Below are 141,845 nucleotides of genomic sequence, written 5' to 3' on the forward strand. Positions count from 1 at the left end.
AGATTTTATCGATCAACAAATCATTCAAGATAAAATGGATGAAAGAAAATTTAAAAATATATCATCTAAATATATACCTACTATAAATCGTCACAAGGATGAAGATATTCTAAATCTCGATTGTAGTGATGATGCTAAAAAAGAACTAAGAAGTTGGTATCATAATCACATGGTAACAATCCAACTAGATCCCACACTAGGGAAACTAAGTCCAAAAAGCATTTTTAACTATTTAAAAACAAAAACTATAGGAAATGCTTGGAGCTTTATATCTGAAAAATCAGACTCGGAACTTCCATCAACAACTGAGGAAGTAATAAATTATGTTTATTCAATTCTAAAAAAAGAATTTGTAGGTTTTGATGCGCCAGAAGCAGAATCAGACCTAGAAAGCACAAACATTCATAGAATCTTTAATCTAAGAATCTGTGATATGTGTTATGTTGAACCATTTATATGTGAGTTTAGCAAATATTATTATGCAATATCTCCACAAAAGAGAATACAGTATAATCTTTTAGGTTTGTTTTATAATAAACTTCCATCATCTGTTGGAACAATAATGGAAAAAGTAATCCAAGAACATTTAGAAGTAGTCGTAGGATTAGACGATACTCTAGGAACAAGGATAACTGCATTAAGAAAATGGGTATCCGAAAAATGCATGGAAAAAACTGCTAAAAGAGAAGCAAAAATAAACGTTTGTTGTGATAAAATTCGAGACAAAGTAGGAAGCTACGGATGTAATAAACCTAGAAGAAAGAAAAAGAAAAAAGTTTTTAGGAAAATAGATCGTTCTGAATATAAAAGAAAAAAGAAATTTCCTAAAAAATTTAATAAACAAAAATACTTTAGGAGAAATAAAAAATATCCTAAAAAGAATTCATGTCCTAGAGGAAAGAAAACATGCACATGTTGGTTGTGTAATGAAGAAGGACATTATGCAAATGAATGTCCTAAAAAGAAAGATTCTAAAAAAGAAACCTTGAAATTAATTTGGGAAGTAGGTTTCGAACCAATAGAATCAGATATAGATTCTGATGAGAGTAGTATTTTTGAATATACTACTGAAGAAGAAATTGAAGAATGAGTAGAAAAATTTTAAAAAATGGAAACCCTAATGCAACATTTATCCAGGTAACACTAAACAAAAAGAAAATCATGGGTTATATTGATACCGGTGCCACTTTATGTTTTGGTAGGAGATCCATAATTAAGGAAGGATGGATTAGACTACAAAAACCAAAAGAAATTATCTTTGCTGATAAGAAAAAACACCAAATCTGGTTTGTTCTAAAACATGTTTTTATAAAAATTGAACATAGATACTTCTATGTAAAATCAATCTATGAACATGATTCTGGAATAGATCTGATAATAGGAAATAACTTTTTAAAGTTATATAATCCTTTTATTCAAAAAACTGATACCATAACATTAAATTGGTTTGATATCAATAATCCAAAAGAAAGTGAATTTGTTACAACGAACATTATAACAAAAAATGAAATTTTAAAGGCAATTTCAGAAAATCTTAACATACTTAGATGTATGTGGGATAAAAGAAAGTTTTACTTAACAACTGAACAAAATCTAGAACATCATCTAGATCAAGTTTGTTCTGAAAATCCATTGGATACTATAGTAAACAAAATACAAGACTTAATTGTTGTAAAACTTAAAGATCCTAAAAAGGAAGTCAAAGCCTTATACAAGATCCCTTACTCAGGAGAAGATAAGGAAGAATTTAAAAAAGAAATAGCAGAACTATTAGAGAAAGGATTAATAAGTCCTTCTATTAGTCCACACTCAGCACCAGCTTTTTATGTCAGAAAACACAATGAGATAAAAAGAGGAAAAGCTCGAATGGTGATTAATTATAAAAAACTTAATGAGGCAACTGTAAGTGACTCATATAAGTTACCAAGAAAAGATTACATTTTTGAAAAAAATAAGAGGATGTAATTGGTTTTCATCTTTAGATGCAAAATCTGGATACTGGCAGTTAAGGTTATCAGAAGAAACAAAACCTTTAACAGCTTTCAGTTGTCCAGAAGGACATTTTGAATGGAATGTTTTACCATTTGGTTTAAAACAAGCACCATCAATATATCAAAGATTTATGGACAATACTCTTAAGGGTCTTGATCATATTTGTTTTGTATATATCGATGACATATTAATTTTTACTAAAGGAAGTAAAGAACAACATGTTAAAGATGTTATGACTGTTTTAAACAGAATAAAAGATAGAGGAATTGTTCTATCCAGAAAAAAGTCAATACTTTTGAAACAAGAAATCGAATTTCTTGGTCTTATCATAAGAGAAGGAGGAAAACTCGATTTATCACCACATGTTCAAGAAAAGATTTTACTTTTTCCTTACCAATTAGTGGATAGAAAACAAATCCAAAGATTTTTGGGATGTTTAAATTATATTGCTAATGAAGGATTTCTTCAAGACTTAGCAAATGATAGAAAAGTTTTACAGAAGAAGATATCTGAAAAAGTGCCATGGTCATGGACACAAAAAGATACTGAGGCTGTAAAATCTTTAAAAGAAAAATTAAAAGTTTTACCGCAACTATACAACCCAACAGAAAATGATTTTTTGGTTGTAAATGTTGATGCAAATCAGTTTACATGTGCTGGAGTTATGAGAGCTCTACCTAATGGTAAACAAAGATTGGGATTAAATCTCAATGGATATGTTGAGGATGAAACCCCACAACAATCCTATACCACTGTGGACGCAACCCCACAGTTAAAATCAGATATCCCTAATGGGCGATCAGATAAAACATCAGTTTCAACTGATTCAAAACTTGATTATTCAAGTAATAACATCCGAATTAAGGATAAAGATCTTGTTTTATGCAAGTATGTTTCAGGCTCTTTTAAAGATGCTGAAACAAGATATCATATCAATGAGAAAGAAACTCTTTCTTGTTTAAATGTTTTAGAAAAATGGAGAATGGATTTAATTCCATCAAGATTTTTATTACGAACTGATTCAACTTATGCTAGCGGATTTTGGCGCTACAATTTAAAAGTTGATCATAAACAAGGAAGACTTGTTAGATGGCAAATGCGCATCCAACAATTCTATCCTTATATTCAACTAATAAAATCAGAAAACAATTGTTTTGCAGATACTCTGACAAGAGAATGGAGCAAGCTCTAAAAGTTCTCTACAATAGCTTGAAGCAAAAAGATGAACAAATTGAAATTCATAGCCAAAAGCTAAAACAACTCTCTTCAGAGAGGAGGGAGATGATTAAAATGATCGAAAGCCTAACCAAGATCATAAATGTTGAAATTTCAACAACAACAGAAGAACCAACAAAAAAGACTTGGAATGAACAACAAAGTTTTTCATCAACATCTTCAGCAGGCTCTATGCCAGAAGAAGATACAAAAAAGTCATGGGCTGACAAAGTCGAACAAGAAGATGAAGAGTCAAAAAATGGTTCAGACCAACCAAGCGATGTTGTCGATCCACAACCAGCAAAGAAGGTGTATGTCATCTTTGATGGTCCAATGAAAGGCATCTACAACAACTGGGCAATTGCAAGCCTCCACATTAATGGCAAAAATGTCAGACACAAAGCTTATCCAACAATGGAAGAAGCAAAAGAAGCTTACAAGGCCTCCTACAAGGAAATGGCCATAGCAAAAGATATTGGCCAACCATCAAAAATGGAATCTAAAAAGAAGGTTTCAGTAGGATCAATTATAAACCTCTAAAAAGAAAAAAAACAAGATAAAAACCATTGATGATTTCATGGGAAAGTGGAGATGGCTAGCCAACTTCAAGGAAGAACTAGCAATTGAATGTTTTTATCCAGTTAATATCAAACATGGGGTAAAAGCTAATACAGTTCCAGGAATATCCAAGGAATTACTTAAAGAATTCTATGACTATGGAATGCTCAAGACCGTATATCTTGAGGAAAAAGAAGGATATAGATTTCAAGAATTGGCTGATCTTCCAAAAGAGATCGGTGATACAGCAAAAAGATTTAATGACTTCCTTGCCAAAGGAAGAGAAATATTTCTCCAATTCGAACAAACATATCCATGGTTCGAAGAAGAAAATAATCAGATGGCTGTAAGACCAAGAACAGCTATAAAGATAGGTATCTCAAATAAAACCTATCTAGAACCAAATGCAACAAGTGTTGGATGGACATTAATCTCATTTGTTCAACAAATGAAGCGTTTTTATGACTATCTAATCAAATATGGGTCATCCATTACCAATTATAAAGTCTTATATGTCTCAGATTATTGTTTCATGGTCTGTGACTCAAAGAAAAAGGTCTCTACAGAGCACCTCAAACAAACACTTCAATTCGAAGAATTATTCTCAGGATTCGAAAATGGTCTCCATAGAATTCCAGATGAAGTACAACAGGAGTGTTGCCAATACTTCTCAACCTACAAAGGGCATATCTGTAAATGGTGTGCAAAAGACAAAGTGTCGGCAGAAGAAAACAAAATACCGACAATTCCAACAATTGGAGATAAGGCAAAAGAAAAAGCCTAGACACGCGTCATGTAGATATCATGATGTAATAGTAAAAACTTATCATCTGAGTCAGACGGGGTCCACTTAGAGATAAGAATCTTATCACTTTAAGTGATAATGCGTTTTCTTTTTCTTTGCGTGTTTTAATTGTCTTTCTTTTTTGCTGTCATGGATAATGACATGTGAACTACTTGTAAGTCCTATCCTCCTATAAATAAGAGCCTCGATGCTCACTTGTAAATTACAACTTAAATCAATGAAGTAAGTACCTTAGTTTATGAGAAACATTGTGGGAAAGGGCTTCGCAGGATTTGAGATTGTCATAACCAAATCAAAAGATTTTAATTCTCAATATCAATAATCGAAAGATTATTTCAAATCCAAAGGATCGAAAGATCAGAATTATCAAAAATCCAAGACAAAGTCAGGTATGATTTTAAATATTTTAAATGCTTTATAATTTTTACATTTCATAATGGAATATAGTATGATAAAAGAAAATTCATCTGGTTTTATGGCAGATGTATTGATAGATCATATAGAAAAGGTAGATTTTACCTTAAAACCAGAAGAAAACTTCAAACAAAAAAGTATTTTTTCTTTAATAAAAGAAAAACTATCTAGAGAAAATATTCTAAAATATGGAATGATGATAGGAGAAGTTCTTATACCAATGGAATCAACAGATGGATCTGTTGTAATATCTATGATTGATGAAGAACAAATAAACGAAAGGTTAAAACACTTATCGTTAGAAAAAAGACAGAAGATAGGATATATTCATATATCGACTATCCAAATAATCATAAAAAGTACTTTTATGAAAGGAATAAATTCAGAACTAGAACTTCTTATAGAAGATGCTAGATTGAACAAAAAACATTCACTAATAACTAAAGGTGAAGGAAATCTAAAAGGTGGAAAAATAAAATTCGATATAAATTTACAAATAGGCTTAAGTCTAAATGATATAGATCTAAATAGATCTTTAGTAATACATTATAAACTCAAAGACCAAAAACTTATGAGACCAGGAAATCATCCTTTTAGTATAAGTTATAAGATGAATTATGCACTAAGTAACTCTCATTATAGTGTAGAGTTTAGTTGAAGAGAAAAAATACAAATAGATGAACTATTTGCACCATTAGTAAAACTAGAATCACCAATTCTAAAACCACTAAAAAGATCAAAGTCTATTATGACAATAGAAAGAACACCTCTCTTAGAGCAAGAGGAAAATACTAGTGAACCAAGGTTCCTACCACCAAGAACTTCATTAGACAGTATAAAGTTTGATAAAAATTTATCAGAAATAAAAACTGAACTTTTAAAAATTAATAAAAAATTATAATGCCAGGAATAACAATAAAAAATGAACTAAAATTATTTAGAAAAAAACTAGATGCCCTAGTTAACAAAATATAAGAAAATTTCTTTAGAATAGAAATGAAGAACACAATTTGGGGAATCCACGATTTAATGATTCTACAAATTTCATATGTAGATGAAGTAATAGAAGAATTAAAAGAAACAGAAAATGTTTCTATTATGCAAAAAGAAAGAGCCACAACTCTGTTATGGCCATCCCAAAAACTAGCTGAATTTGAACAATCTTTAGAAAAAATTCTAGAAAGTTCAAACATATAATGCATGGGTTAACAATTAAAACAGAATTAGAAATTTTAAAAGAGAGACTAAAAACCATAGTCAGTGATATTGAATGGTATTATGAGTTAATAGTATTCAAACAAATTTGTTATAAGGCTCAAACTATAACAATGGTTCACATAGATTTAATTGAAAATCTATTAGAAGAAATTCAAGAAAATAATCTCACCGAGATTCAAAAAACAAGAGCGAAAATTCTTTTAGAACCTTTTCAAGCTCTAACACAAATCGAATCACTTTTAAAAGAGGCCAAAAATTTGGAAAACTCCACGACTAATCAATAATGCCCGGATTAGATCTTAAGACAGAAGTAGAACTCTTTAAAAAGAGATTAGAAAAGATAATTTTTGATATAAACTTTTATAATGAAAGAATTGTGTTAAAACAAATTCTTTTTTGTGCTCAAGATTTAGTAAAATATCATATAGAGTATATTGACGATTTCTTAAAAGAAACAGAAGATTTAGAAAATCTTACAATTATACAAAGAGAAAGAGCTAAAACACTCTTAAAACCATTTCAAGGTTTGAATAAAATCGAACAAATGTTAAACCAAGTTCGAGAAAATTCCGCTGGCGACCCTGCCTCAACCTGGTATCAGAGCCAGTAATACAATCCTAGGGGGTAAAAATGAAACTAAAAATAAAAATAAAAATTTTATTTTTTTTCAGAAAAGACAAAAGTCTTTTAAAAACGCTTTTCTATTTAGCCGATTTAAAAGGTTAAGAGGACAAAATCCACGTGTCACACACTGATTGGATAATGTTATATAACATAGAAATCCACTATGTTACACAAGTGGAGTCCCTCTAAAGTCTAAAACTATGACTTCAAGAGATCTGCAACACGTAAGAAATAACCCTAAGCTTAGTATAACCACAACTCCTTGCAAACTCAATAATCTAGCGACGTCCCAAAGAATTTCATATAAGACACCCAATTCTTGATATACTAGTTTTACCAATCAAACTACCATCAACATTGAATTTAAACACATTATTTGGATGAGGGTGCCAAAAAACCAACCTAAGAGTAGGGATAGGAGAAGGACCATAAAAAATCTTGGTGGAATTAAAAATATAGAATATTTGGCTGAGAATAAACCAGAGAGGGTGACTAATGTCAGAAACGCTTCATCATTTTTAAAATTCCAAATAAACTAACATCCAATGATAAAAAGAGTACTATGTTGGTTGGTTGCATGCATCATGAACTATAAATGAAGATCACCTTCATTAGAAACATTCTAAAAAACAACCTGAGTTTATAAAATAGTTTCGACGAAGCACCACATCAATAACAATAACCATACAAATAAATACGACGAGTACACTGAAACCTGGTTGGTAGGCAACTCCCCATGCATAACAATCCACGTAAAATGACGAACATATTTCGGATCAAGTCTTGGGTACAATGTTTAACCAATAATAAACCGATTTAGTGGTATAAGTATATGGAATGATTCCCACACAATGATGTCATTAGCGTCATCATTGAGAAAAATACTCTCCATATCCAACAACTTATCATCTTAAAGAAGTGACATTGCTATGATACCAAAATCCCACACCGTGTTGTAACAAATGATATTGATACAAAATTAGTGTCATTTTGTTACACATGAAGAATTTGCTCAAAAATTGGTCATGAGGAAGTATTTTACTTTGATTTAGAGTGATTTAACTGTTAGAAATTTTAATGATAAATCACAATTCGTATATCAAAAGTTATTCATATAAAATAAAAAGTTATTCAATAGAATCATTATATTAATGTTTATATTTTGACAATATCAATGAGTTTTCACATATTTTATCATATCAACTTTCTCATATATTTACGTAAATATTTGTTTCTGCAGAAAAAACTCGGATAAAATCTGCAACGGGTGCTATGCAAGTATTGAAAGGTATTTTGCATATAAAATAAAAATTTATTTAAATGAAAAAAATACATTAATTTTGATATTTTAAAAATAATCATGAGTTTTAGAAAAATTATTTTATTAACTTTCTTATATATATATATATATATATATATATATATATATATATATATATATATATATAATATATAAATTGTTTTCGCATACATAAGAAAATAAAATCCACAACAATGTGATTTAAATATTTGACATATTTTATATATAAGAAAAAAATATTCGATAGAAAATTATATTAATGTTGATAATTTTCATTTAATATCTTTAAACATTTGACAATGTTAACAATGTAATTATTTTTTATATGATTACCGCAATGTTATGCTACCCGTGCGGAAGCACGGGTCTATTACTATTTTTACTTTAATTTAGAGTGATTTAACCGTTAGAAATTTTAATGATAAATCACAATTAGTATATCAATAAATTTTATTTTATTTTGAATATTCAATAAATCATACATAGTTGATTTTTTTTCTTCTAATTTTCATGTATTAAATATGACCATGTAGTCATGAATGTCAATTACCAAAAACACAACCAACTACTACATGCATGACACCGCTAATTTATCATGTAAAATAATTAATTTTGCTTCATCCGTCATGTATTAAATATGACTCATGAAGTCATCTATGTCATATGAGAATGAATATTATATATGTTAGAAACACAAAATGATTTAAAATGTTAACCATTGTATATTACATTGATGTATTATGAATGTATTGTTTATCAGATAACTATATTTTTTTTTTACACAATCACATGAAATTTTGTAAACTGAAAAAATCCAATAATTTTAAGTAGTGTGGGGAAAAATACATGTGCTGTGTATATATATAGATTTATTTTTAAATGTACAAATATATTTTTGTAAGTATGATTTGTCCAAGAAGTATTAACTCGATGGTAAAAGTTTAATTTTGTAACCTCAAAACACATGGTTCTTTTTTGGTTACATTTTTTTTTGTTACACTCAAAACACATGGTTTAAGTTTAATCTAAGACACTTTTTTTTTTGACAAGTTAATCTAAAACACTTGTAAAGTAGTTATTAGTGTCAGCGTTAATTTTTTTTTAGGGACCGTTAATTATTTTTTTAAAACAAGTGTCACTGTTAATGTTAATGTTGATTTCTCCTTTTCTATTTTTTTTCAAAAAAAAATATTTTATCATTTTCACTATAAAAAAAAAAGGTTAATTACCATCACACAGATGCCGAACAATATTATATAAATTGATTTTTAGGGAAATATTATGTAAATAGTTGTTCTATATAAAATAATTACGGTAGTTTAATAAAAAATAATATAATTAAAAATTTGAAGAGAATCCAAAAAAAGATACATTTACCCTTAAAAAAAGATACATGTAAATTTCATACTGCAGGATTGGGAATTAAAGAATATTACGTATTTCTGCAAAAAAAAATATTGTGTATTTTTTCTTTTCACAAAGAAAATATTATGTATTTATACAAAAATATATATGTTATGCATGTCTATATATATATCAAAAAAAATGAAAATTGTAAATATAGTCGGCCATGCTCCCCATATTACGACCGTCCCTCCTTTCAATAACATCTCAAAATTAAGGACTAAATTTGACTCAAAATAATAATAATTTTAAAACTTATGTTGATTAGATTTTTTATTTTCTTTTTAAAAAGTTGTTTAGATTAATGATCCTGGTAAGACAATTTACATATACAATGTCCTTAAAAAAGTTAAATATATAATGCATGACAATTTTAATTACCTTTTTTTATTATTAATATTTAATTCTATTAATTTATCGATAAAAAAACTACTTCTATTAGTTAATTATTGAGAATAGATTCTAACAATTTTTCTATTGAAAGTAGAAAAAGGTGGCAGCTATATAATCTATTAATTACTATATAAACAGAAATACACACAATTTTTGCATGGCTGTTTTTTTTTTCTTTCAATTTTGGTGTTCTTGACACCGAAGTTGACAAGATAAGACAAGAGGATGTTTCAAAGGAAAAGATAGTATAGGAAACAATGAATACAAAGACATGGAGATGGATGATTGACTCTTTGAATTTTCTCCGCTTTTTCGCTCACATGTTGTATTAACGCCATATGCGTTTCACATTCCTGTACATAGCATAGCATAGTTATAGTTGTAAATTTATCCAATTAATTATATGAAATATGGGATCTTGTTTTACGTATGACCTAATGGTAATTGTAACTTTATCCAATTCATTATATACGATAGATGTTGTTGTTGTTTTAAAGTATTTTTTTGAAGTATTATTAATACAGAAAGTTAATCATAAAAAGTGAGTTGCATGCAATAAAACCTGAACCATATGGGTGAAACGCACATGCCTAAGCCACTTTATTAATAACATACAATTAAAAGATAATATTGGAACTTCAATCACATTTTCTTAGAAATTTTAGCTACACCAATATCGAAAGTCTGAGTCCGCTCCTGGGACAGAGCAATGTTCAGAGGCACTTGAAGAAACAGCGTCAAGTGTGGAGGCTCTAGATCCATGCGATAAGGCTGCTTCAAAGTTCTATGAGGTGGCAGCATTGACATTCTTCAATTGGGGTGATGTTCACATGTGTGCCGCTAGGGAGCGGATTCCCCTAGACGAGTTTGCTGGTAAAGATTTAGTGGCAGAACAGCTTCAAGTGGCTTATGACTGGGTCAAGGAGAAGTATTCATTGGCAAGAGAGAAGTATGAGGAAGCACTCTTGATCAAACTGGATTTCTACGAGGGATTGTTTGCTCTCGGCCAGCAACAATTTGAAATGGTCAAGTTCCATTGTTTTTTAGCAATTGCTAAGAAGATAAACCTATCAACTTAGGATTCCAATATAACTCTTCAATTGTTTAACAATACAGAGGAGAAGATGAAATATGTGATTGATATATGGGAGAAGTTGGAGGAACAGAGGGCAAAGGAGACATAAGACCCAACTGCAACCAAGAAAGAAGAATTGTTCATAAGAAGAAAGAAAGAGGGAAGTGCTACTGAAGACGAGTCTTATGATGTTGACGGTTTGAGTGAGATATCTGCTGAAGAAGCTGCTGAGCAAGCAGTGGTTATGAGATCAAAGATTCATCTCTTACGGGGCAATATGCTTTTTGAAAAATCCCAAATTGAATACAAATTAGGAATGGATAGTTGGAAGAAAAACCTCAATGTTGCACCATAACGATTTAACCTTGCATGAACTTCCGACGCAAATATTTTGATGGTTCTAAAAAATCAATGCTCAAATGGAGATAAAAAAACGCGACGATAAAAAGGTCCAAAGTTCACTTCCTTACAAGACTAGTGAACTAGAAATTAATAGAGATCAATAAGGAGGCCAGTCAAGTATGAAATAAATGATGTGTGGCTATTGATCAAAGATGACGGCGACGAAATTTGTTCCGACGACAACTTCACCATCATAGACTATCCTTCCACACCCACACCACAAACAGCGATTCCTCTTCTTTTGTTGATTCCGATAACCCTTCAACTGTTGTATATTTTAAATAGGCTTAATAGCACTTTTGGCCCCCTATGTTTGCAAAAATTACGATTAAGGCCCCCTATCTTTGAAAACTACAAAACCGCCCCTTATGTTTTGTTTTCGTTGCAGTTTTGGCCCCCATGGTCATTTTTGACCTGGTCCACGCTGACATGGCACCCACATCACTTATGTGAGGGGCCAAAATCGCAACTTTTGCAAACATAGGGGGCCAAAAGTAATATTAAGCCTATTTTTTATTTTTTAATTCATTTTCTTTTTTTTTTCCATTTTTTGTGTTTTGAAAAAATTAAAAAAAGAGAGAAAATTAATAAAAATTGAAAATAATGCAAAAAATACTGAAAAATTTAAAAAAATTGGAAAAATTAATTAGAATGAAAACAAAAATCTGAAGAAAAAAAATTTCGAATGACATGTGTGTATATACATACCACATCATTAAATCATTTTAATAACAAAAAAAACATTAAACACTGAAAATCTTTTAAAAATAACAAAAAATCAGATTATTTTTTTCAAAAAATAAAAGATTGATTTTTTTAAAATTTTAAAAATAACAAAATATCAGATTATTTTTTTCGAAATTTAAAAAATTAGAAAAAGTTCGGATTTTTTTTCGAAATTTAGAAGATATTTAAAAATAATGGAATTTATTTATCAAAATAAAAAATTTAGATTTTCTTGCGAAATAAAAAACTGGAAAATATTTAAAATTTTAAAAATCTGGATATATATTTTTTAAAATCCAATTACAGTATGAAAATTAAATTTTGAAAATCATATAATCTGAAGAAAAAAAAATAATTTTAGTTCAAAAGAGATTGGAAGAGCAACTTGAGGTACTTACTTTTTAAATTTTAATGTCTCTTAAATAAGACACTTTTTAAAATTTTACACGCATTAGTAATTGTTTTTACAAAAATATTCCTATGTAATTCAAGCTTCTCAGATTTTTTCCTAAATTTTTAATTAAACTAAAATCAATTTTTTTCTTCAGGTTATATGATTTTTAAAATTTAATTTTTCGATTGTAATTGGATTTTAAAAAAATATATATCCAAAATTTTAAAATTTTAAATATTTTCCAGTTTTTTTATTTCGCAAAAAAATCTACACATTTTATTTATTTTGAAAATTAAATTCCAGTATTTTTAAATATCTTCTAAATTTCGAAAAAAATCCGAACTTTTTTCTAATTTTTTAAATTTCGAAAAAAATCTAAATGTCTTTTTTGCTTTTTTCTTTTATTTTTTAAAAAAAATAATCTGATTTTTTGTTATTTTTAAAATTTAAAAAAATCAATCTTTTATTTTTTTAAAAAAATAATCTGATTTTTTGTTATTTTTAAAAGATTTTCAGTTTTTAATGTTTTTTAATTATTAAAATAATTTAATGATGTGGTATGTATATACGCACATATTATGCGAAATTTTTTTTTCCAGATTTTTGTTTTCGTTCTTATTAATTTTTCAAATTTTTTTAGTTTTTTTTTCATTATTTTCAATTTTTATTAATTTTCCCTCGTTTTTAAAATTTTTTCAAAACAAAAAAAATGAAAATGAATTAAAAAAATAAAAAATAGGCTTAATATTACTTTTGGCCCCTATGTTTGCAAAAGTTGCGATTTTGGCCCCTCACATAAGTGATGTGGGTGCCATGTCAGCGTGGACCAGGTCAAAAATGACCATGAGGGCCAAAACTGCAACGAAAACGAAACATAAGGGGCGGTTTTGTAGTTTTCAAAGATAGGGGGCCTTAATCGCAATTTTTGCAAACATAGGGGGCCAAAAGTGCTATTAAGCCTTTTAAATATTTCAAAAGTTATTTATTTTATTCTGATTGATTTAATTAATATTATTTGAAAATTAATTTGTTGACTTATGCATGATATACATTAAAAGCTCAATTTGTTCTGTGTTGTATATCATCACGTTTTGGTTTTGCTGTACCTCGTTTTGAATTACTTTTTTTTTTTTTTTTGTAGATAGACGAGATGACAAAGTCACCATAAACTCACACACATAGTGGATGTACCGGGGTTTGAACCTGGGTCATGACATTCAGCCTAACAATTTCGGCATTTTGCAAGTTGAGCTAGAACTTATGGAACTCCTTTTGAATTACTTTACCAATTTACTATACTTAATTATTTTCGATGTGCTTTAAATGTGGTAACTGAAATTGACTGAGTATACTCATATGTATAATTCAGTTGTCCTCAGAAGTAGCTGAACGTGCGCATATCATTAAAAAAACTTTTTCTCATATTGCCTTTTAAGTAGGATATGTGGTTATCCAACGTGCAAACATATTCTGTCTGTATAAACTAGAAGCTTGCTTTTACGTATATACAGAGATGCTTTTTGTTCCTCCTTCCTTCAATTTTCTATTAAAAACATTAAGTACGCGAGTCATTTGAGTGTGTATTTCTCGTGTCTTGATAACCTCGGTAAGATTAACGCTGAGAGGAACTTATTGTATTCTGGCGGATATTGCGCAATTCTGCAGATAATTCCTTAGTCCAGTAGTGAAGTAGTCACACCTCAGTTTTTACGTTTCATTTTATTGTTTTGCAGGTTGTGATCTAGTCATCTGCTTACAACAATCTAAGGAATTAGGGCTGGAGACTAGTTTGAAAATGACAACATGGTTGATGCCGTAGTTACCGGCTCTCCGACATGGTCACCTACGACGAGCAGTTTGATGATGTTACCGGTACTCTATTTATGATTTCTCTATTTTTTTTTTTTTTTTCTTTTCACAATGCAAAATGTGGGGTAAGCTGTTTGTTTGCCTACCAAAGTAACCATATATTTGTACCTTCTTTCCTTTCTCTATATAGCATAACATCCCATTGAGGACTTCTTTAGCTTGTAATTATCTTTTCCATTTGTAAATATGGATCAAGAAAAAAAGCAAGGTACAAGAGAAGAAAATGAAAAAGAGAAATGGGTTTATGATGGTTCTGTGGATTGTAAAGGCAAAGTTCCTCTTCGTGCTAAAACTGGTGTATGGATAGCTTCTCTCTGTCCTTAGTAAGATATTTACTTGTGTTCATCATTTAGGTAAGTATTCTTAACTAATTTTGATGTAATTACATTTTATATGTAATAACTTTAATCTATTTGAGCAAAACAAATTAAAATTAATTGCTAAGGGTAGTTTGCTTGAAAATGATTTGCTCCATTGCATGTTCCATTTTGAAGTATGTCTCACGTGCTTTTTTTTGTTGAGATGAGGATAATAACTAATAAGTTGCTATTCCACAATCAAATATGGTTTGTGTTGTACATCCTTATATACTTGTTAAACACTAATTGAAGCACGCATTATGTTTTCAATTCCTTTGTCACGGTTTTTGGTGTTGTGACCATGTTTGTTTGAATAATGCTTGTAGTTTTTTCTAATTTAGATACACAATTTTGCCTTAGAGAATATTTCTTTTCACGATGAAGAACTGATAATGTTTTCTTAAAAGGATTTAAGACACTTGAGAAAATTGTTGTTTTGATTAAATATGGTTCTCATGCATGGAAACTTTTACTTCAAAAAGAAAATATAGTATTTGAATGAAGTACCTGCTGTTTTTATCATCATCTAGGGGATTAATTTTTCATTGTTTACATGAATGAAGTGTATTGGCAGTGCTTGCATAGGTGTAGACATTCAGTGATTGAATACTATGATTGAATTTGAGTTATATGCACAATGAATTTTTCAACTTAAGCTCTTAGCACATTCTGTTATGAATATTATTTTTCTATCCCTGTGAATTAGATGTGAGCAAAATTGTGATAAGTCTTCAATGTTTATGCATAGATGAGACGAAGTGTAATTTTGAGTGTTAAGTTATGAAACTCTGCTAGTTATTATGGGCTTGTGTGTTTTTGTTTTTTAGCATGGTAGAGAACAGATGATCTAATTGCTTCTGTGAAAGATTTTATTTGTGTATGGTATCTGTTATGAAATTTAACAAATGAAAAGTGGTTCATTCTCATTATTGTGAAATGTGATTACATCAAGTATTTATATGCAAAAGTGTTATGAACAATGAGAAATCAAAACAAACTAGAAAAGAAACTTGCAGTTCAAGTAACTGCACTAAGCTTTTGTTTCTTGTAGTTCAAGTAACTGCACTCTCCTTTGTAGCTTTCCCTTCATTCTCTAAGATCCCCCCACAAGCTGGAGAATGGTAAATATTGAGCATTCCCAGCTTGGATAATAGAATGTTGAATGGTTGAGGAAGCAAGGGCTTTGTGAAAAAATCTGCCAATTGGTCTTTGGATGAAACAGGAAGAAGTTTCATGATGCCAGCTTGAACTTTGTCTCTGACCAAATGACAATCAATCTCAAGATGTTTGGTTCTCTCATGAAACACAGGATTGACAGCAATGTGCAAAGCACTCTGGTTGTCACAATAAAGAACTGGGAGCTTGACTGTTGAAACATGAAGATCATTAAGCAAGTAAAGTAACCACTGAAGCTCACAAGTTGCAGCACCAAGTGCTCTATACTCAGCTTCTGAAGAAGATCTTGAGACAGTTAACTGTTTCTTGGTTCTCCAGGAGATGAGAGAACTTCCAAGAAAGAAACATTGACCAGAAACTGATCTTCTAGAGTCCAAGCAACCAGCCCAATCTGCATCTGAGAAGCCAGATAAAAACAGAGATGATTGTCTGGGGAAAAACAACCCTTGACCAGGACTTTTCTTCAAGTACCTCAAAATCCTGGTGGCAGCCAGAAAGTGTTTCTCAGTAGGAGAAGTGAGAAATTGACTAAGTTGCTGAGTAGCCTGCCTACCTACCTACCAATCTTCTGTAGGAAGGCACATCAGAATAAGGTGCACTATCCTGGTGTTTGTTAAGTAGATCAGCCTACCTACCAATCTTCTGTAGGAAGGCACATCAGAATAAGGTGCACTATCATCAGTGTGAAGCTTGCATGATGGATCAGATGGTGTAGAGACAGGTTTGGATGCAAGGTAACCTGTATCAGTGAGAAGGTCAAGGCAGTATTTCCTTTGACATAAAAATATGCCTTGAGAAGAATGGGCAACTTCTAAGCCAAGGAAGTATTTGAGTTGGCCAAGGTCTTTAATTTTGAATGAAGAATTCAAAATATCTTTGATGAACATGAATTCATCAAGAGAGTCACCAGTTATAATAACATCATCAACATAAACCAGTAAAACTGTGAATGAAGTGGCAGTTTTCTTAATGAACAGGGAGTGATCAGCATTAGACTGAGTATAATGATGCTGAACCAAAAGTGATGTGAGTTTTTCATACCACTTTCTACTTGCTTGTTTGAGACCATAGAGTGATTTGAGGAGTTTGCATACCTGATTAGGTTTATCAGGAGTGATACCTTGAGGAACAAGCATGTAAACATCTTCCTGTATGTCTCCATGTAGAAAGGCATTGTTGACATCTAACTGGTGAATGTGCCAATTATTGATAGATGCCAAAGCAAGTACAGTTCTCACAGTGGTGAGTTTAGCAACTGGTGAATAGGTGTCAAAATAGTCAAGGCCTTCAACTTGATTGTATCCCTTTGCTACAAGTCTGGCCTTATACCTCTCAATGGATCCATCAGCATGATGCTTGATTTTGTAAACCCATTTGCATCCTATTGGCTTCACATTTGGTGGTAAATCAACCAGTTTTCAGGTGCCAGTATTTTCAAGAGCAGAAATCTCAGCTTGCATAGCTTGCTTCTAACAAGTGAATTTACTAGCTTCAGCATATGTGGTAGGCTCAGTGTGGGAGGCAATGGACAAAGCAAAAGCACAATGAGAAGGAGAAAGATTAGTATAAGAAATGTAATCAGAAATAGGATAAGAAACTGTGGAAGAGACATGTGAATGATTGCAAACATAGTCTTGCAAATGTATAGGTGGATTGGCATGTCTGGTTGATTTTCTGATGACAGGTGGTGGGGAAGGAGAAGCAGGTGGGGTAAGGTCATGAAATGAAGGCTCAGGATCTAGAAATGGAGGTGGTGGAGTGGGAGAGACTGTAGGTGGTGTTTGACTTATGGGACAAGTAACAGAAGGAAAATAGTCCCAATTGGTGGTTATGGATGAAGAATTGGGAGGATAGGGCAATATATGTTCATGAAAACTGACATTTCTAGATATGTGGATGTCTCTGGTGTGAATGTCTAGGAGTACATAGCCTTTAAAACCAATGGTGTACCCCAAAAAGATAGATTTTCTTGCTCTAGCAGACAATTTGGTTATGTTTGCCTGAAGAGAAGTGGAATAACATAGACAATCAAAGACTTTGAAGCTATGAATGTCAGGAACTTTGGTATGAAGCAAATAATATGGAGATTTGTTGTGAAGGTGAGGTGAAGTGACTCTATTGATAATAAAAGTGCAATGTAAAAGAGCATAAGACCAGTAAGATGCAGGCAGTTTGGATTGAAATAGAAGGGCTCTGCCTACATTCAAAAGGTGTTGGTGTTTTCTTTCAACCCTCCCATTTTGTTGGGGAGTCTCAACACAAGATCTATGATGGGTTATGCCCTTGGAGGCATAAAAGGAAGATAGGAGAAATTCAGGGCCATTATCAGTTCTAATGGTTTTGGGAGTAATATGAAACTGATTCTCAATGAGAGTAATGAAATTTTTAACATGTTGTGATACTTCAGCTTTGGATTTAAGAAGGACAATCCATACAAACCTACTGTAATCATCAAGTATAGTAAGAAAATACTTATGATTGTGAATAGAGGGTACATCAAGAGGACCCCAAATGTCAAAATGCAACAATTCAAACTTATTGGAAGCAACAGATGAACTAAGGGAAAAGGGAATTTTCTTTTGTCTAGCAAAATGACATATATCACAGGTTGCTTGAGAATCAAAAGATAAAGAAGGATACAAATGAGACATGTGAGCTAATCTTTTGTAAGATACATGTCCCAATCTAAAATGCCAAAGAGCAGAAGAAGGAATGGTAAGAAGTTTATTAACAAAAACATTGTTAACAGACAAAGATTTATTCAAAGAGGAAGCAAAAAAATCTAAGTTCAATCTATAGAGACCCTCAAATGGTTCACCCAAACCAATCATCTTTTGGGATTGAATATCCTGTAAGAAACATTTATGGTTATGAAATGTGATATAACACTTCAATGAATCACAAAGCTTGAATATGGAAATCAAATTAAGAGTTAAAAGAGAGGAAAATAAGACATCCTCAAGGTAAAACTCAGGAGTAAAATGAATTGTGCCAGCAATATCAACAGTTACAGAAGATCCATTGGGCAAATTGACAAGTTTAGGAGTGATTTTGTGATAAGATGTGAACCAATGAAGGGAACTAACAACATGCTCATTAGCACTAGAATCTAATAACCATAAATCAGATTTAGATTACAAAGAACAAGAGAAAATGGATGATATACTTGAGGGATTGATAGAAGTGGAACTAGAAGGAGCATGAATTTGATTGGCACTAGTAGATGAGGCAGCTGCAGGAAGTAAATTCACTTATTGTAACAAACTGACAAGTTGATCATACTTCTCCTGAGAAATAGTGGAACCTGAACTTGAAGAAGCTTCATTGCTACTTCCTGGTTGTGCCTCAACTTCATCAACACTTCTTGAGGCATTTGCAGAAGCACCTTGCTTCTGAAAATTGGGGTGCCCATGCTTTTGATAGCAGAAATCAACTGTGTGGTTACTCTTCCCACAAAAGGTACAATGTCTAGGTGGCTTGAAGCTATTAGAGTATCCCCTACCTCTGCCTCTACCATAGCCTCTACCTTGTGATTCAGCAGCATTAATAACAGAGAGTTGTTCATCAATGGGAGAAGGAAGAGAATGATTATTGCTTTCTTCCTGAACAACTAGTGAATAAACCTTGTTGATAGAAGGAAGGGGATCAAGCATGAGCACTTGAGTTTTCACAACATTGAATTGATCATTTAAACCAGTAAGAAATTGAATAACCTGATCTTCAAGCCTATAGTTTCGAGCTTCTCTCATTGCAGCACAACGACATGGATGTGGACAAGTGCAATAAGGCATAGGCCTGTGTGAATTCAACTCTTCCCATAGAGTTTTCATTTCAGTGAAATACTCCAGAACAATCTTAGAACCTTGTTTCAAATTGTTAATCTTGGAACGTAAAGAAGCAATGCGAATACGATCAGCTTTAGCGAAGCGTTCTTTGAGCTCAGACCAAGCATCAATGGCGTTTTCATGGAAAACTAGGGTTTGAGCAATTTGTGGTGAAACCGAATTGATGATCCAAGATTGAACTAGATGATTGCAGCGCTCCCACGCACTACGATTCAAGTCATCTTCATCTGGAATCGCCATAGATCCATCAATGAATTTCAATTTGTTTTTCGCGCCAAAAGCTCGAATCATGGAACGACTCCATGCGAGGTAATTTAAACCATCCAGAGGAGGAGAAATGACAACAGAGTTTCGCTCGGATGAACGTAGAAAACCGATTCAGTATCTGGTTGATTTTGGCGAGGCATGGTGAAAAACGAAGAAGATGAAGAAAAAATACAGAGAAAAATGAAGAAGATGAAGATGAATCAACAAGAATCAGCAAGAAAATCTGCGAAGAATTGAAGGACAACGCAGAAATCTTCAACAAAAATCAATGAAGATGATGAGAAATGGAACCGTAACAAACTTGTAACTAACTTTCTCCATGGAAATGGGAGAAAAGGCTCTAGATACCATGTTATGAAATTTAACAAATGAAAAGTGGTTCATTCTCATTATTGTGAAATGTGATTACATCAAATATTTATATGCAAAAGTGTTATACACAATGAGAAATCAAAACAAACTAGAAAAGAAACTTGCAGTTCAAGTAACTGCACTAAGCTTTTGTTTCTTGTAGTTCAAGTAACTGCACTCTCCTTTGTAGCTTTCCCTTCATTCTCTAAGAATATATGTGGGAAAGAAGATTCAAATAATTGTATATTTTGTGTAATAAGATTTTGTAGTGTTAATTGAGTTGTGCAGTGAAGTCATGATCTATTGGCAATAAGAGCACCATTGAAAATGCTCTTATGTGAGAATGATAGAACAAGGGTGAGAATCGGGTGCACGTGAGTTTTAATGTGATGTTTTTTAATCTCAACCGTGCATTTTTTTATTTAATGATTGAGATTATTCCTGTCATTATCACATAACATATTCATTCTCATGTGATGCATCATATATATGTATTAGAAATCAAACTACATCTAATTGAAATTGTATATTAGATATTAGTTAAAAAATTCAAGAATTAATCTAAACAAGTTTGAATACAGAGTGATAATATGTTTGTTAGTATGCTAAACACTTGATATATAAATGAGGAGACTTAATATTCTGAGTTTACAAAATTAACTCTGTACAAAGATTAAGGGCCTATTTGTTTTGGATTTTTTTTGAAAAAAATCTATTTTTTTGAGTAAAAAATCACTTTTTTAGTTTTTGTTGTGTTTGTTTGAGATTTTTAAAAAATCTATTTTGCTAAAAAAATCATTTTTAGCCTCAAAATGAAAATCTATTTCAAGTAGCTTTTCCAAGATCTATTTTTTTCTTAATGCAAGGAACTCAAGTGTAAGTGTTTCAAATCTCAAAAAAATGATTTTTATGATAGTAGACAAACAGAAATAGCTTTAGATTTTTTTAAAAATCTTTAAAAAAAAAATCTCTAGATTCTTTTAACTCAAAATCTATTTTTTTTAAAGCTGAAACAAACGCACCCTAAATTTCTTGTTACTAAGTGACAACAAGAAACATTAACTCTTTCAATATCAACACTTCGGCCAGAAACTTGCAGCAGCTGAAAATTGGCCTCAAATGTGATCTGCGTGTCTGCAATTGATGGCGCGATGCATACGCTGAGACATAAAAATTGCGGCCACAATTGCAGTTGCAATTCATTAAACTTTGATTATACAATTGATCTAATCTAATTCATTTAAGATTAGAGAAGAAGCACTGAGAAACAGAAATTAAAATAGCTTGCAAGAGTTGCATCATTTACAATTATCCAATAGGAGAATGAACAAATGTATATTTTGCTTGATCAATCATATAGACCCTCTTGCTCCCAAATATCAACAAGAAAGTATACCATTTCCTGTATCAAAAATATTATAATCAATCAGTGATATGTTGCCATATTTTATTTTAATTGAAGAATAAAGTTCAGAAAATCATACTCTTAGAGGGATAGGTTGGGGAAAAGGCTTGTTATTCCCAAGTATATCTTCATAGGTAGCATTTGAACTGTGTGGAACATGAACTCAGTAAGAAATTAACAAACACGTCGCAAATTACTTGATGTAAAAATAAGATACAAAACATACTCAAAACAATGCAATGGTATTATCGACATGTTTACAAATAGCAGTTGCGATAACAGTTGTGTTTGCATTGTAATTATTAACATTGCGAAGAATTGCAGTCAAATGCGACTGATGCAGTCTCAATCGCACTGGCGTCACTGTTTCAGCAACATAAAAAACCTTTATCTAATACTAAATTTACCTTATTCTTGGTTCTCTTACCACCGTCTGACTCTCAGACCTTTTATTTCCAGCCCATTGTTGCCTTATCTGGTTCCATAGAACAAGCCCTGCATACACCAAACTTCTTTCCTCACTATGCGAAATCAAATGAAAATCATTAAATCCCTGTTTGCATAAACGACTTAAATAAATGTTTACCATGTAAGTGGTTATGTCTAAGCTATTTCTATAATAACACATAAAATAAAGTCAAATTATTTGCATATAAGTTATAAGTTGTTTTCATAAATTATCCTGTAGAATTTTGAAAATAGGAAACAATGGAAATAACATAAACATGCCTTTGTTGACAGATTCAGGAGGACTAATTTGACTGCTTGAACTGCTTTGAAGATCAGAAGAAATACTCATTGTTATTCCACTCGAAGAAACACTTCTCCGCGACCGAGCTTCACTATGATCCTTTTCAAAAGTGCTGCTGCTCCAGAAACCTGATGATCCATCATCTTTAGTCACGGTTTGGCCTTGAATTATTTCTCCTTTACATCCCTCATCCATTGAAACAGTAGCTCGAGGTTTTTCGCGGCTTCTAAGACAACCTATGCTCTATCAAAAAACATGTTCAACAACAAAGAATCATGCAATCATGTAACAATAAATTCAATGCAAATAGAATTGGCTTAAAACAAATTTCACTCTTACAGAGAAAATTTCTTTGCATTTATGCTTGAATTTTTCCATAGAGATAACGACAAGAATGCGAAAGCAAGAACAAGAAAACAGAAAAATTGAACAGCAAAGTTTCTTTATAGAGAATCTATCAAAAAGTGCTAACAAGAAACACCTAGAATACATATATCTCATATGAAATTGAAAATCCTATAACCAAAGCAAATTCCATGTGTTGTGTCATATTATACCAATTTCAAAAGAATCCAATTATAGAATGACAAAACAATTATGCTTGCTTAATAACAAAGCAAGTACAAGCAAAGATTCCTAAACATGATTTAAAAAAAACAGTGCAAAGTACATAGAAATAACCTTAACATACACAGAAAAGTTAAAAGAGTTGCAGCTACATAACAATCAACTATTGCAAAATTTGATTGGATGTTTTATATTTTACTTGGTAAGCAAGTTAATTAAGAGAATAAAATTGTAGAATCCTAAGTATAAAAGTTAATTACTTTGAGATTAGGTAATTAGTGGAACAGTTGAAAGTAGTTGAATTGAATTGGTTAATTAGTCAATGTTCTTTTCAACTACCAAAAGAAGACAAACAAAATAGAAAGCAAAAGAACTCACCCTATGCACTTAAGGTTGTATAGTATTCACACAAAGTCAATGATGAGATTTTTCACCAATAATTATGAATCCTTGAACTCTAAGGAGAGGATTTATATATAGTCCTTCATGCACAATAATGATAAGAATAATAATATTAGCAGAAAATTGAGTACAAAATGCTTTAATGATAATGATAATAAAATCAAAAGCTAAAGAACTTCCAACTTTAATAAAGAATAAATATGGGGAGCAAATATTCGAGTTGTTTGGTTCTCTTGAAAATTAATAAAGAAAAGGATTATATAAAAAGACCTGTTTGGTGGTTTGGAAAATTATATGGAAAACTGTTTTATTTAGAAAGTTGTATTGAAAACGTGAAAGATGAGGAGATCTTGACTTCTTATGGGCTGTTTAATTTGGATTATTCAGAACTTAATGGATTAGTGCGTTTAGTTTTTTTTTTTTTTTTTTTACAAAAATAAACGGTATTCATTCATTTAAATTGATAAAGTACTTCGATATAATACAAATTTAAGGTCGCTAAAAATAAGAAGGATGTCTACCAATATGACCATATTCAAGTCTCTCAAAACTCATGTTTTCGAATCTGCAACGTTGACGAAGTCAAAGTTATTAATTAAATCTGCATTTGTTCAAAGTTAATCTTTTCAACCTGAATCAAATAATATCGTACTAAGATGGAATATCAAAGGTATCGTATAAAGACAGAAAATCAAAGCAAACAAAGTCGAATAAACACGACGAAATCACAAAAATAAACGAAAAAGTGTGTTTGGATGTTAGTGATGATATATATTATGATATGATATTATGTTTAGAATGTAAAAATTTAAAATTGAAAAAATGTCATTATGAAATAATGAATAAAATAGGATAAGATGTGAAATTATTAAGATAAACCATGTTATTCTTTTGCATGACGGTTTGGAAGATAGGTGGAAATGACAACTAACATATGATAAAGGTTATACTATTAGTGAGGCTCATCGTTTATTTACGGCGGTGAAACCGATGCAACATAATGAATTTCAAAATTTAATTTGGAACACATTTGTTCGGTTAAAAATCTCGTTTTTTGATTGACGCTTGTTACAAAATCGGTCATCAATTCAAGATAATCTTGTAAAGTAAGGGATTCTTCAACAAAATGTAAGTGTTTACGTATGTTTCTGTAAGCATCGACCATTTACTTTCGGGATGCACGATTTTTAGAAGCATTTGATTATTAGTTAGATAGTGGTTGGGTATTCATACAATTAGCCCTTTAAAGCAGTCTGACCACAGGGGTTATTTTTTGGCACACTCGGTGGTTTCTCTAATAAAATTAGGAAAATGTTAACCAGTGCCCCCGGGGCACTGGTTAAGGGAGCAAATATAGTAGCTTTTGCATTGGAAGTTGTGTAATCAATTTCTCAAAAGTAAAAAAAGTGTTACTTTTAATTCAAATTTTCCTTTTTTGGATTCCTTAACCAGTGCCCCAGGGGCACCGGTTAACAGGACCCATAAAATTATAATTTGGTTAGCCTATGTATGGGTCATCCGGAAGAAAATGAACTATCGTTGTATTAGGCAACAAGTGGATTCAATTGATCATTTGTTTAAAAAAGTAAAAATTTTATCTTTTAGGTAGTTGAAAGCAAAAAAACTCAACTTTAACTTTTGATCTTAATCATTGATCCTTTGATATATTTGAGGTTATCCCCTTAGCAGAGTTTATTTGTTGTATTCGATTGTTTGATTGTACCTTGTAAGTAATTTTTGTTCTTGCTGTTCTCTATGTGCACATCTTGTGCCGGAAAGAACCTTGGTATGATCGATATATGTTTCATTTTAGGTTGTATGAAAAAATGACAAACAATGTCTTCTAACTTATAAAATAAGAGGTCTTACTAACGAGTGCTCTCAGAACACTCTTTAAGAATCTTACATTTAAAAATTATTTTTAAAAAGTTAATTAAATATTACAAATTTCAATGCATTGAATACATAAATTTTCATAAAAGTTTACTATCAAAAGTCCTTAAAGACGGCCTTGGATGTACCTGTTATAAGTAGGAAAAAATACATCCTTCTTGATTCTAAATTTTAATAATCTATTTTCGTCGTTCTTTCAGAAAAAAATAAAAATAATCTATTTTCTTCATGTGTCTTCATACTTAGTGTACGGTATGTTGCCTTTGACCAGTAGAATAGTGTTGGTTACGTCGAATAATTTTTTTTATTTTTTATTTCTTTCTATAATTTATGTTACCAGTAGAATAGTGTTGGTTACGTCGAATAATTTTTTTTATTTTTTATTTCTTTCTATAATTTATGTTTTATTAGTAGATTTATTTTTGAAAGAATGTTTTATTAGTAGATGTATCGTGGACTACTTGAGATCTCAAAAATATGTGTAGATCTTTTTTAAATAGAGTTTAATCAAAATGCAGTGAACTTAAATAAGATAGTGGCTTGGATGTGGTTCTATAATTAGCTTGTTGCACTACCTACACGATGTCTATGAATGATGTGTTGGCTCTTTAGAATTTAGATTGTATCTCTCGGCTATATAAATTGTTATGGTGAGAGTTCTCTTGTATTTTCCATGTTTTTAATTTGCTTCCTCTCTGCTCTTGATAATAAAAAAAAAATAGTTTCCCCTATTGTATCTTGTTGATCAACTAATAGAGATCAATTATGATTCTCTTTTTGATTCAAATGAATACGTCAAGGAGGGATGTGAGTTTCTTAACTTCTCCAAAAAGTGTTAAGTGCGGAGTTGAGTTTTTTGTGATCTATTAAAATATGGATAAATTGCCAAAACAAATACTGGTTTGATTGGTTGTGTGTTCTGAAAATAATGTACAATGAAAATTTATAGAAAAAGGTGGAATAATTTGATTAATATTAAAAATGGGGTTGGTGTAGGAGGTGGTCGGTGGTTTGATACTAATGTTGGGCGGGAGGTAGGAGATGGTACACAAACTTTATTTTGGTGGGATCCTTGGATTGATGGTATGATTTTGAAAAATAGTTTTAGCCGCCTTTTTGATCTTGCTACTAATAAAATGGCTACGGTGGCTGAAATGTATTCGCTTGGGTGGGGGGAGGAGGGTGAAGCTTGGAAGTGGCGGCGTCGCTTGTTAGCTTGGGAGGAGGAGAAAGTGCGGGAGTGTAGTTATTTTTTAACTAATATTATTTTGCAGCCTACTCATTCTGACAGGTGGATTTGGCATTTACATGCATCCAACAAATATAATGTTACAAGTGCTTATAACCACTTGTTGTCATCAACAAATAACAACTTGATAGCTGATCACATAACTGAAATTTGGAATAAGGAAGTGCCTTTAAAAGTCAGTCTTTTTGCTTGGCGTCTGATGCGTAATAGGTTACCAACAACAGACAATTTAGTTAAAAGACAAATTTTACAACCAAATGCTCAACTTTGTGTGGGTGGATGTGGCATGATGGAAGACGCAAAACACTTGTTCTTCTCTTGTGATTTTTTTGGTAAATTGTGGTATGGTATTTCTCACTGGCTCAAGTACCACATAGTGTTTCCTGAACATGTGTCAGATCATTTGTATCAATTTGGCACCTTAGGCGGGTTTTCCAAAAGCAACCGCTCAGCTTTTAATCTCATATGGCTTTCTTGTGTGTGGGTAATTTGGATAGAAAGAAACGCTCGGGTCTTTCATCAAAAAGAGGTCCCGTTACATCAATTACTAGATAAAATTAAACTTCAATCATACTGGTGGCTGAAAGCGAACCGTCCTAGCTTTGCTTTTTCCTATCATTTGTGGTAGTTGAACCATTTACCTTGTCTGGGTATTTATCTGTAATGGGGGGTTTTTTTTCATTTGATCTTGTTTTTTTGTTACCCTTTGTTATGTGGTTGTAATTTGATACTCTTTCAGCTGGGGTTTTTGCACTATTTGTGCTGAAATTTCCAGTCTACAGTAATATATTTCATTTTAGCTTCTTCAAAAAAAAACATCTTGGCCTACAAGATCTAACCCTAACTCGTCTCAATCTACCATTCTCGCAGGTAGTGCATGTGTATGTGGAACCCCACGTTTTTTTAACATTATGTTGGTCTAATGTTGGTCTAATAGGCAAAATAATATATACTACCTCCCTCTCTAAATATTTTAAGTCAATTTTGAAATAGTTTATTGATTACTTTTTATAAAATCATCTTCAAATGTTTAACTAATTGTAAAAAAATCTTCAAGTGTTTAACTTTTTTGTATAATTATGTTTTTATCGAATATTCTTCAATCAATATACATTTTTCTAACCAATAAGCAAATAGATAAACCCAATATATATATATATATATATATATATATATATATATATATATATATTAATTTTTAATAAATTTAATAGTAGTATTATAAATATAAAATTAGTTTTATGATTAGCAGGGGCGACAGCACCCCCCAGCTAGCCTGGGCTAGTGCCCAGGCTCTGCTTCTACCTTGTTTGCAGTTTCATAGTTATGGTACAAGGTTATGGTTTAACTGCTGGCTATAGAAAGGGCAAAGTGTAAGTATCTTTCAAGGTTATGGTTTAACTGAATCCTCTGGAATTGGAGCTTCTACTGAGTATTTGGAAGAGAGTCGTAAGTATGGTACGGCGGGGTTAGTGTCTGCTTCCACGGAGGCTATGATTGTTTACATCGTGTATGTTTCTTTAAACTCTCTTTTTACTCATATTAATTATTTATTTAATTTTTAAACTTTTTTTATCTTTCTTAATCTCTAATCTGTGCTGTTCTTGTTGTTATTGCTGATTTTTTGTACTGTGATTTTTTATTCATGCTGATCAAGATTGGATTCTGTTTGCTGGGTTTTGTTTAATTCTCAAATGGGTTATTAAATTTCAAACCTTTTTGGATTTTTCTTTGATCTAATGTATTTTTGTTTTAGACTGTGATTTTTTTCTATAGGAAGAGTATTGGTTTTCTTTGATCTTTTGGTAGAAAATGTTTCTGTTTTTTCAAGAATGGTTCTGAATTGTTGATGAGTGATGGCATAGAATCCCTTTTGGTGTGTTTGGCTTGTTTTGCATTTTGTTTGGTTCTAATTGGAACCATCCTCTGCCACAAAAAACACACTTCCAAATTTGTTTCCCTTTATTTGATTTTTATATTTGATTTGGATTAATATTGGTGAGAAAAATAAGTCAATTGAAATTATGCCATTTAAGGACTCTTTGTGTACTTCCTGTGTTTACATTTAGATTTCTCACAAAGATCACATATTTGGGAATGTGCTGATTTTTAATTGTTAAAGTATTGATGATTCGCAATTTTACACTAAATCATCAAGAAAGTGTGAATATTGGTTGCTATAGTTATCATTGTACACTCGATGAAGAATAGCAATGAGCTGGGGAACCGATTTAGAGAAGATCAATCCAATCTAACTGTGTTAGCTTTTGGACCTTCTTACCAGGTATTATTTAGTTTTGTTTTGTCTTAAATGAAATAATTAGAGAGGAAGTTGAAAACTAACTGGTTTAGAAAAGATAATAGAGTCTCGTCGTAGATGAATATGATTTGTGTGGACTGTGGAGAACATGTATAGAAGTAGCATAAGGTGGTTAGACCGAATGGAAGATAGTCCAATAATCCGAGGTAAAATTTGTGATAAAATTTTCGCCCAGGCTCTATATAAATCCTGGCTTGGCCACTGATGATTAGTGAGTTAGTTACAACTCTGTTAGAAGTAAGTTACATAGTATGTCCCTGCAAACTTAACTCAGTTGGTAAAAACAATGCATAATATAGGTAAGATTTGGGGTTCAAACTTAAGCCACCACAAAAAGAAAGAAGTAAGTTACATCTTCTTTAAGAGATAGTTACGTCAACTAGTTAATCGTTCATAAGCTCTATATAAATAGAGCTTAATATGTGTATTCAATATGTTTTTCAATATGCAATTTCATGAATATCTTTTTTTTTTTTTTAAGATTCATGAATATCATTATATTCTCTATCTTTCTTATTTTTATTATTTTTCTTTTAGGAGATCCATCTCATTTATATGATCTTATTCACCCCTCTTGATACATTGATTACTAACAACTAATGATTCTCCCAATTCGGTCAACAATATTTTATTTTTACATGATGATAGTGCAACGATTCTAATACAAACACTATTATAAGGACGACTTGTTTTAAGTTGTTTCCCTATTTATTATACTATTTAAAGAGAGGATGAAAACATGGAAACGTGACACAATAATTTTTTATTGTTGGATACACATTCCTAAGAAAATCTTGTTTTTCTTTTATAGTACAGCAAGCCTGTGCTGTTACTGGTGGCATTTAACATGCACAAGTGTAAAACTTGTGCACCATGCACAAGTTTATTTCAACCACTAGATTAAAAAAGTGCACTGATTTTATCATGGTCTAGTTGTACTACATATTTTTCATTCTTTATCACGTTGTCTTCAACCTCAGTACAATAGATTTTTCCTTCCCTTTCTTCATCTTCTTCATTCTATTTATTCTTCATCTTCATCCATCTTCATACACACTCAAATCCAGAAAAATAAAATTAAAATTAAAAACTCAAATTCTTTTTTTAATCTTCATCTTTTCTTCTTCCAAAACTTATAAATTCTTAGATTACTTGATTTTAACTTACAAATTCATAAATTCATCAACTCAAAAACTACAACAACATATAATCTCATCACTACACAACCATCATAACCAACAACAACTCTAATTCTTCAACTCTAACTCTTCAACCCATAAATCTCCGTAAAAGGATCCAATTCTCTAATCATCCTCCAACTCTTACCTCTTCATCGTCTTTGATTCCATTAAATTTCCACTACTTAACAGTTCGATACACAATTTGCAGTAAGAGGATTCCACAGACAACAACTCAAAATAACACAATTAGGTCAAAATTGAATTTTGGGGGAAAAAAATTTGGGTTCGGTGAGGAGGGAAAGTAGGAAAGAGGACATAATTGAGTTCCTTGTCTTATCTATTAATCCAATTAAAGAAGCTTGATGAAAATCACCACATATGCAAGGCATTGTTTGTGATGGAATTGAAATGCAGTGTTCTGGTGAGAGTGAGTCTTCGGTCATACATGAGAAGAGGGGAAGAAGATGACTTTGAGTTTCCTCTTTTTAGCACTAAAATAAAAATAAGTGTGGACAGCCTTTTCTTAGTTTAAGGATTTTTTTTCTGGATTTAAGAATAAGTGCGTATTGTTATCGTTGGTTATGATAGTGGTGTAGTGATGAGATTATGTGTTGTTCTTGTTTTCTAGTTGATGAGTTTATGAATTCATAAATTAATGATTAAGTAATTTTGAGGATTCATTGATTTTGGGAGAAGAAAAATAAAAAATGAAGATTGAAAAATGAATTCTCATGGATTGAAGGAAGATTAAAGTGATTGGTGTTGATGGTGGTGGATCTCTCATGGAGGTTGATGATGAAGATAAAGTGAAAAAAGATATGATGCAGATAACCCACAATAAAATCAGTGCACTTTTTTAATCTAGTGGTTGGAATAAACTTGTGCATGGTGCACAAGGTTTACACTTGTGCATGTTAAATGCCACCGCTGTTACTTTTGTGGTTAGAAAAAAAGACAACTATAGTTTCTCATTTATTGAAGTTGCCTTTGGAAGCTAGTGACATGTCAAACTTGTGCAGCTGAAACTTTTAATGCACCCGTATGTTCAAATACTATTTCAAAAGAAATACTCAAGTATATACATATACATAAGTTGTGAACAAAAACATCGAATTAAGAAAATGGACTAGTTATTCCACTGAATAACATTCCATTGGTTCATAAATTTTCTTAATACTACATATTATGAAATACGTAATGCTTATTAACCGGCCTCATAATTACATAATATTATTTACATGATTCACGCAAAGACTTTATACAAATGTTTAACCTATGATTGGACTAGTTCAAACAAATTTCCATCTTCAATTCTACTTCCAACCACTATTCCACCGACAATCTATATAAGTCTCGCAAGGTGTATCGCAAACTTAGTATATGTTCCACATTTGGCATTGTACTATATATTTCCCCTCAACCTCAACCCATATTAATTTCATACACATTCATTATTCGTACCAAGTTCTTTGTAACTACTCTTTCTTTCTGCAGATACAAAGGGATTAGGCACCATGGTACAACGTAACAAGTTCAGGGGAGTTAGACAACGACAGTGGGGCTCGTGGGTCTCAGAAATTCGTCACCCTATACTGTAATATGCTTCTCAAACACTATAGTTTCATTATACTAATGCAATGCATTATAATGTTGTTATTTTCATAATTCTCACACCACATGCATATATGAACTATCATAATTTCCTCCCCCACTCCTTCTCACTAGTGTTCCAATGTAAATAATTTAAAAGTTTTTGTTACAAGTTTAATACTACCTACATCTTAAATACTATATGATTTTGTTGACTAAATCACGAGAATTAAGAAAATGTTTCGTAATGTTAATTCTATAAAAATTGATATAATTGAAGAGACTAGAGAGGAAAGTAGTTTATGTTCTCATCATATATTGTATTTATTGTTGGTCGTAGAAAAAAATACAAAATAATGTAATTGAAAGTTTAAAGAGGATCATATAAAAAATGGCAAGTAAATTTTTAAAAATATCTTATATTTAGGGACGAAGATACTACTATTATATGATAATATGATTTGAATAGTGAATATGAGTGGTGTACATATTTCTCACTTTACAAATCATTTTTGTGGAGTTGAGATAGACTCAAGTCAAGTTTCAGAAATAATATTGTGACTATGATTGATTTTAAATTAAAAAAAAATTGTCTTAGACTACAAGTTGACATGCGACATTAAAGTTTTTGGTGATTGTGGTTGAGACCAAATATTATGCATTACACAATATTAAAGATTGCAATTGTTCTTGCCAAAATTTGAACTCATTCTCCCAAATAATTTGTCTGTAACCAAAGCTCATCAAACACTTGAATTCGATCACTTGGTTTCGTCACCGTGATTTAAAGCCTTGATTGTGGTTTAAAGATTTTAGTGTAGTGTAACTTAAATGCATTGGTTTATTGTTAAACTTACATATATTATGGTAGCAAGACTCTAGAAATTTTGGTAAGAAATAAAACTAATTGCTTATGATGGATTATCTATGAATTCTGATTACATCTATCTTTTACACAGGAAGAGAAGGGTATGGCTAGGTACATTTGAGACAGCAGAGGCTGCAGCCAGAGCATATGATCAAGCAGCCATTTTGATGAATGGAAAAAATGCCAAAACCAATTTCCCTATACCAAAGGATCAAACAGAAGATGCCAATTCCATAACTTCAAATTGTGATGATAATAATAACTCTTCCCTCTCTTCAAATGCTCTTTCTGATCTCCTTAAACAAAAGCTTACAAAATGTTGTCAAAAACAATCTCAATCACTCACTTGTTTGAAGCTTGATGCTGATAATTCTCACATAGGAGTGTGGCAAAAAGGAGCAGGATCACATTCTGACTCTAATTGGATCTTAAGGGTGGAGCTTGGAAAGAAACATGAAGATGGTCATGAATCAAATTATGTGTCATCATCAGAAAAATCAGCACCTTATAGTACAATTGTTGGTGATTGTGCAGAGAAAAATGGGATAGAACATGAAGAGGATATTGTTACCATGCAGATGATTGAAGAGCTACTTAATTGAAACTATTTATGTGATACTTCAAGTAACCTTTAGGAGTCTCATGTTACTACTATAATATATATTAATAACATACTACTGTACTACATATGCATCACTGTGAATAAAAAATCGGGTTGACTAAAGATTACAAACTTTGTGTGGATTCTGGTTTTTCAAGAAGATTAATGAAATTTAAGTGAGGGGCTAATCTAAGGATGTAGGAAATCCAGCCTTATTCGCCAGGTGAATTTTTAACCAACCAGTATTTTCGTCCCACTCTTATACCATAACGAATTATAGCAACAATATTCATACCGGTACCACATGGTTGTGGTACCAATATGTATTTTGTTACAATAATCGGTTATGGCATTGAAGTTGGAAAAAAAAATACTGGATGATCAAAAAGATTCAGGGTGAAAATAGAGTGAATTAGGCTACGAGATATTTATAAGGAGAAAATGGTGAGTATCAAGGTCATTGTGGCATTACTTTTGAGTTTTTCTTTTTTTTGGGATTAACCGGATAATAGTTAATGTAGTGAGATTTCCTACATCCCACTATCTAGTATTACTATTAGTAAATAAAAGTTTTTCTGAAACTTAACTTCTTTTTTTTAAAAGGAAACTTGACTTCTTTATTGTATAGAAAATTAAGGATTATTATGTTTTTTTTTTGGTAGATAGAAGAGATGACAAAGTCATCATAAACTCGCATCCACAAAGTGGAGGTATTGGGGTTTGAACCCCGATCATGACGTCCGGCCTAACAATTTCGACATTTTTACCAGTTGAGTTAGGACTTATGAGACATGTATTAATTTTCTATTGCACACGATCGGTGATCCACCGCAATTTTTCTCTCTCCAGATTTTAACACAAGGAGAGCATATTTTCATATTTTGAATGAAGTCGATAATAAGATTCCAATAAAAAATAAAGTGTTTTAATTTTGGGATTGAGCCTTCTTTTTGTTATAAGAAAAATAAATTTAAAAAAAAAAAGTTTTTTAATTTTGAAGCATGAGCAAAAAAAAATTAAAGAATTAAGAGACTCACCTTCTTATCAAGAAGAAGAACACTATACAAATTTGATAGAAGAGTAGTGCTATTTATTGCGAGAAGGGGAGAAACGAAATTCGACGAAGCATAAGCTTTGTATTGGAAAAGTTAGGGAAAAGTCCGCATTTAGTGGCATTAATGGGGGTGGGTGACATCATCATATGATATTGAAATTGTGGTTTGTAAATAAGATGAAAATTTAAACTTGTGTGTGATGCATTTATAAGCTGATTTACAAACTTTGGGAGGTTGCAAATTTGGTGAAGGTGGGTAACTGTGATGTTTGAGTTTTAGTTGGAGAAGATAAATTGTGTGAGTGAGTAAGGATTGTGTGTGATTGAAAAAATTAAAGTAATCAAAACCACATTGGACATGAACCAGACTACTTAAAAAAATGCTTAATATCTCAAAGAAGACTTACTAGTCGTGTATAAACCTCTTGATTTTAAGTAGACAATACAAATACCATTAAGATGAAAAACGACATGAAATATAAGCACTTGGTAATCAATAAATGCCCCGAGATGAAAAAGATCAAATCAATATTCTTAACAAAATTAAAATCTAAGTGTTTTTTTCTAAGAAGAAGACAAAATTGAATATATTAAACACATGAGCTCCACACCCTCACAAAAAGTGTTAAGGTTACGACTTAATATAAGTTATAGCCAGCAAACAAAGAATAAAAGCCATAGCGAGTTATAGTGGATGCTTCAGGTGGGTTGTTTCAAGGTTATTTACTAAGGTTGTGGTGTTACGTCGTTGGGTCCATTTAATTTGGACCACTTGAACTTTAGGTCCAACTTGAACCATTGAAATGACTTACTATTGCAGGTTTGGATAAGTAGAAAAAATTCTCACCTCACCATAACAAGAAACAGTGTATCAATCCCTGTGCAATTTTGTACCGTTGGATTCATCTTAATCGTTGAGTGGCAAAAATGAGATAAGGAAAATTAAGAGAGAGAAAGTTCATCTTCTTTAATTTTCCTGTAATTTCTTCACCCACAGCCCATTGTCATCAATTGTTTTTTTTGTCCCCCAGCCTAAAATATAATATTCCCTCCGGTCACATTTATAACCAAAAAAACAACTTTTTAGGTTCATTGAATGATTAACGTATCTAGTCTATATAAAGACCAAACACATTAAATATTCAATGAATCTAAAAAAGTGATTTTTGCTTATAAATATGACCAGAGGGAGTATCTAGCTATGTTGTGAATGGCTTTTAAGTATTTAACCATTGAAGAATTTTAGTTACATAGATTTAGTGAACAAATGGAGATATTTAATATAACATAAAATTTGGTATTATTGAATTCGATAAATGTAAAGTTATCAAAATATCATGGATGTATTTGAGATTTTGGTTTATCTTCAAAACACAAACAAATAATATTCATCTTAAGCGCCGTTAAGAAGAACAAATCTGCACAATTTTTCATTATCAGCATAAAGAGATATGTAAAAGAAGATGGGAGAGACAAAGTGCGGAGCCTCCGGTCCGTCGCCGCCGGCAAACATGATTACCCGTTCTAAGGCGGTAAGGCCACACCGTCAAGGTGGTTCTTTCACGTTTTAGAAGATCCAGAATACCCAACTTTGTAAAATATGCTAAAAAATAATTATTCAATACACTCAAGTCCATGTAAGCATGGATTGCTATTTTACTTGTTGATGGGCCTGTTTGGTTCAGCTTCTGCCCAGCCAAAAGCAATTCTCTACAGTGCCAAAAGCAATTCTAGCCAAAAACAACGTGTTTGGTTTGGCTTTTCAGAATTGCTTTTATCCTCCAAAAGCAATTCTCCATGAAGCTACAAATCCTAGCTTCTAGCTTTTCTAGAATCAATTATAAACAGTAAATATTATATTTTATTATTACAACCTATTATTTTCCTTTATTGCCCTTTATCAATTCTCCTTCTTTATCAATTCTCCTTTAGCTATGTCTATTTTAGTAATTGTACATTCAAAAGCAATTCTACATAATTGTATCCAAACATAAATCAATTCTCTCAGAATCAATTCTGTCAGAATCAATTCTATCAGAATCAATTCTGTCAGAATCAATTATATTCAAAGCTGAACCAAACACACACGGTTGTCAATACTCAATCTGGTGTGTTGCAATATTTTATTAATAAATCAATGGCCAAAGTTAAATTGGTCCAAGTTGGACCCAAAGTTTAGGTGGTGCAAGTTAAAAGAAACCTACGTTGTTGGCACCACTGCGACAGGTTTGTCGAGTTCAATGTGATGTCGCTCTTGCTTCAAGATCGTAATTACATTATGAGTCTTTTACCTTATTGATTCCATGGTAACATTCTCTCCTCTATCATCGAGGTGAAACTCATTTGAGGTCAAACAAATACCCAGGTTACATTGTTTTCATCAAATAATTACCAATAAGTGATGAATCAATAAGGTAACAATGAATGCGTGCCCCTAGGTCCTAACTCGATCCTAAACCTATGGCTGGTGTTTTTTAGTGAGGCTTGTTTTGTTCTGAATTTAATGAATGTACTTGCCCTTGGTCAACATCTAGAATGAGCAATGGTACATGAAGCCGAGGACGTAATACTTGAAGATATGTGAAATTTGAAATTCAAGATTCTGTACGGAAAGATACATGTAAAATACTTGTATCTAATGGGTAACGAGTATGTACTACAGTAACAAAATTTTAAATGAGTCTTTTTTTTTTTTTTAAGGAAAATGAGTCTTTAATTATCCACCTTGTTAGTCGAAATAGTCTTTATAATACCATATCAATCCTTACGGCCATATCAACATTTATAAGTATTTATTTATTGTCATATAAATTCATATTAAAAAGAGCTATTTTTTTTGAGAGAATATTAAAAAGAGCTATTGTCAACATTAAAAATTATTTTAACGTCAAAGACTATTTTATCTAAGGGTTAAATAAGTAAATGATCCCCCAAAATATACCAACATTTGATTTTAGTCCCTCTAAAATATTCATCAAGCCTTTGGTTCCTCTAAAACTTTCTATCTATGAAATTAATCCCTACTTTTATTCAACTCATGTCCAACCTTCATATTTTTCAATAAAATTTTTCAGAAAATAGTAAAATATTATAACAATCTCTCCAAAAAAAAATTAGAATTGTTTAACAAAACATGAATTAAATATGAATTTTTATGTTTTTGGTGCTAAAAAATTCATAATAAATTCATGTTATGTTAAAAAATTCTAATTTTTTTTAGAAAATATTGTCGTAATTTTCTACCCATTTTAGCAAAATTTTATTAAAAATATGAAGGTTAGACACGAGTTGACTAAAAAATAGTGAGTAATTTCATAAATGGAAAATTTTGGGGGGACCAAAAACCTAAGAAATTTTTTAGAGAGACTAAAATCAAATGTTTGTATACTTAGAGGGACTATTTACTTATTTAACCCTTTATCTAACCAAAATTGAGTGAATCGTCAACATCGTCCCTGAATTTTCACAGGTCGGCCAAATTCGTCCCTCAATTATGCGAAATATCAATTTAATCTCTGAATTTGGTAAATGTCAATCAAGTTAGCCCTTCTGTTCAAACGGAGCATTAACGGGGCTGACGTGACTGTTAACCTCTCACATGTCAGAAGCCACGTAGGCAGGGACTAATTTGGCCGATAATAAAACATTTCAAAGGACTAAATTGATTGATTTGCAGAAAACGTTTTGGCTTTCTTCCCAAACGGCTCTTTTCTTTCCCAACGGCTCTTTCTTCCCCAATTGTGTAAAATTGGAACCCTAATTACACAATCTGCAATCTACACTCCAAAATCACCAAAATTTCCTATAATAATAAGTGGTCGTTCTTCCCCAATTCAAAAAACTTGAAACCCTAATTTTTTTCGTATTGAATCTGAAAGCCAAAATCCTCAAAATTTCTTGAAGCAAAACTATTGAAATTGAATCTGAAATGATGGGGTGGGAATATGGGAAAAAACAGTTATGAAAGTCGGGCTTCATCTTCAATCTCCAAGTTTAATGGTGATGCGAGAGTGTTTGAATGTTGGTGTCCTAGAATTTGTGTTAATAGAAAATCTAATACTTCAAAAAACGCAGGAAGGCCATCAAATTTGCTTGTTTGAGGTTTTTAACATGGTATTGTATTGTTCTAGGCGTGTGTAAAGTTCTAATGAAAAGAGGTTGAAGATGATTCAGAAATGTAACATTTCTGTAATAATATTTCCATCAAATTGGTCCTTGAATTATTTCTCTATCTATCAAATAGATATATACGTTATATTAAAAACCCATCAAATAAGTCCCTGAATTGTTTAATCAGATATCAAATTGATCCTTGAAGCATATATGTACAAAATGATAACAAAATAAACAAAATGATAAAAACTTAAAACAAAAAACAAAAAAACGGACAAAAAAGGGTGAATACGAACACAGAAACTTGATATACTAGAGGAAAAATGTTACCTTTAACCACAGCCGAACACAGAAACTTCAAAAACGTGAGAATCACCGAAGATGATGATGATTTTGCAGAGGTGAGAATGGAGAAAGTATTAGCAGGAAGGAGAAGGGTCAAGGGTTTTTGATATTTCTGAGTGAAATGTGAGGAAGGAGGTATGGGTAATACAGGGGCAAAATTGAAATAACAAAAAAAATAAAACTGAAAAGTGAAAATTGGAATTTTTCCACTATCCATCAAATTAGTCCTTGAACACGTGGCTTCCTTTTGCCACGTGTACAAGACAACACAGGGCAACATATCAACATGGCTAATGAAGTACTTGACGGAGGGACCTTTTTGATAGACGTCTAACAAATTCAGAGACTAAGTTGATATTTGACATAATTAAGGGACAAATATGGCCGATCCGTGAAAATTTAAGACGAATTTGATGGTTCACTCAACAAAAATTGCGGTTAATTCGTTACACATAGAGTCAACCTAACTATTACCTGAATATATTTCGAACACAAAAATAGGCAAACGCAGTGACGCACGCAGATAAGAAAGAGCAGCACAAGATAGTAACTAGTAACAAACAAACAACTGTAACAAGTAGTACAGCTAAAAGAAGAAAGACAAAAACCACCGATAAAAAAGATTAGAAGAAGAAGAAGAAGAAGAATACGAGCAAGAATATTCCATTATTCTTCTCCATATAGAATATTCTATATCCGGAACCATTTTTTTATTTACTTTTTTAAATCCCCACTTCCATATATATAATTTTCACACTTTTTCTAATCCAAATTACTCATTATCATTATTCTTATTCTTTTCCTTAACCATTCAAAACACCGTTGCGTTTCGTAAACGCGATTTTGAGAATAATCGATTCTTTCTTCTTCTTCTTCTTATTCTTCTTCTTCTTCTTCAGAAGCAACGATGAAGTTCTGGAAGATTCTCAACAACCAGATCGAACAAACGTTACCGGATTGGCGTGATAAGTTTCTTTCTTACAAGGATCTTAAGAAACAGTTAAAACTCATTGTTCCTAAAGAGATTGATTCTTCTTCTTCTTCTTCTTCTTCGAAACGGCGTCGTTTGGATGAGGATGGTGGTGCTGAAGGAGAGGTTACGAAAGAGGTTAATGATTTTCTTAGGTTGTTGGAGGTTGAAATTGAGAAATTTAATGGTTTTTTTGTTGAGAAAGAAGAAGAATATGTTATCAAATGGAAGGTATATTTTTAACTTTAATCCATTATGGTTTATGATTATTTAATTTTTTTTGTTGTAATATGGTGTATTGAGAATTAAATTTAAGATTTTTATTTGTGCTATGAGAGAATATCAGAGACCAAGATTATAGTTTTGTCAAATTCATGTTTTTTTGAAGTATTAATATGAATGTTTACATGTGAAACACTGATACAGACACAAGTGATACCGACACATGTTAATAATTTGAGAAGATGACATAATTCAATGTAGTCTGACACGTGTCAGAATTCAGACACAATTTAGATCAGAATTGTCGGTGCTAGAAAGATTTGTACAACTCCATTTCATAATCTATGATGCTTGTGAAATCCAATGTATGATTATTTTTGGAGTAAAGTTGAGTTTGAAGAAATCAAGCGGTACCGTGATTTTGTTGAAGTTTTTGCTACAATCATGGCGACACATTGTGATTGTAGCAAACTCACTCCAAATCCAATCATGCAGTTAGTGGATTAAATAGGGGTGTAATAACCTTAAATATCAATGAATGTGGAACAGAGGGGGTAACATGTTAGAATGTATGAATTTTAACATGGGTAGTTGTTTGCTCTTGATGGTTTAGAAGTCCTTTCCTTTTCAATTGTCAGCATATATTGTAATTCTGGAAAGGCATGCATGACTCATACTTTTGATTTTAGCAATCTTTTCTGTTCTTGGACTGTTGGTGGAAGGAGAAAAATGTTCTAGAAACTTATCCTCAAAGTAAAATGGACTATTAAAATAATCTTATAATAATTATGAGTATTTTGAACAATAATATTCTGTTTTTCCATCTCAATACGAATAATTTTACCACCGGGGTCTAGCCAAGGGCCTGATGCGCCTTGTCTGTGTTGTAAAAAAAAAAGTATAATCTTAGTGAAGAACCGTACATGTATTTTAGCCGAGTGATTTTATGACTAGAAGCTAATGTAAACTGTGTTTAATCTTTAGCTGACATATATTATTATAAAAGTAGTGCTAGTGATAAACAATTACACATATATATTGCCATATGTCTGCAATTTTCACCTTGTTCTGCATAGTTACACCAACTTTTATATCGCCATATGTCTGCAATTTTCACCTTGTTCTGCATAGTTACACCAACTTTTCAATGTCACAGAGACGTGACTCCTTGAGATGTGGACCTAGCGTATTCCATTTCTAAGAACGACTTCTTATGTTTGCTATGCAGGAATTGCAAGACAAAGTTGCCTGGGCCAAGAGTTCTGATATCGAGTTGATGACAGTAGGGAGGGAAATAGTGGATTTTCATGGAGAGATGGTTTTGTTAGAGAACTATAGTGCACTTAACTACACAGGTAATTTTTGTCAGACCCTGTGCATGAATTTTAAGTGACAGATTTCTTTTGCCTCATGGGATAGTAACATATGGTATTTTGCTTTTTTGAAGTACACCTCATTTGCAAAGTATTATTGTTCCGCGTTTAAGTTGAGCATATGATTTAGTTCTTGAATTATTCAAATTTGTTGTGTCAATCCCTATCATTTATAATATGAGAACCAATGAGAAATGAGTTTGGACCTCTAAGAACTGAATTATCATACAATTACATTGAAGACTAAATTGCAAAGTCAATTAAGATGTTTAGTCAGATGAAGTTATAAGAAAATCATGGATTTTACAGTTTTAATTCTATTGACTATCGTTTGCAACCATATTTTGCAAATAAGATGGCTATGAACATTTTGTTTAAAAAATGAGTTTGCATTTCTAAACTGAGTCAGGGTTTTACTGATACTCTTCTCATTAAATACATCAGAGTTATTCTTGTTTGGCAGTAGATGGGTGCATAAAATCAAGTGAGTGGTTAAACACAATATAATCAGATAGGAAAACTAGGGTGTGTAATAGTCACATAATTCGCGGTTCGTTCCGGTACGCGGTACGGGTACGGGTTCGCGGTACGCGACAGGAGAAGAATTCGGTACGTATAGGGGTATACAGCTTCGGTACACTCCGGTTCGTAGTACTAATAATACCTAAATAAATATAGTGAGCTATAAAAAAAAGTATTTTTTTTTACAAAAACTTTTAATTACAAAAAATATATTTATAGATTTTCTAAAAAAAAGTAGTTTAGTTAAAAAAGAAAAGAGTTTACTTCTTAAAGAAATCACTAGGTCATACACTTATATTATTATTTTCTGCAGAGTTAGCAATTCAAAATTCTTTGGGCCAAATGCAGCAAAGTCCAATATAAAAAAATGGTCCAACAAGAGAAAAGCCCAATTTCCACAATAACCCAAATTTTATCATCTTCCTCATCTGCTCAAACAACAGCCGCCACCACTGTTCCAAACCTAATTTCTTCTACCAAGTTTCTCACTCTCCACTCTTTGTTCCTGTTCTTCTCACTCAGTCCTCAACTCATGGTGATTCATTTTATAGTTATTTTGTAGTCTAAACCTTTTTTTCAACCAATCAGCGATAACCATGCTTTGGTACTCTTGGTTCGCTGGTTTGTGCGTACCAATACGCCGAAGTACCCGAATTCGGTACTCACGTACCAATTCGCAATTCTCCCTTGATTACACGAATTATGTGACTATGACAGTAGGTGAAAGATGATTTCTTTGACTAGGTTGGGTTTTTGTGATAATGAATGCTAAGAATGATTGTGTTTTCTTCTCTCATTCTTTGTGCAGGTTTGGTTAAGATAATAAAGAAATATGATAAGCGAACTGGTGCACTACTTCGGTTACCTTTTATCCAAGATGTCTTGAACCAGCCATTCTTCAAAATCGATGTGCTTAACAAGCTTGTGAAGGAGTGTGAGGTGATGCTAAGCATTATTTTCCCCAAAAGTGGGCCTCTAGGGCAATCCTTATCAACTAGTGAGGTTTTTGAGGAAGTTGCACGTGAGACCACGACTGCAAATGAAACTAAGGAGACACTAGACCATGTCCCAAAAGAACTTTCCGAGATCCAAAATATGGAGAACATTTTCATCAAACTAACTACATCAGCACTGGATACTCTGAAAGAGATTAGGGGTGGAAGCTCAACTGTAAGCATATACTCATTGCCTCCTCTGCATAGCGAGACTTTGGTAGAGGATTGAAAGAAAATAACAGGATAGGTGCTGAGTTTAGCTCTTCGTCTTCGCTTGTTTCCTGTTTGTCTTCTGTGGAGAGATAGTAGCCAATAGATCATGGCAATAACTTGTGATAGGTCCTGTCCAACATTGTCTTTTCTATGTTGAGAACACACACTGAATGAATTCGGATGGAAATTTGGCCTCCATTTTGGAACAGTGTCTGATGGTAGATGGATGCAGCATGATTATTATTCTCTTTTTCCGTAATAATGTAAAATTTTCCCCAGGGTTATAGGTGTCATGCACTATCTTAAATTGGCATCTAGCTCGTATCAGTATGCTAACAATGTGTGGGTTTTATGTAGATAATAACTAGATTATCAAACATTTGGTTAGAAAGAGGGTGATTGGAATTTTGTAATGCATATGCTAATTTTGTAACTTCGATATTATATTGTTTGGAGAAATATTTCCTATGCATGGATAGCCACCTTGTCACTGTACAGGCAAGGTCTTGGCTCTTGGGCAAACCGAAATTTAAATTATTTGGTTGCAATGAAAAGGTGAAATTCCGATGCACCACATGATAAAATGTAGCAGTAAAATTTAAGTCTAGCTTCAGAGACAATCAGTTCTTTGAAAACCATTTTAAGACAGTAGTTTTTGTTTATTGAAAAGAATTAAATAAAATTTAGGACTAGTAGTAGTGACATGGGGCAAAAAAACAATGGAAATCGTGTATAGCCGGAGATGTTAGACTTTTATAATACGGTGAATTAAAGTTTGAATTTCGGTGCACAATGCATACGATTTTCTTTAACCTTTAGTGGAGAGGGAAACCAAAAAGTATCATTGTTCAAAGAATAACCCAAGAAATATTATTTTTTTACTAATTTTTTGCTCTCTGTGACAAACATTTATGAGACATAAACAAAATATACAATTTTTTTTTAACATTCAGATTCGCAGGGAAAAACCACTTGAAATTGTATATTGTATATTTTTTTTTTGTGGAGCTTGTCAACCACTTGAACCCAATTATTTGAATAAAATATACAATATACACAACTTTTTTGCAAAAACAACAGTCATAAAAGTAAACATAATGTAAGTTACGGTAAAGACAAACAACAAGCGCCTGTAGCTCAGTGGATAGAGCGTCTGTTTCCTAAGCAGAAAGTCGTAGGTTCGACCCCTACCTGGCGCGCATCATGATTTTCCTCAAACTTTTTTAGCTCTGTTCTTTTGTTTCATGAAAAAAAAAAACACCACAACATTTTAACTTCAAGTATAAGGCACGATTTGCATGACCAACCTAACAAGACCTACACACACATTGCAACCACCAAGAGTGTAATCAACATTATGGTAAAAAAAAAAACACAAACAATATTTTCAGCTTATGTATAAAATAGCCTAGAACCACTTCAGTTTTGTGCAAGTAACACAAAACAAAATGTCCTTAATAGCAGAAGCACCAGAATTTCTTCAAGTGTTCTCTGATGGAACAGTGAAACGTTTCAACCCAGAGATAGCACCACCATCATTAGATTCATCCAACAAATACAAATCAAAAGACATAATCATTGACCCTTCAAAACCCATCACAGGAAGAATCTTCATTCCAAATAATCCAACCAAAAAACTCCTCCCCCTCTTAGTTTATTTCCATGGTGGTGGCTTTTGCATTGGTTCCACAACATGGCTAGGTTACAACAACTTCCTCGGAGATTTCTCCGTCGCATCACAATCCATTATTCTCTCTGTTGATTACCGGTTAGCACCGGAGCATCGTCTTCCAATAGCTTATGAAGATTGTTACTCATCACTTGAATGGCTTGGTGAAAATGTTAAAACCGAACATTTTCTACGACATGCTGATTTATCAAATGTTTTTCTCTCTGGTGATAGTGCTGGTGGTAACATTTCTCATTATGTTGCTGTTAAAGCTATTCAAAATGATGGGTTTTGTCCTGTGAAGATTAAAGGGGTTATGCTTATTCATCCTTATTTTGGGAGTGAGAAAAGGACTGAGAAAGAGATGGAGGAAGAAGGTGTTGAGGATGTGAGAATGAATGATATGTTTTGGAGATTGAGTTTGCCTGAAGATTCGAACCGCGATTTTTTTGGTTGTAATTTTGAGAAAGATGAGGTGAGTGAGAGTGTTTGGTTGAAGTTTCCTGCTGTTGAGGTTTATGTTGCTGGAAAGGATTTTTTGAAGGAAAGAGGTGTTATGTATGCTGAGTTTGTGAAGAAGAAAGGGGTGAAAGAGGTGAACGTTGTTGAGGCTGAAGAAGAGAAACATGTGTTTCATGTTTTTTATCCTGAATCTGATGCAACTAGGTTGCTTCAAAACCAGATGAGTCAGTTCATGAAGAAATGTTGTTTGCATTAGTGTGTTTGCTTGTGACAATAAGAAATTTATTTCAAAATAAAAAAAGGATTGTGATGTTTGTATTGGCGTAATTGATACATGAAACGAGGCTTTAATTTTTTGGTGCTACTACCTAAAATAAAAATATTGCCTCATTAGTAGAATGATGGTTCCATGTAGAATCTCTAAAGTCTTAATAACCCTCGGTCTTTACATTTCATGTTGCTAGTTAAATTCGGATATGAATTATGTGCACCATGTAGATTTGAATTTTATATGCAAAATGGATATTTTAAATCTAGGTTAAGAGTAGCGTCAAGATTGACACTAATGTGTTCATCTTTCTATTTTTTTATTGTGTTTAATTGTATGTTTATTTTATCATATTTGATTATAATTTCTTTTGGAATAATCACAATCAAATAAAGATTTAAATTATTTAAACTTGATGTAGGCTATGAGATAGATACTTCATTGCATATCTAATTAATGGCTAAAGAGACTCATCTGCAGAGAGTTCATTCTAAAACAGTAGTTACGATAACTTTTTGTTAAAAATGGGGGTATGATCGTTAAACACTCAACTCTTAAAAGGACTCAGTTGAGTCATAATATTTGAGGAGATAGTGTAGATTCATACTAAGTTAGCAACTTTACAGTAAAATCAACGAGCTTGTTGAAACCAGGATATTTGAGTACAAATGACGTACCAATCAAATACCTTATGGGAAATCTAGTCAGTGAGGCATAACATATATCGTTGGTTGTAATCAGTTGATTATAATGGATTAAGTCCTCAATTGTCTTTAGGTGAAATCTTTCTTCCGCGGGGATTAAAGATAACAATCAGTTTTTTTTTATTATAAGATAACAATCAGTTTAATTGTGAACTAGTATAAACATAGTGTGTCTTTCCATTTCCTCTTCTCTATTTAGATGCACAAAATTCTTTGTATTTTAGCTCTAACTTTACATTATCTTTTAATACGAGTTAGGTGATTTGGTAAAGAAATATATGTGTTGGGAAAACTTGTTAAGAAAGATTCAAAGTAAACATCTTACATTAGGCTCTGTTTGGTAAAAATAGCGGATAGCTGATAAGCTAACTGATAGCTTTTAGCTGATAAGCTAGCTGATAGCTTATAACTGATGACTGATAGCTGATAAGCTAATTAAAGTGTTTGGTAAAATTAGCGGTTCAACTAGCTGATAAATGTAAAATGACATAAAAGGACATTTTTAATTCATAAAATTATTAAATTATGTTCTTAATATATATTTTATATATTATTATTTTTTTTCTTTCAAAAAAATATTATTTTTTTTGTTGAAGTTTTATTTTAAATATATTCCATTTCCATTTTTATACTTTAAAAAAAATTCAAGTATAAAATAGAGGCAGAAGATTGAAAACGTAGGAAATTTGAAAAGTAGGAACAAAAAAAACAGAGGAACTGGAACGTAGGAACAAAAAAAAATAGAAGCAGAAGATTGAAAACGTAGGAAACTGGAAAAGTAGGAACAAAAAAAAATAGAGGAACTGGAACGTAGGAACAAAAAAAAAATAGAGGCAGAACATCGAAAACGTAATAAACGTGTTTTAATATATAAAGGGTAAAAGTGGGTTTTAATTAAAATTATAAGGGTAAAAATGGAAGAAAATATGAGAAGTTAAAAGCTATAAGCTCAAACGCTACTTGAAGTAGCTTTTGAAAAATAGCTTATAAGCTCCTGAAATAAGCTATAAGTTCGTTGTAAAAAGCGTTACCAAACAGAGCTATTTTTTGTCAGACGAGCTTATAAGCTATGAGCTAAAAGCTAAAAGCTCTTTTTTGGTGTTACCAAATTTAAGCAAAAGTTTTTGCATGGTCAACGCAATTCAAACCATCTATTTCTTGTGTTTTGCCTCCTCCATCACCATTTTCGAGATATAAAAAATGTTTGGTGCAATAAACGATAATACCATTATCGTAACTAGTTAAAGATTTTCATTTCAAGGGGTCCAAGTGATTGGAGTTGAAGTGTTTTGATTAATATGAGGTAGCTATCATATTAACCAGAAGAAGAATCACATTTTTTACCACTTGATATGTAATGTAATTAATCAAATTAAACAAAATTTCTTAATTACGGCTAAATAACAAAAATAAATTGATATTTGATATTGGATTCAAGAATAAAGAGGAAAAGGACACGCTCTTTTTTATCATAGAGATAAGATCATAATTGATGGTGAAATAGAAAGAGGTGGGAGGGGGAATGAAGAATGAGCTTAAAGAGGTCAAAATCCCTCTCATCGTTATAATTTAAGCTTTGATCATTTCCATCGACATACTATTTGTGACATTAAAATGATCTCGAAGATGAGGAATGTTATGAAAGAGAAAAAAGAAGATGAAAATGATGAATACAAAGGAGGAGAAGCAAGGCAAACTTTAATTTACGTCATAATTTGAAATATGAGGAATGTTAACAACATTCACTTTTCAACACTCTCTCTGGAATTCACTGTTTTATTGGATGAAATCAATGCATGTCCCACCATTTTGTGTGAGTTCAATTTTCAAAGTGTAGACCCACAATGATTTAAACCAATAAGAGAGTGAAAGTGTAGACCCACAATGATTTAAACCAATAAAAGAGTGAGTATTGGAGAGAGTGTTCAAAAGAGAGTGTTGCTAGCATTACTCTCTGAGATATTAATGTCGAGCCACAAATGCCACACCACAAGCTCTTATTGTCACATGTATAAAACTTAACATAGTGAGTGTGGTGCAAATACATGTACTAGGAATTCAACAAATGCATACAAAACTAGTATGGACACCCGTGCCAAGCACGGGCTAGAATTTCGTCGTAATTAAAACATTGGATGAAGATGTATTATTCTCATTTATGTGGTTGCTCTATGTCTAATGAGTAGATTAACACAAGTGTTGGCTCTTTCCATAAGGTCCAATGATGATATTATAACTCGGTTCGACTTTGCGAATGAAGCATGGGTGAATCCCAGTGACAAATGTCGGCTGCGGAGAGTCTTATACTTAAGTGAGATATGTTGATGTGTTGACTGTGAGCTAAAGTTTCACATTGGATGTGAGAGTAGATGTTGAGCAACATATAAGTGATATGATCCATATACATAATTTCTTAAGGTTTAGGTTAAGATGTGGTGTCAAACTCACGTGTGTGAATTATCTTTGTATGTTGAGATGATCATACTCAATGTAGGATTATGCGGAAATCACAATATTGTTATCAACCGGTTTTTTAGTTTTTGGATGTCATTTGTTTATTTTCATATTAAAGTTTAGTTTTTATATGGCATTCTCTTCCATATGTTTTTTTTTTCATTCAATGTCTATTATTTCAATTTATTCACTTTTCGACTTTTGTGGCAGGTGAAAATGGCAAATTGTCGATGTGTTATGTTGAGTTGACAAAAATATATATTTATTAGACAATTTAAAATCATGTAACGTTTTCCTTAAAAAAAATCATGTGACGTTTGTTTAATTGAATCTATTTTTTTGGTAAAATAATTACCCAAAAATCTCGGACTCCTTCGACCAACCCATAAAATAACCAGCAACTCACACTATTCTCTATACTCTCAAAAAAAATGCACAATACTTATTTTCTTTCGCCTATCTTCCCTTGTGTTTTAATTCCTTTTTTGATTTTTTTTTTGCTTTTAATTTTCTTTATTTCTTCTCATGGAAGAAAGAAACATAAACCCCTCTCCATTAACATCTCTCTTAAATGTGAGACATTATGTGCATAAGTTATCTCACTTATACATAAAGTTTCACATTGAATTCAATGGTAGATGGCGAGGAAAATATAAGTGAGATAACTTATGTACATAATGTCTTAAGATTTTAGATGAAGATGTGGTGTGAATCTTACTTTTGTGGTTGATCTTAGCCTAAACTGATTATATAAAAAAAAAAAAATAGGCTCCCTCAGAAGACACAATATTATGATGAACTATTTAGTTAGTTTTGGATATCATTTATTAAATTTTTTCATCTTAAAATTTATAGTTTAGGGATGTCATTTGCTTTGATGCTGTTTTTTTATTCAATATCTATTATTTCAAACCATTTTACTTTTAGTCTTTGGTGGGATCTAAGAATTGAAAAATGTAGAAGTGTTATGCTGAGTTGAAAAAAATACATGCTCATAAGCTCATTAGATATTTTAAGTCGATATGTGGTGTCAATCTCCATTGTGTGATTGTTCTTTGCATAATATGAAGATCAAACACAATACAGGCTCCCTGTGTCGTCCCAACATTAAGATAAACTATTTTGCTGGTGTTTAGATGTCATTTGTTATTTATTTTTTAACTTAAATATAGGTTTTGGATGTCATTCGCTCTCATGCCATTTTTTATTCAACCTTTATCATTTAAAATTACTTTACATTTGGTCTTTAGTGGGATGTTACAATAGAAAAATGCAGATGTGTTATGTTAGTTGACAATGCACATGCTTATTAGACATTTGAAAATGACGTGACGCTTTGTAAATTAAGTCTAATTTTTTGGTAAAATAATTACCCAAAAATCTTCAACCCCTTCAACAAACCCATATAATTACCGGCAACTCAGTTTATTCCCAATAATTTTTCGGATAAAGCATGCTACATATATTTTTTTCTCTAATCATTTTTATCATGTTCAAATTATTTTTTTGTATTCTATTTTTTCTTTTTAATTTCCTTTCTCTATTATCATGAAATAAATAAACATAAATTTGCCTCCATGAAATCACTATCAAACTACCTTTTTGAACATGATGTGCCTACGATTGACCTTATTTGACTATATCACATATTTACGGATGTGGATAGTCACACACTTGATTAACATATGTTAATGTATCAAGTGTGAGTTGACGTTCTACATTGGATAAAATAGTAGATTTTGAACAACATATAAGTGAGATAACACATATACTTAATGACTTAAGATTTTTTGTGAAGATGTGGTGAGGCAATCTCACTTATATGGTTGCTTTTGACCTAATATGGTGATCTAACTCAATGTAGGCTCATCTGAAAGTCTGAACATTATTCCAAAATTATGATAAACTACTTTGTTAGGTATTGGATGACATTTGTTAATTTTTTATCTTAAATTTTAGTTATTGGTTGTTATTCACTTTCATGCTATATCTTTTATTTAACCTCTATTATTTCAAATTCATTCACTTTTGATCTTTGGTTGGATTTGACAATGAAAAATTGCATGTGTTTTGCTAATTTGACAAAATAAAGGGTTGTTGTATTTATTATTAAAACAACGTGACATTTTTTATTTAGTTTAATTTTTTTGGTAAAATATATACTAAAAAATTTCGAACTCCTTCAACAAACTCGTAAATCACCAGGAATTCACTCTATTCTATATACTCTTGTAGACAAAGCACAAACATTTCTTTTTTTCTTATCATCTGTCTCATGTTTGAATTGTTTTTTTGTCTTCTATCTTTTTCTGATTTACTTTCTCTCTTCTCATGAATGAAAAGAATAAAAACATTCATCCATTAAATCACCACCAACCCACTTTTATAGCATGTTATGTTTTCTCTAATCTTATTTGGTTATGTTACCAGATTACAAATGTAAAAAGTTTCACACGTAAATGAGATATGTTAATATGTCATATATGAGTTAAAACTTCATATTGGATGCAAGAGTATGTGGTGAGAAACATATAAATGAGATGACTTATATACCTTAGTGCGTTAAATATTAGGACGGAGATGTGGTGTCAATTTCATCTTTGTGGTTACTCTTAGCCTAATGTGATTATCCATGAGAAGACTTTTGGTATTTGCTGGAAAGTAACCATGGAAAAATATTGATGTGTTACTTGAGCTGATAAATTACATATTTATTTAACATTTTAAACGATGTGATACTTTTTTAATTAAGTAAAAAAGAAATGGTAAAAAGAAACGTCATGTTAAACATTCCCTTAATTAAGGGGTGTGATCGTAAAAAGAAGTGGTATACTTATTCAGTCATTTAAATTGAAAATAAATCATATTTACATCAAACTGAAGAAAATATCTATATTTACGATAATGTGTATTATTTATTTTTTTATGAACGATGATGTATATATGCTTGTTAGTAAGCATTCCATTAAAATTCACCAAAAGAAAAATATGCTTGTTGGTGGACATATTCAAAACTACCAAATACATTTGAAAAAAAATAAAAGAATATATTTTGCATTGCAGATGTTTTTCTCACAAAGAAAACTTGTTATTTTTAATTTATTTATTTTTTATAAGTGAAAGTTTAGTGAGTTAGACTCCAAGGGCTCATCTGAATTAGGATAGATTTTGAGATTTATCGAGCTCTAATCGAGATACTTACGTACCACCCATCAAGAAGTTTTCACGTTAGCAGTAAAAGCTAAACTCACGACAATTGAACCGAATCTTCATTGAGCAAGAATATATGTTTTTGATACTAAATGGGAGAAATCCATAAATTGAAAGTTGAATTAGGAAAACATGTCAGTACCATTTGAAAGACATTTATTTAACAAATTAGTAAACACCCACAATTAACATATATCGGCATAACTTGACCCAAAAAAAAAAATATAGACATAATTGATTTTTTGTGTAAATGCTGATATAAAAACATTTAATTTAGAATGGTGCCATAATCATCATGGACAATTTTAAATATTTATTTGAATATTTTGTTTTATAAAAATGAAACATAATAGCATGAAATGGGGTAGGAAATGAGAGACCGTCATGTGTACTTTATATGTAATGTAAAACAAATGTTTATTATAAAGATAAGGATATTTTTTTTTTTGACGGATAAGGATAAAAAATATAAAGATCTGTAGTGTGATTGAGAATATGCTTATATTGTCGATATATGTTGATTTAGTTGATAATAAATTTTGACTCCAGCCCCCATTAAAGTGTGAGTACAATTCTCAATACCAGCGTTAGGACATCCTCGATGGATAATACATTGTAATCTCTTTTTGATTCTTGAGATTTTCTCTTTGGACTCAACTCACCTAAATAAAGAGAGATATTGACAAAAAAAAATCTCACCTAAATAAAATTATTAAAAAAACGAATATGTTTTTTTAGGGGAAAAGATAATATGTTTATATGAGTAAAAAAAGGAACATACTTGTATGGTGCGCTTTTTTCTTGTGCTATTTTTTATTGTTATAAACACATTAAAATATATTAATTTCCAACTTTTATTCTGATGATATAATTCAATGCAAGGTTTTTCCTAAATAATTCATTTCCATTTGGAAAATACGTACACTTGATTTTATCAATGTCTATGATTGGCAAAAAAACTGTGAGGACCAAATGTTGATTGCAATTAAATTGAAGAAATCAAATAAGAAAAATGGGACAATAACCTTTACCGGTTTTCATGGAAAATAATTTCATTTCTTTTGCATAATGAGGAATGCTGTAACACCCCGTTTTCCCAACATAAAAATTTCATTTAAAATCAGAGTATTTTGATCACAACGGAATGTCACATACTTCATTTAAATCATAAAATGGATAATAATGATTATCCTTCAAATTCAACATCATGAAATATCTTAAACTATTGCAGCGGAAAATAGTTCAACCTTTTAAAGTCTTGGCACGCAGGCCTTATTGGAAAATCTCATAAATTAGTTCATAAAAGAGACACGTAAGGAATAGAAGTAAAAGCAAGCCCCCATCCCGTTACGTATCAGAGCACCTAGACACCAACTGAGGAGTCCACTCACGAACGCCTCTAATCTTTATTACCTGCACATTACCCACGGTCGAGGCAACATATACGCAGAAGGGGTGAGATTTCATAATCAATACATTAAGCATATAATCCAATAAAATGCATTTAACAACTTAAACATTAATAACATATCAACAATTAACAATTGGCATATTTTTCATTACATAACAAATACGATCATCAAATACCATTACTAATTTTCATCACAAATCATAATCAACTTAACACTCAACTTGACGACACAACTCATCCTTGACCATGCAACTCTATCAACTCAACAACAACCTAACAACACGACTCATCCTTGACCATGCAACTCTATCAACTCGACAACAACTCGACAACTTAGACATCATGAACTTCTTGATATGCAAATGCATGTGGTACCAATCAGCAACAAAATGAGCATAATAGGCTCTTCAACGTGTGAGCACAAAGGCTGCCGGGCCTAAAGCCCCCAACTTTAATGAGCACAAAGGCTGCCGGGCCTAAAGCCCCCAACTTTAGTGAGCACAAAGGCTGCCGGGCCTAAAGCCCCCAACTTTAATGAGCACAAAGGCTGCCGGGCCTAAAGCCCCCAACTTTAATGAGTATGCAATGAACTCAACTTCCAACAACTTAGACAACGACGTGTACAACTCATACGACTCATAATCACGGACGACTTCTTAAATTCCAACAACATAGACTGACTCATGCAACCTCAAGACACCAACAGTCGACAACAGAAAACAGCAGCAACATACAACAATTAACAACACTGGAATGTGTTAACATTCACTTAAAGAATTAATTACATCAATATAAATAGCACAAAACATCATTATAGCATTCATGTAGTAACACTTCTAATTTCAGTCACCATAACAGACTTCTGGAGCTTATGAAAGCATCCTAAACAGCTCTCTAACTTACTTCTAAGGTCATCTCAAGACTACACGTGCGAAAGGATCGCATCGGGACAATTTTGGGCAACTAACAGCCTAACTCGCAGTGGCGAGTAACTTCACTCGCAATGGCGAGCAAAGTGTGCATTCTGGGTTCCTACGTATTTACTCGCAGTGGCGAGTTATTCTGCTCGCAGTTGCGAGCTTACAGGTCACTCGCAGTTGCGAGTTGCATTGCTCGCAGTTGCGAGTTCTGGGTTCTAGCTCGCAGATGCGAGTGTTCTTGCTCGCAGGTGCGAGCGATGAATGTCAGTACGGCCAGAAACCTAAAAATCACAACTTTTCACCTATATTCACGATTCCTTCATCCAAATAGCATCTAATTATCATCTTAAGTCATATCTAAGGTCTGTACACTAATTTTGCATCAATCTAACATCTGTTCTTGATTCATTCATCAAAATTGATCCTAACCTAATTCCCAATTCTCACCAAAACTTAACCTAATCATGCTAAATTCATCCTATAGAATTATACCCTTAATAATATTGAAAATTAGTCTCACCCTTACCTTGTAATTGCAGAATCGATAGCCTCTCCCTCTGGTTCTCCTCTTCTGACTTTTCTCCCTTTTCTCCAAAAGCGTTTCACGTAAAAACGTTTCCCACTTATGTCTGTATTATTTATTTACTCTTATTACTCATCTCACCTATAAACTTACTCTTTCCACCTCACAGCCCAACTTCTAATATTTTTATTTTATTTCTAATATCTTATTTTATTTAATAATAAAATAAGCCACACCAACATAACAACTTCGCAACATCATATACTCCACATAATTTCTTCATAAATCGTATAACTTACTCAAATCATAAATCACATAAATTACTCAAATTATAAATCATATAAGCATATATTTATAAATATATTCTAAACTTCATTGAATTAATTAAATAGTTAAGACGGGCGTTACAACTCTCCCCAACTTATAGAATTTTCGTCCTCGAAAATTTACCTCAAGAAAACAACTCTGGATAAGACTCCATCATCTTACTCTCTAGCTCCCATGTCAGGCTTTCACCAGTCGTTCCACTCCAAACAACTCTCACTAGAGGTGTGACACCCTATTTTTTTATGCATTATTTAGTGTGTTTTTGCGGTATTTTACTCTGAATTAACTGTTAATTAAATTCTTTTTAGAGAGTGAATTTAGGAAAAATAATGTTATATATTAGTACTATAATATTATAACAGGCTATGTTAAAAATTTCGGCTTAAAATTCTACCGGATTTCGGACAGCGATTTGCTCGACTGTATAAATTTTATTACCGAAATAAATAAATAAATATATTTTTGAAACCAGAAAAATATATATGATAGGATTATATGATTAATTATATTATTTATGATTATTTTTTTAAAAAAAGTATTAGATAAGAATGTACACTATGCTGATAAGAATTAGCTTATCCATTGGCGTGGCAGATACATGAAGGTTACTTGAGTATATCTCTTACAGTGATTAAACTAAGGACGTGTTGCTTTGTTCACCATAATAGACTACACTTATTTACTTATAAATAGGCAATTGGTACTCCTTATTAAATCACAAAACCTGCACATACCTAATAGCAGAAGCAGAACTAAACTAAGGTAACTCTTAGTTCTCTCTTATTTTTTTAACTACTTTGTTTAATGGTCCAAAAACAAACTAGTTCTTTTATTCCTTTGTTTTGTTTGTATTATGTTTGTCCAAAAAAATTATTTATTGTAACGTAGCTACCACTATAACATAGTTTGGTCTTTCAATAAACTTTTGTTAAAATTAATATTTTACCTATGCCATAGAGAACCAAAACTATAAATCTCACTAGATCCTCACAAATAAAATAAAATGAAATGAGTTATGTTTTAACTTAGCCATATTTAGTGATAGAGCTGATTAAAAGGGAATAGTCATTTTTTTTTATTAGTAACAAGAAATTATTTATTAAATTTAGGAGTTTAAACACTTGATTATATTAATTATGTAGATTTAATTAAGTTGTATCTATTGATATAGATAAATGAAATAATCTACCGTTGATGTTTTTGTTTATAAATTAGACACTAGAAACTATAAAAATAAAATAGTAGGTATTAGAAGTTATTTTTAAAAGTTTTGATAACTCATAATTATTTCTGAAAGATTGGGTTAAAACTAGTAAAAATTGATTAAACTAGTTCATTATAGCTATTGGAAAATTGTCTCTAGAATTTTTTCAATGTTAATGTTGTTACGTTCCAAATTTATGGTCAACTCTATAATTATTAAAATTACCTTAACTTTTAGCATTTAATAATTTTAGTGTTTATTTCAATGATAGTTAGTTAAGAGATAATTATTTTGATGAGTAATTAGGTGTTGAAGAAGGTGATTACTCAAGTTTTGAAAAGCTGAAAGGTAAGGGGATATACTTTAGAGAACGCCCAAGATATATATGTATATTATCACATGAGATTAAGAAAATTTGTGTATTTAATTGTAGTATTAATCTATTTTAAATATATATATATATTATTAATGAGCAAATTTGATTATTTATATTATTTATTGAAATGGACAGTAAGTAGAAAGAAGAAATTCTAGAAAACATTCTAAATATTATGCATACATATATATATGATAAGTAATCAGTTAAACGTGGTATTGTAAGTATATATAATATATTTTTCTTAATTTATTTATCTTATAACTAACTCACAGTTATTATTATTAATTTTATTTGAAGAAATTTCTCTTAAGGTACATTTATGACTTTTGACAATTAAATTGTTAAGTTGATTGTTGATGAAAACAGTTGTGTTGAAGATTTACAAAAATAATAATTTTTGTAAAGAGTAATACAGGTTGTTTCTTATAATACGATAACGTATATAAGACTGAGGATAGGTTCGGTTGGGTCGACTACAGACCTTCTGGGGATCACAGGCGTTTTGAACTCCTACCAATAGTTAATGATAGCTTCTCTAACTGGAGGAAATCATAATACCCGACGCAGTGATACCTGACTGTGCAGGACTATCTATAATAAGGTGCAGCGATCGGGCCAGAATGGTTGGAGTAGAGATTATATATCTACTCATTGCAAACAATCATGTTATGGCAGTTGAGACGGCCTTACACTCATAATAGAGGTCTCCATGGAGTAGGTTTAACCAAGATGCTACTAACAAGTCAAAACTATAAACTTTGTATTGATTATGATAAAGTGTTAAGTGATCTTTGTTTTTGACTAACTTTGATGTGCGTGATTGCGATAAATTTTTGTGTTCTCAATTGATTTATATTTTCTTGTGATTATTTAATTTCTATGTGGTTATTTAAATTTTTGTAGGATTTAATAGTGAAAGAAATTACATGTATAATTTTGTTATATATTTCTTTATTTGAAAAACATTATATGTAACTATAAAATATTATATATCATCATGTAATATTATTAAGCATTTAGTTAACCTTGTGTGCGAGTATTTCACCCTTACAATTTGCAGATAATGTCGGGGAAGTCATTGAGTCACTCGGGGAACCGAAGGATTGAGTGTCTGGAGGAAATAGGAGATGCAGTTTGGGAATTGGATATGGTGTCCCAAACACTGATATGCACAGGAATAAGTAGGACAACCATAGGAATCGAAAAACTAGTTATCTCTCATTATGTTTAATTAGTTTGACTTAAATATGACGTACTTTAACTTGCAGGTGTTTGTAAAATATCTAACTAACCCTGACAAGCCTGAGTATGTAAGCCTAAGGGCAAGATAATTAACGTCGTGTAGAATATATTGATGCATATTTTATATCCTTGTGTTTTATTTATTTTTATGTTTTACGATCAAGAGCTAAGACTTTTATTTAAAAAAAAAAATGCAAGAAAGATATTTATTTAAATTAAATTTTTAGTAACCAAATTAATTTACTAGTAAAAGTAAGTTTTATGAACTTAATTCGCGTTAGACACTTAAGTATTAAGACATAACACCATTTTCTAACGTTATGGAAAATGGGGCGTTACAAGAGGAATCTCCTTGCCTCTCAACGTCTTCATCTTGCGATCATCAATCCTCAAGGGTAAGGTCTCTACCGTAAGGTTGTCTCTAACTTGCACATCATCACTCTGAATCACATGGGACGGGTCTGGAACATACTTCCTCAATTGCGACACATGGAACACATCATGCAAATTCGATAAATGGGGTGGTAAGCCAACTCTATAAGCCACCGTGCCAATTCTCTCGGATATCTGATAAGGACCAATAAACTTTGGAGTCAACTTCTTTGACTTCAATGCACGACCGACACCGGTCGTTGGAGTAACTCTCAAGAACACATGGTCTCCCTCTTGAAACTCAAGGTCTTTCTTACGCTTATCATGGTAGCTCTTCTGTCGACTCTGCGACGCTTTCATCTTCTCTTGAATCATTTTCACCTTCTCGGTAGTCTGTTGAACAATTTCTGGTCCTAGAACCACACTTTCACCTGTCTCAAACCAACACAACGGAGTCCTACACCTCCGACCATACAAAGCCTCGAAAGGTGCCATCCCAATACTGGAATGATAGCTATTGTTATAAGTGAACTCTATCAACGGAAGATGACTATCCCAAGTTCCACCTTGCTCAAGCACACATACTCTCAACAAATCCTCAAGTGACTGAATCGTTCTTTCCGACTGACCATCTGTCTGAGGATGATAAGCCGAACTCAATCTCAACTTAGAACCTAAAGCCTCTTGCAAACTCTTCCAAAATCTAGAAGTAAATCGTGGATCTCTATCTGACACGATGCTTGAAGGAACACCATGCAATTTCACTATGTCTCGAATATAAATCTCTGCCAACTGAGCCACAGGAAAACTAATATTAATCGGAAGGAAATGTGCCGACTTCGTCAATCTGTCAACAATCACCCAAATAGCGTCATTTCCCTTAGGAGTATTCGGCAAACTTGTCACAAAATCCATGGATATACTATCCCATTTCCATTCTGGTACATCTAACGGTGTCATCAACCCAGCAGGTTTCTGATGCTCTACCTTCGACTTCTGACAAATCAAACAAGAGTACACAAATTGTGCCACATCACGTTTCAATCCTGACCACCAAAACAGCTTCTTTAAATCATGATACATCTTTGTAGCTCCCGGATGAATGCTCAAGCTACTCCTATGACTCTCTTCCAGAATCATCCTTTTTATCTCATCATTGTCTGGAATACAAATCCTACCTCGGAACCTCAACACACCTTGATCATCGACTTTAAAGTCACCATCTTCAGTTTGATTACTAGCAACCAACAAGTCCACAAACTTAACATCAACCTTCTGTGCATCTCTAATACTTTTCAAGAAATCGTTATCAATTTTCAGCATTCCTAACTTAACGCTCCGAGACGACATTTCACAAACTAAGCTCATATCTCTAAACTGTTCAAGTAGTTCAAATTCCTTCACCATCATAGCAAACATATGTAAAGTCCTCCTACTCAAGGCATCTACAACAACATTAGCTTTACCCGGATGATAATTCAAACTAAAATCATAATCCTTCAGCAATTCTAGCCACCTTCTCTGCCTCATATTCAACTCTTTTTGATCAAATAAATATTTCAGACTTTTATGATCACTAAACACCTCAAATCTGGAACCGTAAAAATAGTGTCTCCAAATTTTCAACACAAAAACCACAACTGCCAACTCTAAATCATGTGTAGGATAGTTCTTCTCATGTATTGTCAACTGTCTCGAGGCATAAGCCACTACCTTGCCATCTTGCATAAGCACACCACCTAAGCCAACTTGGACGCATCACAATAAACCACAAAAGGTTCATCAGGTTTCGGCAAAATCAAAATTGAAGCCGTCGTCAACCGCTTCTTCAATTCATTAAAACTGTTCTCACAATGAACATCCCACACAAAGGCTTTACCTTTACACGTCAACTGTGTTAACGGAAGTGCCAACTTAGAAAATCCTTCTATAAATCTTCGATAGTATCCTGCCAAACCCAAAAAGCTTCTAATCTCTGTAACTGACCTAGGAGTCTCCCATTGTGATACTGCTTCAACTTTAGATGGATCAACTGCAATACCACTACTAGAAATAACATGGCCCAGAAAACTTACCTCGTTCAACCAGAATTCACACTTAGACAATTTAGCATACAACTTCTTCTCTTTCAGCACTTGCAAAACGATTTTCAAATGTTCCGCATGTTCTTCTTCTGTCTTAGAGTAAATCAAAATATCATCGATGAACACAACCACAAAGCGATCCAAAAATGCATGGAAAATGCGATTCATATACTCCATAAACACGCCAGGCGCGTTACTCACACCAAAAGGCATCACCTTATATTCATAATGTCCATATCGCGTCCTAAAGGCCGTCTTCTGCATATCTTCATCTTTTACTTTAATCTGATGATAACCCGACCTTAAATCAATCTTGCTGAACACACGTGCACCCACCAGCTGGTCCATCAAATCATCAATTCTAGGAAGTGGATATCTATTCTTTATAGTTACTTTATTCAGTTGTCGATAATCAATGCACAACCTCATACTTCCATCTTTCTTCTTAACCAACAATACCGGCGCTCCCCAAGGTGAAACACCTGGTCTTATAAACTTCTTATCAAGTAAATCCTCCAACTGTTTCTTCGACTCAGTTAACTCAGATGCCGACATACGGTAAGGTGTCATAGACACAGGCTTCGTTCCCGGAATAAGATCAATGGAAAATTCAACCTCTCTCTCTGGCGGCAGACACTTCCTGATGTGCCGGTAAGATCAACAACAATCTCTTCAGGAAAACTTCGGGAAATCCTCATACAATTTGCAACTTATCACTCACTGCTTGATTCTCAATAGACAGTGACGCCATCAACGAAACCATCAAAATTCCATCACGTGCTAACTGCTTCACCTGCTTAGTAGACAAAACTCTGCTCCACTTTCTTCTTCGGCTGAAGAAAAGTACACCGACTTACTAAAACAATTAATACGGACATGGTTGTACTCCAACCAGTCCATACCAAGGGTTACACAACAAACAACAAACAGGACAACTCAAATACAGTACAAAACTGTAATACGACACAACGCGACTCTACTACTTGGCCGGACGGACCGACCTGCTCTGATACCAATTGTAACACCCCGTTTTCCCAACATAAAAATTTCATTTAAAATCAGAGTATTTTGATCACAACGGAATGTCACATACTTCATTTAAATCATAAAATGGATAATAATGATTATCCTTCAAATTCAACATCATGAAATATCTTAAACTATTGCAGCGGAAAATAGTTCAACCTTTTAAAGTCTTGGCACGCAGGCCTTATTGGAAAATCTCATAAATTAGTTCATAAAAGAGACACGTAAGGAATAGAAGTAAAAGCAAGCCCCCATCCCGTTACGTATCAGAGCACCTAGACACCAACTGAGGAGTCCACTCACGAACGCCTCTAATCTTTATTACCTGCACATTACCCACGGTCGAGGCAACATATACGCAGAAGGGGTGAGATTTCATAATCAATACATTAAGCATATAATCCAATAAAATGCATTTAACAACTTAAACATTAATAACATATCAACAATTAACAATTGGCATATTTTTCATTACATAACAAATACGATCATCAAATACCATTACTAATTTTCATCACAAATCATAATCAACTTAACACTCAACTTGACGACACAACTCATCCTTGACCATGCAACTCTATCAACTCAACAACAACCTAACAACACGACTCATCCTTGACCATGCAACTCTATCAACTCGACAACAACTCGACAACTTAGACATCATGAACTTCTTGATATGCAAATGCATGTGGTACCAATCAGCAACAAAATGAGCATAATAGGCTCTTCAACGTGTGAGCACAAAGGCTGCCGGGCCTAAAGCCCCCAACTTTAATGAGCACAAAGGCTGCCGGGCCTAAAGCCCCCAACTTTAGTGAGCACAAAGGCTGCCGGGCCTAAAGCCCCCAACTTTAATGAGCACAAAGGCTGCCGGGCCTAAAGCCCCCAACTTTAATGAGTATGCAATGAACTCAACTTCCAACAACTTAGACAACGACGTGTACAACTCATACGACTCATAATCACGGACGACTTCTTAAATTCCAACAACATAGACTGACTCATGCAACCTCAAGACACCAACAGTCGACAACAGAAAACAGCAGCAACATACAACAATTAACAACACTGGAATGTGTTAACATTCACATAAAGAATTAATTACATCAATATAAATAGCACAAAACATCATTATAGCATTCATGTAGTAACACTTCTAATTTCAGTCACCATAACAGACTTCTGGAGCTTATGAAAGCATCCTAAACAGCTCTCTAACTTACTTCTAAGGTCATCTCAAGACTACACGTGCGAAAGGATCGCATCGGGACAATTTTGGGCAACTAACAGCCTAACTCGCAGTGGCGAGTAACTTCACTCGCAATGGCGAGCAAAGTGTGCATTCTGGGTTCCTACGTATTTACTCGCAGTGGCGAGTTATTCTGCTCGCAGTTGCGAGCTTACAGGTCACTCGCAGTTGCGAGTTGCATTGCTCGCAGTTGCGAGTTCTGGGTTCTAGCTCGCAGATGCGAGTGTTCTTGCTCGCAGGTGCGAGCGATGAATGTCAGTACGGCCAGAAACCTAAAAATCACAACTTTTCACCTATATTCACGATTCCTTCATCCAAATAGCATCTAATTATCATCTTAAGTCATATCTAAGGTCTGTACACTAATTTTGCATCAATCTAACATCTGTTCTTGATTCATTCATCAAAATTGATCCTAACCTAATTCCCAATTCTCACCAAAACTTAACCTAATCATGCTAAATTCATCCTATAGAATTATACCCTTAATAATATTGAAAATTAGTCTCACCCTTACCTTGTAATTGCAGAATCGATAGCCTCTCCCTCTGGTTCTCCTCTTCTGACTTTTCTCCCTTTTCTCCAAAAGCGTTTCACGTAAAAACGTTTCCCACTTATGTCTGTATTATTTATTTACTCTTATTACTCATCTCACCTATAAACTTACTCTTTCCACCTCACAGCCCAACTTCTAATATTTTTATTTTATTTCTAATATCTTATTTTATTTAATAATAAAATAAGCCACACCAACATAACAACTTCGCAACATCATATACTCCACATAATTTCTTCATAAATCGTATAACTTACTCAAATCATAAATCACATAAATTACTCAAATTATAAATCATATAAGCATATATTTATAAATATATTCTAAACTTCATTGAATTAATTAAATAGTTAAGACGGGCGTTACAAATGCTAGTAACACACATTTTAATATACATTTTTTAACACACTCTTTTGATTGGTTAGGACTCACTTGAGTTCCACCAAATTTATATGGGTCTCACATGATTTGGTGGAACCCGTGCGAATTGCAACCAATAAAAAAGGTATGTTGAAAAGTGTGCGTTGATATCATTTCTCTTTTTATAATACTACCTTTATAGAGGTTTTGAAAGCCCATTTCATTCATTTTTATAGATAGTATACGATTTTTATCTTAAATGTCTAGGCCTTTCATATTCTATACTACTTTTTTGGGTTCAAACATGTATATTCATTCGTTAGCAGTAACAAAAAACAAAATAAAAATTTCGTTAGAAAAAAAACATTCATATTCATTCAATAATAATAAATGGTTTTAGCAAAGATCATATACGTTAATATACACGGTTTTGATTATATATATAATTTTTTATTTTTTGCATTTACTATTATTTTGTTGCATACATTGATATACCATAAAAAAACTTGTAATATTCGGAAAAAAAAAAGAATATTGTAGATAAATGCTAATTTTTTTTTACATCTTGTTTCTTTTTAAAATGTAGACCTACAATGATTTAAACCAATAAGAGAGTGAAAGTGTAGACCCACAATGATTTAAACCAATAAGAGAGTGAGTATTAAAGAGAGTGTTCAAAAGAGAGTGTTGCTATCATTACTCTCTGAAATATTAACGTCGAGCCACAAATGCCACACCACAAGCTCTTATTGTCACATGTATAAAACTTAACATAGTGAGTGTGGTGCAAATACATGTACTAGGAATTCAACAAATGTATACAAAATATAAAAGTTCATACTTTGATATATATATCTTTTTTTTAGGAAATTTGATATATATATCTTTTGATATTGAAATGAAAATCCAATAAAAGTTATTTTCGTATCACTTAATTCCTTTAAGTTATTTAATTGTAACATGTTTGTTTTTAAGTATTTTTCGTGCCACTTACGCCATTTAATTATATCGTTCAAATACCAAATAACTTACATTTTTAAGATATAAAATCCTTCAAATTGTTACAATTAAATAACTTAAATGATCTAAATGGTACGGAAAAATCTTAAAGGGTCAAATTGTTTCAATTAAATAACTTTTTTTTTTTTGAACAAGTACAATTAAATAACTTAAATGTAAGTGGTACAAAAAACGCAACGCATATATTTGACGGATTTTCACATGTAAAATAATCAAATCAAATACACATATTTTTAACCACTTTAGTAAAAATAAAAAAGATGACCTCGTAGGGTTTGTACTTTGTACGTGGGGTGCAAAAAAGATGATGACTCAAAAAGAGTACAAACATACGTATCCAGTACCCACACATGTGTGCGGTGTACCTATAAAAACACTTTCACAGTTTCACTCTTTCACTTTCATTTTCCCCCAAATTTTGATTTTTCTTTGCAGAATCTCTTCGGAAACCCTAACCCTAACAGTCCTTCACTTCTCAAGCTTTCTCCAATTCCTTCTTCTCGCAGGTATTCATTCATTCACACACTCTCTCGCTCTCTCTCTCTCTGTTTAAACCCCAGTTTGAATTTTGAGAATTAGGTTTAATTAACACAGTTTGATTCGTTGCAGATAATGGGTGAAACAAAGGAAGAAACATACGAGGAAGAGCTTCTTGATTACGAAGAGGAGGATGAGAAAGCACCTGATTCAGTTGGAGCTAAAGTTAACGGTGAATCTGGGAAGAAGTATGTTTTATCTATTGATTTTGATTTATATGATGTCAATATTGTATGCTGAACTAAGATTTGTTAATTTGAAATATTGGGTTTATTTATATGTTGAATTTTGTGTTGTTTATCTTATATAAGATGAATCGTAAACACATAGGGTCTGTTTGGAATTTGGATTGGTTTATGAGGTTTTATACTGACATAAGCACTTCTGAGACTATTGTATGCTGTGTTAGGTTTGATTAATTTGAAAGTTTGGGATTTTATGTTGAATTTTGTATAGGCTTATTCAAGCTTATCGCCTGACATAAGCAAATCTGAGAGTATTGTATGCTGTGCTAGGATTGATTAATTTGAAAGTTTGGGATTTTATGTTGAATTTTGTATTGGTTTATTCGAGCTTATCTACTTACACGTAAAGCCTGTTTGGATTGGCTTATTTCAGCTTATCTACTGAAACTATGTTTGGGAGAATTTATGAAAAAGCTTATGAAATGTTCATAAACTGTTTTCAGCTTATTTTCACAAGCTCTCCAAACTAGCTTTTGAAAACAACTTTGAAAACAACTTATAGTTTATATGAATATGAAAACAATTTAACTTAATTTTATCTTTTGTTATAGAAATAGCTCATACATAAGCAGCTTAGGCTAAGCTTCAAATTAAGTTGTTTATCTTTACCCAAACAGAGCCGTAGTATTCTTTTTTCAGTTTTTTCTTTATTAAATGTTTTTGGGGTGAAGTTGTCTTTTCCGTTATTTTTCTTTATTAAATGTATGAGAAAAAGAAATTCAGCATGTTTTGTTTTTCTGTTTTGATGAAGTTAGAGGTGTGAAGTTGCTCCATTTTCTTGTTTGTTGAGTTGGTCAATGTTTTCATTTTGGTGGAATTACATTTGATCATGTATTTTTGCTATCTTCTGATTGTTTTTATGCTTATTTTGGCTTTTTCAGGGGCTATGTTGGGATCCACAGTTCAGGATTCAGAGACTTTCTTCTAAAGCCAGAGCTTCTTCGGGCTATTGTGGACTCAGGATTCGAGCATCCCTCTGAAGGCAAATTATCTGCACCCTTATATTTAGTTTATTGTTGTTGTTTCCTTGTTTAAGCTATTTGTAACGATTTATGAACTAGAGATGTAATTGTATTTTAATCTTTGTTTCAAATGATATTTTTGGTCTAGAGTTGAACTGTTGGCACTTGTGTTTTTTCTTCATCTCTGTCCTGTGTGTTTTTTTCTTGGTTTCTGTCTTATCTTTTTAATAATAGATAAAAGTTGGTCTTGGCCATCAACATCCCCGATGGACATTCCTTTTAAATTTATCTTCTTCCATCATCTTCCCTGACTCCCTTGCCGGGTTCCCTTATGTAGCACCTTACTCCCCCTCTACCCTCAGGATTTAATGCTGAAACAAATTTGGGATCAGGGATTTTTAAAACACGATTTTTTGATTTGTTTTGATCCATGTCATAGAGATTTGACAAAGTTATATCTTGGCTGTCGAGGCCTAACACAATCCTCTCCTTACACTAGAGGCAAAGGAAGACCTATAAAAACTGTAAGAGAAACTATAAAGAAAGATTGAGAGATTAATGAGTTTGGCCGAAATATGGTTTATCATAGAATATTATGGCGTAATTTAGTGGGATAAAGGCTTGGTTGTTGCTGTTTTTTTTTTTATTTGGTGTAAGATGTTAGATAATAAAACCACAATTTCACTGAACTTGTGTATTTTGTTAAATTTTGTTTTGCAGGTAATACATCTATTATAATCTTGTTTTGGAGAACTATTGTGCTTTGGTAACTCTATCAAATCAAATTAAAAGGATCAGAAAGGTTTTTTTACTGATCACGGGTTTCTTCGACCCCCATTTTCTTTGGTTCATCATCAGTGCAGCATGAGTGCATACCTCAAGCAATCCTTGGAATGGATGTATTATGCCAAGCAAAATCGGGAATGGGGAAAACTGCAGTTTTTGTTCTATCAACTTTGCAGCAGATTGATCCTGTTCCAGGCCAAGTTTCTGCTCTTATTCTGTGTCATACAAGGGAATTAGCATACCAGGTATTTATTCGGGGTTCAATAAATAAATGAAAGCATGTGGAGCTTTTTTTGTAGCTTCTAACTTAAGATACTTGTGCAATCTCTTTCTTGTAGATATGCCATGAGTTTGAAAGGTTCAGCACCTACTTGGCTGATCTCAAGGTTGCTGTCTTTTATGGTGGTGTCAACATTAAAGTTCACAAGGATCTGTTGAAAAATGAGTGCCCTCATATTGTCGTTGGTACACCTGGAAGAATACTAGCATTGGCCAGGGATAAGGACCTTTCATTAAAGAATGTTAGGCATTTCATTTTGGATGAATGTGATAAGATGCTGGAATCATTGGGTATGTTTAATTAATGAGCAGTAGTTCTTTTGACCTGATTCATTGTTTTTCACTTCCTATAATTCCATGGTTTTCATCGTCTACATTTTGATTTCTCCAGACATGAGGAAAGATGTGCAAGATATCTTCAAGATGACTCCCCATGATAAGCAAGTTATGATGTTTTCTGCAACACTCAGCAAGGAAATTCGCCCAGTCTGCAAAAAATTTATGCAAGATGTAATGTCCTGTGGCCAGTATTACTTATTTGAAGTCTCTTTTGCACGATGTCCACGTTCCCTGAGAGCATTTTAGATACTTAGGGTGCCATGGTTTCATCAACATTTACTTTTGATAACAGGGGTTCAGTTTGGGTAATGCCTTTTTAATTCAACCAGTTTTTACGGGAACAGCTCATGGGATGGAGTGGGGTTGTGTGTTAGACTGTTAGCTGGGGCTGGGAGTTATGGATGGGGATGCTTTAGATAAGCTACTGATTATGGGTGTGGGTCTTCTCTTTCCATACTTTTCATTATTTTATTTGATGTTGGAAGTTAGTTGTGTCAATCAGCCTTGTCTGATATGGGTTTTCACAAATTAGGATACTGTTTAGTTTTGACCTTTTGACAGGAGGAGAATTGTTTAGTGTATTCTGGGTACGTTGGTGGTGTTGTTGTTAGTGTTAAGTTAAGTGTCGGTGTTTCTTGCTTGGGCTGACTAATTAAAGCATCAGCAAGGAGACAAAATAAATGGATTAGAACTGTTGTTCAGGGAGCTGCATCCGTCATTGATTTTGTTCTGGATTCCATTATCTTGAAGAAGGCTCCTAATATGATTTACTGTGACATTGTTCCTTTCAGCCAATGGAAATTTATGTTGATGATGAAGCAAAGTTGACCCTTCATGGTCTGGTTCAGGTGGCTCTTTTGCTATTCAAATGCCTTATTTGTTCATACTTTCTGTGATAATTTGTGTGAGCTTTGTGACTTACGTTGGTTATTGAAATGACAGCACTACATCAAATTGAAGGAGGAGGAGAAGAACCGAAAGTTGAATGATCTTCTTGATGCACTGGACTTCAATCAAGTTGTAATCTTTGTGAAAAGTGTCAGCAGAGCTGCTGAGCTTGACAAATTGCTTGTGGAATGCAACTTTCCATCCATATGCATTCATTCTGGAATGTCCCAGGAAGAAAGGTTTGTATTATGTGGCATCTTATCTTCATTAACATTTAATTGATGATTTAATAATCCATATTTTTCTTTTTGGTTTAACTGAATTTTATTTGAGATATTACGTGGCTATCATGAGCAATTATATTAACAGTATTTGCTATAGTTGTACTTTCTGCTGCATATTGCATTGGGTAAATGTAAAAAATAGAGAATATGTAACTAGTGTTGAATTTTTGGAAGGCCAGTGATTTGATGTTTCTATCCAGTTTGACTTGTAATTTGCATCAGTTTAAGAATGAAGGAAACAAATGATTCTTACGTGAGATTTTACTCCCTCCGTAGTCCGTACCAAACTATAAGAAAAAAAATCTCACTTTGTCCCAAATTATAGGTAAAAAAGAACAACTTCTACCCTATTTTAACATGATCTCACCAATTTATGATGAATTTAAAGATTAAGGCCATTAATGACCTATGTTATTCCTGGACATGATACAGATCACTTGCTTGTCTTGAACTGCAATTTGTGCGGTTTTACCTGCTATGTTACTGTTTATACTGCAGGCTTTTGTTTCATTAACATAGGTCAATCCACTGATTTGGTCTTCTGTTTGCTTTTGTTGTATACCAATCCTAAATATGTAACCAAAAAAAACAGTGGTAAATTAAGTTGTGCCTTATCTTGAACAATGTCTTGTGCAGGTTGAAGCGATATAAAGGCTTTAAGGAGGGGCATACAAGGATTCTTGTAGCAACAGATTTAGTGGGCAGAGGAATTGACATTGAACGTGTGAATATCGTGATAAACTATGACATGCCTGACTCTGCGGACACATACTTGCACAGGGTATGATTTTGATGATCTTATCCTTTTCTAATTTAATTGCAATGTTAGTTTTCATGTCCCTTTATTATAGTCCAGAGTCCTTAATTGTCATTTCATTTTGGATGAAATTGTAAACAGGTTGGCCGAGCTGGAAGGTTTGGTACCAAGGGCCTTGCAATTACATTTGTTTCATGTTCAAGCGATGTTGATGTTCTTAACAATGTAAGACAATTTTTTTTTTGTGTATTTGTTCAGTATCATTAGAAAGCAGTCATGGAGGTGCCATGATTCAGTGTAAATCACCCGGACATGCCATAAGAGTTGATTTATGGCATCATGGGTTATTGATGGTGGTGCCGTCGCAGATGGCCTGCAGTTTATCAAGATTATTTGAGTTTCCTCTGCAGTTTGTTTTATTGTTGAACCAAGTGCTAACCTGTTTTAATATCTCCAGCATTACTCATTAGTCACTGAATTATTGCGTTACCCATTATCCCACATCATTCTTTCTAATTACTTTCCAACCTTATTTGTAGTTATGGCAACTGTAACATCGCCCTAAGTTTTAAAATCACCGAATAATTAGTAGTTGTATTATTTATATTATGCAGGCAGATATGTTTTGTGTTTTAGCACGTCCATCATTTGCCCATTTATTGCAATACCATCTGCCATAATTCCGTGCCTGAGCATTTGGCTTGCTTTCATCATTTGGAATATTTACATCATTCATTTGTTGTGTGTTCCAGGTTCAGTCCCGGTTTGAGGTGGATATAAAACAGCTTCCTGAGCAGATTGATACATCTACCTACAGTATGTTCTTCCTTATCATTTCTTTCTAGTTCTTTTTTTTAGGCACATTCATTCTATTTTTTATAGTTTTTATTTAAGATTGTTTAATATTATGTTTTAGTTGAATCCTTCACCAAAAAACCTTTTATAAAAATATTTAGTCTGTCACCAGATTCAGTCAGTTGTATGTATCCCATTCTAGTATTTTGGTAAACTGTATTTTCCAATAAATCATGATAGAATGTTGCAAGCTATTTTTCTTTTGGTATCTTAACTACTTAAAGGTGTTTCCCATTCTACAACTTTTTTCTAAACTGGAGTATAATTTAAGGTGTTTCCCATTCTACAACTTTCTTTCTAAACTGGAGTATAATTTTTTTTTTCCATGAACATCAGTAATAATTTAATTACAATTGGCAGCTGTACTTTATTTGTTTCTAAAGGCCTTTGATCATCTTCATGTATTATATGTTTATGTCATGTTTCCTTTTACACTCGCCCTTCATAGGAAAGACAGTATTTTTTACTTTTTCTTTGAGGCTGCGTTTTTGTAACATTGTGCTTCTAAGCCTTCAGTTTTTTTGACCTTTTCTTTTTAATTTTTTTCTGCAGTGCCATCATAATAAGCTATTGTGGTGTAATCCTTTGAATTAATTGGACCATCTTTAGTTATCTTACAATCCAGCTAAACAAGGCTCTTAACTGGTGATTCGCCTTGTCATTATCCAGTTCATGTACTTCTATTGACCTGTGAGACCGTTTTGTCGTTGGAGACGTTTGGATTTTGCGAAATGACTGCTTCCAAATATGTGGAATTTACTGTATTCTATATTATGTAGGTTTTTACTCCTAATGACTGATGTTTTTATGGATTTATCTTATGTTCAATTAATTAGATTGTTTATTTAAAATCAAGGATGGAAATCCACTGGTCGCTTTAATTTAACTAGTCTTTAATGCGTCAATGAATTTGACATCGGGGTCTGCTCATTATAATATTATTCTAGTTATGTTGTTTCAATTCTTTTAAGTGCGATATCCACCATCCCAACTTTGATCTCTGAATTCGTTGAGGTATATGAACCTCCAGAATTATGTAATACAATAGTAATATACTTGGTGTACCTTCCCCTCATGTCGGCACCCTTGTTGGATAAGTTGCTATAATTGGTTTTTATAGTTTTTTGTATATAGGTATAGGTACGTGCAAATCTCACTAGGTTGCACGCATGACGGTTGATACTAAATTCAGAAGTCTAGGAGAATACAAACAAGGTGAATTGCGAATGGAAAACCAAAAAAGTGTCTTGGACTTTAGCAGTCCCTGGAACATTCATAATGACCCTCAAAATAGTGCCTTTGACTTGAGCAGTCCCGAAAAAGATACCGCTAGAAAGTGTCAATGAAAGTCACTCCCTTTGCTTTTAACTCACTCCCTTTTATCTTGTTTCTCCCCAGACCCTTTGTCTCTAACCTTATCTGCCAATTTTCTTGTTTCTCCCCAGACCCTTTGTCTCTAACCTTATCTGCCAATTTTTTTAGTTTGAGCAACCTTTAGGAAAATCCCAACATGTGTTCTTTGATTGAATTGAATATTCCTCTAGGCTACTGAACCCGATTAATCACGTTGAGATAAACCGTGCCTCATTAATGTTACTATTTGATTGAATTGAATGTTCCTTTTTATTTATAGGTTTAATAATGTAACTATTTGTTAGTAGGAGGTGCGGGGGGATGTGAGTATCAGAGATTGAATACTGAACTAATTACATAATACTTGTTCGGTGTCACAACTCACAGCCGAGTTATTGAGCTATTCCTTGTATGAAATGAACTTTGTAATAGGAATAAAACGAAGTTGATTTTCTTTCTTTCTTTCTAGGAACGAGCAACTATTATAAAAAAAAAAAAAAAAGCAAGCAAGACTTTTAGACAAATATTTGTCTTCTGAGTCAAACTTGTTCAGTAAACAGCAGCATTGTGGGGAACAGTAGCGTTGTGTAAAACAATTCTTTTTCGGTAGCGTGGCGGTGTCAGCCGAAGGATTCCTCGTCGTTGGAGAAAGCGAAACCAATAGGCTAAGGCGTACACTACCACTAAGAGTAAGAAGCCTAAGTTGGGAATAGGACTAGTCTGTCGTTTGAACAATCTTAAAGATATGATAATAAGAGTAGAAAGAATAGGAAATAAAAAAAAAAAAAAAAAACAACATCAATATGACCAGGTTTGTTAGCGTGAGGGATAGATGCCCAAAAATTGAAAATCTTCTAAACAAAAACTCTTGGGAGGGCAATGTGAATAAGTTTCATGTCTTTACGTAATCAGTTTTAAAAAATTTAAATAAAAACAATTTGTTCTAATATATTTATTTATTTTATAACAAGATTGAAAAAAAATTCATGTTTGTGTTTAAAACAAAGATAAAAAGTGATTAATCATGCATCTAACGATGTGTTGTCATGTCGATTAATGAATTTGAAAATAGATTGATTGTCGCATTCATTTATTGACACGACAACATATTATTAGATGTATGTATAACTATAAATTAATTGTACACTGACATAATTTACTGATTAAACTCAAAATAATTATGTCTCAAAAATACAAACAACAATCATTTTATTTTTATATATTTATCTCTTTTTCGTGACATAAAAAGATAAGAAGTCATATGGAATATCCATCTGATAATGGAGAAAGTGACATAAGAAATAATTTAAAAGTCATTGATTAACAAGATATATTTTATTTTTAAAGCTATGATATGCAATGCATTTTTTTTTTGGACAAGAATAATATGCAATGCATTGATATGTATTAGAGGAAAAACCTTATATGTTATACTTTTCATGGAAAACTTTTAAATACAAAATTGATATCTCATTTTATCTTTTTCTCGACCTGTACATTTGAGTCTGGATTTGTTATAATATGGTATGAATATGTCATCAACACATTAATCTACACCCCTAAAATAAACAAATTAGATTGGAAGATATTGTCTAGGTGAAATCAAATTTTATATTAATCATTATTTTTGTATGATGCAATGATGCATAATTGTGAGGCTAAACTGTTCAATTAAGTTATGAAAACTCTAATATCTCTTGCATCATAAGTAGAGTTCATTCAGCAACGAAAGTAGGATTTAGTAGAAGATATGTTATGTTAGGTTTCATATAATGTGACAAATTGATATGTTTAAATTTTTCTTAGAGATGTATCTACATTTAATGTTCAACAATAATTCAAATAAAATTAAATAAAGTAGATTTTATCCAAGAGTTCACATTTCGATACTACAAAGTGATGGTATATATTAAAGGTACAGTAGTATTTGAATAAAAATGGCTGAAATTCTCAAATCAATGGTTAACCTCCGGTTGAAATATGAATCTGTTCTTATCAAAAACAAAAATTAAAAAAATATGGTTTATGATTTTCTCTATTAATATTTCATTTTGGCTTTTTCAAATAAGGGTTTTTTTTTTTTTGAAGGAAGGGTATTGGGTTTTTCTATCATGTGCAAATTTGCACATGTTGAGAAGTTTTAAATAGTAATTTTGCATTAAAACTTGTATATTTTGTATTAAATGTATAACATTTTAATAAATAAAAACTTACTACTTTTAATTACTTTAACATGTGCAATATTGCACATGTTAGACAAACCCAATAATAAAAACAAAAATATTACTGCCATTGATTTCTATCTTTCTATAATGGCTATGAAGTATTGTCCAAAAATATTTGTCATAAAGTTTTCCCTAGTTTTGACCAGTAAAATCTTTAATTATAATTATCTTTACTTATACCAATGATTTTGACATCATATGCAAGGTTGCACATATTAAACCTTATTATACAATCACTTATTTTTTTCTTAAGAATCAACAATTATTCGTTTCTTTATTTATTTTATAGAGAATCCTTATTAATTACTTTTTTCTTATTCTTCTTAAAAAAGTAACTTTTTTTTAGGGGTACTTTTTTTCTTATTCAACAATTATACTCTTTTTCTTAATGGGCGCTCAAAATCCATGTCTATATACTATAAGTATAAGCAAGGCTATAGCAGTAGTTTTTATACACACTTATACTATAAGTATAAGCAAGGCTATAGCATTAGTTTTTATACACACTTGTTAGAAAATACATATCATGGTTAGTGAACATATACATTATTTGTCTACTCATTTCAATGTTTTCAAATAACTACTTGTCTACTTCAATTTTTTTCAATTCAATTAACATAATATATTCATCATGCAGAACTTGTTTATATTTGGTCTGTTGATATTTTATATTGTATCATGCAACTCATTTGTTGGATTTGGTCAAAATACCTTTAACGTGCTTCAATATGGTGCCAAAGGAGATGGTACTTCCGATGATACACAAGTATGTATATAATTTTTCATGGTTTTTTTTCCTTCATGTTATAATTATTCTTTTTACAATACATAATTTTCTTTTTGATATAATACAATCCTTAGTTATACGAAATAATGTGTCATATTCTATTGTTTTATTGTGTTTGCTCTAATGGTTGAATGATATATCGTTCTGATTTTCAAAATAAGAATAAAGTATTCTTATTTGATATCCTTCTCATAATTTAGAACAGTGATTTATCTCTATCAAGAGAAGTATTAAGCAGAAAATAAAATTTTGACCAACGAATATTTATTTACTTTGACTGAAAATTTTGACCAAGGAATTGAAAGTAATATTTTGATAAAAAAAAGTTTCAATATTTTATACCTCTTGTTCAAAAAAATATATTTTATACCTTCTATGAAGTGACCTAATTTATTATTTAAATTCACTTTTAAAAAATAAAATAAATAGTCCTTACTTTATCTTTTTTTATATTTAATATCCAAAATATTCATTCAGATGCATTATTGTTTTTTTTGAATGGATTCAAATGCATGATTGTTATTATCTCCTTTAACAATTCAATTTTTATGTTTAGCATATCTTCTCCAAATTGATCTTAATACATTGTTTTGTAAAGGCTTTCTTGGAAGCATGGAAAGCTTTATGTGCAGCAAATCAAGGGACTCCAACCCTTGTGGTGCCAGCTGAACATACATTCTTTGTGCGTCAAGCAACTTTTAAAGGTCCTTGCAAATCTCAAAATTTTCATATTCAGGTAAAAAAAAAAAAAATGCTATTATGTTCTCCTACATATCATATGATTGCTTGAAATTTCAGTTTTCATAAATTAAATGTATATAATGGACTAAATTTTGATTAAATCTAATATTGCTAATTAATGATTTAATGCAGATTATGGGAAATATAATAGCACCTCATAGAGATGCATGGGGTACATGTTCAAAGAGGTGGCTTTATTTCCTTGACGTACATGGGATGACAGTTGATGGATCTGGAGTGATCAATGGTCAGGGTGAAGCTTGGTGGGGCAATGTAATAACATACACTACTCATACATATTTTATTAGAAATTTAGAACCAAGCATGAATTTTTATTTATTAAATTCCTGATTCAAATTTGCAGCTTAATGGAACTAAAGGATGTGCTGCAAACCCTCCTCCTACGGTTAGAAAGTCTTTCCGTTTCAAAGTTGTCAAAAAGAAAATTATGCTTTATATGTTTAGACTCACATTAAATGTTGAGAAATTGAGGTTTATGAGTTCGAACCTACATCGTAGTATATAAAATGTTTCTGCAACTTTTTACCATCCGAGTTATATTTACGGGATAAATCAACTGTTGCAACACACACATACACATATAGTTTTTTGGGCGTCAAATATATGTGCAATGTTTTTTTTTTGGGACAATAATATCATGTATATTCCTCTAAAATAAAATTAGAAAAAATTATGCATATTGTTGTATTTGCAGGCTTTACTATTTGAAAGATGTAATGAACTTCAATTAAGTGGGCTTACTCATATAAATGGGCCAGGAATGCATGTCTATGTAGTCCATAGTCAAGATGTAACAATCTCGCATATTAACGTAAGTTCGCCAAAAGATAGCCACAACACTGATGGAATTGATCTCTCAAACTCAGTTCGGGTTAATATTCATGATTCTATAATACAAAGTGGTATGTATTTAACCTTCATTCTTTAATTATCTTTTTCTTAAATCAAGTGCCTCAGCTGGTTAGTAAACTTCAGCTAAGATCAAATTGATGGAGAGTACTTGAGTTTAACCTCTAACTGAAATAATCATTATAAAATTTGCTTACATCTATCTCCAGATTGTTATCATGTTATTTCTTTTAAATATTGATTTAAGGATTTGAATCTTTGTTTACTCATGAATTTTACGATATAGGCGATGATTGCATTGCTATCAAAGGCGGGTCACAGTTCATCAATGTCACTCAAGTTACATGTGGACCTGGGACTCATGGCATCAGGTATGTCAAAACACTCTAAAATGTAAACATCAAGCTTGTTCAAAACTTAGAATGCTTGTTACCAATATGCTAGGGATATTGTCATTGATTAACTTACCAAACAAATATATGCACAATTTATCTCTCTGAGCCTAGACCTGCCCTAGCGAGTTGGATCTCAGATTCAACTCACCTAAACTTTTTTCAATTATGAAAATGTGCACAATTTGACCTTTCTTCTTTATACACTACAGTGAATAAAAAGATGTAATGAATTTTATTTGAGGCATTAACCATTGTTTGAATGATTAATTATTTAAGATTTCACCTAAAACTAAGGTTTTATAAATGAATAATTCATAATTAATTGGCATACCTTATATTTTGATGTAGTGTGGGGAGTCTAGGGGGTGGTGGAGCTGAGGAATTTGCAGATCATGTGAACGTCAGGAATTGCACATTCAATGGAGCTGATAGTGCAGCAAGAATCAAGACATGGCCAGTAATGCTACAAACTTAATTGAAAATAAAAATACTGTAATTACTAGTATATGATAATGTATTTATATTTGAATCTTAAATTTAATGAACAAAAATCGTGTGTTTTTTAAGGGTGGAAAAGGATACGCCAAAGCTATCATTTTCGACAATATCATGGTCAATCAAATAAGAAACCCTATATATATTCAACAACATTACATGGGAGCTCCAGAACAGGTTAATATTCTTTCTCCCTTACTTCATGACCATGTTGATTGATTTTGTTAGTGAATAATAAGATGCCTAAATTTTGCTTTTGCTTTTTTTATTGCAGAAGGATGCAGTAAAAGTGAGTGATGTAACATTTAGTAATATCTATGGAACATGCAGTGGTGATGATGCTATTTTTCTAGATTGTGCCAATATAGGGTGTGACAATATTACCTTGGAACAAATCGACATTACCTCAGTTGATCCAAAGAAGCCAAATTCTGCAATATGCAATAATGTTCAAGGCAAAGCAAATAATATTAGTTCACCTCCCTTCCACTGTCTACACCAGTAAAGAGACTTGTAGGCTTCGTATCACAAAAAATTATGTTACACGTATGCTTAATTAACAGGTCCCAATTAGAGTTAATTGCATGTTTTGAATAGAATAAGGGTTGGGAAACTGATTTCCTTTATTCTAAATCAGTTTGAATAGAATAAGGCAAATAATAATAATAATAATAATAATAATAATAATAATAATAATAATAATAATAATAATAATAATAATAATAATAATAATAATAATAATAAAAAGTTTTAGTCTTTGAGTTTTTAGCTTGGGTTGAAAATTTTGTACTACTATTTACCTCAAACTTGATTCCAGAATGAAATTCAACTTTAAGTTAAAGTGTATACTAGTTTCAATAACAGAAAAATAAGCAACCAAATTTGTTTCTATTTTCTAGTCTTTGTAGGATAAGTCACCAACCGAGGACAACATCCATATTTTGACATCAGTAGAAGACACCATTAATTTTCAGCAAATGAACACATAATTTTTAATTTTCTAATCATTTTCAATTACCAAAAGTCTCTACAAGAGCACAAACCATTCTTGAAATGGTGGAAGCGATTGCGGTCCCTGACGACAATCTCTCGATTATAAACCTTAGATATAAACTTAGTAGCAGAATGACAATCTTCACAGACACGCAAGTTCTTCACAATCCTAATTGATGTTCCAGGGGGAGTCTTCAAAAGAGCAAAAGCTATTGCAAGCTTTTCACTATGTCTATACAAAGCATCTTCTTTATCTTCTTCATCAATGTCAAGCAACACTTGAGATGTTGTAGGCACATACCCTGCCTTTTTGATTTCCCTACTCATCTCATCCACCATTTCATATATCTCCTTATACTGATCATGAGACTTATCACCAGCAACAAACTCATACATTTCATTGTTTACCTCAATCATGGTACTCCCTGGAACCTTCTTCATCCCTCTCATATCCATCATCTCCCTCACCTTAGTCTTCTTCTCCCATTGTCGCAATTTCGCGTAAATGTTCGACAGCAAAACATAATTAGACTCGTGCATCGGTTCGCTTTTTATCAGCTCTTTGGAGATACTCTCTCCAAGCTTGAATTCCCCAGTTGCATGACAAGCAGTGATTATGGTTCTCCATATGATCTGGTTTGGTTCAAAAGGCATCTTTTGAACAAACTCAAATGCTTCTTTAACAAACCCACCTCTACAAAGCAAGTCCACCATGCATCCATAGTGTTCTACCTTTGGCACAATGCTGAAATTCCTTTCCATTGAACCGAAATAGTATCTTCCTTTGTCAACAAGTCCTGAGTGACTGCAAGCAGAGAGCACCCCAATGAAAGCAACATCATCAGGTGTTATCCCATTTTCAACCATTTCATCGAATAGAGAAACGGCGTCTAAACCACGACCATGCATCGCGAGACCAGCAATTACCGAAGTCCATGAAACTATGGTGTGTGAGTCCATTTGTCTGAACAATTTGATAGCTTTGTCAACATTGCCACACTTTGCAAACATGTCTATCAGTGCGTTACAGAGTTCCACAGATTTTGGGATATTTTTCTTTTCAATGTATGATTCCACCCATTTTCCAAGCTCAAGTGCCCCCAAATCAGCACATGCAGACAAAACCGAAACCATTGTGATCTCATCAGGGAAAACACCCATAACCTGCATGAACAAACAGGCCAGAACACATTAGTTTTTTTCAAGCTCTTTCTGCATATTAATATAAAACAGGATTACAAGAAAAAGATGTGATGTATTAAGCTTTTGTCTTTCCTATTCAAGCATCTCGCATTGAGGTTCTTAACTTCTTTCTGGTGTACTTAATACGAAGCACATACACTCCTCAAATTAGGTGTGTCCTAGTACCGGGACACGCGTCTGTGTCTGACACCGACACATATGATTACATTGAATTATGTCATTTTCTCAAATTATGTGTTGAAGTGCCGGTGTCAGTGTCCCTGTCGTGTCTGACATCTGTGTTTGTGCCCGTGCTTCATACACCACTTATGTATATGTTATTGGATTTGAATCCTCTTGATATCACCTCCCTACATCTGTATGTATCCTCACTATCTCTTAATTTTCTAATCACCTCTCTCCCCACTGTTTTTACTGGAGAGGCACGATAAAAAGAGAGAACGCACTCTATTATTTTATATTCCCATTTTCTCTACACTGTTGTGCCTTATCTTGTTTCTTGCTGTTGTGGAGGCCAGATGCAACAAGAGGATTGACGCATGTCCTGTCTATGAAACGCTGGACACAACATGAACACTGAACACAAGACCGATACTTACACACTGACGCATGTAATCATTTAAGAAAATGGAAGTGATTGAATGTAATCACATTTGTAAATGTCGTGTTAAGTCAGACACTAACATGACACCTGGCAAACAACATATATGTCTTTAATCTAAAGCATCGATGCTACATTGTGCCGTGTGTATATCACATAAGATTTAAGAATCCTACTAATTGATCATATAGTATAATGTGTGAACTCACTCACTCACTGACTCACCTGCATTTCCCTAAACAACTGAACAGCACGTGAAGAACATCCCAATCTTACAAACCCAGCAATCATAGCACTCCAAGTAACCGTATCCATCTTAGGACTATCATCAAACACCTTCTCCGCAAACTCAAACCCATCTTCTCCCAAACAACAATACATATGAATCAACGTATTCAACACATGAACATCCTCTTCAAATCCAAATTTCACAACACACCCATGAACACATTTCCCCAACCTCAAACTCCCAATCCCAGCACACCCCTTAAGAACAAACGGAAACGTGAATTTGTTCGGTGTAACACCGTAACGTAGCATTGTTCTGTAAAATAACAAGGAATTTGATTTAGAATCGCGTGTTTGGGAATAAGCACGAATGAGGGTGTTGAAGAGGAAGGCATCGTAGGAGGAGGGGGTGGGTGTAGGAGTAGTATGGGGAGGTGGGAATAAAAAAGAGGTGGCGTAGTGGATTGAGTTGAGGTTGGAGGAAGTTGAAGTGAATTTAGTGAGGATTAAGGGGTTGTTTTGGAGACCGGTTTTGAGGATGAAAGCGTGGATTTGAGTTAGTTTTGAGAGTGTGTTGCAATGGGAGTTAAGGAGGGTTAAGATGGTTTGTTCTGTTAGTCTTGTTTTTGGGGTGTTTGGGGGAAGTTTGAGGTTTATGATGGTATTGGTTGATAGTAAGAATTTGGATTTTATCATGGGGATTTAGTTTGCCTCTGTTTTCGATTGTACAACTATAAGTACCGTCACTGTCCCGTGTTTAATAAATGAGTCTATCATGTGATCTCATGGCATCAGAAGATTCACATAAAGAATATTTTTTGTCCCATAAGTAAGGACGATTATAAATCATTTGATTTGATATATTGATGGGACACGATTTTGAACTCACAATTACACAATAATACATTGGGGAATTAGTCACTTTAGTCCCTGAATGGGGAACGATTCGTCAATTTAGTCCCTGAATGCAGATAATATGCAAAACAGTCCCTGCATGGTCAATTTCAGGGACTAAAGTGACTAACGAAGTCCACATTCAGGGACTAAATTGACTAACGGAGTCTGCATTCAGGGACTAAATTGACTAACAAAGTCTACATTCAGGGACTATTTTGCAATTTATCTGCATTCAGGGACTAAATTGACGAATCGTTCCCCATTCAGGGACTAAAGTGACTAATTCCCCATAATACATTTGTGTGATTTGATATATTGCTACTAGTATATATGTTTACACCTAAAAACATTTTAATTTCTTTGCTGAACTAGATAAAGAGTTAAATTAGGATTAGCCTAATCTCAACTAGTCGAATGAAGACTAATGAGCTTTAAACAGGGAGTGCTAAGTTCATGAAGGTCGTGTGAGTATCAGAATTTGTCAAAGACACAAAACTTAAACGAATGTCGTGCGAGTGTCAGCATTATAACTCATGTTTCGTATTTGTAGCTCATATTTTTATGAAGATAAAATCTAAAGTTGTAATTTCACATGAATAAAGGAAACATAAATGATGCAAGGCATGAGAAACTCATGTCAAACATATGGTGTCGCATAAACCCAGGAACAAGAAGAAACCCATAATACTTGCGAGAGTATTGAGGTGAGTCGGAGCAATATTTTGTATAGTGCAAAAACCCCCCACATTTAAATTTGTCCCTCTTGAAGTAGGTTCTTTGCGAGGTTGGTAGGTCAACTGACTTGAGGTAAGAATTAAGAAGCTGGAGTTCCAAATTCAAGTTTTTGTAATTAGGAAAAACTAACATAACAATTAACATAATAAAATATGCCATTAAAAAAAGGTAGTTAACAACTAACATACTAAGATAAGATATCATGTATAGTTTTTCTATTATCTTGAGCACAAATTGCGCTTTTTTTAAAGGTTTGAACACAAATTGCTGAACTCTTTATATGACAATATGGGGATTTTTTTTATTGGATGAAACAATAAACTCTTTGTTTGTGTGAAAGAAATACAATAAACTCTTATAGAGTTGTGATTAAGACCTTCAAAATCATAGTTAATTAAATTCAATAATAAAAGTTGGATGAGAAATTTGTAGAAATTTTTTCATTCTCAAAAAAATTGACACCGAAAACAACCTTGTCTTAAATGTAAGACTGGTTAGTTTGGTGTCCGTAATTGAATTGAATTTAGTTAGTGTTGGTGGTGAAGGAAGCATCCACGTCACTCTGCATCAAACTTTTTTCTTTCTTTCTTTCTTCCAAACTTGTCATTACGAGTTATGAACGATCACATACATGCATATGCATTCAAGAAAAATAATCCAATCCAAGAGTGAAATTTTCAGAATACAAAGCAAAACGCAAGAACAATGAGAAGAAGAATCTGGAATCTTCTCTCCAATAAAAACAAACTCATCCAATTCACATTTCCAATCCCAATCTCCAATTCCCGCGTAATTCCGTTTCGTTCTTACTGCACCGATCCATCACGCATTCTCAACCATAACCGTCCAGGTTCATCCCTCTTCTCTTTCTCCTTCAATTCAACATTAACAATTTCTCCAAATTGAATTTTACTCTATTCAATCACCTCTCAAAATCATATTTACTGTGAAATCATATTTTGATAACACAGTAAATTAGATTGTTAACGCAATATGTAGCTAATACAATACAGTTGATGGTTAATGAATATAATCTGCAACACCGACACTTCTGATGATCGAATACATGTCTGGTGTCCAACTCTGCACAGACACATGTGATTACGTTCAATTAAGTCATTTTCTTAAATTATTACTGGAGCTGACGTGTCAGTGCCGTGTTGGTGTCCGCCAATGTGTCAGTTCTTCATAGTGAAGATATAACTATGTGTCCTGGTTCATAAATCATCCACTAAACACAATTAACAATGATTTTGAATTGAACGTCATTTGTGGTTAATGAATATTGTGTAGATTTGAGCACTTGGGAATCATGTTTATTTAAACATTATTCGGATGATTGATAGATATATGTGTATATTTGAACACTTGAAAATCGTGGTTAATCACATTCAAAATCGTGGTTAGTAGTGTTTTGAGTTAATGATTAATGAGTTGCAACACCTTTTTATATTCATTCACTATCTACTGAACGTAATAATTAAACATATATTTGAATTGAGTTACCTATCTAATTTGGTGTCGAAATTTGATGTCTGATTTTTGTGTCAAAATAACACCACTTGATTTTCAGGACCGCTTGTGCAGTACAAAAATCTTGTTGAACAAGGGAAGTTTCAACACGATCCTTACCAAGAAACTGTTGCTACAGAGCTTCAGAATTTGTTATCAAGGTTGGAGAATTATGAGAGAGAAATGGAAGAGTATCATGTAAAAATTTAATCAGAGATGTTTAAATAATGAATATGATTTCTTCATTGTTTAAGGCATTTTCGATTGTGTTTGAATTTTTTCTTGTACTTGTTAGGTTAATCTATCTAATTGGGAGAAAAATAGGGAGAATGAGCGGCGAAGGATTCTTATGGAGGAAGTTGAGAAGCAGCAGAATGACAAGGATTGGTGGAAGCGCTTGAATAATAAAATCACTGAAAGATGGACAAACTCTAGGTAAATTTTGACTCAATTTTAAGTGATTTTGATTCAATTAGATGCTTCAACTTGTATATTTTGAGTCAATTTTAGGTGATTTTGATTCAAATAGATGCGTAAACTTGTATGTTTTTGCGAGATTTTTTTTTAGTAAAAATAGTGTTTTTGGAATTCAGCTTGTGTTTCGTTGTTGCGAATTTTGTTTTATTTAGGTACATTGTATAAAAGCTACATGTGCTGTGTATTTATTTGTTTGTTAATGACTCAGGAAAAGACCGGAGAATGTGGATCCAGGGGTAGGAAAATGGGTCTCTTATCTTAAACGTGAGAAGAAGTTGGATTCAGTAGTTGGTCGCCGTCCAACTGCTCCTCCAGCTCCCAAAGGACTTTACATATATGGCAATGTGGGCAGTGGTATTTACCTTCTTATATTTGTCTTTTGGGTAAATTATCTTTTCCATTCCATCCTCAAGATGGTTAAATTTACATTGTGCTTTCCTCTGATTTTAAAAATCACAATCCCCTCCCTTAGAAGATGAATGAGTTACTCTTCAATCCATTATGTAAACATGTTTTTTAGGGATTTTTTTACGTATGCTAGTCTCAACATTATTGACTTCTTATTTTGAACCTCTATTATCAACTGAGACTAAAGAAAATGGAATGAAATGAATGCTTCGGATGAAGTCGCAAAGCTAATAGTAGGAGTCTTTAAAACTTCATTTCACCTCGTTAAGTTATAAAATCAACAAGACATTCAATGTAGTTGTTAATGAAAATTGTAAACAAGGAAAAAATTCAGCGGGAGTTTATTTATATGCTCATCGGTTACAACAACTAAATATGATACATTTTATCTCTTGGGGAAGAGAAGTGTAATTTTTATAATCAGAGGGGAGACATAATGTAGTTAAAGCAGCTTTCAAGGTAGAGGAGTGTAATTTACTTTTTTTTAATTTGGCTGATTTTTGTGGTTAGCAGTAATGCTAACTTACAATGGCCCGATTCAATTTCTAATTATGGTATTGCTTAAAGTTTCTGGTTACTTCATTTATGTCACTTGTCAAAGTCGATGTTATGTATTACCCCGATTCTCTTTTTAGCCTTATTTTTCCAGTTTCTTTTCTAATTATTTTGCTCGCGTTTTGAATGCTGAAGGGAAAACAATGCTGATGGACATGTTTTATAGTGCTACTGAAGGAATAGTTAAACATCGAAGAAGGTATCACTTTCATGAGGTGAGTGTTTTAATGTGTTTGTGGGCATAACCTGAATATTTATTTATGGTCTTAATGACATAGATGTCATCAATATTATTTTCTGGAATAAATGTAACATCTTCCTATAGCAAGACCATTAATCATTGTTGTGAACATATTACTGAAAGCGATAGACTTATACCTTTTCCTTTCTTGTGCAGGCCATGCTGAGAATAAATGAACATATGCACAAGACATGGAAGAAACAAATGGAAGAGAAGCCTTTGCAGTCAGGCATTGCAAGTTGGATTATGAATCTTCCATTTGACACTAAAGCTAAGGAGTGGTTAGCTGCAGAAGAAAGATACAAGAAAGAGGTGCAGATGAAACACATTCTTCCAGATGTAGCAGATAAGTTTTTTCTGGATCAAGAAGGAGAAGAAAAGGGAGCTAGCATTTTGTGCTTTGATGAGATACAGGTAAAGGAAAATTATTACGCTGTGTTATAATGTGTTCCTCATATTTGTATCCTAAAGTAAAAGTATAGATTTCCATACCCATATCCGTCAATTCTGATTTAACACTTGAGGAATATTTTCTTATTAAGTTTTTTGTTTTCGGTGACTAATGGGCACATCCATCCCTCTTGGAGCAGTTTTTCATGATTCATTTGAAAGGATTTTAGGGAAGTGTGCATTTTGAGTCACTTCCTTGGTCTACTTTAGTATGTGTTATTTTGTCAAGTTTTTTCGTTACAAATATTTTCCCCACCCATATCTTCTGTTCCAGATCATACTATCTGGTGGAAACTCAATGTTAGGCTTTGAACACTTCTGTTGTAAGTTTGAGTTGCTTTGGTTTTTTTCCCCTCCTTGGCTTATTCTTAACATGATTGCTGAGCTTTCTCTGTATCATATCATTTTTTCTTTCATACTTTGGCTTGTAAGGAAGATAATGACTTAATTTTTATGCTCTTTATTTCAGACTGTTGATGTATTTGCTATTGTGGCTTTATCTGGAATTCTAAGCAGATTGCTGAGTAGTGGAACTATTATTGTGGCTACAAGTAATCGAGCACCAAAGGACTTGAATGAGGTGTGTTCTTTATTATTCAATCTTTTCACTTGATGTGTTGTCTTTTTCCTTTGTTACTCAATTATGTTGCAGGGGGCTTATAAACACACCGAAGACATCCCTGAAGATTTTTTTTTTTTTTTTGGAAGATCTTGATTGTAGACCAATTGGAAAAGGGCCTCATATTTGTTTATTGATATTTTCTTCAAAAATGTTTTTTTGTGCAGGCTGGTATGGTACCAGAATTCTTCCAAAACCTTCTTTCTAATTTGGAAGATCATTGTGAGAAGGTGTTGGTAGGCAGTGAAATTGACTACCGTCGTTTTATAGCACAAAGATCAGAAAACCGGGTGAGAATTAATCTGTCACTTTCATCACCTTTATGTAAACATGTGATGTCAGTATACTTCTCAGTGGTAGAATTTTATTATCAGCCATAGTAGCAGTGGAATTATATCCACCAATTATTTGATCTATTTTTCCTCAAATAGCTGTTTAAGATATGCATCTCTAGCAACTGCATTTGCAGTTTTGCTTGGTCATTGATTTCTTACACACGCAAATGTGATGTCAGTATATTTCATAGCAGTAGAGTAATTTTTTAGTTTGATCAGCCATATTAATAGATAAATACCCAATAATAATTTGAATATATTTTCCTAACCCAATTCTTTTTTATTATATGCATCTCTAGGAATTGTATTTGCACTATATTGTGGCCATTGATTTCTTATATACATCATTTACCATACACAGTTACTGAAGTTATTAAAATAAAATGTAAAAGTTGATAGTTTGGTTTTGAATACAATAGAGGGAATAATCAATAGCTTAGGTTGTTTGCTCTCGGCTTTGTATTACCTACAAAGGGAAAAGCGAAATCTTCATTTCTGATGGTGAAAATGTGTGCATTGGCAACTTCGGGACACGTGGAATGATCTAATATTGTTAATGGTCCATCAATGAATGTCATTGTGTATATACCCTAATTGATGTAGCCCATTCCATATTGACTTTGATATTGGTTGTGTTTGGTTTTCTTAAGGTGTGTAAACGTTGGCATGATAGTTGATTAACCATAAATAAACAGTTGTGGCTCTTTAGTTAGGTACTTGTACATCAATACAAAAAAAAAGTATCTTAGTAGTTACTTTGCATCATCGGTTCAGTAAAACAAAACATTGCATATAACTTTATCCAAATTATGAAATGCCAATTCAATGTAAATGTGGCTTCTTTGTCAATTACAAAGTATTATGATGCCAACCTTACAAATATTGTACAGCCAAAATCCTTCTACTCAACAATATAATCATAGGATGGAAACTGGAAAGTCCCCAAATGAGGACACTTCCATGTTTGACATCATTGAAAGAAACTTTTTTCTATTATACACTACTTTGGTTTTGAACAGTATTTAGTCATGATACTTGTGCGAAAAGTCAACTGCACTTTTCTATCCATGCACAGCGTATTCTGATAGTTGCATGTCAACAACACATCCTATTATGCCTACTAGAACTCAAGTCTCAAACGTATGGGAATTTAAGTTGATATAGATATGCAGGTAAACTATTTATGCCCTATTGAAAGGGAAACCATCAATGAATTTGAGAAAAAATGGCAGGATGCAACAGGCAGATTTGGAGGAAAAATAATCTCCAACACCATTTCAGTGATGTTCGGAAGGTATTAGGTTTCCTATTTATATTTAATGCTGTCAAACAAGGATGCATAATATAAATGAATCATATAAGTTTTTTGTGACAGGACTCTTGAGGTTCCTGAAAGCTGCGAGGGAGTTGCCCGCTTTACATTTGACTATCTATGTGGTCGTCCGGTATGTTCTTTCTCTTTGTTTGGTTTCTGTATAAATTATTGTTTCCTAGCAAATATAGTTACCAGCATATTGTTTGGCCACGAGGAAATGGAAGGGAGGGAATTAAAAGAGGCAAAATTCCTCCTCAGTCCATTTTTATTCCCCTCTGTCATTGGGCGATTTGGAGGGGACAGAAGATGGGTTTAAGATATTTGTAATATGTTGACTAAAATATCCTTATATAAACTTTGTTCTTCTCATCAACCATACACAGACATGCTATCCATTCTTTCTAGTCACTGCCGCCACTGTCCGACGAAGGATCTGTCTCCACTTTCTCTTCTCCTTCTTTTGTATAAACCCCATAACTTAGTTGGAAACAAATTGAGTTCTAAGTTTGAATTTGATAATTTTTTGCCAGTGGTACTAAACTAGGACTGGTACTCGAGTCGGTCAGGGTACTGGATTGATGGGTCACTAGTCAAACCAATGGGTTACTCGTTGAGCCACAAAAGTATATGTATTTTATTTGCAAATATTATATTAAAAATATCCTATACATAACTTATTTATCATGACAACAATAGACTCATGCCTTAGTGTGGTGGTAAAAATAGCTAAAGCTAATATTTTGGGATACCTGGAAGTAAGATCTCTCCCTCGCTCTAACTGTTTCGATTTTCAGTTGGGTGCAGCAGATTATATTGCAGTAGCTGAAAACTATCACACCGTTTTCATATCTGATATTCCAGTGATGAGCATGCGCATTCGTGACAAGGTATTAATTAAAACGGGTTGAGTTGGCCTCATGTGTTTATAATTGACTAATGTATTTTAAGAAGACATATTGTTGGTTAAAAGCTTGCTTTCTTGCTGTGTCTACATTTTCTAAGTTATTCTTCAAATGCAATGCTTGAAATTTTTATTCATCAGTTGTGACATTACAATTTGATACACTTCTCTTTCAAGACTTCCCTATCTTATTTTGAGCAAAAAAAACATTCTCTACTTTTCAGGCACGGAGATTTATCACTCTTATTGACGAATTATACAATCATCATTCTTGTCTATGTTGCTTGGCATCTTCTTCAATTGATGAATTATTTCAAGGAACTGAGGAGGGCACACTTTTTGACTTGGAGAGGTAATTTTGTCTGTTTGTATGTGATTTATGATGCATGGAAAGCTTTTGGATTTCAAAGTATAAATGCTTTGGATCTGCTGTAGTGGTGTGATAATTCTGTTTGCCTTTTTTATCTCTTCACTGTCAATATATTATCCAGTGGTTGATTCTGATGCTTGTTATGCCTTGTAGCTGGGAATAGGTAGTTTCAAATTGGAAACATTTATATTAAATTCCTAATTCTAGATTGTTTGTTGATGTTGTTGCTTGGCTAACTCATTTTCAAAGTAATTATTGTAAAAACTTATCATGGATATTTATTTCCTCAACCAACCATGTTAGGCCTAGATAGACAAAGATAGGACTTGGAAGGTGAGTTACAAGAATATTTAGCAGTTAGAGATGTTTAGTTAGGGGACGATGTATAAAGAGATGATTCAGAAACATTGTTAGGAGAATGAGTCTTTGATAAGTTTAAAACAGAAACTTCATTAAACTTCACACAATGAGCACACAAACTCACAAATCTGGTAGGTGAACTTTCATTAAACTGCGCTCTATTTTGAGGCTGTAGAGTGTAGAATGAAGATTTTCCCTTTTATAGATGCTAAAAGTCCACTCGTGAAGATTTTCTCTTTTATAGATGCTATAAATCCACTCATGAAATTCCCAAGACTTGTTGTTCAGGTAGTTTTAGTACTTGGAAGGAAATCAACTCAAAAAGCCTCTCTATATTCTTCTACTTTACCAATCTATCTTACACTGCTAATTATTCAAAGGGGTTTTCTTTTACTTGTCCCCCATATCGATCTATTAGAGCCTTCGTCGACTTATCCCCAGTCAAAATCTCATTGACCTCTCAGAGAAGAATAAACTAGACAATTGTTCCTCCCTGCGTGCATAGAGACCGGGTCAAGTCTCACCTTGACTTTTTCAAATGTATTTGAACTTCAAAATAAATATCAGCCTTGGTGATCCATGCTGCAAGGTCTATTTTATCAAACATCGGTAACTCCACCTTTTCAATTGACATTTTCTACTCGTCCCAAGATTTACCTTGTGGTTTTGTTGACCCTGGTTGATAAAACCTATCAGCTAAAGATGAATCTCCAACTGAAGAGGTTTCAACTTTCAACCCTTTTTTGCTATCAGTTGTTGATCTCTGTCAAAACAGATCAATGGTGCTGCAATTCAGCCTTCATCCTCTGATTGTCCTTCATATAACCACACAGTCCACACTGCATGCAAATATGCAATTAAATGATTGCTAAAGTTGTCCATATAACTACAGTATTACACAATTAAATAACTACTACAAAATCGTCCTACCATATAACCGCCATATTATTATTACTAAATACAGACCTGTTATTGTCTTATTTCTCACAGTGTATCTGAGCCACAGTTTAGGCTTTGTTAATAGCATGATCCACAAGCTGGCTCGTATTCTTCAGTTCTCAATTCCTGTCTCTCTTCTACATTATATTTCTATTGCATTTTTGCTTCCTCCAGGGATTCTCTAAACTCTAGATCCCTTACAGACCATGACAGTTATTTATTAGAGTCACTGTAATCCTGCAACAAATTTATATCTGATCAAAGTACCAAACAAGAAACCAAACATTACTTTTCCCATTATATAGCATAAAATATAAGGGGGAGCCTTGGTGCAACGGTAAAGTTGTTGTCACATAACTGAAAGGTCACGGGTTCAAGTCCTGGAAATAGCCTCTTGTGTAAAAAACAGGTTAAGGCTGCGTACAATACACCAAAATGGTGGGACCCCTTTCTGTACCCTGCGTATGCGGGAGCTTTAGTGCACCGGGCTCCCCTTTTTTTTATAGCATAAAAAAATTTACTTGGCAAGAAGGGAGGGTTTTTGCTCAAAATGCACCATAGATCTATGTTAAGTTACTTCCTTTTTTTGGTGAAGTTAGGTTGCGTAGAGCCCAAGATGATTGTAAAAGTGGTTTTACTGATTGAGTTGAGAAGTTGGAGACCATATCCTTGATTTAAAAGGTAAACTTCCAATGTGTTTCCAAACATGGCATAGAATGTAAGCAGACTTAAAAATAAGGAAATAGTTATAAACTAGATTTTTCTTGATAATATGTGGTTATAATTAGTAGTTTTCATAGGTTCTGTTCTTTGGGCCAACATTCTTTTTATCGTAAGTTTCTCTTAATGATGTATTAACAGCCACTGACTGACAGATTTGCTTTTGATTGAAATTTAGCGCTCTTAATTATATGATGCATTGGTAACTGAGCCTCCTCACTCTTGTTTCGGTTCCAGTTTCCAGTTTGAAACAGAGGCTGAAGGCGGGAAACTTCGCCGCGATGTCTTAGCAGAAGGCAACGTGGGCTCAGGAGGTACCCCTGTTGGCATCACATCCATACTATCTGGTCAGGAAGAGCTGTTTACTTTTCAGAGAGCTGTAAGTAGTTACCATTCCTGAATTTTAGTCATGCAACAATAGTTACAAAACCATTTATAACATTATGCTGAAATGGATCCCTGTAGTATCTCTTTTTCCTCACTGCAAGTACTGTCTGTAGTTGCATTTCATAATGATTTTCCTTGATTTATTCTCCGTATATGTTTCCTACCTGGTGGCGAGTTTAACATATACTAGATTCTCATATTTCATGATAAATGGTGCTGAACATATAATATTAGGATATATGCTGCTAATTAATTTCTAATGCAATTTATCTTGTAAGCTAAACTTCTGACTGACTAGTCAGTTCTAAATGTGTTGCATCTGTGTCTTGAATTCCTTATATTGCTCTGGAACATTGAAAGATCAACTAAGAAAATATTAACATTGATTTTTCATTGTAGGTGTCGCGCCTGATTGAAATGCAAACTCCATTATACTTGGATGGAGTCAGTAATGTCCACCCTTATTTTCAGAGGCAACATAAAACATTTCAAAAAAATCACGACAACTTATTGTCTGAGTCATCATCAATTTGAAAGTAAGTTTTCTTATTCTGCTACGAAAATTATCTTCTCACGTCAAATTGACTTTTATACACGTTATGTAGATATTCAGGCAATAATTTACTTATTATCAGCAATAAGCACAAGTGTACAAGTGATCAAGTTAGTGATATTAGTATTGACTACTGATTGTTTATTCCTTACGGTATCCTAAACAACGCAGCAATGCATGATAAATTGTACTTGTGAAAAGTTCTTAATGTACAAATGCTGAAAGATTCAATCTTATCTGAGTTGCTGTTAGCTGTTATGATTGTACTGTTAAATAATAATTCCCGTGACTTGTCAAACGGTGTGTAATTTGCAGATATTTATTTTTAAGACAAGCAAAAAGGGATTAGTGAATTGTTAGTGGAAAACAAAAAAAGTGATGCCTACAGAAAACATACGGTTGTATCACATAATATGATATTGTTCCCATATTTACTTTGTACCGATTGCACTTTCTTCTCTCTATGGTGATTGGCTAAGATTGTGATAAGTTGGAAAATGGAACAGTAAGCTAGTTTAAAAACAGAAATCAAACTCTTGAGATTTTGGTTCTTCACCACAATGACAATTATCAATCAATAATTTTTTGTAATGCTGACTATAAGATTTTTTTTGTCAAAAAAATTGTTTGATTAAGGTCAACTGCCTGTAAAAAATTTTTGTCAAAAAAATCGTTTGATTAAGGTCAAATAGCTAATATAGTTAAACCCCCAGCGGTTCGTTTGATGGTGAAGGTTTGACACTTAGGAGTGTATTTCTCTCTAGATCTCATGTTCGAATTTTTGTGGTGTCAACATATCATGTGTTACTTGGTCCTTGACCGGATACCTAGTTAAAAGAAAAACTAATTATAGACCTATTTCAAAGTACAACAATGTTTCGACTTTCGAGTTAATAATTGATCTATTTTCATGGTTGAAAGTTGAAATAGTAGAAAAGGAAAACTAATTCTTATTCAAAACCAAAAGCAGAGTTTAGAGAAGTCTATCTTTTCACTACTAGATTGAATCCTTAGAGTTGACAAAACCTTTCTAATAAAACCAACACATCAATTGTATTCATATTCTCACACTGTTTTTATGTTTTGACTAGAGGAAAGAGGTTGTATTTATATTTTACGTTGTTTTGAATTTAAATTTTTTTAAAAAATATATTAGATTGTTATAGGAAAATTTGTAAAAAATCGAGATAATTTGTTTTCAAATTTCCTGTAATTTAGGCATAGATTTAAATTTAAATTTGAAAAAAAAAATTGGATTGGTAATGGTAATTTCTTCTTGAAAAAATACTAAAAAGTAGTTAATCGATATTAAATGTTGGAGTTCCCTTTATATAATGGTATAGATTTTTTTTGACGTATATATAATGGTATAGATAACACTTATTTGAACCCTAAAACAAACTTTTTTTTTTCTGAGGGAACAAATTAATTATTTGAAAGTCTCATATGAACTCAAATCAAATTATATCACCATTAAGTTTTAATGAATTAGTCAATGAAACTATTTGTTCCCCTTTAATCATCAATATTTAATTTTTTTTTGAGTAAATCAATATTTAAATTTACATAGTTCAATAAATAACAGTCAAATATTAAATGTTTTAATATTTGCATTTTAATCTACTTTTTCTTTCCCTTCAAAAAATCTACTTTTCCTTTCAAATATTTTTTTTTAAATTAAATCTTATTTATTAAAGTTCTTAAGTCTCTTAGACAATTTTTTGGAGCCAAAAAAGTTATTGCACATTTCTTTCCTAATTGTTGTTGTTTCTTTATATTTTTAGAAAATGACCGCATATCTTATCTTATTTATAAAAGTTCTTAAGTCTCTTAGACAATTTTTTAGAGTAAAAAATGTTGTTGAAGTCTAAATTACTTCAGGGAGTTTATTATTTGTCTTTTGGAAGCAATATCAATGATTTTTTCATAACAAGGACTGGACCAAGGGTCAACCCTATTCCCCTATCAATGATTTTTTCATAACAAGGATTGGATCAAGGGTCAACCCTAATCCCTTATCTTTTTACATTAGTTTTAGATGTACTTATAAAACACATCTAATAGCCTTAATTGGAGAGTCGAGGGAGGGATTGAATGGGACGTCGGAGACTTGGAGACAAGTTTTAGAAGCGTAAGACTTTCGTTTGAGTAGAAGCAAGACATGGTATATGTAATGTAATTTCAGCAAAAGACGAAGTAGTTCGACCTTAAAGTTGAAAGTTGGAGATCATATCATACAAGTTACACAGTTTAAATATTTTGGGTTCATTATTTCAACAAAAAAAATCTTGAGTTTATAGTACAAAATAACGGAGAAATAAAAGCAGATGTAAATCATTGTATTCAAGTTGGATGATTGAAATGGAGAAGGGCCTCGGGTATTTTTTTTTGTGATACAAACGTGTCATTTAAGTTGAAGAGAAAAATACCAGACAGTTGTCAGAACAACGATGTTTTATGGAACAGAGTATTGGCGATTAAGAACCAACACGAGAATAAAATAAGTATGCGGAGCTGGGAATGTTGTGTTGGATGTGTGATAAGACTAGATGGGATAAGATTAGAAATGCTAACATTGTAGAGATCGTTGGAGTTTCACCTATAGTATAAATATTGTGGAAAATAGGTTTAGGTAGTTTGGACATGTAGAGAGAAAACTTGTAGATTCTATAGTAAGAAGAGTTGATCAAATAGAGGATAGTCATATTACAAGAGGTATAGGAAGACCTAGAAGAACTATAAGAGAAACTATCAGGAAAGATTTGTAGATTAATGAGTTGAATCTAAATATGGTTTATGATAAAACAATACGACATATTTTGATCCATGTAGTCAACCCCACTTAGTGGAATAATGTTTGGTTGTTGTTGTCGTCTTTTGAAAGTATTAACTCGTAGTATTAACTTTCTGATTCTGAGAGAAAGATAGAAATAGAAAGGCAAATAGATAGGCAAGCCAAACCAAATAAGGAATGTTTCAATCTTTACCTCTTTTTGTCAGCCGACAATCATACGGTAAGTCCATTTCATGGAGAAAACATATAAGGAATTGTATCTAAGTTTTTCCCAAATAAATAACCCTACAAGCCAAATCCCAGAAATTAAACTCCAATGCTAAAAGCAGTAAGCCGAGTCAAAAAAAAATGTGAAAAGAAGCTCATACTATATGCATTAAGATTGTAGCTATTGAGTCATCATGAGCTTAGCGGATATCCGTAGAAAAAATGAAGAGATATTTGTATTGTCCACCAATGGATGGAGCCGAATGTAAAGGTATCCATAATCCCGGATACATATGCTAGTAAGTTAGTTAAATTACTTAGCCAAAGTGTAATGTATTAATATTGTCGTCAAAGTAAGAGTGGTAAAACATATTGTCTTTAGAAGAAGGTAAATATAAATATTTTTGTAAGCACTCTTTGAGTCTAAAAGTTTTCTCTGTCACAGACTGAGGTATGATCCTCTCATCCTAAGTTTTCTCTAAAAAATATATAAGCGTATGGTTTCCGCCTGAGTAGAAACAAGGCAGGGTATACGTCTCTATCGATATTTATCAAACATTTTTTTTTAATATTTGGTTCCACTTTTAAAAAGGACAAAATTGATGCTTTGGTTCCAGATTTTTTTTTTGGTTCCAGTTTAAAAAGGGATAAAATTGTTTATGAATGTGTATATAATTGATTCTAACATATTTTGTTGTTTGCAAATAAAATTAATTTTGTCTCGTGAATTGATTCTATTTGAAATTAAGATTTGTAACTTTTGATCCTAAAACTGATTTTTACACACAAATTTAAAATTTAACTCGCAAAATCATAATTACTTCCCTCAAAATCAATTCTTTATCGCAGAAATTATAAGAAAAAAAAATTAACTTTTTTTTTTTAAGAAAATGAAAAAAAGATAACTTGATCTTTTATAAAGTAGAAACAAAAAGATAAGCTATATGATTTGGGTGGGTACGTATCACCCGAACCATTTCGTACTTATCACCCGAACCGTTTCGTACTGTTTTGTTCTTCACATATATAAGCTCTACTCACCAATCTCACAGCACACAACGCAAACACAACCTCGTCTATTCTCTCCGAAGATTGGTTTGTTGTGTTGTTTCAGAGAGACAACAGATTCATTCACCAACCCTTTTCTCTCTCCTCATTCTTCTCCCTCTCATCTCGCATTCTCCGCCATCTCTTTTCCGACAACCCTTTTTCAAAACACCAAAAGGGTTTAATCTTTCACAGTTTTTGATTAATGGGTTTCAAAGGAATCAACAAAAACAACCCCTTTGATGACAAAAGAAACAATTTTTTCTCAATCTCAAATTTAGGTTCTCAATGGAATAACCATCATGAAGAACAACAAGGATACCCTTATCCTATTGGTGGTTTATTTGCAAGCATGAGTAGTAGTCAAATGGGACCAGGTTTTGGTGCCGCTGGTGGTGGAATTCCACAACCAAACCCATCTTCAGATTCATCTCCTCAACGGAATAATGGTATGAAAATCCCCTGCACTGAGTTATACGTAAGGTATGTACAATCAGAAGGTAAAGTTAAGATTCTTGGTGTTCCTGATGAAGAAGATGATGAGATTCTTGGTGTTGAGAAAAAGAAAAAGGGTGGTCTTAAAAAGTTTAAGATTAAGGTAAAAAACCCATCTTTGAGAAGATTGATTAGTGGGGCTTTTGCTGGGGCGGTTTCTCGTACTGCTGTTGCACCTTTGGAAACTATTAGGACTCATTTGATGGTTGGAACCAGTGGTCATTCTAGTGGTGAGGTTTTCAGTGATATCATGAAGACTGATGGATGGAAAGGGTTGTTTAGAGGGAATTTTGTTAATGTCATTAGGGTTGCACCTAGCAAGGCTATTGAGGTAATTATCATGTTAATGTTTTTTTGTAAGATTTTTGTTAATTTCATTGGTTTTTTGTTTCATACTATGTTGTTGTTATTGAATGATTTTGTGTTTCACTGATTTGATTTCTTCAGTATGTGTTAATTTTGGTTGTTTATTTTATATGTGTTGTTGAATTACGCCAACATTATGAAGTAATTTGATCTATGTAGCATACTAACATACTCCACTTAGTGGGATAAGGCTTGATTGTTTTTGTTGTTATGAATTGAGATAGCAGAAATTAGGGGCTTGCTAAAATTCTGTTTTGCTTCAGTGCTATAGCGCTGCTGTAGCCGCTATTTCATAATATTTTGTACTCCCTCCGTTTCAAAATGAGTGTCGCTTTAGCCAAAAAAATTTGTTTCAAAATGAATGTCACTTTCAGTTTCCAATGCAATAATAACTTTTTCTTTTCAATTGTACCCTCCAATTAATACTCAGCACACTACTTCCAAAGTATTACTTTTAAAACCAACCAATAGTTAATAAGGATAATTTGGTAAAATAACCATTCTCTTTCTTTTAATTATTGCATTTCTTAATATGTGTGTAAACACCTAAAACGACACTCATTTTGAAACGGAGGGAGTACTAAATAGCGTATAAGAAAAAAAATAAAAAACAGCGACTTGTTTAAATTGCGCGCCACTTTTTAACAACACTGTATTTTATTTATTGAAAATTCATTGGCTTGTGTTTTGATATGTCAAGGGATTTGTTTCTGTTGACATGGCTTGTTTTTGCATTTTAGGAGGACCATTCATATTTTCAATGTAAAGAACAAGTGTTTAAGAGATTGAGTCTATGTTTAAGGCTATTATTAGTTAAAATTTCTGTTTCAAAAACATAGTAATAAATGGAAAGGTTCAGATATAAATAATACAAAATCACCAACAAAAAATTAAACAAAGAAGTCCTTCAATCTCCTTAGATTTATGTGTTGGGTTATAAAATCTGGAATTTCACTTATATTTTATCAACCACAATGCAAATATCACGTTTGGTATGGTATCTAACTTGCTGCCAGATTTGCCTGTCATTTTTAACAATTGAATTATTCATATTCTCCTAACTGAAATGGACATCAAGTTTGGTAGCTTTGCCCTTCTGATAGAATGATCTTTGTGACATATAGTTAGTTGTATTACTGCTAAATTTGTTTTATTTTTCATTCGCATCCGACATATCCCTAAGTCAGTTTTTAACATCTGTAGCAATTTTAGCGTTAACTTTTGTTTGGTTTATGTTGATAAAGAATTTTCATGCGGTAGTTCTTTGTATATGTTTTTTCCTTGTGCTGGTGATTTGGGGTGGGGCGGTTGGTGGTATGTAATCCTTTGGGGCGCTTTTGAGAGGTTTCTAACGGGATTCTATGAATCAAGAAAATTTTCTTCGATAAAAAGTACAGTGGAAAATGTTTTTTCTCGTCGCTTCCTCACAAAATCTAAAACAAATAAGCTATAAGGTGTACAAATTGGAAACATTTTTATAAGTAAAGCGGAGTTGTATCACTTTTGGCGGTCACAGTTTTTTGTAACTGCTGTTTTGTTTGCCTCTTCTCTTCTTCGATTTTTTTCATACTAGGCATGTCACTGGCTGTCCCAGTTAATCCAGTAGATAGAGCTTCTATAATTTGACTCCGTGATAGAATGCTGATTCATGGAACCACATTCATGATAAGTAATAATAGCCTTCTTTGTTGCCACAAAAAGTATTTTTTGTTTTCAGACAATCAAATATAGTTCATTTAGCATTTATATTGAAAACCAACTTTTAGTTCTTATTAATGCTTCAAATTTTGAAAAGATCTATGTTATCTGTCAGACAGTGTTGTTAAATAGCTGCTATAGTGATGCAGGATTTGAACAAATCATGTTTGCTCGCAATAAACTATTTAATCAAAATATTGTCAAAAAGCGGCACTATAGCACTGTTATGTGGCGAAATTTGAACAAACTGCAAATTTATGCAATCCACGATTGAACGGAGATGAAATCTGGTTGTATGTGGTAGTATTTTAACTGTTTTTAGGCATTTTGTTCTGTCTTCGATTAGTAATTTAATAATCCCCATGATCATAGATTTAACTCCAGCATTTTTCTTATGCATCTGAATATATTGCATTTTTTTCTGCAGCTATTTGCTTATGATACAGTTAAGAAGAACCTCTCATCAAAGCCCGGGGAAAAGCCTAAAATCCCAATTTCTCCGTCATTGGTAGCAGGCGCTTGTGCTGGAGTTGGTTCAACTATTGTCACATATCCTCTGGAATTACTCAAGACTAGATTAACTGTCCAGGTATGTACTTGTAAAACAAAACAATCTCACACTTTTCCATATTTATCCTTCTGCAAAATTTAAGGTGGATCGGCATTTTTTACAGAGAGGTGTTTATAACGGTCTATTTGACGCGTTTGTGAAAATAATTCGAGAAGAGGGTGCTTCAGAACTTTACAGAGGCCTTGCACCTAGTCTTATTGGAGTCATTCCATATTCTGCTACCAACTACTTTGCCTATGACACTTTAAGGAAAGTGTACAAGAAAGTTTTTAAACAAGAGAAAATTGGAAACATCGAAACCCTTTTGATAGGATCCGCGGCTGGTGCTATTTCAAGTACTGCTACTTTCCCGCTTGAAGTGGCTCGCAAGCAAATGCAAGTGGGAGCACTTAGTGGAAGACAAGTTTACAAGAATGTGATTCATGCACTTGCATGCATACTTGAGAAAGAAGGTATCCAAGGTTTGTATAGGGGATTAGGACCAAGCTGCATGAAGTTGGTTCCAGCTGCTGGAATCTCTTTCATGTGTTATGAAGCATGCAAGAGGATATTGGTAGAGGAAGATGATGAAGACAATAATGAGTAGAATACAATACCTTAGTGCTGATTTTTTATTTTCGACATTTTCTTTTTTCTTTCGAAGTTCGTTAAATTATTTTGGATTATTTATGGATTTTTTTGGTCCCCGGATTACTCTTGAAAAGAAATTGAGAATTGAAGAATGGTTTTGGTTTTTTTTCTTCACTTGCTTAGTTGTACTAATTTGTCATATGTTTCTATTGGTTTAGTGCCTTGTTCTTAAGGTTAAAAACAAATCATTGTTGTCATTCATTGAAGAAACCAATTTTCACTTTTTTTTTCCCTTACAATCTGTACATGTGAGGAGTAATTATTTTCATCTTTTGATACAACCTTTTTTTTTTTATCAAGCTCTAAATTTAATACTTAAATTTATCAACCTTTTTTTGTTCGTGTCTATTGAAAAGGTGCAACAACTCTTCCTTTTTGACAATATTCAATAACGAGTCAAAAGATTGAAGTCTTCAAAATGGTAAGCTATCCTTTGAAAAATAAAATAAGTTCTCAATGGAAAGCTATATGACTTTGAAATGAATGTGGACACATTACATGCATGGAGGGTGGTAAAACCGACGAGTCCACTATAAAAAGAATTGTTACAAAAACAAAAAAAAAAATCATCTACAAGCTAAAATCCAAAATACTGGTCTGTTTGACCTTGTTCATAATCAAAGCAATCTATAGTACCAACTACTACCAAGTACCATGATTCATCAACCCTTAAAGAAAACAGTTGTACTAGTATGTTTGGATTGACCAAGAGTTTAGTGAAATTAAGTGATTGTAGTTTTAAAGTGTAATTTTTGTCAAAATTACAATGTATCATTTCACATCTAAATATACACTTGAATATACATAAAGTAGTTTTGAAAATTTGAGATGATTCATAGTAATTTTGACAAAATCATTGTGAGTAAACTTGGGTTTATAAATTGTCTAACAAAGCCTTTGTATCGGGGGCACAATTTAAACTCATATTCTTTTTGGAATGAGTTGCATAAGTAATCATAAGTTTAAACTCCGATCTCTACATATTTACCAACTTGATGAGCTATGCTCATGCATTTTTACCAACTTGGTCAACGTTTGTGGTGGAAATTAAATTTTTATTCTGAATGTAACATTTGCTTGTAAAAATGGACTTACTGTTCCCTGCCGTTGCTTCAAGCATTAAATAGTTTCTAAAATTCTTAATGTCTCAACCATACAACACCATTGCTGCACTTCCACGCACCCGCGTCAACAAGCATTCTTTATTGACTAACTTTAATAATTAATATAGATTTGTTGTGCCACTAAAATAGAATAATTATCAGCCCGCTGAGGTTTGGAATTGAATCCCAAATAAAACTCATTATATTATATATTTGGCATCATTGGTTGAATATTCTTGGTTTATTCTTGCTTTATCACCGTCTTGTATCATGTATGAGAAGCACAAGTGCACATATTAGTACCAAATATGAGAACATATAATAAGTTGAACCTTGAGACACTAAATGTACATATCCTTATTTATTAATTTTATTAGGTATGTAGCAATTTAACCTAATATTTCCCTCCAATTTGCTGTATTAGGTTAACAGTAATTTAACCTGACAAATTTCATCTAAAAAAATGCATCGTACCAATTTCATTCCTATCATCTTGCCTTTTTTTTGTCAATATTTTGTACACTTACTTAATACTAAAAAAATGCATCGCACAATTTCATGCCTTTTTTTTTTGACAATATTTTGTACTCTTATTTAATACTAAAAAAATACATCGCACCAATTTCATTCCTATCTTGTTGCCTTTTATTTTTTGACAATATTTTGTACACTTATTTAATACGTTTACAAACAGAATACCCTAATTTCCATGCAAACTCGGCTACCCTAATTTCCATGTAAACTTGGCTATATATACCAAGCCCTAAACCGTGTTTCTCTCAACAACAAAAAAACTCTAAACGTGGTAAATTTCACACACAACACAATAATCATATATTTTGATATTTTGATTTTTGCAAATGGAAGGACGTGACCTTACAACCTTCCTCTCATACCACTGCTTAACTGGTATTCTAATTTAACATGCTTAACTGCTCAACCGTCTTATGCATATTCTGATAAGACCCATACATCGCACGGGTCGAAAGTCTAGTAAGTATTTTAAAATTATAAAGATTTTGGCTACTACTCACCCATAATGCAATTTCTTTTTCACATGCGTGTGTAATCATTTAGCACCTATCTAAATATTTTATGCATTTCTTAAACAATATTCAAAAAAATTGTTTATTATTATTATTATTATTATTATTATTATTATTATTATTATTATTATTATTATTATTATTATTATTATTATTATTATTATTGGTCAAGTAGCCTAGTGGCTAGAGCTCACACAATTTAATTGTGGAGAAGTGGAGTGTCCGGGTTTGAACCCCGGCCCCTGCATATAATATGCAATATCCCTACCAACTGAGCTAAGCTCACGGGGATTGTTTATTATTATTACTAGACCATCGACCCGTGCTATCGCACGGGTCATATCGAAGGTAATATTTGACTGTAACATGTAACAAAATAGTTTAGTTGAATGTCATAATTGTTCTAATTAAATTCATAATATTAATTATCATAGACATTGGTACTGTACCATATCATATTATGTTCATGACATCGACCTTGATATTGTAACATGACATCGACCCGACACAGATTTTGATCTTTTAATTGGAATGAACAATAAATGCGATTATCGTTGAAATTAGGCACATAATTTGACTAACATATTAGCGATAGCACGGGTCATATCGAAGGTAATATTTGACAGTAACATGTAACAAAATAGTTTAGTTGAATGTCATAATTGTTCTAATCAAATTCATAATATTAATTATCATAGACATTGGTACTGTATCATATCATATTACGTCCACGACATCGACCAGACACAGATTTTGATCTTTTAATTGGAATGAACAATAAATGCGATTATCATTGAAATTAGGAACATAATTTGACTAACATAATAGCGATAGCACGGGTCATATCGAAGGTAATATTTGACAGTAAGATGTAACAAAATAGTTTAGTTGAATGTCATAATTGTTCTAATTAAATTCATAATATTAATTATCATAGACATTGGTACTGTATCATATCATATTATGTCCATGACATCGACCTTGATATTGTAACATGACATCGACCCGACACAAATTTTGATCTTTTAATTGGAATGAACAATAAATGCGATTATCATTGAAATTAGGAACATAATTTGACTAACATAATATCGAGACGGGTTAAGTTTTAGGTAATAGCGAGACGGGTTAAGCTTTATTAATAAGAGATAGGGTTAATACAGTAAAATTAAGCAGAGAAATTAAGGTAAATCTAGGGCAAAATATTGCTTACGGGTTAACTTTAAGTAATAAGAGAAAATAGAAGAGATAGGGTTAATATAGTAAAATTAAGCAGAGAAATTAGGGTAAATCTAGGGCAAAATATTGCTTACGGGTTAACTTTAAGTAATAAGAGATAAGAAATAATAAGAGATAAGGTTAATATAGTAAAATTAAGCAGAGAAATTACGGTAAATTTAGGGCAAAATATTGCTTACGGATTAACTTTAAGTAATAAGAGATAATAGAAGAGATAAATAAGAGATAATAGAAGAGATAGGGTTAATATAGTAAAATTAAGCAGAGAAATTAGGGTAAATCTAGGGCAAAATATTGCTTACGGGTTAACTTTAAATAACTAGACCAATGACCCGTGCTACCGCACGGGTCCAACCACGTAAAAGTTGATCGGAACAATAAAAATAATGTAACCATACATTGGCGATAGAAGTTTTATATCATACATAACAAAATGAAATGGTAGCATACATAACAAAAAGGTTTGAAACTCAATCGTATAAATTACTGGAATTGAAAAAAAGCAAAACAGCAAAAAAATTAAAATATATATTATATAGCGCCAATAGGTTAGTTTATAATGGCTAGATGTATAAATATGACCTCAATATATAAACAGAAACTCACTTACGCGTACATCGCCGAATATCGCACCCTTTGAATCGAAAATCTGCATAAAGTTATAGGGAGAAGACAACTCTTTATAGAAAATTTTTAGAGTAAATTACACTCCCCTCCCCTCAAAGATGATTGAATTACACTCCCCTCCCCCCCTTATGTTAAAAGATACACTCACCTCCCTTGAAAAGTAAAATTTATACTCTCATCCCTTATAAGATGCTTGAATTACAACCCCCTCCCTTAATAATTAAACGTGCACTACACTTTAATCTATTTTAATATAAATAAATATTTTTATGATATACATTAATTTTGAATCACCATTTAAGAAAAATTAATTCATTTCTTTATAATTTAAATGTCAATGATAATTAAATTTAAATATTTTGCTATTGATTTTATAATTTATGGTATAAAATTAACTTTTAAATAACCATGTTTTATTGTGTTTAGTAATTTTTCACATATTTTAATTTTATTTTGGGTTGTTCATATTTTATAACATAGTTTAAAACTACATGTTAATGAAATTATGAATAAAAAATAGCGAAAAAATATGTATTCAAATTTTTATTATATTAAAATAGAATCGCAGTACTATTTTTTTCGAATTGTGTTAGATTATTATTTTTTTTGCTAGATTATTAGAAATAAAAAAAAATATTGAGGGAGTAAAGTGTAGATTTTAACATAAAAGGGGGAGGGGAATGTAATTCAAGCTTCTCTCAGGGGAGGGGAGTGAAAAAATTTCTAATATGTTTTGAATAAGAGGGGAGGGGAGTGTGTATTTTAACATAAGAGGGGAGGGGAGTGTAATTCAAGCATCTTTAAGGGGAGGTGAGTGTAATTTACTCAAGTTTTTAATGTAAATGACAATTGTAAATCAATTGGTATTAATTCCTATTAATTGCAGCAATTAATAGCCTTAACCGCGTATTGCTTTGTAAATACTCACAACGTTAATTCATGGACATTCTCGCTTGCACCGCGCATTGATTTATAGAAAATTTTTAATGTAAATTGCCCTTGTAAATCAAACGGTAGTAATTCCTATTAATTGCAGCAATTAAAAGCATTAACCGCGTGTTGCTTTGTAAAGTCATAAGAAATAATTCATGGAAATTTTCACTTGTACCGCGTATGGCTTTATAGAAAGTTTTTAATGTAAATGATCACTGTAAATCAATTGGTAGTAATTCCTATTAATTGCAGCAATTAAAAGTTTTAACCGCGTATTGCTTTGTAAAGTTATAGGAAAACGGTTAGGAGGATTCTATAAATTTCTTGTGACATTATATGAAAAAAACTATACATTTAAAACGTAGTAGACAGTTATATGTTCGTGGGAAGGAAATACTACAAAAATCATCTTTGAAACCTGCAACATGTTGACAAAGGTATCTGTAGTAATGCTACACCCCACCTGAGAGAGGATATATGCAAAACGATTAATTTTCATATAGTTGTGATTGCGCAAAAGTGACTGAAATGTTTAAAAATATTAGACTTGATATAATTCAGCCATCAGGATGCTAAAAAAGGCATAAGATCAATTAGTCTGCTTATAAATTTCTCACCAAATTATTGGTATCACTACCCAGCGCAGTCAACTCTAATTCCTTATCAACACCATCATCATCAGTTGAATCCTGTTAAAAAGACAGTTTCTTCCGTGTCAAAATTCTAATATATAACGGCATGCACAAGAATCCATACCTATATGATAGTACAAAAAAATATAAACAAAAAAAAACCTTGAGATTGTATTTCTTGATGAATTCATTGATGACTTCAACATCATCAGTAGCCCTTTTGACACCATAGTTCCTCCACTTCCTATTGATATTACCATCACTAACCTCCACCTTAAAGAGCATTTTTTTTGTCCATAAAAAAGTTGAAATCAATAGGATAACCAATTGACTTGTTCTCAGGCTGCACCAAGCAAATGGGAGTTTGTAGTGATTAGTGTTTACTTGAATCTGCATATAAAATATAAAACTAAGAATAAGAAAGCAACCTTGTTAATTTCTGCAACCAAGTCTTGGACATTCCTTCCTATGAACTGGGTGACAATACGATCAAAGAGAACAAATGTTGTCGAGCCAGAATCATCCATGACAATGACATGCAGCTTGAACCTACAATGGATTGATTAATGATATCAGTTATAATCCAATTTAATTATTTTCATTGATATGTTACATATAAAAAGCGGCATATTTACCTCGGAACAGCGCTTTTGCATTCCTTGCATCATTTGCAAGATAGTTTTCCATCAACCACGGTAACCAACAATGAATACATCAATGGCAACGATCATATAATTGATTAGGAGGGAAAAAAAGGGGGTGATTAGGGCACTAATTGGCATTAACTACGATTTTATTTGCTAAATGAATACATACGATATGATTACCTAAATAGAAAAGTTTACTAATCGTTGAGAGTTATGGTGATTTGATTGACATTAACTACGATTTTAATGGACATTATGACGCATCTGTATGAGATAGAAAATGAGTAGTTACGATTTTATTTGCATTATTTGCATTGATTAATGAATACATCAATGGCAGCGATCATATAATTGATTAGGAGGGAAAAAAGGGGGTGATTAGGGCACTAATTGGCATTAACTACGATTTTATTTGCTAAATGAATATATACGATATGATTCCCTAAATAGAAAAGTTTACTAATCGTTGGGAGTTATGGTGATTTGATTAGCATTAACTACGATTTTAATGGACATTATGACACATTTGTATGAGATAGGAAATGAGTAGTTACAATTTTACTCACTAAATGAATACATACGATATGATTCCCTAAATAGAAAAGTTTACTAATCGTTGGGAGTTATGGTGATTTGATTGGCATTAACTACGATTTTAATGGACATTATGACGCATCTGTATGAGATAGGAAATGAGTAGTTTAAAACATATCATTTGAATCAACGGCTGAGATTAGATTAGCAAGGAATTCACATAAACGGCTAAGATCATTTAATTGCTTAGGAGGGAAAAAGAGGGGGTGATTAGGGCAAATATGATAGCTTGGAAACTCTAGCTTTTATAATAAAGGATAGGGTGAATTAGGGCAAACATGGTAGCCAAGCAAGTCTAGCTTTTATTTTTCGTGACCAATTGATATAAGTTCATTTTAATGGATGTTTATGATTTTTTTGATTAACAATTAGTGTAGGGGATTGTTGAATGAATTGATTAGCATTTAATACGTCTTTAATTGCATTAACGAAGTTATATGAGGAAACATTTTTAGAGTTTGAATCAATGGGTGTGATCAAATGTGAAAATAGAGTTTGAACGGTGAGATTAGAGTAGCAATTAATACTTGTTTAGGAGGGAAAAATGCTAGGCATTAGGGCAAAATATGGTGAATTAGGGCAAACATTGTAGCCAAACAACTCTAGCTTTTATAATAAAGGATATAAGAGATTAAGGTATTTTCCAACTTATGCCTCAAGATGATACGTTAAAGAATTCAAGATAGAGTCCATGTGAGATTGACTCAGTTGGAGGCAGAGATATTGCATATTATATATAGGGATTAGGGTTCGAAATCTAGACACCTCATTTATTCACCTTTAAGAGGTGAGTTTCTAGCCACTATACCACTTAAAAAAAAAGAATTCAAAATATAAATTTTGCATTGAAAAACTAGCTTCTAAACTTAAAAACACGTGAACGCACTACTTTTAAATGCAATGGCAGTCTTTTGAGTATCTCATTTATCTTAACTTTGCAGATTAACTTATTTGGAGTAGAAAAATATATTTTATTGGAACATAAAATATACTTAGTCATACAAATTAAAAAAATAATTTTGGAGTAGCTTTGGCTAGCTCATGTTTAGCTATGGTTGCGCCCCAATCTTTTATCAATCAATACATCAAACCTACTTTATTTCTTTCGTCTTTCTCTCTTCTCACACCCTTAGTATAAGTCAAACTGAACGACGGAGGATATAATTTTTTGAATATAAGTCAAAATGATATTTTACATAGCACTTGAGACAAAAAGTTGTCTTATAATTTACTGATTGACATGAATTTTAACTTTTGTTCGGTCTCATGATTAATTTTTTAATCAAAGAATGCTACATAAGTTGTATTATTTTGTGCCTTATCATGGGCCAATCAAATGTCCCATAAACTTGATAAGTGGTGGTAAAACTAAACCATCCAAACAATAAGAGGTGTGGGGAGTGACAAAATTGAAAATTCGAAGGGTATGCGAGAAATTATCAAAAGTGAAATATCTAAAAAAATAACGGATAAAGAGAGAGCCGGCCCGGCCCAAGAAGGAAGAAAGAAATGGATGGAAATTGGTTCCCTCCCGCTCGCATGTATTTTAAACGCCCGCCCTATTTTTCCGTATCATTTCACGCGCCGCACGCTCTCTTCAACTCTCTCTCTCTAAGAATGGTGATTTAAGCAAAAAGTAAAAAAACTACGAAAAAAAAAGAAAAAAAAAAAAAAAAGAATTAGGTGAGGAGTGAATTGCATTATTGAGTTATAGGGAAATCGAATCGAGGACGAGTATGATGCAGTGAGTGTGAACAGTTCTTCTTCTTCTTCTTCTTCTGATGGATTCTCCAGAAGCTTCTCAGATTAAGAACATTTCTTCTTCTTCCTCTCTCTCCTCAACTCTCAATGCCGCCACCGCCATCACCAATCCTTCTGATGAATCCCCCCAAGTTCAAGTATACATCATTTCATACCAATTAATTAATTAATTATGTTTCCCTCCTTTGATTGGGGTTCTTCACACGATTTTCGAGTTTAACTCTTCTTCTTGCTTCAGATTATGATTATTATGTTATGGAACTTAATTAGATTCTATTGCTTCATCATGATATGATACTATCAATGTTAACTCTGTCTGTCTTTATGTTTGGAATCTAATCTAATGAATTTATACCATTTTATTTCATTTTTCATTTATTATTATGTCAGACATGTATGTTTCGAATTACATTTGTTTTCTATGCCTACTTTTTGTTTCATTTTGGATTCATCAAAAATGAATATAAGGTAATCAATTAGATCGGTTGATTCTTAGATCCTTAGACCGGATACTGAGTTTTCCATAGTGGATTGCGAAAAATAGCATTTTGTTCAAATTCTACTATGTTACCGCGCCGTTATTTGACATTGCATTGTACTAAATACCATATCTCTGGAACAATATTCTGCTACACTATAGCCACTATTTGACAGTGCTGTGTTAATGCACTTGTGCGTTGTGGTGCTGCACTTTGTTAATTGATTGTTGTGAGAGACTTGTTTGGAATTATATTTGTTTGATTGGATAAAATTCACTAGACTTGCTTTTGGTCTATCCTCTCTTATGTTAATTAACCCACACCGTCTCATTTTTGCATTAAAATGCTTATCAATTAGCCGTATGTGCATTGTCGGACTGGTATCTTGTGTTGATTGTGTTTCTAGAACCGTCTTTTTTGTTTAGAGATGTCTAGACTAGAGAGTTGTGTATTATTTTTGTTGACTTGTGTAGTATTTTTCAGACTCTTTCATTTCATTTCTAGTATCACGAAAAAGGAATGAAATTTACATCTTGTCGTCTTCTTCATTTCAGGAATCTCCCTTTTTGAGATTTGTCAACACTCTGTCTCCAATAAAGTCTGTCAAGGCTTCTCATGCGACACATGGGTTTCTCGGACTCAATTCTCCGCCTCTCGTATTCAAGTCTCCGCGTATCAGTGCTCCCCACCGTGAAACACAATACTCGGAAAGGTTTGTGACTTCAATTTTGTGTTCGTGTCTTTTGTTATTGACGATGCGCTTGCTGTTTATTGACAAAATTTGTATGTATCAGGCTTGAAGGTACCCATTTATCAGACACAGAAACATCTCAATGTAACGTAGGAGACAACAGTCTTGGTGAAGCTCGTGGTGATCTGAAGAAATTGAATTCTCAACAGCCACTGCCAGAGGTGTTTATAACAGTTGCTCAGAAGGATTTTGACCTCAAGAATGACGCGAATACCCAGAGCAGCAGTCCTCCAGCATCTGTCGATGAATATTTGGCTGATCCCGTGGATGATCAAATGGAACAATCTACTGATGCGGTTGAGTCATCATCACTAACTGAGTCGGAGAAATTTATATTAAAATTTGATAGGAGTGACGGTCCTAGTAACATAGCAGAAGAACTTTTGCCTTTGTTGGAGGAATCTAATATGGTTCATCAAGAAAGGACAACATATGTTGAAAATCCTGCAACAATTGAAGGGGAGAAAAATGGTGCTGAATTGGTTTCTCAAGAGCACATAAACTTAGGCTCGAGTTCAGGTGCAGATGTTTTTGATAAACAATATTGCCATGATTCACTTCCCCAGGTAACTAAGCTCTTGCTGTCTATACTCTATATTTATAATGCTGATATAGGGACGTCAGTTTTCATATATATGATTAGTGTGAGCTAGATGTCCTCTAGTCTCTTTTGATTGATCTATAAAATTTCAAGCTTCAGTGTGCAGGAAATGATCAACAGCATCAAAGTGACTGTGCACCTCAATTGATGCCTGATCCTATCCAGGCTGTTAAGGAATTTGAAAATTGCAGTGAGATGGTGTCATCCTCACAAGTAAATTCAGAGAATATCCCACAAGATGGTTCTGAGGTAATTGATTTTTTTTCTTTCAGGTTTATTGCATTCCTCTGATGAATATATGAACTTTTGTTTAGATTTTGCTGTCTTTTCATGCTTTCCCTCCTCTCTGAATGATTTTGTTTATGTCTGTGTTCTTTTAGTCTTTAACACTAAATACTAGTCTCTTTAGAGGTTAATGACTCCAGGCTTGAATACACTTTTAGTTTTTTTAATCATTGGCATCTATTATCTCCAATTAAAGAAGAGCACAGTACATGTATTTTGTTTGTACTTGGCACACTCAATCTTATAAATCTAATAATGCTTCATTGATCTAGTTTGTTTATGGCCATTTGCATGCATCATGGGAGGATTTTTTTAACGAAATTAGCAGAAGTGGTATACTGCATTATTTCTGCATAAGATAGGTGCTGTAATCAGATTTCTCTAACTAAAAAATCCCCCCATTTTTCTGCTTATCAAGCTTTGCTTTGTTTGGAGGTTTCAAAATTGTGGATCTCTGATAAATACAGTTTTTTCAACAAGATTGCTAATAAAATGCGAGTCCTGATATTACATCATGGACTCAAGGTTAAGGGCATCTCTTAGAATAAGGAAGTCAGTCTTCTGTTTATGAATATATAGCATGAAATATCTTTTGAACAAAGAAAAGTCAGCAATAATTTATTGGCTACAAGGTTTTAGTCATGTAGGATGAGACTACAGTGGTGTAATGGCATTATCTACTTGGCAATCATACACAGAGTTGCATTTTGATTATCAGGAACTTGCATTTTATTGTTCAATTAAATGAAGATTTTCTTTCTGCAATATAATAATTGTTACAGTCAATGCAGGCTAGCCTAAAGTATCATGGCATCCGTAGACGCTGCCTACAATTTGGGGAAGCTGCTTCCGTTGTTCTTGGAAGTAATAAGTCTCATGTGAAATTGAATACAACTTCAAGCAACGCAAAAATGGTTTCTGTGACAGTTTCCAAGCCACCAGGCATTGGGTTGCATTTAAATAGCATTATAAATGCAATGCCACCTAGTTGTGCTTCAACTACAGGTGTGAGATTATCAGATGGTATACAGGGGTCCAAATCTTCTATAAGTTTGCATATAGTGGAAAACGTGGCAAGATCCTCAACTCCGTCCAATATGGATGATCAATCTTTTATTGATACTAAGAATGAGAGCCATGAAACTGATGCTTCAGTAGTTGCAGATTCTTTCATTTCCGAGTCTCCTATCTTGACAGAATCCATCGACCTATATCCGGCAAATGCACCTGATAAGAGGAGGGTACGCCCCACAGATGCTGAGGAATTCAACCATCCTAGCACCTCCAGGAAAAAGTTAGTTATCATGATCTTTCTCATAGGTCATTATTTTTATTCTTTACCTGTTTGCTAGTTTTACCAAATATTGCATTGCTCTATATAGGAAGAAAACAAGTACTGATGATGCCAATGGACCTAAGACGTGCAACTGTAAGAAGAGTAAATGTTTGAAACTGTGAGTATATTTTAAATATGTTTTGATACCATACTTTCTATGATATGCAATATCTATGTATTTTGATTTGAGTACTTTGCAGTTACTGTGATTGTTTTGGTGCTGGAATCTTCTGTGGCGACGGTTGTGCTTGCGAAGGCTGTGGTAACAGAGTAGAATTTCAGGATAAAGTTGTTGAAACAAAACAGCAAATTGAATCCCGTAATCCACAAGCATTTGCTCCCAAGATTGTACCATGTGCAGCTGATGTTCCACTGAATAATATGGTATAAGATCTTCATATATTACTGTTGTTCAACCTGCTAGCCTTAAAAAATTAGGTGATATTTGATGTGACCTTTGCAGGAAGATGTGAATATGACAACACCGGCATCAGCTAGGCACAAAAGAGGTTGCAATTGCAAAAGGTCAAAGTGTACAAAAAAATACTGTGAATGTTTTCAGGTTGTGTATTTTATCCATATTTCTATATGCTCTAAATATTTTTACTGTGTCTGCTAATATATTTTTTATTTTATTTTAAATATTTGTCAAAAGGCTAACGTTGGATGCTCGACTGGATGTCGATGTGATGGATGTATGAATGTCTTTGGCAAGAGAGAAGGTTAGAGCTCATAGTATGAATAGCTATTTTAAATACTTAATGCACTACACAGTTTAACTTGTTGTCTGGTCAGTATAAATGTTATGGATTGATGTTGGGAGGTTTTGATGTTTCCAAATACTAGTCCTTATAAGGAAAATTGTTGAGGCCAGCCCAGCACAACTTTTAAGTTTTTTAATGATGTGTAGATTTGAATCCAGAACCTCAACTCAAACCCTACCCACCACCAAGTCCAGGTAGAATGCTAGAGATGGTCATATTTGCCATACAAATGACACCCCTTTGCTTTATGCTGCCAGTAATAATCTCTGCGGTGCACTTTTGGAAGTGGTGGGTTTGTTTTAAAAGAAGTATTAGGTCTCGCGAACTTATGAATTGAATCAATTACGATTAAATAACTTTTTAGTGTTTCTAATGTACACTATTCCCAATTTAGTTTCTAAAATTTCTAGTTGATTTCAATCCCTGAAATACAATAACATAATTTTTGGTACTTCTTTTGGTTTGAGTTCTTGTAACTTTGTCCACATTAAAATGAATACATATGGTCCACATGTTATAGGAATTTATTTCAGTATGGACAAATATTTTGAAAAACTAAATTAAAAGAATGAAAATCAAAAGCAATTTTTCTTAAATTTTAGGGGTTCAAACTGGCTAGAATTTCTTGAGAGACTAAACTGAAAGTTGGTGTGAATTACAGAGACTAGAATTATTTTAGCTTTTAAAGTATAGTTGACATCCACATGAGGGAAGAGTGGGTGCAGATCATTAAATGTTTCTGTTAATGTATTACACATTTTTTAAATGCAGATTTTGTGGCAATGGAACATGCTTCTAGCAATGAAAGGGAGAGCAACATTGTTGAAGAAGGGTTGGATGACAAACTGCACAAAAGACAGAAAATTGTGACAATCAGGACAGACTTGTTACGACCAGCAAATCACCTCTCACCTGTAACACCATTGTTGCAATGCTCTGAGTAAGATTGCTTACACTGCAAGTTTTTCTATGTTGTATAAATAAGAAGTTATATTCTGAGTATTTAATTATTTTGACGTCCTTTCATTTGTGCTGATTGGCCTTTTTGCATTTGTCCAGCCAAGGCAAGCAGGGTGCAAAGTCTAGACATACTTCTGCAAATTTGACCAAATCTTCTAAAAAACCACGCAGTAGTCTGGCACATTCGAAGTCGAATGATTCTCAAAAGAATGCACCTACACGTTCTTCATCTACAGAAAATGAGTGGATAGATCTTCCACCATACCAACTCTCCAATAGATGCGGTATTCGCCAGTTATCTGGGGGCTCTCTTCGTTGGCGCGGTAGTTCACCGATTACCCCAAGCGCTAACTTAGATGATGAATCAGATGGTAAGCTCTTTGACATTATAGAAGATGAAACACCTGATGTATTGAAGGAAGCTTCAACTCCCATCAAGTCTGTGAAAGCAAATTCTCCAATCCAAAAGAGAGTTTCTCCTCCACAGAGCCATCTACTTCGGATTGGATCAAGCTCCTCAGGTGGCTTGAAAAGTGGCAGGAAATTTATATTGCAATCTGTTCCTTCATTCCCGCCGTTGACCCCTTGCGCTGATTCTAAAGTCCTTTGCAATGGCAATGAGGATTCGGGTAACAGCACAGATAAAGTGACATAACCTGAAAGCAAAATATTGCCCTCAATGTGTGTATAATGGTTGGCATCTTGTCTGGTAAATGTATGTTGACAAATTTATTTTTTTCTTCCCGCTATTTGGTGTAGAATGTTTTGGAACCTTACCATTTCTGTGACACCTCCCTCTTCTTCAATCTATTTGGCAAACAGGTTCCCAAATGACCCCTTTTTTTAAACAAAGGTTCCCAGATTACTTATTGTATGAATCAATGCAAATTGAAGTAATGACTGAATCATCCTTCCAATGTGTAGTATTACTTTATATTTTTACACATTGAAAGTTGTTTATAAGTTCCTTCTCAGAACAGATTCTGTATATTTTATATTTTTGGGTATGAATGAATGCTGTTCCATATGCTCAAATGGAGTCTCGTCCTTTAAGAGGGATGGCCGTGTTAATTAGGCTACTTAGAACATCATATATCAGTTATTCAGTACAAAATTGATTATATGTATTGATAATTAGTGATTGTACATAAACAAGGTTAATTTGACAAAAAATTAACTCGTTTAGTTCATGAACTAGTTGAGCCAAACTAGAGCTGAAAGTTGAACTCGTTGAATAGATGGTTGAACTCTAGCTATATATAATTTGATTTGTTTGGTTCATGAATTAACTTGATATAGTCTAGGTTGTTGGCATTTGCCAAACTATTCTACCTATTACTGTTCCTTCACATATAAGACAAATCTTAGATAAAATGTAAGAGTATTACTTTTCCCACCCTATGCCTTTCCTAGCGCGCCCTATTTTTTTCCAAAATTGCCCTCGGGGAGTTCCGGATTATATAATCCGGAATGAAGCAGTGCACAGAACTGAAACAGATTTGCATGTCATTGTGGTTTTTATCATTTTTTTTCAATAAATCATTATATATGTTTGTATAAAAGACAATTAACTTAAATATTATATCAAAAAATGATTTTATATATATATATATATATATATATATATATATATATATATTATATCATTATACCAAAAAAAGTTGAATTTATATCATTACACATTTCACCTAATGATATACATTTCAACTAGACTAATGATATATATCTAATCTATGGCGCCGAAAGATCAATGAGACTATCATCCACTTCAACCTTCACACCAGGAGCAGGACCAGCACCAACCCTCTCATCGGGATCAAGATTTTCAACAACGTACAACTCTTCATCATCTTCTATGACCTCAACACCCGCCGCCCGACTTAGCTCATTATAATCTGCCATTCGGCTGACATATCTATTAGGCCATGTGTCTGCATCCTCTCGATGGTATTGTCTCCATAGAGCGGAAGTGGGAGGAATCGGACAACCATCCTTCAATTTCAAGGCCATAAAATGGTTGTCATTCACATATGCCAGACATATCAACGGATCGATAGTTGGAGGCGGCGGTGGACCACATAGAGGGAAAAAGGTTTCTAATTTCCCAATGGACAACACAACAACTGTTTGGTTGAATTTCTGTGCGATGAGGAACCCCATATCCGGCATTGTCATCCATTTATCCGGTGGTGCAATGCCAATACCGGAGTAGGATAGAGCGTCCAAGACCTCGTTATACCGCCTATCATCATTAATCATCCTCCGATAGCGGTCATTTTCTACACCGATAAGCTCTTTGTAAAGGTTGTACCGGACTAATACGTGATCATCAACAGTCAAGTTACGTAGGACCGCAACTGCTCGGAACCCACAATGGCCATCACCGGGTACATCCGTAACCTTTTCAATAAAGCCATGCATCCAAATTGGGATTTGGTCTTTGTGTGGTATGTGGACTTCAACGGGTGTTGGCTTCTTTGGATTTTTTGGAATTGGCTTAGGAGGAGTAGGAGACATGTTGCTTTTTCGTGCTCTCTTTCTACTTGTCCCTGTTGACCGTGTCTGTGAACCCCGTGTTTCTTGCTCTTGGGAGTCAACAATCTCCCATAGGGAAGGGGACCGCCTTGTCGATAGAATGCTTTGCTTATCTTTCTTTGGAGCTCCTTTGGTGGTGACCTTATTTGGCGGTGGACGCATAGAGGAGGTTTCCGGTAAAACAAATTGCCGGAATTGTTCTTTCAAATGCACTTTCATGTTGTAATCGGCGTCCTTGAACCGCGCCTACAATGTGTAACAAAACAGTCAGAAGAAAACCAGTCAGAAACATGCCATTCTGTTACTACTGGTGTCTTCCGGATTATACAATCCGAAATAGACAAGGTAATCCGGATTGTATAATCCAGAACTTCCCGATACACCCTTTGCATGATCCTTAAATGCACTTGCATGGGGCGTAAATGCTACTTATCCGGATTACATAATCCGGAATACATCTGTTATGTTCGGATTATGTAATCCGGATTGCACCAGTACAGAATACAGAAACAGAAATCCTGGGCAGAACATAAACTAACACAGTGTTGGGAAAAAATAACTGGAGAATATCCCATTCTGGCAATAGAGAGATGTCTTCTTTTTTAAGCTTCGGGTCAACCTCGTACTCGAACCCCAACCTCTTCCAGTGGGTGTGAATTTCTTCCAAACGAATGGCAGTGCCGTTCTTGATCTTCAAAGCTAGCATACATGCACACGGTAATCCGTAAGTGATCAAACTCAAACAACCGCATCTTGATTTATTCGTACCAATTTCAAGTGCTTTATTGTACTCCACTACGAGAAGATGCAAAGCTTCTCTTGAAATGTTCTGGATCAACCTAGACCACAACACCTTGTCTTTGAACCGATGTCCAAGCATGATAATGCTCGTCTGAAACGAAGCATGTATATTGCGGTATGTTGCAGCTCTAGCATGGCATGAACGGATTTCCAGTTTGTGCTCAAATCACCCATACTACTACTGAGATACTTTTTCAACCGAGCGTGTGCAGATTCAGCTCTGTTTGTTGTAGTATTCCCCATATGAAGGTGTTTGTCAACCCAAAACCTCACAAACTTATCCTTAACCGGATCCAAAATTGTCTTTTCAACATAATCCAAAAACTTGGGAAATTTTGCGCATACAACTTTGAACCGGGTCCAATTATCAATATATGCTTCCTCCGTGTCGGAGTCCACAATATCCATCCATGCAGCCATCACAGTCTTCACAACCGAACCAGGCTTAATCGGTTGCCCATTTTTGCCTTTGAGATCCGTCACTTTGCAATCCACTTTACACTTTGCTCTCACATTTTGTCCAATGTGATATGAGCACAACAAAGTAGTAGCTTTAGGGAAAACCTTTTCCACAGCATTGATCAAAGCATTATCCCGATCAGTGACAACTACTTTGGGATAGAGATCTTTGGAGTGCAACATCTCACGACACCTCTCAAGAGCCCAATAAACATTGTCTTGCCTCTCAGACATCATATAGGCAAAAGCAATGGAGAATGTTTTCATGGTAGAGGTGTTACCGACAAACTCAAGCAATGGAAGACGATACTTGTCTGTCTTGTATGTGGAATCCAACACAAGCACCGTGGAGAAAGTGTTAAACAACTTGATAGACTCTGGATGTGCCCAAAAAACATCACTGACTTCATCAGAATCATGATACTTCCTACAATGAAAAACGTAACCATTATCAACCAAAGACTTCAAGAGATGTTGCATGTCATTCCTCGTACCCCTAATGGACCGCCTATATCTGTAAGTAGCATTATAAACGTGTTTGATGGTAGTTGAAGTGGTACGGTTCCTCTTCTTTAAGTTGGTAAGCATTTGCCTCGGAGGAACATTAGATTCCACCATCTCTTCAAGGTGAACACGTTCATTTGGGTTTAGACGACCGGCGGATTTATGACCTTTCAACACATCTGTCATGCCATGGTTGTGTTTACCATCACCAACTTTGAGGCTCCACTTACCACCAGTCAACAAGTAACCTCTCAGCCTAAATGGACACTCACATTTAACCGAACCAGCTATCTCACGCCGACTCTTTCTCTTGTACTCAGTGTATGAACCTCCCCTTTCACATATCAAAGTAACAAATGCATTTCTTCCGTTGCCACCGTTATCGGATTTACCAATAACAGTGGAAAACCCAAGCTTCCTAGATTTCTCTCGAACCCACTCCAACAAATCATTCCGTGTTGCAAACTTGTGTTTGGTGGTAAAATGTTCTCGCTGGTCAATACAAACAGCAACAACTGGAGGTGGTACAACAGGAGGAATAGGAGGAGGAGCATCCACTACTTTCGGGGGTGGTGGTGGGGGATTCTCGGATTTGGCATCTCCGGAATCATGCGCATATTCAAGTAAAAGAAGCGGGTCCACAACAGGAGGTTCATTCTAAGGTACATCATCATTCGGGGGATCAACAGGAACAACCATGACTGAAAACAGTGCAAAATAGAGTCAGAAAATGAACACAGTTTCTGTACTGCTGGTGTCCGGAAAATGTTATCCGGAATGCATGAATACAGTGCGGATTACATATTCCGGAAAAGTACAGTGAATATCATACGTGATCAAAGTTTAATCGCCTAAAAATCGACTAGGGAAAGGTTTATATACACATTACCTTTGCATTCAGACGAAAATGATGATGTTAACACCCCTTGATGGCCAGATTGCTGCTCCAAACCATGATTTCGCCCAAATGGAGTGTTTTTTAGAGGTGTAGGGAGTGTTTTTGATAAAGGTGGTCTGCTTCAGCTAGGTTCTGGAGAACTATATATAACCTAGCTCTCCGGATTACATATTCCGGAAAAAAAACGTCTACTTTTTCCCGCTCGTTTCGAATACAGGGCGTGCAGAATATCTTCTCCGGAATACAGCTGTTATGTCCGGATTATGTTATCCGGATTGTATTTCAACTGACCAACCCCAAGTTTAGCAAGTCCTCACGAGACAGGGTGATTTTCAAACGGTCCGGATTATACATTCCGAATATTGTCCGGAATATATTATCCGAATAAAGGGTATTTTGGTCAAAAAAATAGGGCGCGCGGGAAGGCCATAGGGTGGGAAAAGTAATACTCAAAATGTAATGAACAATTTCTTTGTCTGCCCAATAGATACTTTAACAAGGCTGGTCATTATTAAGCAGAGGTTTCATACTTATAATATAGATTAAAAAAAAATCATGTGTAATGGTTATGCATCAATGATGATAAATAGATTCACTCGTCTAATGAAAATCCATTATCTTGTCATGTAAGTTTATTTTATAACCGTCTTTTAAACATCACTACCACATTCTATTCTTATTGAATGTTCATGTAAAATTGTGTACACTAACAAAAAATGGTGACCGTAGCTCTTTCTTTAGTCTTAACTTATCGAAATGGGTGAACATTAATATTCAGAGGAATGCTCCCTGTAATAACCATTGACAATGACCTATTCTTTTCAGAATCATGACGAACATGCTTTTGCACGACAAAAATCAATTGGTTTCCTCAAGGACACCCCTTGTTCGTGAGCAGTTCTTTTTTTTATACAAACTTCACAAGTATTTTCAATCTGTTCACCATCGTGTCTTTTGTTTACTCCCTGCTTTCATTGAGGGTAAATTGCATGAGATCCATGTGCAATGATACTCTCCTCTTACCAACATCTACAAATTCAATGTGGATGAAAGTAATACTGATCTTTCAGCTTGCGAAGGCCTCATCAGAGATTCAGAATATCGTTGTGTTCGTGGTTTTACTTGTAATCTCAGTGGTCCACTTCATTTATGGTTGAACATTGGAGATTGATCCATAGTTTGAATGTGGCGTACCATCAAGGTTATAATCTTATTATTGTTGTCTCACTGTTGTCAACATGATTTTTGATTGGAAGATTGAGTTATTACAACATTCGGTTCTCGCACTTTCGTTAATTTTACTTCTTGATGATGATTGTAGAAGGACTTCTTTCTCTCGTCTTGTTCTTTAGTTTTGTTATGATTTTTCCTTTTATCAAAAAAAGAAAACATGACATTTTTTCCCCTCAAAAAACGCTATATCGGACTTAGATTCCTCAACTCTTGACTATTTTTGGTATAAACTCATTATAATTAGTCTTTGTATTCCTATTCATCCATCCATGGAATATCTCCCCAAACTTGTGTACTATCTAATCAACTAAGCCATATAATGTAGACAAATGATTTTGACACATCTAACACACTAAAAACTGTTGGAGTTCATATTTCTAATGCAGCTCAACTTTTTATAGCACACTATTTCCAGAGCCCGAGCGTTGTTATTGTTAGGTCACAAAAAAAAAAAAAAAACAAAGTGATGGTACTTCAAATCGCCATACCTTACATACTATGGAGGTTAGTTTATTAGTCATGTTGTATATACTCCCTCTGTCCTATTATAAATCTCATATTTGCACATAAAAGTATTGCACGTATAAACGTTTTAATTGAAATCACACACGTTTATTCAAAAAAAAAATGAAATCACACACGTGAACAAAATTATATTCTCTAATGGAAAATTTAATTCTTTTCTTATATTTATCATTAATTCTAATTATATATAGATTTATAAGCGTTCTTCATAATACAGGAGAGAGAGAGAGAGAGAGAGAGAGAGAGAGAGAGAGAGAGAGAGAGAGAGAGAGAGAGAGAGGTGATAAATGTGATATCTTGATGTAAGATGAGAGTGATCGAAACAAAACGTGGTGTTTAATAAGTATGAGTATGAGTATGAAAATCAATGGTGTATAAATATCATTGTTTTTTATGGTTTGATCGATGGCAGTGAAATTACTATTTGACAAGACAGCTATTATATATTTATATTTTTTTTGGTAATTAAAGCTATTATATTTATATGGTTTGCATGTGTTTGAATTGGTAATTACATGCTATTATATTTATATGGTTTGCATGTGTTTGAATTATATGTGAAATAATGTTTTCCGAGATCAGAGGATGATTTAATTAACCGCATTAAAATATTGTCTTGGTGGTGATTGAAGACGAAGACAAAGGACTGTAATTTTGATGGGGTGTTTAGTTTTCGGTTATTTATTTGTCTTGCACCATGTAATTAATGCTATATTCACACTAAAAAGAATAATACACACAATTTTCTTTAGCCTATTCTGCACGGAAACTGCATACAACTAGTGATAATATATATACAAAGATACATCTGCATGGAAGAACCCAATGCTGGCTTTGCCGGGCTGACTGCGAGGAGGCAGTCATGGCTTCAACGGGCGCAGCAGGCTGTGGAGACGTGCTTCAAAACAGCCAAGGCAATTTTCTGGCAGCCTTTGCAGCTTATATTTGTGGCTATTCGGTGGTGCGCACATACAAGGGTGCCCATGAGCATGGATGGTAGGAGCATCAAAAATCTTAAAACCGATCATATATATAGAGTTATGGGGAATCCTACACGGTTCGAAATTAGCTAGCAGAAGGGGACGACATGATTAGTGTGGAGTCCAACTCTATGGTGGCAATCAAGTTAGTCAAAGAAGGATGCAACAAGGAGTACCCAGCCTATCAACTTGTCCAAGCCAGAAACTGGAAGTGTTATTTGGAATCATAGACTTCGTGTAGCAAATCAAGTAGCCGATACTATAGCTTAACATAGTTTAAGAATCACTTCCTTCAAAAAATAGTTTAAAAATTTAGCTATGTTATGCAGATTTAGCATATACTATATTCTCCTACGGTGAATTTTAAGTCCTATTGGTAGGAGTGAACTTTTGCTTCCTCTTGATCACCAAAAACATATAATAGTTTGTTTGCGAAAATTAATTTTTCATATTTTATTCAAGTGTCTAGTTTTTGTTTATGGAATAGAAAAAATTTAAACCATGTGTCATCCTCGTCCAGAAGCCATGTAAACCATCTCATTTCAATTTTGCCCGATGTTTTCAAAGGTGTAATTTTTTTTTTTTTTTGGTTTACAAATGAGTGTAAAATATTTTAACAACAAATGTTAATATGTAAATTTTCTCAAAAAAAAAAAATGTTAATATGTTAATTATTATGTTATTATTTATCTCTTTACCAAGACTTGAACCACTTAAACTTTAAACCAATTGTCCCCGTGAGCTTATAGCTCAGTTGGGTAAGGGCAATATGCATAATATATGCAAGGTCGGGGTTCAAACCCCGGACACCACAATAAAAAAAACCAATTGAATTACTCAACCCGAAAAAATATAACTTCTAATACGACCAAATAAAAATATTAATTGCTTCTAAGTTTCAACAAACTACATCTAAGAATTTTGAATTTTGAAAGTCTTCACCCTTAATCTAAAATTGACAACAAAAAACATTTCTAACAGTAAAATGTTAAGTTTCAAAGTATTTCATATTTGTTTTTAAATTGAAGGGATAAATTTTCATTAATTAAAGTGCCACTAATTACCGAAGGGGAAAATAACTAAGGTACAATTCCTCACGTTCTTAACTAAATTCACCAAGATTTTCTCAAATCCATAATTTTCTCAAAGTTTGTTATATCCAAGAAAGATGTATTTTTGATTAAGAGCCATACAAAAAAGCACGTTGTACCTAAATTTTATCCGCCCTTGGGACAAATTGAGTGTATAATATTTACATTCCTTGCCAACCAGATTCTGTGGAAGAAACGAACTTTCGGAAAAAGAAAAAAAAAAGAGATTCTATACCACATTTGCAGTATACTTATGGGAAAAAAGTAATAGCTTTTGTACCATCTGAAAGCATCAAAAATAAAAAATTTCCCATCCATACATAAACTTCCAGACACACGAACGGTATTTTAGAAGCGTGAGGTTGGAAAACAATTTTCACACATCTATATGGGTCATAGGATCAATTATCATGCTAACCATAAAGGATAGGCCAAATCTCCATCAGCTAAACTCATGCTTTTTACTACAAGACACTGATAACTGGGGATATGGATGGGGTACTACACCCACACGTCCGAGCAAATATCGATACTTACTAAAGCTGCATTCGAGTATGACAAGTATAGTCAAACTTATTATAGTACCTATTATCTTTCAACATGCCATTTCAACTTACTACGAGGATAAATCAATTCCTAGCATTGGTTTATGAAGAATATGTAACAGTAACTAATTCCAGCAAGCAGGTAAAGCAGTATGTGAAGTTAAAAAAATCAAAGCTTCCAGCTCATTTAAGGTGAGGTTTCCCTGAAAGGTCCGAATTCGGTACTTCACCTTTAGCTTGAATCAGGAGAACCATTTCCATAAGAGACCAGGCCTTTCTTTCCGTCTGAGCTTCTAGAAGGAGACCTTGACCTGTTATCTTTGCTTACTTTTCTTGGAGATAGTGATTCCACAGAAGACCTGGATCGAGATGGACTCCTGCTGAGGGATGATGACGCACGCCTATTCACACGAGGAGGTGAGCGGTTGCGAATTGGGCTAGGGCTTGGGCTATACCTTCGTGCTCGGTAAGGTGGGCTTCGTGATATAGACGGTGTCCTGCTTCTCCTACTCCGGTACCTACATATAGGCTTACACATAATCAATCATATGCAGTATGCAGTCTAATCAACAGGCTTGATGCTATCATCATTATTCAGTGGCATGGGGATTTGAATACTAGGTAGGTACCAAAAATGCCTCAACGATGAATAAAATCATGCCATAAGTACAATATCTTCACCTAGAAGTTTAAAAAAAAAATTGTGAGCAGCTTATCAAGTTTGAAAATAACCTTGGTGGAGTTCTTCTCCGTGGCGGTGGGCTCCTAAAACGCCTAGGGGAGTACCTTCTGTATCCTGAATATCTGAGAGCAGAAAGTACAAAAAGTTATGACATACTCTCATATTCTCAACGGAGTCCATACTACCTTAGTATTAATTAGAATTTAAAAACCACGTGCTACTTAATTTACCTGTCACGGTCATTCCTTCCATTATAGCGGTACCTCACAGGAGACCGAGAGGGGGTTCTATACCTTCTAGCATAAGAGTATCTTTCACTGAAACCTCTTCCCCTTCTGATACGTTTTGGTGAAGCATCGGGTGACACACTCTTCGACAGACTCCTCCCACGAGGTGTCCTTGCCCTACGAACAGGGCTACGACTCCTGGAATAGCTGCGGTGATTGCCTCTGCTTGCCACTCTGACAGGACTTCGGCTAATGCTTCTCAAAGGAACTCGGCCGGAACTCCTGCTGAGACTTCTGGCAGATGATCTAACTGGACTCCTGCTTATGCTCTTTCTTGACACTCTTACAGGACTCCTACTGACTGTTCTTCGTGATGATACTCTAGCAGAACTCCTACGGCTTTGAGAAACAGATCTGGCAGGGCTCTTGCTAAGACTTCTACGATCGGGACTTCTCACAGGGCTCTTGCTGACACTTCTATGAATGTGTGTTGTTCTCATAGGGCTTCTACTGATACTTCTCCCCTTCCTCCCTCTCACGGGGCTTCTGCTGACGTTTCTGTTTAGACTCCTGCTTATTCTTCTAACAGGACTCCTGCTCAAACTCCTCCGCGATAGAGCACGAGGACTTTTACTACCACTTGGACTTCTGCTAAACCTCCTCTTTGGACTAATGCTCGGGCTTTTGCACACACACTTGGGACTAATACTCATACTCTTGCTCACGGTTTGCTTAGGACTCATGCTTCGACTCCTGCTCATCAACTTTGAATAAAATACCAGATCTGGAAGAAATGGTAAGCATAAGAAATAACAGAGGTGTGACAAGATTGGAAAGTAGACCTAGATTTTCCTGGATTATCATCCATCACGTCATGCTGCCTTTCTTCACTTCTGTCAGGTCTATAGTTGGCCTTGATGCCGTTGCTAGGCTGCGCTCCATTTTCTTTTGGGAATTCTTCCTCCTCTAGCATGCCCACCCCCTCCCTCTTTTTATGATTCAGTGGAGGTAACTCTTTCTCCAAAACTGAGGATGACTGGACTTCAGCTGGTAGAGAAAAACAAAGACAAGACATCACACATGCTACCGAAGAACAAAGGCTGAACAATAAAAAAATCTATAAAATATCATAGAATGAGGCTACAAGTATGTTAAAACTTAACTTCGGTGGCTCACATGACAAACAAAAAAGGACCAGCAAATGAAATTTTACTTGTGCAAAGTGCAATTGATTCATTTTCCCAATTCTAAGGCAAACAAGATGGTGTCATTCCTAGCTAACAGCCAATAGAAAGCAAGAAAAAAGGGCATCCACAAACAAAGTATAATCAAGAGAAGATGCAAGGTTATGTGATTTGAAAGAAAAAAAAAATCAGCAGGTACAAATCGTCCTAGATTGCCTTATTTTCCAGGCCACGATTACATTTACATGTAAAACGACAATGGTCTAGGACGACAAATCATTATTTACCTGGAACCCCCCAAAAACCCCAACAACATCTAGCTTATATTTTAGGAATTGGCTTGGTTGGAGACAAGAGATAAAAAAAAAAAATTGAAGGATTGACAAATAATTTATTGGATAAACTAAATTACATATCAACAAAAAGTGAAGGACATCAAAATTACCATCTATCTGAGAATGATCTTTTTGCTTCAGAATTTTCTCTTGAGTATCAAGATCTTTGCCGTTAGAATTATCGTTACTCTTACTTGCACTATCTGCATCAGAATGACTGCCTGATTCCCTGACACCACACAACAAAATCTCAATGTCAACCATCAAAATTGTTAATCAAAGTAGAATTATTAGTTAAAATTTGTTCATATAAATTTTGTCTTGTTGAGAACAATGGATGCAGTTAAACTCGTATGGTAGGCTAATAACTATGATATTCATATAAATAAACAGCAGCACGCAATATTTAGACCACCTATATAACTGACATACTAATAGGAAAAAAAACCACAACCTATATGAGAGCACATGATATATATGATACAATTATAATTTTTCACAAGCAACTATGACTAGAACTTTTTATCCATAAATCTTAAACAAAATATTTAATCAGACTAAATACCTCCTTGATTTACGTTTTGATCTCTTATCTTGTTTCCTTCGCCTCTTTTCTCGACGTTTATCTCTTCTTTTTCCATGTCTATGTTTATCTTTCCTAGATCTCTTTCTTTTCCTCCGCCTGTCATCACTAGATGAACTTGTGTAAGATGACAAGGACAAATCTGAGTCAGAGTCACTATCACTTTCAGAAGATTCCATGTCGGAATCTGAGGAACTATCTGATTCTGATGAGTAATGTTTTCTCTTCTTCCTTCTGTCTCCTGAAGATTTTTTATGCTTTCCCTTTCTCCGCACTTCATGACTATTTGCTTCAGAAGATCCATTCCTTCCAATTTTTGACTTGTGAGTCTTCTTTCCATCTAAAACAAAAAATACGAAGATTCAAATAAACAGGTATTCCTTGAAGAGGGAAAATAAATAAACACTAGAATACATCATCCTTTAAAAGTTTGATGAAATGTTCAGCAGATGATTAGCAATCTATTTATCATCACTCATATGAAGGGAAGAACTCGGTATTCCTTAAATGGGCTAAGGAATTCTCACCCTCATTGTGTTCACCACAATTAATTATTTTGACAGTTACGGCTGGGAGTCCTTCTTCATTGCCTACATCTTCAATTTTCTTCAATATATCATACCCTTGCAACAGCTTGCCAAAAACCACATGCTTCCTGCAAAATGACCCCATAACTGAACACATGAGCAAGTTGAGCATTTAGTTCGATTAATCAAAATAATGACTGTATATCAATTTACTCTCCAACCCAATGAAAGAATAGTGAACAGAGTAAGGTCATCTGGAAGTTTAAACAAGTACTTAATCAAGTAAAGCCTGTTAAACAAGGCACATTGCATCAAGTGTGGCAAAAAATAAGCCAATTTCCATTTGAGTGTATGTTTCAAAATTTCAAGAAGCCCTCAGACAAACAGAGAACTTAAACATTCTTTATGAATATTTTAGTCAAATTATTATAAAAAGAGGTACCTCCTAAGCTGTTTCTAGCTTTTACAAATACTTATTTTTCATTGACTTTAATTTTAACATGAAAAATATGCCAAAAACATCTTACATGGATTTCAAAAGCTTTTTCAATCATTCATCAAAACAGTACTACAATGCTTCATAATTGTTGATTGCAGATACACTCAAATCAGTTTTCCTCATCCAAACGGTCCCAAAGTACTAAACTAAATGGCACTAGGAATAAATCAGATAAACAGACCTATCAAGATGGTGATCAGCTTTCAAAGTGATGATAAAATGTGAACCAAGAGTGTCACGATCAGCAATCGCCATAGATAGAAGGCCTGGAGAATCATGCTTTAGCCTAGGAGACTCCTCTGAAAAAATAGGTCAGAGGTACAAGTATAAGAGCTAAATAAGCTTTGAGACATAACTCAAAAGAACCCAAGCTGGAGAAAAAGTTCAAGTCAGCAACTTAGCATTCTAACCTGGGAACTTGGGGTATATGCTCTCTCCACCAGTCCCTACAAAACACGTAGGAAAAAGATACAGGAGTTAGTATAACATACAACACATGCTGCATTCGGGATGCATGCAGAGAATATGTGATGCCTGTCGATGAGGTTTCATGAAAAGCTAACTGTCAGTAAAACAAGAAAGAGAAAAAGTGACTACTCAGAACTCTTTTTACATTACATTGGTTTGAGATAATTTGATAAAGAAAGTTAGCAACCAAAACATTACATGATTTCAAAACAAGCTAAAGAAGAAGAGCAGGTGAAGAAATTTGCATGCAGATAAAAGCCAATGTTGGCATGGTTTTAATTTAAAATTAATAGTAAGTCACGGTAAAACAGTATCCAAAAACTAACCCAAATTAGAAAATCAAATCGCTTTTGTGCCCCACTAAATGACAGACCAATCTGTACCAAGCAAATGGAACTTTCTTAGTTTCCTAACCGACTAGTAAAAGAAATCACCATTGTGACAGGAAACATGAAAATGGAACAAGGCTTGCAACCTTCAAAATTGACTATGCATATTTTATCAAATTGAAACCTTCAAAAGGTGGAAAAATAATTCACAATATGAGGCGAAGAAACAAACAATACTTACCATTTCGATTGATAAAGTCTCCACCCTGCAAAAGGCAAACCAAACCATTAATACACACACTCAAATTATAATAATGCACACAAATAATCTGGTCATCAAGAGGCTTATTACAATTATGAGTGTGAATAACTTCATAAGTACAACCTTAAAACTATATCACAAGAAAAGCAGTTGTGACCATCAGCCCTGTATCCTACAGAATAAACAATGGAAACTGACAAAAATAGGTACCACTGCTAAGCCATTTTCAACCACAAAAAAAAAAAAGACAGTAGTCTTACTATAGGAACTACCAAAAAATAATATAGATGGAAGAAAAAGTAAAAACATACCTTAACAATGGAGCCTTTTACGATCTGATGGAAGAAAGAACCCTTGTAGTGCAGTGATTTTCCAGTATTAGGACTGACTCCTTTTTCTCCTGAAAGGGGAAATGACACATTTCAAAAAAAAAGGGAAGGTAAATCAGTTATTTGTTGATTAGGAAGAGGATTTACAATTAAGTTCTATTTTTTCATGCATTAACATGTCCAAGAACTTTCAGTTGATGATCCAATAAGCAATGGTGATGATGTGTGGAAGGAAAAAGGAAATTTCATAATTCAACAAACATGCATGAGAAATTTTTATGCAAATCAAATGTATTACCGGTACACAGTGCACGAAAATTTTCAGCAGTCTTTGGAGCAACATCGTAGAAAAGCTGAGAGGAAAAACGAATACCATTAGGTTGAATATTGGAAAGTTCGATCGAAAAAAATATAAAAAGAAAGAAAAGTACCTCAAAAACCATTCTTTCATAAGGATCCCCGTCTACAGACACGTCCATAAACACCATGGGGTTTTTCTTCTTTGCCATAGTTTTTCTTACTAGTCAAAATCTAAACCAAATTAACCAACAATCTAAAATTAGAAAACGATAATTGCATTAATATCAACTATTCATTGATCTGAATCAATAATTCATGATTCATCAATAAGCAAATAAACATCAATTTTAGCCACAAAACTGAACAATCCAGCTGCACTATCAAGCTAATACAACATAAGTTTCGCATAACCTACTTAAATTCATGCCGACTTCACAAGTTATAACTACAATGGACCTTACCGAAACAAGATAACAGGAAATTAAGTGCAACCTTATCCTAAATAAACGCTGAATCAAATTCCAAATTTCAGTGTTTGACACCTCAATCAATCTGCTACTATACAATATAATATAATAAAGTACAGCTGCATGTAGGAGCAATATAAGCTCTAGAAGACATTCAACTGAAACAGAAAGTACTGACTGCTGAGTCAGCACCTCTAACAGCCTTGTACCTAACTGGCCATGAATCAGTTAGACATTTCTGGTACAAATACAGAAGTACAGTGAAACTGTAAATCAAGATTTCATTGCGGGTACAAATACAGAAGTACAGTTTCTCTCACTTCCCCAGATGAATTCTCTCTCTCAGTTTCTTCATCCACAATTTTATATTCAATTGTTAAAACAATAAGGGCCTGTTTGGATTGGCTTATTTGAGCTTATCTGCTGACTTAAGTTTTGTGAGACTATTTGGGAGAAACCTGTTAAAACAGTTTAAGACATAACGGGCCTGTTTGAATTGGCTTATTTGAGCTTATCTACAGGCATAAGTTTTGTGAGAATGTTTTGGAGAGCATATGAAAACAGCTTATGACAATTTTCATAAGCTTTTTTCAGCTTATTTTCACAAGTTCTCCGACATAGCTTATAAAAATAGCTTATAGCATATACAAAAACAATTTAATTTTATCTTTTTCTATAGAAATAGCTTACGTAAGCTTATACATAACCACTTATCATGATAAGCATAAGTTCCAGATAAGTTGTTTATCCAAACAGGTTCATTGTCCATAAGATGTTTTCACCTTATTTTCGTAAGTGCTCCAAGATAGTTGATGAAAATAGCTTATGCATCATACAAAAGCAATTTAACTTTATGTGATCATTTCCTATAAAGAATACCTTATTCATAAGCGCTTATGCCATAAGCAGCAAATAAGCTGTTTATCCAAACATAACCTAACAGTTATCAATTGAAAAAACATTAAACTAACAGAAAGGGATAAAATCAAAATTCACAACACGAATATCACTCACATGCAACTACTTTTCAACACAAAATCTCTCACTATAACCGTTTCGTACTTTCGTAAAAATCCACAATAATCTTCAATTGAGTGAAGAAAAAAACCAGATCAGCGAAATCGAGTGAACAAAGCAAAGCATTTTCAGTATAAAAACGAAAACGAAATTGGAATGAAAATGCGTAGAAGTTGAAGTGAAAACCTAAAACCCTAGCTGAGGATGAAACGCAAGGTACCGTGCGGAAAACGACAAAACCTAATTTTGAATTGAGGAAGGAGAAGAGTGTAGAAATTACCTGAACCACAAAAGAGAAGAGAAGAGAAGAGAATGAGAATTGAGAATCTACGCTTTGGGTATAAAAAATGTTTATGTTGGAGTGTGAAGTTACTTCACTATCCCTACTCATCTCAACTATACATGTTATTTTTCGTTTGTCGAACTTGAAAGTTAGCCGAAAAATAAGCTATAATTCCTTTTGCGCTTCAAATGATTATGTTGAATAATGAACTATGTTCATTAATCCTGAGTTTTTTAACTTCTCAAAATACATTGTTGGATTTTTTGTGATCTACAAAACTAAAAATGCACTAGTAAAGGTAAAGTTGGAAGATAAAATGACAATAGACTTGTTTGATTGATCGTATTTGTCAAATGAATTTTACAAGAGGTATATATAGATATAGATAAAGTTAAATTTGTTGGTTTAAAAATTATGTACTACAAAATCTAGCTTTGACTTCACCACATTCGGCTATTTTTGCGAGTAGTGTGTGTTCTTCCCGTTATTGGGTGAATGTGGTGCCTTACATTGATTTGTTTCCCCATATCTTGTGTTACTTCTGTTTTGATTGTCCATGATTGCATCATAGGTCCAAAATCCAGATTATACCTCCGGCAAATTATTTGTTCTAGTTAGTGAAATTACAAACATGAAACACAAGTAAAATGTTGATATGTCCAGTTTCACGTGTCTTTGATTGATTGTGACACTCACGTAACCTTCGTAAACCTTATTCAACTTGAGAAAGTTTTGTCTAGCTCGTATTCGACTGTTTGTAACTTGACTAACCTTTATTCATCTACCATGGTTTGGCTAAACCTATTTCGGTTGTTTGTCGTGTTCAGCTAACAACTTAGAATATTTTTAGATGTAAATAAATGCCTCTCTACATCACATTATTTGTTTTACTGAGTTGAGAGATAAATTAGTGCAAAAAGCTCTTTCATAGCTATTTCTAGAAGTTCTAATGTATAACTTCTAATCCACCATGGTTTTGGTGGTTTCCAAACATAGAGTCAGTTTGATGCTTTGGAAGAAAATTTTAATAGTAAATTTTAATGGAAAATTTTGCATTTGATACATTGAAAACTAAAATACTTAACTTTTTTAATAAAATATTTTTTTTCTTTTGTGTACTTGAAGTAAGCACAATAAGAATACTGAGCTCAAGAAGAAGTTAAGCAATTAGGATTAGAGTTTTATATATGTGTTTTTGTCATATCTTGAGAATGACCCCCGCGGTGATATTTATAGCTCCCTTTGGCCTATTTTTCCGTAACAACCTTTCAGTAGCTATCCTGTTGGTTCCATATTATGGGGGCGCATTGGCTTATCTTCCTAAGAATCTTCCGTGTGAAGGTAGGGATGAGAGGGCGGCTCCTTACTTTATGGCGGCGCCCTTTCTTTAGGTTCTATCTAGCTCTATAGCGGTCCACAACCTCCAAAGCATGAGCCATGATTAAGGGTGAAGTGCTTTAAGGAAGTTCATAATGGTCCACTTTGAAATGTTTAAACAATACCTTAAACCCTAAGAGATTTATATAGAAAAAGAAAGAAAGTTTTCACTTACTATTAGAAGCTTTAGGAGGATAGAGTCCTAAGAGCAACAGAATCAATAAGAAGTCCACAAACAGGATCTTCCTCAGAAGAAGCTTTAGGTTACGATGTTGTCCATGTTCAGAAGAAGATGTGATGGTGTTTGTGGTCGTGTTTCTTCTATTATTATTCCCTACAACAACAAGTTGTTTTCCAATCATCGTTCATACATGCTTACCTTGCCTCCGCCGAAACCCTTGAAACCCTCTGATGTTGTTCCTCCGATCGAATTCAAGCTCCCTACTGCTGCGTTGGTTGAATTCGATATCCTGCGTGTCGATTCCATATCTCGTTACAACACCGTTTGTCTTCCCTTCTCGATACGCGCAACTACGACGCTGTTATTTCCCGTGTTGAACAATTGGAATCTGGACCTCATAACATTTATATTTTCCCAGACATTCATACTTGGTCAATCCTCATCACTTGCCACTCAAGAAAAGGTAACATCTATACAGCTTTCTCTCTTTTCCGTGAAATCATCAACACCGGCCATCGTCCTAGTACTTCCAATTTGAATGATCTTTTTAAAGCCTTATGTCGAAAAGGCCAGGCTTACAAAGCAATGCTGTTTTACAATTACCTCACGCTTAAGGGTGGTTTTCAGTTCAACCATCGTACTTATCAGATTCTAATTAATGGCTTATGTTATAGCGGAGAAACTCAAAGAGCCATACAATTGCTGAGACAGGTACTATTACTAAAGATTGACACCAGACAAGAAATGTATGCCAAAGTTTTGTTGTATAACGAAATCATACTCAGGCTCGGCAATGATAGACTTGTAAACCAAGCCTATGATTTGTATTCTGAAATGATTGTTAACAACATAAAGCCTGATTTTGACACACATCATCTTCTGTAGAGAACTAAACTACACCGATCCAAGCATTGGTGTTCAATTTTTTGAGATCGGTCGGTGTAAATTCAATTACATTCAACCAAAAATTTATGCTCCCAATATAGTTACTGAACAAGAGGTAAAAGATGCTAAAAGTGTGGTTGCTGCGATGGTAAAAGGTGGTGTCGAACCTAATATTGCTGGTTATCACGCCGTCACTAAGGAATTATACAAAGGTGAAAGAGTTAACGAGATTGTAGAAACAGTTGAAATATTGGTATCTGACCGACGTACCAATGAAATTTATTACTCCCGTTCATTTTTATTATGAATGAACTATTTAAAGTGGGCTTGTTTGCTGAAGCATCGACGTTACCAAAAGACAATGGTTGCATTCCTGATGGTACTATAATTTGCAGAACAACAAAGCACACTCTCTCCGTAAGATATGGAGCAAAGGATCTTATTTGTGGATGGATTGCTACAGCCCAGAGGTTTATTAGATTAGATGCTTTCCAGTTTTCTAATCAAAGAACAATGCTTTTTGTTTACCTTCTATTATATTTTATGCCTTCAATAATATACCATCTTCTCTTGTTTTATGCCTTTTGATTAAGCTTGATTATGTATATATGATTGTTTTGGGTTTGGCATGCTGCATTTTTTTTTGGGGGGCCACTAACGAATCAATCTCAGTAAGTCGCTACCTATGAAGCACAGATACACACAGACATCAAACACGAAACATACACTTACACGTCGACATTAATAATAATTTAAGAATATCACCTAAGACCGTGTATGTATGCAAACCTCCCAGTCTACTAGTTGGAGTACTTTTTTCATGTATTATGTCTTGATAAGGGTTTCTTCAGCATCATGTTGGAGATCTATTAAAAGCATATTAGTGTTTAATCAAATTGAATATGACACTCTCTGCTAAAAAGATAAGGATCACACAACAATTGGAACTCAAATGATTATGATGCTGACCATATGCATCAACTATTATTTTTCTTTATTAGAACATGGTTTTAATTGTGAAGCTGATGAAGATTACAGGAAAATGAGATACTATAGAAATACGCTGCTGTATATTAGTATATATTTGTCTAAATATACCAACATCATTGGATACACACACATTTTCATAGCACTGATGCTATCATTCTTTTTCTTCAGGAAATGCTTACATCATTTGATAATTGATATACACACATTTTTCTCATATATGAAAATAAAAATCATACATAGCACCTCTCAGATCTTTTATAAAAGAAGGGAAAAAACAATCTTATTCTCCTAACAAATATATATAAACTGATCAAAAGGCTAAGAACCCATAAGTAATATTTTGATACTAGCCTCACACCCATAAAACAGGCTCAATAATAAGTTAATAATCATCTTAAGAGAGGTACTTAACCCCACCCATTTCTCGAAAATTGCATTCTTCTGGATTTACCAATTCGGACGGAAAAAATACAGTTTTTTCTGGTGTCCAGATAGGCAAACCCGGACAAAATGGTATTTTTTTCCGCCAGATGAATAAATCCAGATGGAAACGCGTTTAAAAATTCATAGGGTAGGAAAAGAAACTCTCATCGCCTTATGGTTTACGCACGCTAAGCAACTTGACATCATCAATAACAGGTCCACAAAGAGAAGAAAGATCATCACTTCTCATACTATAAAAAGTACTAAGAAACATCACCCTTGTTCTTGTCCCAACAGCTACAAACTTAAGTGCCGCACGTTTGAATCCACCTTTACCTTTGGATGAATAAGGAACCTTAATTGTGTCTTTACCAGCAAAAGCTTCAACAATCATTGAACCTTCACATGAATTACTTGCATCACCAACTGAAAATGAGAGGACATAGGTTTTGCCTGGAATTGTTCTAGCAACCTGTGCTATTGCACTCTCTTTTCCTGCCACTAGTTCTACTGCTCTTGTGCCTTGTGGAACTGAGAAATGACCTGAGTCTAGGTATTTTACTGCTTTTAAGGATTCTACCATCCATCCTGGGAGGGGTGAATGGTCATCTTCTATATTGGGTGGGATGATCACTCCATATGATGTGTTAGGGAATATATAAGGTCCTTCTTCAAATCCACCATTTTTTAATATGTTCTCTGTGGAGTGTAAAATATGTTAGAATGCTGAATATGTAAATACAAAATCATTCAATTCAAGACATTGATGAAACCAACATAGTGCAAATGATGTTGAGTTTGATAAAACCAAATTAGTGCACATTTAGTATGATAATAATACAAGAGAATCATTGTCCTCGATTTAGTTCATGTATGACTGCACACACTATGTGCTAAAGTTGGATCCAAAGTCTAAAATTACATGTACACCCTCCGGTCACTATTATAAGCAAAAATTAACATTTTAGATTCATTCATTAAATGATGTATGTGGTCTATAACAAAGACCACATACATCATTAATTCAATGAATGTAAAATGTAGATTTTTGCTTATAATAGTGACCGGAGGGTGTATTATACTATAGTATTGATATGCATTTAATTTTGTATAGACATTATTCTATTTTTAAGGGGAGCGTTGCTCTATGACAGATCCCTTTTCTTTGCTAAAGGCAAGTACTACTAATTAAACACCTAACTGATTTCCGTATGACACACAATGCAATGAAGTGACAAGAAAACAACTGTTCTATTCTAATGTCAGACATCACTTTAATTTGAATTTATGCTGCATATGCATGAGAAATGATATTTTGACAACCACTTTTTGACAACTTTTGGACAACTTTCTCTCTCATACTCACATGATGTTGTTATCCTCTCTCTTCCTTTTTCTCTCTCCATTGTTTTTGACCAATAAAAAGTGAGAAAAACAAGGTTGTCAACAAAGTTGTCATCAAATGGATGTCAAAATATCACTACTCCATATGCATATGTGCTAGTAGCTCCAATAAAACTTTAGAGAAATGATATTTTGACAACCACTTTTTGACAACTTTTGAACAACTTTCTCTCTCATACTCACATGATATTGTTATCCTCTCTCTTCCTTTTTCTCTCTCCATTGTTTATGACCAATAAGAAGTGAGAAAAACAAGGTTGTCAACAAAGTTGTCATCAAATGGATGTCAAAATATCACTACTCAAAACTTTAATAGTATGGTTAATTTCATTTCATTAATATATGATCGTAACATCCTACCTACCTTCTCTGGCCCTGTGTCTATACACATTAATATACATCCACACCATTGGTTTTAGTGTTTGATATCTATATCTATATTTGAATAAACATGCCAATATATATTTAACTAGCTTCCTTAATAGGTATTAATCCAGCTGTGTTCTATTGTGTGCTATTAATGTTTGATCTTATGTGCTTTTTTTTATTAAGCATTCTATATGTTAATTAATGATCTCTAAGAGTGTTACATCAAATCAAACAGCTGTCTAATTGTTCACATGTGAAGATTTGGCAATGGACCTAAAGATAATTAATCTAGGGATAGTGCGTTTGGACTGACTTAAGTTAAGTATAGACCAAATGGTTCTTGCATCTACAAGATATTTTTTCTTTACAAAAATCTAATCTTCAACCAATACCTACATATTTGACTTTAAAGTGGTAATCACATGTACACATTTTTCATTTTTACACTTTTTCCTTATTTTAACTTAAACACTTAATAAGTGCTACACTTTTTCTTGTACCAAAAAAATAAGTACTACACTTTTTCAACTCAAAACTTTCAAAGAAAATTCCTAAATAGATTTATGAGTATTATCACATGATAAATGAAGATATTTATATAGAAAAAAGAAAGAAAGTTTTCACTTACTATTAGAAGCTTTAGGAGGATATAGAGTCCTAAGAGCAACAGAATCAATAAGAGGTCCACAAGCAGGATCTTCTTCAACACCAGGATTATGAATAACCATTTCAACAAAATCATATTCAGCTTTAAAACCATAAGCAATTGGATCCCAACCACTACTTGTATACAATGTTTGTATAGGAATAACACCAAAATCAGGAGCAACAGATATATTAATTCTTTCTTCTTGTGCACATGTACGTGCCACCATAAAAGTTATTGAATAATACATTCCTTTAATCACTTTTATTCTTTGTTTTATTGATGCTTCATTTCCTAGTCTCACTGCATATGCACCTTCTGGTACAACTAGTAACATGTCACCTTGTTTTTGTCCTGATTTTATGTATTCTACTAAACCTGATATTTCCCATTCTGGTATTGAGTTTTTGCCTCCAGTTACCACTGTTCCTTTTAGCTCTGATGGTTTTGGACCAAGCTCAAAATTCCCATTTGCCACTAGTCCTGTACAAATATCATACATCAATTTAGGTTAGGTGACATTAATATTTTTGTTTTAGTCTTCCTTAATCTTGATTGAAATAGGCTTAATTAGAAAGAATTGATAAAATATTATATTTATTTATTTATGATAAATATAGTATACCACTATTTGCCAAAACTTATAAAAAAAAAAAAAAAAAAACATTATGCAATCCAATTATTGTCATTGGAAAAGGAGATTTTGTCCATAAACCGACAGACAATCATATTATAGAACAAGACAATGATAGTCGACATAAAATTGATCAAAATTGTGAGCATTAATCAAAATAGTTCTCAATTTTTTTTTAATATTAATATCAATCAAATAAAATTTTACAAATTGACATATACATCTTTAAAATTTTAAAATATCAATCAAATTAGTTTTTAACCTTTCAAAAAAAATCAAATTAGTTCTCAAAAAAGTAATTTACGTATTAATATCATATCACTCAAAACTTATATATGTGACATTAAATTTAAATATTTCATGTTGATTATATAATTTTACTCAAAAAAAAGAATGTTGATTATATAAATGTGAAACCTACCCAAAAGACACATATTCATTTACCATGTATATCCAATCAAATCACCTCTATGTTAGATATAATTTGTATACACCAATAATATAAAACTGTTTTATATATGTACTCAATCAAATATAAACTTTTTTATAGTTTCTAAAATTTTCTACAAGTATCCACCACTTCTACAAAAATTTTACCATCAAGCTAAGCTAAACCTATATAGATAATAATAATAATGCCTTGGTATTAGATCATGTCTAGTAAAATTTGAAAAACAACAAATAGAATTTTGTTATTTTATTATGATTGATTGATATTCTTTTGTCCACATTGTATTTGATCTCATAAAATTTACTAGACGAGTTAAAAAATACAAATAATTTGACTGGACCACTGTAGGAAATCAAATCAGGACAAAGAATGAAAGATAGTGGAAAGTGGAGCCCAGGTCAAATGATCTAATATAGTCCAACCGGGAAATACATCAGTGACTTAGAAATGGTGCCATTGGTGCCATAGCAGAGATCCTGGCCGTTGATGTGTGTGGGTCCACGTGGGGATGTGTGTGTGATGTGTGTGTGGTGGAGATGGAATTGGATGGTGCCATTGGTGCCATTAATGGCACCAAAGTGGAACCCAGTCCAACCAATACAAATTCTACTACTTTTATGTAAAAATTGGTTTGTAGCTAGTTAAAGGTAAAGTGTCCTCTGAGACATTTGTGATAAGTCACGTGGTGATCTGTAACATCTATCTAATTGTACACTCATCAACTCCCCCAGTTGGCATACAGCCCCATGTGATTTTTCAGACCATCATGCGTGCTCTTTTCGTACCCAAAGAATATGAGAGGGTCCAAAAAACCATCATTTCTATTTTTAAATACTAAGATTTTTTTTATAATAAATACAACATTAACCATAGTATATAGTACTAGGTGCAATGTTTGATAACACATTAGTGAAATTATTGCAAAAATTACGGTGTATTTTTGACAAAATCAACATGATACCAAATACTATGTACTAGAACAAATCTACAACAATAATGGAATTCTCAAATTCAATTCTTTATAGTAATTGTTTTTTTTTTACAAGACAATTATCTATATTGATGACACGAGTTTGTTTTCTAGTTATATATCTAGGGGAAACAAGGAAACTCTGATGAATGTTGAGCTAATAAATGCCAAGTCCCTACAAAGTAACACATGTACTGGTAAGGCGTGTGTAATTAATTCCCAAACATTTTCAACTTTAGCTTATGGTTTGTATTTTTATTTTGGTATTAAAAAAAACAGTGAATATTATAATGTACTTACTATGATTTTTGTCATTGTAATTTTGGAACTAATCCAAACTACAAACACATCTTAAATATATATTTTATTACATAAATGAATAATAAAAGACACTTGAACACTAAACTAATTAAGAAAGTGATATTTAAAAACCAAAATGACTAACAAAGAACATATTTAAATTTGTTTTCTGTAATTTTAATAGATTCATAGACTATTATGACAACCTCTCATACATTTTAGAACCAAAATGATACTAACCAACATTGTTTAAGATGTTTAGTGATAGATTCATAAAATATATGTATGTGTGTGTGGTGTAGAGATGTAACTAAACTTACCATCAATGAGTGAGAGGGAGACATGGAAAGTGGAACAGAAGAGCAAGGACATAAACAAGAACACATTCATGGTGGTTGAGCTATGAAAGTTACTCATCATTCAAGTTTGAGAAGAGGATATGGTATGGGAAGGAAAGAAGGCGCGAGAATGAAATGGACTTTGCAATTAGCAATGTTACAGGGTACAGGATGGGCATGTCCTTATATGCATGCTTTCTTACCAAAACAGACTTGTTTTTCACTCAAATAACTAATATGCCACTCAATTATTATGGATCCCACTTGTGTAACATAGAGGGATTTTATGTTATATACCATTGACCAATAAGGGTGTGCCAAGTGGCACACCTTTTTTTTTTTTAAAAAAAAGACAAAATAAAACAAACAACACGTGAGAGAGAGGAAGAAAAGTCAAGCTCCACACCTTCTTCTTCTTCCTCTTCAAAACAAAACCCAATTACACTACGGTGTTTCTGCTTCATTTTGTATTTTGATAATGGATCGATTAAATGGACAAGAGCAATAGTAATAAAACAAAGAATCTCAAATCATTATGTTTTAAAAAGAGTTACAAACTTGTATAAAAGAACATATTTTCCAATGGAACTACAACTATGTCTTCTATCAACTTCAAATCTGCCTTTGCATTATGCTTTTATGCTGTCAAATTTATGTCCAGTGATAGATCTTCAGCCAAATTAAGTTCTCACATATATCTCAATTAAATCCAATTCCAAATCACCCAATAACCAACCTGAACAAAATAACACTATAAACATTAAATTCAAAACACAGGCAGATGATCACACAAAAACAATATCCATGAGTAAAAATCAATGAATTCTAAACAAAATTCAGAACAAATCTGAAGTTATCGACAGTTGGTGGAAATTTGACGGTGGATGGGTTTTGTTTTGAAAAGGAAGAAAGAAGAAGAAAAGGGTGTGGCAGGTCGACGGCGGCAGAGGCGCCGGTGGACGAGAAGCTGATGATGATGGTGGTTGTTTTGAAGAGGAATGGAGGAAGAAGAAGAGGAAGAAAAAGAAGGTGTGGAGCTTGACTTTTCTTCCTCTCTCTCACGTGTTGTTTGTTTTATTTTGTCTTTTTTTTAAAAAAAAAAAGGGTGTGCCACTTGGCACATCCTTATTGGTCAATGGTATATAACATAAAATCCCTCTATGTTACACAAGTGGGATCCCAATTATTATAATCTTCAACTTTGATTGACAGATTTGCCCCCAACAATCTTTTTTGATAAAATTTACTGGCGTACGGGAGTATGCGTATGGTGTTTTTTTTTTTTTTTTTTTGTCAAGCAAATTTATATCATTTCAATTTCAATAGATCGTATGAGATGGGATATAATTTATTGATTAAATAGTAAAAAATAAATATGTGTGTGGTACAAGATTAATTTACTTATTTATGTTAGACAAAATCTCATTAGTAATATCAAACAAAATAGATTGTGGAATAACATCGCAATCTTGTAAATTAACTAGCTTTATATGTAAACTCACTTAAAATGACCTTGTGATGACGACTTAAGACTTTAAAGTATGTTCCTCTTCAAGGTTTTAAATTCGATTATTTTCAAATTCGATTATCCTTGATACTAATTCTGATGTGTGTGTTAGTTTCTTAAACAAAAAGCTAACTTCTTTTTTAAAAAAAAACTAGCTCTATATGTAGTTACTTGAGTTTTGAAATATAAAGAGTATAATAATCTCTAAAAATACAACCAAATTTAGATTAATCTTGTGATGGTTTATCAAATTTGTCAACCACCCATTTTGAATCTAATTCATAAAGTTAAAATTAGGTATATGATCTTTAGTTTAGGGCAACATCTCAAACAATTAATTACTAACATTCATCATTTAAAAGAAAGAGCAATGATATTATAACATTTAGTCCTTAAAATATGTGCACATAAAACAAAAAAAAAAAGCTATAAAATAGTAAAGAAAAGTAAAACACAACACAACCGTGTAGAAATATGTCGTCTGGTGTCATATTTTGTGTTCTCCGGTCATTTCTATAAAAGAAATCTACACGTAATTAAAAAAGAATTATATGTGCTACCGTTGATACAAAGTTTTCACTAAGCTAATGGTAAATCTTGAAGAAACATCAAGTATATGATTGCTCGTACTAGGGCTGGACAAAAAGTCCATTACCGCCCGAAACCGTAGTAACCGGCCC

General features: G+C 33.2%; 13 protein-coding genes, 2 long non-coding RNA genes, 1 other non-coding gene and 2 pseudogenes across 40 annotated transcripts; 13 read left to right on the forward strand and 5 right to left on the reverse strand.

Moving 5' to 3' along the window:
• Window positions 1-13,938: 13,938 nt before the first annotated feature.
• On the forward strand, window positions 13,939-22,870 carry LOC146952552 (uncharacterized). 2 transcript variants are annotated; one of them, XR_015006692.1, is made up of 4 exons: window positions 13,939-14,126; window positions 14,254-14,392; window positions 14,520-14,742; window positions 22,534-22,870. It is a non-coding gene; the product is annotated as an uncharacterized LOC146952552 (long non-coding RNA). The 2 variants fall into 2 exon arrangements; XR_015006696.1 differs by having other exon boundaries at window positions 13,944-14,126; window positions 14,586-14,742.
• LOC146952553 (uncharacterized) lies at window positions 21,556-23,463 on the reverse strand. Of its 2 annotated transcripts, none has more exons than XM_085702892.1 (5): window positions 22,883-23,463; window positions 22,522-22,786; window positions 22,200-22,287; window positions 21,872-21,938; window positions 21,556-21,789 (listed from the first exon to the last, which is right to left on the reverse strand). In XM_085702892.1, the coding sequence occupies exons 1-5, from the start codon at window positions 23,042-23,044 to the stop codon at window positions 21,736-21,738; spliced, it is 636 nt and encodes a 211-aa protein (XP_085559018.1). In that variant the 5' UTR covers window positions 23,045-23,463; the 3' UTR covers window positions 21,556-21,735. The 2 variants fall into 2 exon arrangements, with proteins under 2 accessions (XP_085559018.1, XP_085559025.1); XM_085702899.1 differs by having other exon boundaries at window positions 22,522-22,779; window positions 22,883-23,018.
• Window positions 23,464-26,340: 2,877 nt separating this feature from the next.
• On the forward strand, window positions 26,341-27,318 carry LOC146952554 (uncharacterized; annotated as a pseudogene).
• A 590-nt stretch (window positions 27,319-27,908) lies between these two features.
• Window positions 27,909-33,337, forward strand: LOC146952555 (ethylene-responsive transcription factor SHINE 2-like). 3 transcript variants are annotated; one of them, XM_085702920.1, is made up of 4 exons: window positions 27,909-28,164; window positions 28,724-28,938; window positions 31,650-31,749; window positions 32,705-33,337. In XM_085702920.1, the coding sequence occupies exons 3-4, from the start codon at window positions 31,670-31,672 to the stop codon at window positions 33,213-33,215; spliced, it is 591 nt and encodes a 196-aa protein (XP_085559046.1). In that variant the 5' UTR covers window positions 27,909-28,164; window positions 28,724-28,938; window positions 31,650-31,669; the 3' UTR covers window positions 33,216-33,337. The 3 variants fall into 3 exon arrangements, with proteins under 3 accessions (XP_085559046.1, XP_085559040.1, XP_085559054.1); XM_085702914.1 differs by having other exon boundaries at window positions 28,838-28,938; XM_085702928.1 differs by lacking the exon at window positions 28,724-28,938.
• Window positions 33,338-39,495: 6,158 nt separating this feature from the next.
• On the forward strand, window positions 39,496-43,480 carry LOC146952556 (SPX domain-containing protein 2-like). The gene is made up of 3 exons (XM_085703094.1): window positions 39,496-39,927; window positions 41,147-41,273; window positions 42,622-43,480. The coding sequence occupies exons 1-3, from the start codon at window positions 39,634-39,636 to the stop codon at window positions 43,035-43,037; spliced, it is 837 nt and encodes a 278-aa protein (XP_085559220.1). The 5' UTR covers window positions 39,496-39,633; the 3' UTR covers window positions 43,038-43,480.
• A 667-nt stretch (window positions 43,481-44,147) lies between these two features.
• Window positions 44,148-44,220, forward strand: TRNAR-CCU (transfer RNA arginine (anticodon CCU)). Its single transcript has one exon. It is a non-coding gene; the product is annotated as a tRNA-Arg (tRNA).
• Window positions 44,221-44,339: 119 nt separating this feature from the next.
• Window positions 44,340-45,694, forward strand: LOC146952558 (putative carboxylesterase 17). Its single transcript, XM_085703086.1, has one exon. The coding sequence runs from the start codon at window positions 44,470-44,472 to the stop codon at window positions 45,406-45,408; it is 939 nt and encodes a 312-aa protein (XP_085559212.1). The 5' UTR covers window positions 44,340-44,469; the 3' UTR covers window positions 45,409-45,694.
• A 10,686-nt stretch (window positions 45,695-56,380) lies between these two features.
• On the forward strand, window positions 56,381-57,920 carry LOC146952559 (uncharacterized). Its single transcript, XR_015006775.1, has 2 exons — window positions 56,381-56,521; window positions 57,613-57,920. It is a non-coding gene; the product is annotated as an uncharacterized LOC146952559 (long non-coding RNA).
• Window positions 57,921-64,861: 6,941 nt separating this feature from the next.
• LOC146952560 (DEAD-box ATP-dependent RNA helicase 15-like) lies at window positions 64,862-71,247 on the forward strand. 2 transcript variants are annotated; one of them, XM_085703167.1, is made up of 12 exons: window positions 64,862-64,970; window positions 65,074-65,189; window positions 66,128-66,228; window positions 66,929-67,239; window positions 67,333-67,564; window positions 67,665-67,783; window positions 68,404-68,460; window positions 68,555-68,739; window positions 69,421-69,565; window positions 69,683-69,766; window positions 70,294-70,357; window positions 70,949-71,247. In XM_085703167.1, exons 4-12 carry the CDS (start codon window positions 67,102-67,104, stop codon window positions 70,957-70,959), a joined length of 1,035 nt encoding a protein of 344 aa, XP_085559293.1. In that variant the 5' UTR covers window positions 64,862-64,970; window positions 65,074-65,189; window positions 66,128-66,228; window positions 66,929-67,101; the 3' UTR covers window positions 70,960-71,247. The 2 variants fall into 2 exon arrangements, with proteins under 2 accessions (XP_085559293.1, XP_085559284.1); XM_085703158.1 differs by having other exon boundaries at window positions 67,067-67,239.
• A 3,215-nt stretch (window positions 71,248-74,462) lies between these two features.
• LOC146952561 (putative polygalacturonase At3g15720) lies at window positions 74,463-77,842 on the forward strand. The gene is made up of 9 exons (XM_085703116.1): window positions 74,463-74,740; window positions 75,360-75,497; window positions 75,635-75,775; window positions 75,867-75,908; window positions 76,218-76,425; window positions 76,659-76,743; window positions 77,116-77,224; window positions 77,335-77,439; window positions 77,537-77,842. Exons 1-9 carry the CDS (start codon window positions 74,606-74,608, stop codon window positions 77,765-77,767), a joined length of 1,194 nt encoding a protein of 397 aa, XP_085559242.1. The 5' UTR covers window positions 74,463-74,605; the 3' UTR covers window positions 77,768-77,842.
• Window positions 77,843-78,073: 231 nt separating this feature from the next.
• Window positions 78,074-81,104, reverse strand: LOC146952562 (pentatricopeptide repeat-containing protein At4g21065-like). Its single transcript, XM_085703105.1, has 2 exons — window positions 80,285-81,104; window positions 78,074-79,419 (listed from the first exon to the last, which is right to left on the reverse strand). The coding sequence occupies exons 1-2, from the start codon at window positions 80,981-80,983 to the stop codon at window positions 78,277-78,279; spliced, it is 1,842 nt and encodes a 613-aa protein (XP_085559231.1). The 5' UTR covers window positions 80,984-81,104; the 3' UTR covers window positions 78,074-78,276.
• A 1,420-nt stretch (window positions 81,105-82,524) lies between these two features.
• Window positions 82,525-92,491, forward strand: LOC146952563 (AFG1-like ATPase family protein). 5 transcript variants are annotated; one of them, XR_015006787.1, is made up of 15 exons: window positions 82,525-82,769; window positions 83,493-83,629; window positions 83,727-83,866; window positions 84,117-84,262; window positions 85,007-85,086; window positions 85,269-85,526; window positions 86,032-86,142; window positions 86,349-86,471; window positions 87,689-87,810; window positions 87,892-87,961; window positions 88,626-88,718; window positions 88,957-89,084; window positions 91,001-91,082; window positions 91,359-91,500; window positions 91,908-92,297. XR_015006787.1 is itself a non-coding variant. In XM_085703206.1 (15 exons), exons 1-14 carry the CDS (start codon window positions 82,625-82,627, stop codon window positions 92,040-92,042), a joined length of 1,830 nt encoding a protein of 609 aa, XP_085559332.1. In that variant the 5' UTR covers window positions 82,525-82,624; the 3' UTR covers window positions 92,043-92,044; window positions 92,377-92,491. The 5 variants fall into 5 exon arrangements, 4 of the variants coding, with proteins under 4 accessions (XP_085559332.1, XP_085559321.1, XP_085559310.1 ...); XM_085703206.1 differs by lacking the exon at window positions 91,001-91,082 and adding an exon at window positions 92,377-92,491 and having other exon boundaries at window positions 91,908-92,044; XM_085703195.1 differs by lacking the exon at window positions 91,001-91,082 and having other exon boundaries at window positions 91,908-92,044; window positions 92,114-92,297.
• Window positions 92,492-96,115: 3,624 nt separating this feature from the next.
• On the forward strand, window positions 96,116-99,983 carry LOC146952564 (adenine nucleotide transporter BT1, chloroplastic/mitochondrial-like). The gene is made up of 3 exons (XM_085703220.1): window positions 96,116-96,935; window positions 99,096-99,257; window positions 99,343-99,983. Exons 1-3 carry the CDS (start codon window positions 96,315-96,317, stop codon window positions 99,823-99,825), a joined length of 1,266 nt encoding a protein of 421 aa, XP_085559346.1. The 5' UTR covers window positions 96,116-96,314; the 3' UTR covers window positions 99,826-99,983.
• Window positions 99,984-108,400: 8,417 nt separating this feature from the next.
• On the forward strand, window positions 108,401-114,662 carry LOC146952565 (uncharacterized). 4 transcript variants are annotated; one of them, XR_015006772.1, is made up of 12 exons: window positions 108,401-108,588; window positions 109,485-109,642; window positions 109,725-110,247; window positions 110,382-110,531; window positions 111,350-111,861; window positions 111,950-112,021; window positions 112,104-112,287; window positions 112,367-112,465; window positions 112,559-112,625; window positions 113,439-113,607; window positions 113,727-114,342; window positions 114,450-114,662. XR_015006772.1 is itself a non-coding variant. In XM_085703126.1 (11 exons), the coding sequence occupies exons 1-11, from the start codon at window positions 108,472-108,474 to the stop codon at window positions 114,280-114,282; spliced, it is 2,607 nt and encodes an 868-aa protein (XP_085559252.1). In that variant the 5' UTR covers window positions 108,401-108,471; the 3' UTR covers window positions 114,283-114,662. The 4 variants fall into 4 exon arrangements, 2 of the variants coding, with proteins under 2 accessions (XP_085559252.1, XP_085559263.1); XR_015006774.1 differs by having other exon boundaries at window positions 111,359-111,861; XM_085703126.1 differs by having other exon boundaries at window positions 113,727-114,662.
• Window positions 114,663-115,356: 694 nt separating this feature from the next.
• Window positions 115,357-118,756, reverse strand: LOC146952566 (PKS-NRPS hybrid synthetase cheA-like; annotated as a pseudogene).
• A 4,324-nt stretch (window positions 118,757-123,080) lies between these two features.
• LOC146952567 (uncharacterized) lies at window positions 123,081-130,721 on the reverse strand. Of its 13 annotated transcripts, none has more exons than XM_085703285.1 (15): window positions 130,405-130,721; window positions 130,270-130,326; window positions 129,055-129,154; window positions 128,922-128,976; window positions 128,606-128,694; window positions 128,274-128,298; window positions 127,646-127,681; window positions 127,417-127,534; window positions 126,737-126,864; window positions 126,192-126,549; window positions 125,737-125,855; window positions 124,950-125,154; window positions 124,111-124,860; window positions 123,931-124,002; window positions 123,081-123,716 (listed from the first exon to the last, which is right to left on the reverse strand). In XM_085703285.1, exons 3-15 carry the CDS (start codon window positions 129,130-129,132, stop codon window positions 123,431-123,433), a joined length of 2,319 nt encoding a protein of 772 aa, XP_085559411.1. In that variant the 5' UTR covers window positions 129,133-129,154; window positions 130,270-130,326; window positions 130,405-130,721; the 3' UTR covers window positions 123,081-123,430. The 13 variants fall into 13 exon arrangements, with proteins under 13 accessions (XP_085559411.1, XP_085559374.1, XP_085559393.1 ...); XM_085703248.1 differs by having other exon boundaries at window positions 125,704-125,855; XM_085703267.1 differs by lacking the exon at window positions 130,270-130,326 and having other exon boundaries at window positions 130,688-130,721.
• Window positions 130,722-131,900: 1,179 nt separating this feature from the next.
• LOC146952568 (uncharacterized) lies at window positions 131,901-133,711 on the forward strand. The gene is made up of 3 exons (XM_085703341.1): window positions 131,901-132,711; window positions 132,923-132,959; window positions 133,529-133,711. The coding sequence occupies exons 1-3, from the start codon at window positions 132,337-132,339 to the stop codon at window positions 133,552-133,554; spliced, it is 438 nt and encodes a 145-aa protein (XP_085559467.1). The 5' UTR covers window positions 131,901-132,336; the 3' UTR covers window positions 133,555-133,711.
• Window positions 133,712-134,181: 470 nt separating this feature from the next.
• On the reverse strand, window positions 134,182-139,817 carry LOC146952569 (BIIDXI-like protein At5g11420). Its single transcript, XM_085703330.1, has 3 exons — window positions 139,641-139,817; window positions 136,948-137,448; window positions 134,182-135,245 (listed from the first exon to the last, which is right to left on the reverse strand). Exons 1-3 carry the CDS (start codon window positions 139,738-139,740, stop codon window positions 134,719-134,721), a joined length of 1,128 nt encoding a protein of 375 aa, XP_085559456.1. The 5' UTR covers window positions 139,741-139,817; the 3' UTR covers window positions 134,182-134,718.
• Window positions 139,818-141,845: the final 2,028 nt, after the last annotated feature.

The sequence above is a fragment of the Medicago sativa genome, chromosome 1 (genome assembly GCF_051527215.1).
Source record: "Medicago sativa cultivar Bolivia chromosome 1, Bolivia_mono, whole genome shotgun sequence".
Classification (NCBI taxonomy): Eukaryota; Viridiplantae; Streptophyta; class Magnoliopsida; order Fabales; family Fabaceae; genus Medicago; species Medicago sativa.

Excerpts from the sequence above, each read along its gene's own strand:
- LOC146952558 (XM_085703086.1), top strand. The coding sequence starts at position 44,470 with ATGTCCTTAATAGCAGAAGCACCAGAATTTCTTCAAGTGTTCTCTGAT.
- LOC146952553 (XM_085702892.1), bottom strand. The coding sequence starts at position 23,044 with ATGAGATATATGTATTCTAGGTGTTTCTTGTTAGCACTTTTTGATAGA. Across the intron at positions 22,787-22,882 it reads AATGCAAAGAAATTTTCTCT|AGCATAGGTTGTCTTAGAAG; the intron begins GTAAGAGTGAAA and ends GTTTTTTGATAG. Across the intron at positions 21,939-22,199 it reads GTAAGAGAACCAAGAATAAG|TTCAAATGCTACCTATGAAG; the intron begins GTAAATTTAGTA and ends TGTTCCACACAG.
- LOC146952565 (XM_085703126.1), top strand. The coding sequence starts at position 108,472 with ATGGATTCTCCAGAAGCTTCTCAGATTAAGAACATTTCTTCTTCTTCC. Across the intron at positions 110,248-110,381 it reads GCCATGATTCACTTCCCCAG|TGTGCAGGAAATGATCAACA; the intron begins GTAACTAAGCTC and ends TTCAAGCTTCAG. Across the intron at positions 112,288-112,366 it reads ATGTTCCACTGAATAATATG|GAAGATGTGAATATGACAAC; the intron begins GTATAAGATCTT and ends TGACCTTTGCAG.
- LOC146952563 (XM_085703184.1), top strand. The coding sequence starts at position 82,625 with ATGAGAAGAAGAATCTGGAATCTTCTCTCCAATAAAAACAAACTCATC. Across the intron at positions 83,867-84,116 it reads GAAAGATGGACAAACTCTAG|GAAAAGACCGGAGAATGTGG; the intron begins GTAAATTTTGAC and ends TTAATGACTCAG. Across the intron at positions 85,527-86,031 it reads TGTGCTTTGATGAGATACAG|ACTGTTGATGTATTTGCTAT; the intron begins GTAAAGGAAAAT and ends TCTTTATTTCAG.
- LOC146952555 (XM_085702920.1), top strand. The coding sequence starts at position 31,670 with ATGGTACAACGTAACAAGTTCAGGGGAGTTAGACAACGACAGTGGGGC. Across the intron at positions 31,750-32,704 it reads GAAATTCGTCACCCTATACT|GAAGAGAAGGGTATGGCTAG; the intron begins GTAATATGCTTC and ends TCTTTTACACAG.
- LOC146952561 (XM_085703116.1), top strand. The coding sequence starts at position 74,606 with ATGCAGAACTTGTTTATATTTGGTCTGTTGATATTTTATATTGTATCA. Across the intron at positions 76,744-77,115 it reads CCTGGGACTCATGGCATCAG|TGTGGGGAGTCTAGGGGGTG; the intron begins GTATGTCAAAAC and ends ATTTTGATGTAG. Across the intron at positions 77,440-77,536 it reads ACATGGGAGCTCCAGAACAG|AAGGATGCAGTAAAAGTGAG; the intron begins GTTAATATTCTT and ends TTTTTATTGCAG.
- LOC146952568 (XM_085703341.1), top strand. The coding sequence starts at position 132,337 with ATGTTGTCCATGTTCAGAAGAAGATGTGATGGTGTTTGTGGTCGTGTT. Across the intron at positions 132,712-132,922 it reads CACTTGCCACTCAAGAAAAG|CGGAGAAACTCAAAGAGCCA; the intron begins GTAACATCTATA and ends CTTATGTTATAG. Across the intron at positions 132,960-133,528 it reads CCATACAATTGCTGAGACAG|AACAACAAAGCACACTCTCT; the intron begins GTACTATTACTA and ends TATAATTTGCAG.
- LOC146952569 (XM_085703330.1), bottom strand. The coding sequence starts at position 139,740 with ATGATGAGTAACTTTCATAGCTCAACCACCATGAATGTGTTCTTGTTT. Across the intron at positions 137,449-139,640 it reads CTCCCTCTCACTCATTGATG|GACTAGTGGCAAATGGGAAT; the intron begins GTAAGTTTAGTT and ends ATATTTGTACAG. Across the intron at positions 135,246-136,947 it reads TCCTCCTAAAGCTTCTAATA|AGAACATATTAAAAAATGGT; the intron begins GTAAGTGAAAAC and ends TACACTCCACAG.
- LOC146952567 (XM_085703233.1), bottom strand. The coding sequence starts at position 129,132 with ATGGCAAAGAAGAAAAACCCCATGGTGTTTATGGACGTGTCTGTAGAC. Across the intron at positions 127,682-128,273 it reads AGACTTTATCAATCGAAATG|GGACTGGTGGAGAGAGCATA; the intron begins GTAAGTATTGTT and ends CGTGTTTTGTAG. Across the intron at positions 124,861-124,949 it reads GATAATCCAGGAAAATCTAG|GAGTCGAAGCATGAGTCCTA; the intron begins GTCTACTTTCCA and ends GTTGATGAGCAG.
- LOC146952564 (XM_085703220.1), top strand. The coding sequence starts at position 96,315 with ATGGGTTTCAAAGGAATCAACAAAAACAACCCCTTTGATGACAAAAGA. Across the intron at positions 96,936-99,095 it reads CACCTAGCAAGGCTATTGAG|CTATTTGCTTATGATACAGT; the intron begins GTAATTATCATG and ends TTTTTTCTGCAG. Across the intron at positions 99,258-99,342 it reads AGACTAGATTAACTGTCCAG|AGAGGTGTTTATAACGGTCT; the intron begins GTATGTACTTGT and ends CATTTTTTACAG.
- LOC146952556 (XM_085703094.1), top strand. The coding sequence starts at position 39,634 with ATGAAGTTCTGGAAGATTCTCAACAACCAGATCGAACAAACGTTACCG. Across the intron at positions 39,928-41,146 it reads AATATGTTATCAAATGGAAG|GAATTGCAAGACAAAGTTGC; the intron begins GTATATTTTTAA and ends TTTGCTATGCAG. Across the intron at positions 41,274-42,621 it reads TAGTGCACTTAACTACACAG|GTTTGGTTAAGATAATAAAG; the intron begins GTAATTTTTGTC and ends TTCTTTGTGCAG.
- LOC146952560 (XM_085703158.1), top strand. The coding sequence starts at position 65,077 with ATGGGTGAAACAAAGGAAGAAACATACGAGGAAGAGCTTCTTGATTAC. Across the intron at positions 67,565-67,664 it reads TAAGATGCTGGAATCATTGG|ACATGAGGAAAGATGTGCAA; the intron begins GTATGTTTAATT and ends TGATTTCTCCAG. Across the intron at positions 69,767-70,293 it reads ATGTTGATGTTCTTAACAAT|GTTCAGTCCCGGTTTGAGGT; the intron begins GTAAGACAATTT and ends TGTGTGTTCCAG.
- LOC146952562 (XM_085703105.1), bottom strand. The coding sequence starts at position 80,983 with ATGATAAAATCCAAATTCTTACTATCAACCAATACCATCATAAACCTC. Across the intron at positions 79,420-80,284 it reads AGTTGTTTAGGGAAATGCAG|GTTATGGGTGTTTTCCCTGA; the intron begins GTGAGTCAGTGA and ends TTGTTCATGCAG.